The sequence below is a fragment of the Hippopotamus amphibius genome, chromosome 2, assembly GCF_030028045.1.
Source record: "Hippopotamus amphibius kiboko isolate mHipAmp2 chromosome 2, mHipAmp2.hap2, whole genome shotgun sequence".
Taxonomy (NCBI): domain Eukaryota; kingdom Metazoa; phylum Chordata; class Mammalia; order Artiodactyla; family Hippopotamidae; genus Hippopotamus; species Hippopotamus amphibius.
Genome location: NC_080187.1, coordinates 213,126,956 through 213,271,134, shown reverse-complemented (window position 1 = coordinate 213,271,134; position 144,179 = coordinate 213,126,956). Strand labels below are relative to the sequence as shown.

General features: G+C 42.8%; 2 protein-coding genes across 5 annotated transcripts; one reads left to right on the top strand and one right to left on the bottom strand.

Annotated features, from left to right (window-relative positions):
- Positions 1-62,986: 62,986 nt before the first annotated feature.
- Positions 62,987-93,388, top strand: ADPGK (ADP dependent glucokinase). 4 transcript variants are annotated; one of them, XM_057723247.1, is made up of 7 exons: positions 62,987-63,084; positions 73,228-73,453; positions 77,832-77,894; positions 83,950-84,070; positions 88,516-88,712; positions 89,334-89,432; positions 91,780-93,388. In XM_057723247.1, exons 2-7 carry the CDS (start codon positions 73,361-73,363, stop codon positions 92,329-92,331), a joined length of 1,125 nt encoding a protein of 374 aa, XP_057579230.1. In that variant the 5' UTR covers positions 62,987-63,084; positions 73,228-73,360; the 3' UTR covers positions 92,332-93,388. The 4 variants fall into 4 exon arrangements, with proteins under 4 accessions (XP_057579230.1, XP_057579226.1, XP_057579228.1 ...); XM_057723243.1 differs by having other exon boundaries at positions 62,989-63,269; XM_057723245.1 differs by having other exon boundaries at positions 62,991-63,269; positions 91,783-93,388.
- A 5,553-nt stretch (positions 93,389-98,941) lies between these two features.
- BBS4 (Bardet-Biedl syndrome 4) lies at positions 98,942-143,680 on the bottom strand. Its single transcript, XM_057723236.1, has 16 exons — positions 143,506-143,680; positions 134,504-134,555; positions 124,216-124,295; positions 118,752-118,815; positions 117,425-117,536; positions 116,362-116,434; positions 112,088-112,141; positions 110,360-110,487; positions 108,027-108,081; positions 106,903-106,971; positions 105,698-105,850; positions 105,431-105,602; positions 103,802-103,871; positions 103,080-103,221; positions 102,316-102,517; positions 98,942-101,785 (listed from the first exon to the last, which is right to left on the bottom strand). The coding sequence occupies exons 1-16, from the start codon at positions 143,527-143,529 to the stop codon at positions 101,676-101,678; spliced, it is 1,560 nt and encodes a 519-aa protein (XP_057579219.1). The 5' UTR covers positions 143,530-143,680; the 3' UTR covers positions 98,942-101,675.
- Positions 143,681-144,179: the final 499 nt, after the last annotated feature.

Sequence of the window (144,179 nt, the reverse complement as noted above, 5' to 3'; positions counted from 1 at the left end):
CCTGGTGTACCCCCAGAAAAAAAAAAAAAAAAAAAAACATGGTAAAGGCATCAGGGATGGAGAAAGATCATCCATGAAGCTAGACCATGTGGAAAAGGTGACATTTAAGAAAAAACTTGAAGGAGATGAGAAAGTGAGCCAAAGCAAATTCCCAGAAGGACGGTGGCGGAGGGATTTCCCTGCCAGTGCAGTGGTTAGGACTCAGTGTTTTCACTGCCAGGGCCCGGGTTCAATCTCTGGTTGGGGAACAAGTTGTGTGGCATGGCCAAAAAACAATTTTTTAAAAAATAAATAGTAAATGTTGAAAAAGAAAAAAGAAAAGAAAAAAAAAAAAAAAAAAACCATGGTGGATACTTCACCATATTACCCTGCTACCTGTATTTAGGAGGGAGAACCAGAAGGACTTGGTGACTGAATGCTGAGAGCAGAGGAGTGAGTAAAAAGAATCTGTTACAGATGACCCTCAGATTTCTCACCCAGTGTCCTTCACTGAGCTGGGGACACTGAGATTACATCGTGGACATTCTGGCGTGGGGCATCTACAAGACCTCTAAGTGAACCAACACATAGACCTGGGGATGACCAATCTCAGCCCACAGACCACATCGGGCTTGCCGTCTGGTTTTTACATTTTTAAATAATTGGAAAAAAATCCAAATGAGAATAAGGTTTCCTGACATGAGAAAATTACATTAAATTCTAATTTTTAAATGGTGGGGAAAAATTGAAAGGAGAATAATATTTCCTAACACGTGAGAATTATATAAAATTCTAACTTCAGGGTCCATAAACAAAATGTTATTGGAACACAGCCACACCTGATCATTGTTACATTGTCCATGGTTGAGTTTGTGCTATAATGGCAGAGCTGAGTAGTTGGAACAGACACCATTTAGCCCACAAAGCCTAAAATATTTGCTGTCTGGCTTGTTACACCAAAAACATTGCTGAGCCCTTGCACAGACGATTGGATCCATGGATCTGGGGCTCAGGAGGATCCCCTAGGCTGATGACATACATGTGAGGGTTATTAGCAACCAGAGGCATTTAAGCCATGGACGGTGATGAGATCAGAGCTTAAGAAAGGAAGGGGCTGAGGTCAGGCCCTGGGAAACTTGGATATTTGAAATTTGGATGGAGGAGAAAGAAGCTGGAAATGAGATGAAGAAGCAGTAGCCAAGAGGTTGGAGGAACATCCAGACTATGTTGTCATGGAGCAAAAAAAAAAAAGAGTGGGCAGACCAAGAGGTCAAATGGTCAGTGCTGCTGAGAAGTCAAATATCTTGAGAATGGAAAGTGTCTAATGAATTTAGCAACAAGAAGGTAATTAGTAGCCATGGTGGGACAATTTCAGTAACGCACAGAGAGAGGAGGCCAGATTGGAATGGGATGAAGAGAGAATGAATGGTGAAGAGGTGGGGATGGGACTTGAGCATAACTTTTCCAAGAAGCTCAGTTGAGAAGGGGACTGCATCAGCCCCTAGAGATAAAATCGTGGCTAGAAGTGGAGGAAAGTCAAGGAGGTTTCATTGTTGGTCGTTGTTGTTTGTTTTGACATCTGATTGATTGGAGGGTATTTGACTGGCAAAGGGAGGGAACGAAGACACAGGAGAGAGAAGAGCCAAGGACAGAACAAAGTGGCCTGGCCCTGTGGAAACTCACTGACAGAGGCCCTGCCTGGGCCCCTCCTCTACCGCCGTGAGCCCTTAGAAGTTGGGCAAATAAGCCAGACAAGGGGAGCTCCCACCTCCTACGGCAGGTGCAGTGGAAAAGGGAAGCCCTCTAGAACCAGACAATGTAACTTAAAAGCCTGGCTCTGCCCCTGTGTGACCTTAGCAAAGTGACTGCTTGGAGTCTCAGTTTCCTTATATGTAAAGTGGGGCTAAGCCGCCCTCGTTCACAAGACGGGTGAGGATCAAGTGCGACAGTGTTCCTGCACCAACCACAGTCTCTAACACATGGGAGACACTCGACAAACATTAGGTTCCCTCCTCCCTGTCCCAAACCACTCCTAGCCCAACTACTTTGTCTTGGAAAAAAGAGAAAAGAATCTTGGACACAAACTTGACCTACATTCAGTGCCAAGTCTCTTGTATTTCAGGAAGGGAAGAGAGACAATTCCAGGGATGCACTCAGCCAGCTGGCCCAGACTTGGCCAGATGCATTGTTTTGGAAACTCCCAGTGAAGGAAGTATCCTGAGATTCCTTCTCCCAATGAGACCCTGGCATGAGCCGGTCAGGCCACCTGAACTCTGGAAGCTTTTGTCAAAACAGGAATTCCTAGCCCATTTTGTTAGGGTTTTAGTTTTGTAGGGGGTTTTGTGGTGTTGTGGAGTTCTGAAGTTGTCTAGAATTGTCAGGAGGGCACCAAACTTTCACCTCTAGAGAACTTGCAGGAGAGGACAGTTTCTCTTTTGACTGCTGAGAGCCCACAGAGATCAACAGTCCCCAGCACAAAGGAAGGTATGGCCAAGATCAGGAGACGTGGCATATCTGGGGGAGGGGGGGGGGCGCAGGGGCGGGATGGACAGGCAGGGCCCAGCATTAACACACTTGTGGGGCCACCTGCACAGAACACCTGCCTCCTACAAGCAGTCTCTCAGGCTGTGACTCAGAAGCATCCTGTTCTAAGCATCATCTCCCCAACCTGTTGTTTAGAAAAGATAAAATGGATCTATTTCCCTGACATTTCCCTTTCAAAACTGGCAAAATGGCTGCCACCCCTGCTTTATACTCAGTCAGGGAAGCATTTCATCATTTTCTAGGACAAAAATCCTATGAAAGGGACAGACCAGGCTGGCCTTTCATCATAAGAGATCAGCACAGCAGGCCAGGGAGGGAGAGAAGCCATTTGTTCTGGGACGTGAATCAAAGCATCAAAGCCACCTCCTGCAATTATTTAAATTGAATATCATGTTTCATTGAATGTAAGATATATAATTAATTAAGGTACCCCACCTTTCTTTATAGTCTTACTGGGTTGCAAAGAGATCATTACCAGAACAAACTTCTCCCACGGTGCCCCAGGTGATGGGTGTGTACCTGTGAGCTGATACGTACATATGTGTGCATGTGCGAGTGAGCACATGTGTGCCTAAGTGTTTCTGAGAACTTGTGGCTGAGGAGTCATTTACTACAAAAAGCCCACCCAAGCCAACTTAAGTAACAGGGAATTTATTATAAGGAACTGGGAACATCTCACTGTAACAGACAAGTTGGTCAGTTTCCCTACACTGTCAGAGTCTATATTTTCTGGTTGGACCAGACCACCCCATCATTGACAGCCACAGCCCATTGGACCAGGACACACAACCCACGTGGCATCAGTTGGCTTCTCACTCCCAGAAATTTGGGACTGGGACACAGACACGTGAGTTAGTTTGTTGGCGGTGGTGTACCCAGGAGGACATGTCTCAAAGACAAGTATCAATGTTTGAATTATGTATAGCGCCTTAGCACAGTGGTTCTCAAACTTTTGCATGCCAAAGGATCACATAGGACATTTGTTTAAAATACGGTTTCCTTGGCTCCATCCCCAGAGATGCAGGGCTCTGAATTTTAAACAAATGCTCCAAATGATTTGAATGCAGGTACTTCAGTAAGAGAGCAAGGGAAGCAGATGAGTGATGAAAGACTGTAATTGCACCAGAGAGAAAAAGAAAAAGGCAAAATAGCTGCTTTGGTTGACAATGGCTTCCTTTTTCAGTTACAGTCCCTCATAAGGCCCTTCTGTCTTTCCTGTCCTTGTGTTTTGTTGATACCTTTGATTCCTAAGATACTCTAAGTTGGTTTCTGTTTCTTGCTACCAAAGAATTCCTAAAAGCATTTGTGTTTATGGAACCCAAGAGTAAGTGACCATCTGGTCCCATTAGCCATAGCTGGTGGGAGAGCGGGCAGGACCACTTGCTACAAATGGCCACATTAACCCTCCTCTTTGACAGGTATGATAGCAGGTCCTTTCTAAGAAGGAGTGTTGTCTGGGAAGACACCCCAAACACATGTACCACAGGAGGCTTTTCTGAGAGGGCCTGAGAGCCTGTGGGCATGTGTCTACCTGTGTGTGTATGCATGTGCCCAGCTCTGGTCGGCTGCCTGTGAGGCCTGGGTATGGTATTTTCTCAGAGACAAGAGTATAATCGTGAGTGGGTGTGTGTTACTGAATCAGTCTGTGCACGTGAGTGGGAGAGAACTAAGCCAAGCTGCATGTGAGGTGAAAATTGTCCACATTAGGGACTCATTAACTGTATCACTGTATCTACTCATAATACACCAGATCATATTTAGAAATGAGCTTCTTAAAGAGATAGAATAGAGACCCCTGTTATTTGGGGCATGGTGAGGAGGGAATACCATTTGGAAAGGAAAAATGTTGTAAGGGTTGCTACGCAGAATACCTGGGGCTGGGCAGAGACAGACACCAGCAGTCTGTAGGGTCTATCCCCACACATCCCCAGCAGGCAGCACATTCAGTCTCCATGGTGTGGGAATGTGGACCCAGAGCCAGGAAATAACAAGGACACAATGTGCCTGGTGAGAAGTCCCTGGAGGATTGAGAGCTCACTCAGTGATCAGAAGAAGAGTTCTGGTACTGTCTCAACAGGATGATTTTTATCTACCTTCATGAGACTCTTGCAGCATCCTAAAGGCACTTCTACATCTCTAACAGTCACCACAATTAATTTTTCATTACACAACAGAGCAAAGAAGAGAAAACCTCTCCTTCCCAGAGACAACTCCCCCCGCCAAGTACTTTATCTGTATCTCTGTGACATCATGTATTACTTTCTATCTCATGTCATATCATGTGCATTTCCACCTATGAACATTTTGGAGGACACCATCAGCCCCTCACCTAGATCCCCTTTTACAGTGCTCATCTCCCAGCTTCTTTGTACTTTGCTGCTAATTGTTTGCAGCTGTGACCTCCTTCAGAGGCTTGCCCTTGGGCTCCTGGGGCTTCTGCAAACATATCCACATCAGAGTTACAGGTCTGGAAGTGCCTGGGAGTTTACTCCCCATCCCCTCCCCACCTTCCAGTAATGACTGACGGGTACAGGGTTAAAAAGCCCACCTCTCTTGCCTGAGTAGATGCAAACTCTCAGATGCAATTGATACTTCAGAGCTTTCCGGGGGCCAGGCAGCAATTTTGACCACAACTGAAATCCTTCCTTTCACTGACGTCTTCCCCTTCTGATACTGCTGCCTCCACTCCCTTACTGATTTCTCCTTGGAACACTTTCTAAGCAAATTCCTTGCATTCAAATTCCTGCCTCAGAGGCTGCTTCTCAGAGAATCCTCTTCCTAGTGTCCCAACTCTGCCCACGGCCCCCCAAAAGGCAATTCTACATACCATAGGACTTTACCTCCCTGGCCACAGATAATTAGACCAAGTGGATTCCTTATCCATGCAGAGCCAATTAAATTCTCAAAACGAACAATCATTCTACATATGAGAGCTAAAACTATAAAGCTCTTAGAAGAAAACAGGAGTGAATTATCTTTTTTTTTTTAATCAGGATTATCCGTGTCATCTGAGTTTTCCTGAGACACTGTAACTTTTTTTTTTTTTTTTGATTTGCTGCATTGAGTCTTTGTTGTTGCATGCGGGCTTTCTCTAGTTGTGGCAAGCGGAGGGTACTCTTTGTTGCGGTGCGCAGGCTTCTCATTGCGGTGGCTTCTCTTGTTGCAGAGCACAGGCTCTAGGCATGGGCAGGCTTCAGTAGTGCAGTGCCTGGGCTCAGTAGTTGTGGCGCATGGACTTAGTTGCTCCGAGGCATGTGGGATCTTCCCAGACCAGGGATCGAACCCGTGTCCCCTGCATTAGCAGCTGAATTCTTAACCATGGCACCACCAGGGAAGTCCCAGGAGTAAATTTTGTTAACCTTGGGTTAGACAATGGTTGCTTAAATGTACAGTTAGCTTAGACTGCTACAACAGAGTATCATAGACTGGGTGGCTTAAACAACAGACTTTTATTTCTCACAGATCTGGAAGCTGGGAAGTCTAAGAGCAAGGTACTGGCTAATTTGGTTCCTGGTGACAGCCTTCTTTTTGGCTTACAGACAGCCAATTTCTCAATTTCTCACAGTGTCCTCACGTGGCAGAGAGAGCAAGAGAGCAAATTCTCTGGACTTTTCTTATAGGGACACTAATCCCATCTTGAGGACCCCACCTTAATAATACAAATCTAAGGGACCTTCTACCCCTCCTTCACTTGTGTACCTGTTCACCCATTTTCCCTCACCTTTCTCCTGCTCTCTTTTTTCTTTTTTTTTTAAACCACTGACAACTTTTATTTTGCTTATTTTGTTTATTTTTTAATTTATTTATTTACTTATTATTTTATTGTCTATGTTGGGTCTTCTTTTGCTGTACGTGGGCTTTCTTTTTAGTTGCAGTGAGTGGGGGCTACTTTTCATTGCGGTGTGCGGGCTCCTTGTTGCCGTGGCTTCTCTTGTTGCGGAGTTCGGGCTCTAGGCATGTGGGCTTCAGTAGTTGCAGCACGTGGGCTCAATAGTTGTGGCTCATGGGCTCTAAAGCACAGGCTCAATAGTTGTAGTGCACGGGCTTAGTTGCTCCACGGCACGTGGGATCTTCCTGGAGCAGGGATTGAACCCGTGTCCCCTGCATTGGCAGGCAGATTCTCAACCACTGCGCCACCTGGGAAGCCCTCTCCTGCTCTCTTGAACTGTGTTTCCCAGTTCTGTGTCCTCTGGCTTCTGATGGGGTTCGGCCCCTGGGGAGCACTGGCAGGAAATTGAGTCAGGGTCGGGTAGCCTGGCTATTTCTCCCTCTGACTCTGCTTTAATTGCATATCTGGCAGTTGCTGTGTCTTTTCCATCCCTCCAGTCCCTGGGAGACAAGCCCATTTGGTTCAAATCCCTACTGAGTGCCTTCCAGCCTAGGGGTGATAGTTTTTCCTGCTACTGTTAATCTTTGAGTTGTCTCACTGTCTTCTGTTTGACTTCTTGGCCCTTCTATCACCTGTTGTCTAACAAATTCCTTTCATTTTAAATATCCAAGTGGTTTCTATTTCCTGGTTAGATCTTGACTGATCCATCTCTGAATAAGAAACAGCTTCACTGTGGGGTGAAGACAGGAGTCTGTTGCCTTGGGAGCGTAGTGGAGAAGACAGGATTAGAGACCCATGTTGGAGAGTCATTGACATAATGGTAGAGGATAAAACCTAGGAGCACTGAAGAATGGAACCATGAGAGCAGCAAGCCTGATTACATAGCAGATAGGAAGCTCACTACTCATGAAGCAACCCATCTCAAATTAGTGAAAAATACTTGTTTAATATTAGTTGAAATCTGCTTCACTCTAACATGTACCAATTGTTACCATAGATCAAATCTCATTTTTTCCACATGCCAGTCCTTCAGGTTTTCAGTGAGATATATCTTGCTCCCCTCCACATCTTCTCTTCTATGACATCTCCAAATCTTTCCACTTATTCTTGGCAGGGCAAGATTTCTGGGGCCCTCACCCTCCTACCTGGTTGCTCTCCTCTGGACATGCTCCTATTTAGCAGTGTTCCTTCAAAACAGGCTCCTAGGGTGGAACACATGTCTGTAGATGTCATCCCACCTTCTTTGCTGCACACACTAAACCTCTACTGATACACCCAAGACTGAATTTCCTTTGGGAGCTGTGAGCCCAGCTACTGGTTCACCGTGGATTTGCAAACATGTCTCAGGATGGGAGAAAGGATGAGTCTTCCAGCGGAACTAAACTTGCCCATTCCTGTCCACGGTAATTTGTTGGATAGCTCGACATGCATTCCGATCGCCTTCTCCTTGCCCACCTCCACTCTAGAGGCTGGAAAAATGAAATATTTTCTTTCCAACCTTTCTCTGAACCTGGTTCTGGCCAATTAAATATGAATGCAAATCTGTTGGGGGTTTCTGAGGTTTCACCTTCCCAATAAAATGGACATGTGTCTCTGGAGCCATCTTTTCCTGGTCCTACCTCATTTTAACAGAGTCATAATGTGTCTCCAAGAGAAATGCCTAGAGAATCTCAGAAAGGCTGACCTTGACAGTGCTGGGCCACTGAGCCAACATTGGTAGGTAGTCCCAGCAACCACCTACCTTTGGGCTTCCTGTTGTGCTAGGAAAAGCATCTGAACCAACACACGGGGGAAAAATATTGTCAATTTATATTACAAAGAGTTAACAGCCCTAATATTTAATAGAGTTTCTAAAATAGAGAAGTAAACAACTACTTAGAAAAACAAGCTAGAGACATGAACAGACCATTAACAGAAACAAAATGCAAATGAATGCCTCTTCACTATGTGAAAAGATGCTCAAACTTGCTCATAATAAGAGAAATGAAAATTGGGATTTCATCCTCATCTATTATGAGGGCAAAAATTCAAAATTTGACAATCTACTCTGTAAGTGAAGCTCTGGGAAATAGACACTTTCATAATTTGGTGACGGGAATGCAAAATTGTACAATCCCTATGGAAAGAAATTTGGCCCAATTATGTAGGCATTCACTCTTCAGCCCAGCAATCCCACTTCTAGGAGTACATCCCAAAGATAAAATGGTAAAAATACAAAAAGACGTGTGCAAGGCTATTCATTACAGACCTAATTGTAAGTGCAAAAGCCCCCCCATCACCCAACAATAGATTGTCGAATAGACCATGGTGTATCTATATCATGGAATTATACCAGCTATAAAAAGGAATAAGAACCATTTCTATACACTACCAAAGAGAGATTTCCAAGATATATTTCAATTAAGTAATATGGTAAAAATTGTATATAGTATGCTGCCATTTATCTAAAAGGGGGTGGGAAACAATTATATTTTTAATATAAACATAAATCATAGCTTTTTTATTAAAAAATGATTACCTAAAAAGAGAAGGAGGAAAAATAGTAGAGGGGACAAGGATAGAAACTGGACTTCTTCTGGTTTTTCTGGCTTTTGGTTTGTTTTTGTTTTGTTTCGTTTTGGACTTCTTTGAATGTAACTCATTTTGTAGATTTGACTTTGGAACCATATTTTTCCATAATTATAAAATAAAATTTTGTTTTAAAATTAATCTCTAAAAATCAAAACTAAAATGAAACAAGTAAAACAAAAATGAGTCTCTGCCCCCTTAAAAATGTTTCTAACATTACATCCACCTTGCATTCCTGGGATAAACCCAATTTGATAATAATGCATTATCTGTTTTACCCATTGTGGGATTCTGTTCGCTACTGTTTTATTGAGGATTTCTATTTTTTGATCCATGTGACATTGACCTATACTTTTCATTTCTCATATTGTCCTGTTTTTTTAAGGTCATGAGTCATTAAGAAACGAAAAAGAAGAACCCTATGATCATCTCAATAGATGCAGAAAAAGAATTTGACAAAATCCAATATCCTTTTATGACAAAAAAAAAACAGATCTCTCAGCAAAAATAGTAATAGAAGAGAGTTCTTCAGCTTGATAAAGAAAATCAATGAAAAACCTACAGCTAATATCATATAATGGTGGTAGACAAAAAGCTTTCCCCCTAAGATCAGGAACAAGACAAGGATACCTGCTCTTTCTACTTACTTTATTCAACATTATATTGGAGGTCCTAGCCAGTGCAATTAGGCAAGGAAAAGAAATGAAAGGCATCGTCATTATTTGCAGATAACTATCACCTATGTAGAATATCTAATGCAATTTACCAAAAAAAAGCTGCTAGAATTAATGTTTGCACTATTGCAGAATGTAAGATCAATATACAAAAATCAATTATATTTCTAGATATCAGCAATGATCAGAAGTTGAAATTTTTTTAAATACCTATTAAAATAGCATACTCAAATATGAAATAGTTAGGGACAAATCCAACAAAGCATGTGAAAGATCTGAACAATGAAAACTATAAAACATAGCTGAGAAAAATTAAAGATGTAAATACAATATATTGTGTTCATGAGGTAGAAAACTTAATGAGATGTCACTTCTCTCCAAATTGGTATACAGATTCAAAGCAATCCCAACCAAAATACCAGCAGGCTTTTTTGTAGAAATTGATAAACTGATTCTAAAATTCATATTGAAATACAAAAGACTGAGAGGCGCCAAAACAAAGTTGTAAAAAAAGAAAAATTTGGGAGGACTAATTGCCTAGTTTTAAAATTACTACAAAGCTACAGTTATCAAGATAAGTATTGTTATAAATACAAACAAATCAATAAAACAGAAAATAGAATCTAGAAATAGATCCACACATGGACAATTGATTTTCAGCAATGGTGCAAAGGCAATTTAATGGAGAAAAGACATTCTTTTCAATGATACAGGGACAACTGGCTCTCCATATGCAAGAAAATGAACAATGATTCATACCTTGAACTATTTAAATATTAACTCAAAATGAATCATAGATCCAAATGTAAACTAAAACTATAAAACTTTTATTTTTTTAATTTCATTGAAGTGTAGTTCATTTATAATGTTGTGTTTAATTTCTGCTGTGCAGCAAAATGACTCAGTTATATATATATATAAAATATATACACACATATATATAGATATATTCTTTTTCATATTCATTTCCATTATGATTTATCACAGGATATAGTTGAATATGGTTCCCTGGGCTATACAGTAGGACCTTGTTGTTTATCCATCCTATATATAATAGTTTACCTCTGCTAATCCCAAACTCCCAATTCTTCCCTCCCCCCCAACCTCTCTTGGCGACCACAAGTCTGTTCTCTGTATCTGTGACAGGCTGATGGGTAACCGAAGTCCTGAGTTCAACAGCTTGTGAGGAACTGAATGGCACCAACATCCGTATAAATGAGCTCAGATTTGGCTCTTCCCTTGGTCAAGCTGTAAGAGGAGACCACAGCCCTGGCCAACACCTTGATTACAACCTTGGGAGAGACCTTGAGGCAGAGGCACCCAGGGAAGTTGTGCCCAGATCTCTGACCCACAGAAAATGAGACATGATAAATGTTTGTTGTTTTAAGGTGATACATTTTGGGATTATTCCTTACAAAGCAAATAGCTAACAAATACACCTGTGGATTGGGGGTAGCAGTAGGTGTGACAGGTGGGAGAGAGGGATTGCAAATGGGCATGAAGAAACTTTTGGAGGTGTTGGATACATTCATTATCTTGATTGCTGGGGTCTCATGGGTGTATACACAGCCCAAACCTTCCTAATTTATACGCTTTAAATATGTGCAATTTATTGCATGTAAGCTATATCTCTATGAAGATGTTTTTTAAAAAGTTTGCTGAAAGGTCAAGTAAGGGAAGGACATCATTGATGGATTCAGTAACATGGAGGTTAACAATCTAGAGTGACTTACTCTGGATTTGCCAGGGACTGACGTGGTTCCTGGAATGTAAGACATCCTCTTTTAAAAAATTGAGAAAGTCCTGGGCATGTAGGGATGAGCCATTTATCCTACTGATGACATCCATTGTGAAGGTCAACAGCAACCTTGTCAAAAGTTATCTCAGCAGGATGATGGGAAGGACTGGGGACACTGCATATAGTCAACTCTTTTGAGGAGTTTTGTTGCTGTAGCGAGGAGAGAGTGGTAGGAAGAGCTGGAGGGAGTATGAGGTCAAGGAACTAAATTTTAAGATGGGAGTCATTACAGCCTGTTTGTGTGCTAAGTGAAGTAATCAAGTAGAGAGAAAATTTTTTTATAATACTAAGAAGAGATACTTGCAGGACAAAAGGCCTCCAGTACGAGAGACCTACTTGTTAAAGGCAGTTTCCTCAAGTGTCCTGAGGCTCCCTGCCAGGCCACAGGGGCTCCCAAATAGGTCACGGGACCCAAAAGTGCAAGTTCTTGCTTCATTTCTTAAAGCCGAGTGACTCATGCCTCTATAGACTCATATTTTGAGACAACTAAGGGTTACTTACTAGTAACCAAATGAATGGGTCATGGAAGGTTACTCAACGTGCTATTCATCAACGAAAATGACCCCACACTTTGACTGTGTCCTTTGCTAACAAATCTGGCTGCAACCCAACCTCTAGCAATGTTGTCAAACTCCTACCCTGCAAGCACACTTGCAGATGGTTAGAATTTCACAATTTGGGGGAAGGATGAATTGCCAGTATTTCATCAGTGTTACCCTGAACTGGCTATGGTTTTTTTCATTGCCGATGACCTTGCCATTTTATGATAAAAGTCTCTTTTCGTTTAGCTTTAACAGTATCCATTTAGCTTTTTGTAGATTGTTAGGTTAATTTCACAGTCTACAGTGATTCAGATTTGCATCGATAATTTTTCACTGATAATATTCCTATAATAGACTTCAAGACCCTGTAAGTCTAATGTTCAAATGTGAATCACTCACATATCTATTGGCTATGGGGGAAGGTGTCAGGTGTGTTGGACTGCTTGTGAGTATCAGCTACTTTAATAAGTAAGATCAAATTATTGAGTTATTTTTAAGTTTTTAGGAAATTGTTTTATAGCACAAAAATTTAGTAGTGTGTTCGTATTCTTCTAAGGTAACTAATAAGTGAATCATTTATATTGCTGGCAACATGATATATCCAACTTGTTATATTTCTTCTCTTTGTAATCCTGGAGGTTTTTCCTAGTGGAAACTCAAGGGGATGGGAGAACACAAAGCTTTATATTCTCCCTTTAGGAGCCACAATCAAAAGGTTTGGGAGCCCTGATTGTAGAGGGCTTTTTAGGGCTTCTCAGGACAAGGCTTTTTGCCAGTACAGGCAGAGTTTACATTTCCCAAATCATGTCACTCGCGGTTTTCCTAATTCCAGGCTAGCCCCACAAGTGTCCACAGGCCATTCCCTCTTCCTAAGGAGTGCCCAGAGGACACTGTGGCTTTGCTGCACAGGAATAACATCCCATTTTCTGGGCTGTGTCTTTCCTTTTTTCTTTTCTTCTTTGGCTTCTCTCTTCTCCTTGCCCCAAGATTGACTGTTCTAACTATAGTTTCTAACAGGTGTGCAGCCAGGGCAGGGAGGCTGTGGTCCAGCTGTCCCCACACACATGGATTCTCTCCAACCGTCTTGCTGAAATCATGAGGCCCTGAGCACACTCACTGAGTGAGGATAACCCTCCCAGGGTCATGTCAGGGGGAGGGGCAAAGTCAGGGGAAGCTTCTCATTCCCAGAGCAAAGCAGAGGCCAGGAAAGTATGTGTGTTATCCTCAGATCTGGGAGCACTGCTCTAGTTCAATAAGAAATCAGGAATTAGATCCTATTTTCCTATTCATGGTAGATACTGCCAGATGTCTACTCGCTATCCATGCCCTCCTCCTGCTTTCTTATTAATATAACCCTCATTTGAGCCTCACCTGGCTCAGAGTAGGCACTCACTATGGGTGAGTTACTGCTGTATCATTTAATCCACACATAAACTCACTATGCAGAAGAGTTTGTGCCTACGCTCAGTGATTTACCTGAGCTCTCACAGCCAACAGATGGCAGAGCTGGGTTTCAAACCCAGATTTATCCTCTTCCATCTCTACCTTCTATCTCCCTAAGAAGAGAAAGAATCCACTTGCAGAGGTGAGAGTCCTAGAAAGCACCTATGAGACCCAGGCTTATCTCTGGGAATAAGATTATCCTGTAGAACAGATGGCAGGCTCTCCCCAGGGCCACCCAAATTTTCACTCCCCTCTCTCAGCACATGGCCCAGAGCTTGGCACAGAGTACAGGCTCACTGGAGAAAGGAGAAATGGAGGAGAGAAGAGACAAAGGGGAAAAAGGAGGGAGGGAGGGAGGAAGATATCAAACAGGCATGTCTTCAGCTACCTGCCCCAGGCCCAGGCCCCAGGTTTAAGGTTAGTTTATCAGTTAGGACTTATATTCAGTTAAGAATAACAGAGATGGAACTTAAACACATAAGAATTTATTATTACTTTTCCCCCACACAACCAGAGAGATAGGTAGTGGTGTTGGGTTAGTGGTTCAAAGATGCCAAGTCTGCAGTCTCTCCTTCTCCTCATGATTACAGAATGGCTGCTGCAGCTCTAATCATTATGACCCAGGCAGGAAGAAAGAAAAGCACATCTTTCCTAGAAACCTTTAATTTATGTCTTATTGGTCAGAAGTGGGCTGGGAAATGCATGGTTTTAGTTTTGTTTGATTTTTAGCAAGGATTCTTTGCTCTGTCACTCCCTTCTCTGTCTCCTTCTCCACCTCAGTCCCAGGAAACGATCTCTAAGGTACAAAGGAGGTTCAGCTCACACATGTAACCTCAGAAGAAAGGACAAAGCAGGTCCTGCTGAAATTATGAAGATGCTAGAAAATGGATCCAAATCCCAGATGTTTCAGACTTGACTTTCAGAGCACAAGCTCTGCCCCCATCTGACCCACTGGGCTTTCTGTAGCCTGATGGCCCCTCTGGGAGACCCCTAGTCCCCAGAACACACAGAGAAGGCAGGAACTGACCATAGACAACAGGGAGCAAATTCTGAGTCAGTTAAGATGTTTTCAGCGGCAAGTAACAGGAAACTTCAACTCACTGTATCTCTGAGATAGTTTATCATCTCACATATCAGGAAGCCCAGAGATAGGACAAAAGAACTCCAGACAGTGGAGTTGGACTTCAGCACTCCAACTTTTCTCTCTCCGGTTTTCTGAGAGCTGCCCCACTCTACGTGTTGGCTGGTAGCAAGATGGTCACAGAAGTTTCCAGGCATCACAGCTGGATGAAGAAAAGAGACCATCTCTTCCTGGGGCTATTTATTAGAAGCAAGGAAACCTTTCCCAAAAGCTGCCTTGCAGATATTTCTTCATGTCTCATATGGCCTCTCTACATGGCCTGGGCTTCCTCACACCATGGAGGCTGGGTTCTGAGGGCAAACATCAGGAGAGAGAACCGGATGAAAGTCGTATCTCTTTTCATGACCTAGCCTCAGGTCCTGCACTGTCACTTCTACTGCATCCTACTCATGGAGTCACAAAGTCTCACGCAGCTTTAAGGAGAGGGGAAATGGAATCTAACTCTGGATGAGGCAGTAACAAGTTCTGGAAGAGCATGTGAGAATTGATACATTATGGCCACTTTGGGAAAGTACAATCCCATCACTCTTTGCATAGCTTCCCCTCTCCCGTGACATGCACACTGATCACTTCCATATCCAGGTCTTACCTGGCAGGATCTAGATTACCTGCAGAACCCTACTGCAAGGGATTCTGGGAAATGTTGTTTGTAGCTCTCTAGCCTCTATAGCCCAGGAAGGTAAGCTGAAGCCGGTTGAAAAGCTGTGGCAGAACTGAAACAGCTTAGAGTTCTGCCACAGCTAAGAAAGAGGAAAGAGGGAGTAAATAAACAATTGAAAAGTGGCCGACGGGGTCTGCTATAGATCCTTACCTTTTCTAATTTCTACTGCTTAACTCTTTCTTGTAGCATTCAGCAAGTATCTCCCGTGTTCCAAGCAAGCTAAACTAAACAAGACAGAGAGGGATTTTAGAAGCTATGAAAGACAGTCTTAAACAAAGAATCATCATAAATAACTATGCATTTACAATTGCTTTGAGGGCTTTAGAAAGAAGTAACGTATTCTGTCCTTCCTATTCCCACACAGATACCTTGCCGGCCAACCTGATAGGAAACTGCAGGCATTAGAGACTGCCTGGAGCCTTCCTTCATAAATCCTCTGTAGTCGTTACAGGACAAAGCTTATCTAGGTGCTCAGATATTACTCAGTGTATTAACTACCCAAAGTTAAGCAGTAAAGATTAGTAAAGTTAAATAAATGTAAAATTCTGTAATAGGACAGGCTAGTATTGGTAATATTTGGACAAACTTGTCATTAACCAAAGGAAAATAAAGGCTATGGCCTCAAGGGTGAGAAAAGTTCAATTCCAGATACAATCCTGATACTGACAAGAGTAGGGCTGGGGTCTAGCTCAAGACAGAAATGTGAAATTCCAGTGCCAAGGCCAACATTAACTACTTGTTTCAGGAGATGTAAACATTAGATTTCCTCAACATCAGCCCTGGGAAATAGAACTTAAGCTCCCAAGGAAAACCTGCCATTCATTCCAGGGAAATGTGGGTGCTGACAATGGGATGAGGTGATTGTGACTGGACTATGTGTCTGGAAACAATTACATCCATATTCATTGACACAGAAGGTGCTCTCATGACCTGTGGTTCAGTGACCCCAGAAGGTCTGTGTTTTAGTCATGTTAAAATAGATTCCCCATTTGGGCTAACCACATAGGACTTTTTTTAGTAGCTAACCCAAGTGCTGTGTTGGTAACATTGTAATATACATTAAATCATATGTTATTTCCTCAGTTAACATAGTGAAGTCAGGGGAATAAACAGCACAGCCTCACACCCATTCTTTTCCTCTCTGATGTTTTCTTCCTAAGAAACAAACACACAGCTTCATTACCAACGAGCTCAGAATAAATTAATAGGAGCTAAAATCCGTGAAATTAGATTCACTTTTCTAATTAGCTGAAGAGTTCACAGATACCAGGGCGGACTTTATCACAGGCTCTCTTCTTCTCTGGAAGGGGATGGCCATTTGTGATCTCAGAAAATTAAGCCCTCCCCTCTTACAGTCTACAAAGGAATTTCCGATTGAAGTGTAAATGTGAATTTCCTTTGGCCACCTGGAAGATCATTTTGAAGTTGTGAATCTTGAGCAAATTCCTCATGAATTCCACCCCATGGTTGGGAGATTGTGTGATACGGCAATTTCCATTTTCAAAGGATTTGTCTTTTTACTAATAACGTCCTCAGCTTAGTTGGCATCTTCCTCCATGGAGTTCAAAGTGATTTTGAGACTTTTTGTCTGTAATTCTCACATCCCAGACAGAAGAAATAGGGGCCAAGAGAGAAAGCAACTGCTTTCCTGACAGTCAAGTAAAGGAAGCTGAGATCAGGGAGCCAGGGGCCCAGGGAGACATAGAACAAAGTTCTCAAGAAGACCCAGTAGGTCAGTGGCAGCCCTAGAGCATCCCAACTCTATTTTATTCCTTACTCCCAGCTAACCAACCATCCAATTGTCTCCCCAAAGTCTAGAATTGTCAAACAGACGCACGAGGCTCTAAGTGAGGACTCTGGAGGTCTGGCACTGCCCCTTCTAATGATTCACTCTAAGTGACTTGAGGGCAAAATTTGCCCAATGAAGGAATCGGCTCCCTGTCCATAGCAACTAGATGCCCACTTTCCAGGAATTTCCTCAATCATGTGTGTATTCAGTTATTTGACCAAATTTTACTGAGCACCTATTGTACGTCAGATACTATTCTGAGCACTGCAGATAGAGAAATTAATAAAAGGAATGAAACTCTTTGCTTTCACAGAGGTTGTTCTAGTGGGGGAAGGCAAACAGTAAACAAGATAAATAAGCAAAATATAAGGTTTGTTAAATGGTGATAAATGCTAGGGAGAAAATAAAGTAGGGATGTGGGAGTTAAAACATCGGGGTGCTTGAGGGCTGAATGTTTAGTTGGAATGAAAACACTGCTTTGAAAGAGCCTGGGAAGAGGTGGAAGCCCACGGTGAATGCTGTGGAGAGTAACATAGCCTTGTGTGGAATAGGAGACTCGGTGTTTTCTATAGTCTTTTTAGAAGTAAATTCATTCCTCCTGCTTATGCATTTGTGAATGTGGCTGATTCCTATCCTTCACAGGAGTTAATTAATTAATTAAAGGAGAAATTAATTAATATCTGTACCAAATTGAATAGTGTTCCCCCAAAATCTACGTCCACCTGTAACCTCAGAATATAACCTTATTGGAAATAGGGTCTTTGTAGATGTAATTAGTTAAAATGGGGTCATACTGGATTATAGTGGGCCCTAAATTCAATGACTGGTATCTTTACAAGAAGGCCATAGAGACACACAGAGAACACACATGGGAAGACTGCCATGTGAAGATGGAGGCAGAAATGGGAGTGATGGAACAACAAGCCAAGGAATGCCAAGGATTGCCAGCAACATCCAGAAGCTAAGAGAAAGGCATGGAACAAATCCTCCCTAAGAGCCTCCAGAAGGAACCAACCCTGCTGATACCTTGATTTTGGACTTCTGTTCTCCCGAGCTAGTGAGAGAATACATTTCTGTTGTTTTAAGCCACCCAGTTTGTGGTCATTTGTTACAGCAATCCTAGGAAACCAGTTCAGATTTTGATAGCTGGAAGTGGTGCTGCTATAACAAATACTGAAAATGTGGAAGGGCTTTGGAATTGGGTAGTGGGTGGAGGCTGGAAGAATTTTGAGATGAATGATAGAAAAAGCCTAGACTGCCTTGAAGAGTGTTAGTAGAAATATGGACACTAAAAGAGATTCTGTTGAGAGCTCAGAAGGAAGTTAAGAGGATGGTAGAGAATGCTTCTATTATCTTAGAGAAAACATATACCATCGTGTACAGAAAATTGATAGAAATATGAACATGAAAGATATCTCTGATGAGATCACAGATGAAAATGAGGAGCGGGTTATTGGAAAGTGGAAGAAAGGTGGCCTGTGTTATAACGCGGCAGAGAACTGTGCTGAATTGTGTTCTAGTGTTGCGTGGAAAGTAGGTCTTCTAAGGGATGAACTTAGATATTTAGCTAAGGATACTTCTAAGCAAAATATGAAAGGTGAAGCCCGGTTTCTCCTTGCTGCTTATAGTGAAATGTGAGAGGAAAGAGATAAACTGAGAAGGAATTATTAAGCAAAAAAGAACCAGAACTTGATGATTTGGGGAATTCTCAGCTTACCTATATCATAAAAGATGCTAAGGCACACTCTAGAGATAACACCAAGGGTGTGGCCAGACCTTCTACTCAAGAGATTTGGTATGTAACTAACCATCTCAGCAGAAGTCAGGAATAGAGTTGGGGGTATCCAGGAGGGATCTACAGAGAACTCTCATGTCTCATGACATGGATCCCACAAGGATTTTGAGGATGTTATACCACCAGAAACACTATCAGCTTGGACTGAAGGGAACAGAGATGGAATGAAATGAAGGAACACTACTGACTTCTGGGATTCTACAGGCAGGAAACCAGACAGTGGAGCTACTCAACTATGAACTTGTGTGATCCTTCAAGAGAAGAGAAGAATGACTTTAAGGGAGCTCAGAGGCCAGCAGGGCTACTTGTGGTTCCCCTAAGGAAAGTGGCACTTAAGACATCAGAGCCCCTGGTAGCAATTCTTGTTCTCCACATATAGTACAAAAGCAGAGGAACATCAGGGGACCACGAAGGCAGAGGCTGAAGCGCTTGGGTGTCAGCAGCAATCCTCATGGATTGGCAGTTAGACACCTTATCCCTATTTTCCAGGTACCACATCAACCTCCATATGCTAGTGAGATCCTGAAGAAGAAAATGAGGCTCAGTAATTACTGAAATGGAATTGTCCATTACCCTTGTGGGATAAAGATACAGCATCATTTTTTGGTTACTTTAAAGGAAATGAAGAACGTGTGTATTTCTTATACACATGAATAAACTAAAATTTATGTCTACTCAAATGTTTTCAAATTTAGTCCTTGTGAGAAAGGACTAAACCAATGAATACTCTTATAAGCAATTACAAATGGAGCTGTTTGCTTAGACGCATAGACAGTAGATGTGTCTGTTATCTACCGCTGTGGAACAAACCTCCCCACAATTCAGTGACTTAAAATAACAATGATTTATTATTTTCCATGATTATAGCGATTGGCTGGGAAACTCCTCTCCTGGTTTCTCCTCAGGGCTCACTTGTTCAACTGCATTCACATGGAGGCTTAGCTGGGCTGGAAAGTTCGAGATAGTCTCATTCACATGCCTAGTGCTGTATGTCGTCTGGGGCACTTTGGTTCTCCTCCATGTGGACTCTCATCTCCCAGCTAGCTAGATTGACTTCCTTACATGGTGGGCTCAGGGCAGCATTCTAAGTGAGGGAGATTAGATGCTGCAGGGCCTTTGAACGCCTGGTTCTGGAAATCACGCAAGCTCACTTGTGCTACATTCTATTGAAAAAAGCAAGTTATTAAGCCAGCCAAGAGTCAAGGGGTAGAGAAATGACTCTACCGCTTGATGAAAGAAGAGGTAACATCACTTATAAAGATGTGTGACCATGGGAAGGCAGGATCCATTGTGGTCCTTTATTATAATGATCTACCACAATCTGTCCTCTGGTCCCAATGATTCACATCCCTCCCATATGCAAAATACACTCACCCTCTCATAAGACCCCCAAATTTTCAAACAATTACAACATCAGTTTCCAAGTCCAAGAGCTTATCATCTAAATCAGATTCAAATGTAGATGGGGCTCCTTGGGAGCAGCTCTTTGGGTAGTGCTTGTGTTGATCCAGAGACCTATGAATTAAAAAGACAAGTTATTTGACCTCAACACAATTAACAGAAAATGGTAAGACAGGAATAGACTATCCCTCAAGAGGCACCTCCATTTAAAAAGAGGATAAATGGGAGTCACATAGTAGTCACTGTTTCATAGCAATTTTGAAATCTAGCTGGGTACATGTCAGCAGTTCCCCCAACTCTAGGGACAGTGTTCCTTGGTTAGGGGGCCTATTTTCTGTTTCCTAGGAGTAGTTCCCTAGTTCTCTTTGGTTCTTGGCTCCACACTCTGGGCTCCACCGTCTAAGACATCTTTCCTTTTCAGTAATTAATGAATCATATTTACAGCTGAGTAGCTCTCTCTCTCTACCTGCTTCCTGCCTATGGAAAGTTGAAAGCCCAGCGACCTCTTTTCATTTTGCTGTTTCTCTTCCTTTTAACCCAAGCTAGTAATGTTTTTGCCAGTACAATTCTCTTTAAAATTATATGGGTTTCCCATGAATCTGATTGGAAGTCACTACATGCTTCAAAAGCCACATTCATACTTTCCAAGCTATGTGTCTTTCTACTTTGGTTTGGTGTCAGAGTTGTGTCAGAAGCTCACGTGTCTATCTAAGAGGATCTACTAAGCACCACCTTAAATCTTTCTGAGATCTAAACAAAGAGTCTTATAGTCATAATCACGATTCATTCTTTACCTGAAATTATTTCTTACTTTGAGAATCTTTTGCTGGTGTGACTGTCCTGGAATTTCTGTATTGCCTCTAAATTCTTCCTGCAAATGGAATAGTTCCTTCTTGAGTTTCTCTTTCTCTTACAATTCCTTATCATGTGCTGCTAAAAGAAGCCAATGGACATTTTTGATATTCTTCCTGGAAATCTCCTTAGCCAGATCCACAAGTTCATTAGCTACATTTCCTGTTCTCAAAGAACACTAATCTTTCCTCCACAACATAACACAGGTTGTCATTTTCCCAGATCCCAAGAGCAGTTTTCTCACTACCTTTCCAGCAACCACATCCTTACCATCTTTCCAGCCTCCAGCTGCCATTCAGCCCCAAAGTCTATCCACATTTTAAATTTTCGTTATGATAGCACCTCTACTCCTAGGTACAAAGTTCTGGACTTCCCTGGTGGTCCAGTGGGTAAGACTCTGTGCTTCCAATGCAGGGGGCCCAGGTTCAATCCCTGGTTGGGGAACTAGATCCCACATGCATGCCACAACTGAGAGTCTACATGCCACAACTAAGATCCCACGTGCCACAATTGGGACCCAGTGCAGCCTAAATAAAACAATAATACATTTTTTAAATAAATAAATAAAAACTAAGTACAAAGTTCTGTTTCAATTGGTCTCTGATACATTAAAAAAAATACTACACAAAACTTAGTGGCCTAAAATCAGCAATCTGGGCTATGCTCAATTGGACAATTTGTCTCTGCTAGAGATGGTTTCAGCTGACTCACTCAAGCATTTGCAGCCAGCTGGTACCTCTACTGGTGATGGAGGAACCAAGATGGCCCCCCTCACATGCCTAGCACTCAGCTGGGATGACTGACATGACTGAAGATGGCCTGGGCCTCACTCTCTGTACAAGGATCCTTATCTTCAAGGAAGCTACCATGTGCTCCTTTACAGGGAGTCTCAGGAAACATGGAAGTCTCCTTAAGGACCAGGCTCAGAACTCGCACAAGATCCTTTTCTCTGCTTTCTCCTTGGCCGAGAAAGTCACAAGCCAAGCCCAGATTCAATGTGGGAGAGAACTACAGAAGGGCAAAAATTCAGCACCTTTGGTTCTCAATACTATACCAGGAGGCTAAAAGATTGGAAGTGGTCTGGGGTCCCGCTAGGCCAAAGGAGAGGCTCTGGCCCAGAGGAAATGCTCGGTCCACACTGACAAGTGAGCAAATGAACACGTGCGACCTGCTCTCCTCACTGACTGAGAGAGTAACTTTCCCCAGGAGGGAGAAATGCCCCAGCCCTGGCCTTTGCTGCATCACCATCCCCTCACTGTGAGCTCTGGCTATGGCCCCCTCCTCTCCACGCTCACCCCCAGATGTGGGGCCAAGACTGGAGGAATAATCCCAGTGACCACAGGTTCCTGCCCACTCACCGCTTGGCGTCCTCATGCCTGGGTCCCCATGATGGGAACGGGCTCTCCCCTGAAGTCCAGCAGCCCAGCAGCTTGCGGCCAAGGCCTAGAAAGCTGGCAAAGAACAGAAAGGGGAGGGTGGGCGAGAGCATGCGCGGGACGGTCCCGCCACCACATGACCTCGGCAGCCACAGAACCAGAGACCACAAAGGGCCTGAGCCATGCACATGTGGAAGCGGAGGCCCAGAGAGGAGCCTCTGGTCAGTGGTCCGTGGCAGAGCCATGCCTCAGGCCTGGGCGTCTGAGCTCTAGTAGCCCATTTATCCTCTCAGAGGGTCACGCAGCAGACACTGACCTGGGTCTGAAGGCTTGCCGGGACTTGCCTCCGGCACTGAGGAGAGGGTGCAGGGGAAATAGAGTGAGGAGAGAGAGAGGAGGCTGTCCCTTCCCCAGGGATTCCCCCCAACAGAGCCCTCTCCCCGCCTGAGGCCTCCTGTCAGCAGGGCTCCCATGAAGCAGGGCCAGGCCTTGGGAGTGTCTCGAGGTCTGGAACTTGCCCTGTTCCTCCTAGTCCATCGAAGGGGAATGCTGCCCCCACTCCAACCAGCAGTGCTCACCCAGGATCCCCAGCCTCTTGCCCCAGCTGTCGACTGGGGCAGCCGTGACACAACCTCCACCAGCCTCATTCCCTCAGCCCCCACCTCCTCTGACCCTCCGGCCACCCCCCTGTGTCAGCGCCCAGAGTGCACAGCTCTGATCTCATCAACCTTCCCTGCCCCTGCTCTGTGCTGGGCCCGGGAGACAGCGATGACTCAGAGCCAGCCCTGCCCTCGGGTCCTTCCGTACATGGACAAATAGCCATTCTCCCTCTGACAAGCAGATTGATGCTTTCCTCTCAGGAGAGGCTCTTAGAGCCTGGGAAATGTTGCCCCCTCTGCGTCCAGAGCAGCTCTGAGGGCAAAGATACCCAGATCCGAGGTCCCTATCCCCAGCCACCACCTCCTCCCTGAGATTTTCCATAAATCCTTGAGTGACAGGTAGAAAGGACTAAGTCGAGGGAGGGAGGACTGGAGAGAGGTGCAGGCTCACAGGCATCCTCGTGCACGCACAGATTCAGGCCAGCACTTCCCACTCAGACAGGGGTACACACATGCCACAAGGTGCATGCACACGGAGACACAGATACCAGGCGCACAGTCACACATGCGTGTGCACACACACACACACACTCATACCAGCACACTCACATACACAAATGCCTGCACACAGTCACACCCAGGCAAATGCACAACACGTAAACATACCTACCGACATAGAGGCCCATGGGAGTCAGGTTGCCATGCAGGGTCAAGTGCGAACAAAAAAATAATATGGAGACACACACATGCTGCAGTAACAGCACACAGACAGGTGCGTGCAGACTAGTTCCTGTGAGGTCACCCGAATCTCATAATCACAGTGGCCACGTGCATCACATTGGCTCTACCCTGGTGGCTGGGCGGTGCACCCTATGGCCTGGGCTGTAGTACAGCCCCTACCTGGGTGGGCTACAGCCTCTGATGGGGAGAGCGGGAAGGGAAGAAGATGCATTCTGAGGAAGTCCTTAGCTGGGGGATGCCCTCAGTGGCTCTGGGACAGGGGAGGCTCCAAAAGAAGCGTCAGGCGATTGCAAGTCTGGGGACGTCCAGCTAGCCACACTCCCCTCACTGCAGGCCAGGAAACTCCAACCCAGTGCCCAAACTGAGGGGCTCCTGCTGAGAGGGGGGGAGCCAAAGCCACCTGGCCCTTGTCCTCCCCCCATCCTCACTAGGCATCCCAGATGCAGACCTGCTGCTCCAGCAGATTTCCAGGGGTGGGAGCAAAGGAATCGATGAGGCTCAGAGCATTTACAGCCAGTGGGAAAAGCCGCCCCGGGCCTCTCTGACACCAGAAATAAATGATTCCGCGAACAGAAAACCACTCAGACGCAGCCAGAATGACCCACTGGTGAGGGCTTCCACCTTGAGGGATTGCTGCTGCTGGCGGCTTCCGGCTGCTGTGAATCCCGGCCAGGCTGTCTGCAGCCCAGGGTCAGATCACACAGCATCCAGGCCCCACGGCCCCGACAGCCCAAGCCACAGCCACCAAACAGGGACCGGAACCTGGGGCCCACGTTTTTAGAGAGCAGCTGCTTGGAAGGATCTGTCTGTGGACAAAAATGGGATTTTGTTTTCCTAAACAGAAAACCTGGTTTCTTTATTGTCTCACATAACTCCAAGGCTGACAAACTAGAAAGGAAGAAATCAGTAGGCACGTGAGATCCCTGGCACATGCGGGACCCCCACCACCTGCGAAATCCCCCCAAGGGTTTCTAGGAGTCCCAGAAAGTGACCCACATGTTCTCGAGGATGAAGCTGATCAGTTGCTATGCAACAGCTGCAGGTTTATTCCTCTTCTGCCAGGGACTGTGTCCGCCTGCCACTGCCACTTCTGCTGGGTAGTTCTGGGTCCCTCTGGCACCTCTGTGGAGCCAGAGCCTGTTTCCCAGCCAGGCAAAGTGACGCAAAATCCCTCTCCTCCCTGGCCATGCTCAGTCAGAGGGGTCCAGAGCAGGGCTGCTTGGGCCCCATTGCCTTACAGAATTTTAGGGAAATGTGTTTCACCATCCTGACCATTCCAGCCATTCTCCCCTCCTGTGCTTCAGCATCCAGACATGAGGCCGTGGGGGCTGGTAAATGGAGACAGAGGGAAGGCTGGACCCAGAACTACTTTGCCCCTAATGCCTCCATGGAGAAAACCCACTGGCCTAGTCACCTCTTCCCAAAGGACCAATGGTCTACCAAAAAGAGGACGCTGTCTCACCGGTTGCCAGAAATATCTAGCCTGGTCTGAATTCTGGAGACAGACATTGGTTTGGCTCAAGCGAGGAGCCGCATTACACACAGACAACTTTTGAGCCTGCAGAAGTAATGTCACCTTAATGTCAGAAACAAGGCCCGCCCTGGTGCCACCCACAACCACCTCCACATGAAACTGCCCAGCAGACAAGAATATTGTCTCCCAGGGGCAGATCCTCATACTCTGTAGAGGGCTGAGACCTGACCACCACCTCCCTGCTAGTATAGTGGGCAAAGGAGGAGGGTCTACACGCCCATATTCTTCACCCCACTTGCTTCTGTTCCATACAAAATAAAGACTGTTGGTGTCAGAGAAGGGAGGGATTACTGACCTGAACTAGAAACCAATGTTCTTCCAAGAGCCCACCCCACCTCACACCTCCAGTTCTGGCCTTCAGGACCCTTGCTCAGTCCTGCAGCCCCCACCCTGCTGCTCCGAGATAGGCCCTGAGGACCGATGACCCTGCAGCCTTGCTAACCGGCCTCACCAGGGACTCTGCTCACATCCCAACTTCATTTCCCCTTCAGTCTAGCCCTGAGTGCCTCTATCCTGAAAAGCTTTAGCCTATTATCTTTGGCTTCTATGTTTACAGGGGAGTTTGAGTATAAAGTCGATCTCTATCCGCACTCTTCTCAAAGGTGACGGTAACAGCATCCCCAAGTGTGTTCTTTGTGGGCTCAAGCAGCCTGAAGAAGCTTCTTGGGAGAGAAGAGGCCCCTAGAAGAGCAGATCTGTGTCTCAGCTGGCACAAAGTGAGAGGAAGGTCTCACAGTTGGCTCTGAGGACTAGGGACCCTTTCAGGGCTGTGACCCCACCTTGGGGGGGCAGCAAAGGGTGTGAAGTGGTTCAGAACATGCCCCCCTCTCTCAAATATGCTGCTTTGGCATGTTGATTATCTTGAGCGGAAGGCACTTGAGAAACAGCAGGTGCAGGCAGGGCTCTCTGTCCTCCCCCTTTCCACCTAAAAGCAGGTCATAAAATTTCCCCTGAGAAAGGTGACCTCCCTGTACCAGGAAGAGAACATTCTCATCAGCAGAGCCTGGGAGCTGACGCCTAAATGAGCCTGTACAAGCAAACCTACTAAAATAACCCTTATCTCCCATTCGTTTCCCCCATATATCTTCCAGTCGCTGTCCCACAATTTACTGCCGAATCCCCTTTGTCTTGTCACATCCCCACAATTTATCGTTCTTTGTATAAAAAAAGCATAGAAGCTTCTGGGCCTAACAGCTTCTTCAGGTCTTCTTTTTCCTTCTGAAGACTCCCACGTGCACATAAAAATATTAAATAAATGTGTATACTTGTCAGTATACAAATCTAATGGATAGATTACACTGGTAACCTATCTTGTGTCTGTTTAATTCTCGGCCAGCTGCAGAACCTAAGAGGGCAGAAGGAAGTTTTTTCTCCCCTACAGGAGTGTCTTAGAACCTAGCATTCTGAGGAGATGTGCAAGGTGTGCTGATCATTTAATTGCCCCCCAAACTTTAATAAATGCTTCAGACTTCAAAAACTCCAGCATTTGTGTCACTCCTTAGGCCAATTCTGATGCCTCTTGCTATACCGTGGGGTATGAGTTTGTTGACCTTTGGGTGCTATGGTGAGACACCACCAATAGCTTAGTTCATCTCTTGATACCAGCTGCATAAGGCATGTGGAGAGTCCCCCAGACGTGAGAGATGACACCCAAGGCAGGGCCCTGCATTATAACCCACTATAACCCACTGTAACCGGTGTCCAGGCACCAGCCTGCCTTTGGGTCAGTCCCACAGGGGAACTAGGAAAGGGTCCCAAAAGAAAACACAGGAGGGACATCCCTGGCGGTCCAGTGGTAAAGACTTCGCCTTCCAATGCAGGAGGTGCGGGTTCGATCCCTGGTCAGGGGCTAAGATCCCACGTGCCAAAACACCAAAACATAAAACAGAAGCAATATTGTAACAAATTTAATAAAGATTTTAAAAAGAAATAGTCCAGGACTTCCTAGGTGGCGCAGTGGTTAAGAATCCGCCTGCCAATGCAGGGGACACAGGTTTGAGCTCTGCTCTGGGAAGATTCCACATGCCACGGAGCAACGAAGCCCGTGTACCACAACTGTTGAGCCTGCACTCTGGAGCCCGTGAGCCACAACTATTGAGCCCGTGTGCCGCAACTATTGAAGCCCACGCACCTAGAGCCTGTGCTCCACAGCAAGAGAAGCCACTACAATGAGGAGCCCATGCACCACAATGAAGAGTAGCCACTGCTCTCAGCAACTAGAGGAAGCCCGTGTGCAGCAACAAAGACCCAACACAGCCAATAAATTAAAAAAAAAAAGTCCACATCAAAAAAAATAAAATCCTTAAAAAAAAAAAAAAAAAAAAGAAACACAGGAACCAGGAGGGATGTAGAGGGAGGTGATGTAAACTGTGCTGGGAGAAAGGCATGTTGTCCATGGTCTTGGGGACATTTGTGCGTGAAGATGAACGCGGGGGTGGAAAGAAGCAGATCAAGGAGCCCTTCCAGTCCTGGAGGTGAGACATGTCTAAACCTGAGGTGCAAGCACCCAGCCTTCTGCTCTCCTGACTCCACGCTCCCTCTCTGCCTGGGACACAGAGACACGGTGCTGGCCACAGGTGCCTTTCTGGTCAATCCTGGGAAACTCACTCCAGGCTTCTGGTATGATCTATTTCACATGTACATTCACCATAGGAAGAAGAAGCCCTAATATCTCTGTACATACATTATGTGTGTGTGTGTGTGTGTGTAGAATGTACATGATTCCTCATTATTTTTAAATCCGAGATAGAATTCCTCAGGGGGAAAGAGCTGCTCTTTTGTTTGGGATAACACCTTAATGGATCTTTTAATTATGCAAAGAGAGGCTCCAGGGCTGCTCTGGACAGGAGGATGAGACAAAGAGGAAGCTAAATTGCACTACGTAAAAACTCCCAGGAATTTTGGAACCATACCAGGAGATCACCTTAGAAAACGGGTCCCCAGCAAGAGGGGAAAAGTCAGGGGCCTAAGGAAAAAGGCAGCTGCTGCAAGGAGCTCCCTGTGCCGACAGCCCTCCCGGCCCTGACACCCCAGGCGACAGCACTGGCTTCCCCCACAGCACACTGGAGTCACTTTACCTAGAAGTTAATGAAACGGGTGGCCTAGAAGGCTGGAATGCTGAGGCACCTAGATTACAGATTTCAACTATTTCGCTCCCTGGGTTGTAGATATTTATGATAAGGCAGTAAATTGGCATTTTGGTGTCTACCTGTGGCTTTCTGGGAGTCGGGCAAGGGTGGAAGCAGCATGGGGAATGGTGAGTTGGAGAAGAGGCAACTGGCCACCAAAGAGAGATTCAGGGCTTGAACAGAGATCACCCAGGGATATTTGACTTTAGTTCTGTTTTGTGATTTGCAAGGTCACCCTCTGTTCCATTACTTCATCAGATCATCAGCAGAAGCTGCATCACTTGCTAATGATTTGTGGAGTCCTTTTTGCCCTTGGGGGGATGTGATCACGCTGAGTCCTGCCCCAGCATGAGTACGGGTGACAGCAGACACTTGGTCACACCTGGTTCCACCCGAACTGAATGTGTTCCATTCAGAGAGCTGTCCTTTATTCTCAGGTTCTGTCCTGCCTATCTTTTATGATATGATAGGATACTTTTTTCTTGAAAAAATAGAAATTTCAACCTAGTATTGCCTCCCTTTTTATTTATTTATTTTTAATTAAAGTATAGTTGATTGATGATATTAGTTTCAGATGTACAATATAGTGATTCAATATTTTTGTAGGTTATCCTCCATTTAAAGTTTACCTCCCTTTTTTTCCTCTTCTCTAGTTGTGGCACTGGAGCCCATGGGCTCTGTAGTTTGCGGCACACAGGCTCTCTAGTTGAGGCACGTGGGCTCAGTAGTTGTGTCTTAGTTGCCCCGAGGCATGTGGGATCCTAGTTCTCCGGAGGGATTGAACCCGCATCCCCTGCACTGCAGGACGGATTCTTTACCACTGGACCAGCAGGGAAGTCCCTACCTCCCTTTTTTAAAAAACCTTTCTTACTGGTCCTTGAAATCCCAGAGTCAGACATAAAGCCACACTGACAGTTCTGCGCCTCACATGAATCTTACCAAGGTCAGAAATACAGGGACCCTTGTGAAGAGAGTGGCTCTCCCTTTCACAAAGCTTTTTGCTGCTTCTGCATCACGGCGTGCAGCTTTACTAGCATCAGGAAGGCCGGCACAATCTTTCAATCAGTGAAACCAGCCTTTACAAGCAACAAATGAAAGTTTTATGGACACTTCATGTCTTTGGGCAAACTTCTTGGGTTTTTTCTGAATAAGCATCAGACTTAGAGGAGCATGTATTTTAATCTGATGTTCAGTTCACGATATCAGAATTTTTCATCTTCTCAATCATGCTGAAATACCAGTTAGTCTTTATTATCCATCATGAGGGAAAAAGCCTTTTCATGGCATCTTGTAGTCTTTTTCCTTGTCCTAAAGTGCCGTGGCCTTTTCTCACCCCTCATCCTATATAAGGTCTCCACCTCCCCAGACTCCTGCACCCATACCTCCTCCCAGGATCTCTGTCCTCTCTGACCACACCCAGATGAAACTCTTTCTCCATGCACTTCCTTTGGTCCTCTTCCCTCTTCACACCAGCGCTTCTCAAAGTGTTGTCAGGAGACTTCCCTGGGGGTCCAGTGGGATCTTGCATGCCTCGCAGCACGGCCAAAAAGTAAAAAAAAAAAAAAAAAATTGTGTTGTCCGGACCTGCATTCAACCTGTCCAGGTAGCCTGTTAAGCACATGGCTATGAATCAGCCAGAGATGGAGCTCAAAGGGACATGAAATTACACAGAGCAACCTGGGAACCTCTCTCCCTCCCCCAGGTCAGATGGAGGCTCAGTGGGCAACCATTTAGGGCAGGGCTCCTGGTGGCACATGTATCCTAGGTTTCCCACCACATCTTTTGGGAAGGCTTCTTCCAGTCAAGATGTGCAGCCACACCTGCTCCCTTCTCTCTCCCCCACAATCAGTGAAGGCATTTCTGTGGCACCGCCCTTGGCCTTCGCAGCTCTCAGGTGTTTAGGCCCCTGGGCCCCAAGGTCACTGGGAAGGAACATGTGGCCAGCACCTTTGTGTGTGTGCAGGCAGAGAGTGAGCACGGAACCAGATGGTTGCACTGTGCGACACTCCACCATCCGCACATCCCCACCAGCACTTGGTAGTAGCAACTTCTCTTCTTGCCAGTCTATCACATGACAATCTGTCTTTGTTGTTGTAATTTGCATGTCTTTGATTACTAATGCAGTTTGAACACCTTCTCAAATACTCTTTAGCATTTTGAGTTCCATACTCCATAAATTGGTCTCCATCCTTTGTCCGTGGTTTATGGGGTGCTTTCTCAGCTGCTTGGCTCTGCCCGGAAGCTCTTGGGAGGGAAAGAATCAATCAGGCCTCAGAGTTACCTCCACCTACAGAAACAGCTTCCACAGTTTGGAAGCTGCAGCCCTCCCTGGACACTCTGCCTCTTGAATGGTCTCACCCACGTATGCTTAGATAAGTGAGTAGCCCTAAACGAGGTTGAAGAACGTACAAGACCCAGAAGCTCAGTGACCAAGATGCTACTTTAGGCAGCAGTCTGTCTAGTAGGTGGGCTTCCTGGGAGGAAAGAGGCCAAATTCCAGAGTTTTAGTTAGCCCCTGTCAGGAAAGGCTAAAGGATTATTCTGAAAGACAGCACATTGGGAGTGGAGAGGGCCGAAGAAAAGCCCTGATTACTAAGGGAGCTTTGTGCCTGTGCAGGCCTCTGGCCTATGGAGGGAGGTGAGTTATGGAAGGATATTCACCTCCCTGTAGAACATGGACCCCACCTCCTTCATATGTGCTGAGGGTATTGAATCTTCATAGATGGAGCCTTCACACCAAAGAGGATCTAGGACCGTGACCTTTCACATTTCTCTTCTCTGTGCTAGTTTTGTCATAGTCTCTTGAAATACGACCCAGGACTGAACAGGGCTCTCCAGACTCAGATCAGAGTAGGCAGGACAGTTGCGAAGTATTTGTCATGTCCACAACAAGATAGGGACAGGGACTGATATCTAGAAAATTCTGAGAACTCCTACAAACCAATGCAAAAACGACAGGCACCACAAAAATTGGCAAAGGATAGCAACCGGACCCTTTATGGACTAGGAAACTCCAAAGGCTGAGGACGATTTGAAAAGATGCTCAAACTCATTAGTAATAAAAGAAATACAAATTAGAACAGCAATGAAAGATCACTTTATGTGTGTTAGACTGGCAAAAAGAGAAGCTGAGTGATACCAAGTATTGGCAGAGATGTGGGTGGTGGAACTCTCACCACTGGTGAGAGTGTTAGACGTTGCAGCCACCCGGGATGGCAGCCTGGACTGCCCAGCCAAAATAACCATGCACCACCCTCTGACTCAGCAGACTGTTGCCTGGGTCTATATCCAAAGGTCATGTCCAAGGATGTGCATAGAGTTGCTTGTGATTGTAGGAAGCTGAAAGCAATCTGAGCCTCCATCACCAGGGGACTAGGTAAATGTGGGAGGATTCAGCATTTTAGAAGCATTTAGAAGCCATGAACTTGATGTGCTTGTGGCAACATGGATGGAAATTTACAATAAAACGCTGCTTGGGAAAAATAAGACACAGAATGAACTCTCTGATGTGATACATTTATATAAATTTTAGACAACAGCAATACACACTTTATGAGATATACAAACAAGAAGAGTGTGTTCTAGGCAGGCAAGGAATGGAGAGAGAAAAGAATAAATTAAAAAAACAAACAAAACGAGAACAGGGCCTTTTGCAGATAGTGATATGTCAAGAATCAGAGGTTGAATAAATAGCCTATTCCCATTAATGTGGCCTAAGATCATACTTAGATCATTTTAGATCCTATGAGATCATTTTTATGTAGCCACACAAAGACTAGTAGGTTTCTTTTCCAGATATTCCTACGGTTTATCACCCCAACCTAAATAAATGCTTTTTTAGACCTAAATACGGGACTACTCACTTAGTCCTATTTCAGTTTATCTTGGCCGCTTTGGTCCATTTTTCCAGGTTATTGAGCTCTGGGCGGGTCCTGATTCTGTTATCCAGATGCTGCTACTCTTCCTACCTTGATGGCATTCAGGATTAAAGTCTATGTGAGATCTTCAGTCTCTTTATTTTTTTAATTTATTTTTTATTGAAGTATAGTTAATTACAATGTTGTGTTAATTACTGCTGTACAGAAAAGTGACTCAGCTATACATACACATGTATATACACACACATTCCATTTTCATATTCTTTTCCATTATGGTTTATCATAAACTATTGAACATAGTTCCCTGTGCTCTACAGTAGGACCTGGTTGTTTATCCATCCTATATATACCAGTGTGCATCTGCTAAATCCCAAACTCCCAATCCAACCCTCTCCCACCCGCCTTCCCCTTGGCAACCACCAGTCTATTCTTTATGTCCCTGATTCTGTTTCTGTTTCATAGATAGGTTCGTTTGTGTCATATTTTAGATTCCACGTATAAGTGATATCATATGGTCTTTGTCTTTCTCTTTCTGACTTACTTCACTTAGCATGATAATCTCTAGTTGCATTCATGTTGCTGCAAATGGCATTATTTCATTCTTTTTTTATGACTGAGTATTATGCAGTCTCTTTAAATCCTCTCCCATTTAACTCTTGGTAGGCACCCACTGTAGGTCAGACTCTGTACCAGGTACAGGTAATACCAAAATGTAAAGTGTGGGTCCCTGTCCTCAAGGAGCTCACAGTCTAGAAGGGAGAGAGACATGAGAACCCAAGGTTACAAGGCAGCAACATCATTGCTGCACATCAAGGGACATGGAAACAGAGGGAGGAGGGCAGCCAGGTGTCTCTGGGGGCAGAATTTAGGCTACAACTTGACAGGAAAGGAGTCAGCTGGGAGAGAGAGCTGGAAAGAGAGTGGCAGGAGGAGTGGTCCTTCAAGGAAGGGAGTGAGGATGCATGTCTGTGTTGGCTTACCCAATCTCCATTCCAATTTCTCCCAGAGTCAGTTCTCCATTTTTCCTCTGGAAAGCTGCCCCACCCTGGAAAAGCTGTTTCTAACCCCTACTCCCCAGATGGGCTGAAGACCTGGATCATCAGAGCATCACCTTCCTCTCACAGCTGTGATTGGTTATTAGGTGGGCACCTGACACAAAGCAAGCCAATCAGATCCAACCAGAGCTAATCCTGTACTTGGTTTGAGTACCCACATGAGAGGGACACTCTTTCTGCTGAATTTGTTCCTGTGAGAATGTAGTAGTCTGGAACTTTTGCAGTTACCTTGCCACAATGTGAAGAGAAGCCTACAGATGAAAGGAACCAAGAAGCAAAAAAGCAAAACTGAGAGATAGATGATCTGATGACATTACTTGAACCCTTGGACCCAGCCACACCTGGAGCAGCCAGATCTACCCCCTGGACATTCAGTTATGTGAACCAATAAATTTCCTTTTTGCTTAAGTTCACTGGATTTTCCATTCCTTGCAATTTAGAGTCTTGACTGGTCCAAGGTGACAGAAGATGAATTTAGACAGGTAGGCAAGGGCCAGATGGGAATTTAGATTCCATCCAATGGGATAAGGTTGTGGAAACTGAAGAATCCAGAACAGAGAGTTAAATTACATGATTTGCATGATTCACATCAGAGATTAGTAAGGCGGCCAGGGTAGAAGATGAGACCAGAGGCAGAGAAGCAAGTTAGGAGCCTAATGCAGTAATCCAAGCAAACAAAGATAGCATCCCAAGCTAGGAAGAGGAAGGAGTCTTCACTTAGTGTGATATAGCAAATCACCACAGACTGGCTGACTTAACCAACATTTATTTTTCATAGCTCTGGAGTCTGGAAGTCTAAGATCAGAGTACCAGCATGGTTGGGTTCTTGGTAAAGGCCAGCTTCCTGGTTTACAGATGGCCATCTTTTCACTGTACCCTCACATGGTAGTGAGCAGAGAGAGACGCAAGCCCTCTGATGTCCCTTCTTATAAGGAGGTCCCAAAGGCCCCATCACCAAATATCACCACATTGGGGATTAGGATTTTTTTTAACATATGAACTTTGAAGGGATACAAACATTAAGTCTATAACAGAAGGAAAGAATGGATTTAAGAAAAACTTAAGAGATGGGATCCACTGGATTCAGGAACGGAGTAGACTTGAGGGAGACATGTGGATATGGGAAAGGGAAGATTCTGGAATAACTCTTGGTACTGGTAACTTTATGGGCCACAGTGCCCTACCTGGAGACACAGAACACTGCAGAAGACAAAGGTTTAGAGCAGAGGAGAGGGAAGGGATGGAGGGGAGAAGGAAAGGGCAGTGAAGTGTTGTTCAGTTTGAGATATGTTGAGTTTTGAGGTGCCTGTGAGTCATCCAATGAACTGTCCCAAACTAGTGGGTCCACAGGTCTGGAATTCAGAGGACAGGTCCATGGCTACGGATATAGATATGGGGTGAGAGAAGACTTCCCAGAAGAAGTGCTAGCTGAGTTGAGAACCCAAGAATGACTTAGAGAGATCCAGGTGAAGAGGAACTGGGAGAGCTTCAGGTAGAAGGCACTGCACACACAAAGACCCCAAGGCCTGAGAGAAGCTGGCGTCTGCTCTGACAGTCTGGCCTTCATTTTAAGCTGATGAAGACAGTGGAGGTTCCTGGAAAATTCAGCACATCCACCTCTGCCCGTATGTCCTGTGAGCCCCCAGGAGGCTGGGTAGAGAGAGAATGTGGCCGGCACACAAGGGACCAGCCAAGGCAACTAACAAAAGCCAGAGGTATTTTCTTGTCAACCTTGAGCAGCAAAGCAGCAGACATAAGCAAAGAGTAGCTAGCGCTGTTCCAGGAATGAATTTCCTTTGAAACATCACAAATGAAAAACAAAATCTTCTTAACCTAGTGATGGCTCCTGATGGAATAAAGCACTTTCTCTGAAACTACCCCCAAATTAGCAAAACCATAATTAGGATTACTAAATGAATAGATCAGAATTCCATAGAGAAAATATTTACTCAGGCAAAACCTCCTCGATTCAATAGCTCTTTCAATTAATCTTTTCTAAAGTTTTGGATTTCCACAGACTAATCTGCTGGTATTTAGAAGGCTTTGTAAGCCACTTGCCAAGCAGTTTAAAAGTGTGAAATGTCTTTGCCAGGAAGCTCTTGGGGGACCTTTGCGGGAACATACAGAAAGGAGTAAGGTATCTGAAACACCTCCCTACAGCCAACCGGACGCTGCCTCTCCAGTGCTAGCTCTTCTCCCACTAGAGCACGCCTTACAAACTGTCTCAAGCAGCCTGGGATTGTGCCATGCCTCGGCCAAGTCCTAACATGGTGGTTGCCCCAGCAGGAGGGACAGGGCAACCATGGGAGCCTTCCTCACTGTTGAACTGAAGGTCTCATTTGCAGGAAGCTAATGGATGATTAGAGCTGATGGGGCTCACACAACAGAGATGGAGGGTGCTGCTTTGAATGTGATACTGAATCAAGCCTGGGCCACAAGTGAGATAGGCTGGGACCTGGGACCCTTTACCAAAGCGCTTGCACCTGAACAAACGTCTCATCTCCTCAAGCAACAGAATACAGAGAATCCGATAAGAGGCTAAAATCAATCGCACACAGGCGCAGTCGCAGTCGGGGCAATTATGAACAATAAGATGCAAAAAGGCCAGAACCAGCTGCCATTTCTGAGGTGCCTGGAGCTGAAGCAGAGTACTGCACACGGTCCCTGCACACAGCACCACCAAGGGAAAGGGCAGACCACCTAAGCCAGCCCTCTGCCCTGACCCACTGATCTGCCCCCACCCTCACCCCGCTTAAGGGACCAGTTCGCCCTCCTCAGCGAGCAAGGGCACCTGCTTCTTGTTTTCACTCCCTTGTGCTGCAGCATGAGTCCTAGTATGGCCTTGCCTGAATTCCTTGTCTGGCCTCTTATCAATTTCTGTTGATTAAGGCGTCTAAGCACCCGAGTCGGTAACACACGGAGCGCTGAGATGTATTTGGATCACCTAAGATTTTGACTAGCAGGATATCTGGGAGAAGCCCTGATGTGGAAGATAAGCAAGGTCCTACCCAGAGCCCTAACCCACCTGTTGCCTCTCTGTTCCTTACCCACTCACATTCCCCAACCGCAGGGGTCTCTCCATCTTTCTCCAAACTCAACTTCTGCCCTACTCGTGCCCTCTACTTTAAATGTTCTTTTCCTTAAAGAAGGGAGTTGTCAGACTGGAGAACACGGTGTAGACGTACCCAGTGCTCCATGTAGCCCTGAACCCGGGCCTGGTGCTCTTGCAGTGGGAGCCTCTGATCCACCCTCACCAACCCTCGAGCACTCCTCCCTGTTCCTCCAAAGAAAATCCACATCACAGTGAATTAGGGTAAGAAACTGATTTTGTTCTGAAGTTTTCACAGGGAAGACACAGTCGAGGGTCACATCGCAGAGCACACAGAAGAGAACAGAAATTCCAGTGAGACCTCTCACGATCCCTGCAGAGTTTCTCATCAGCCACACCATTCCCCGGCCCCCCGACCCTTCTCCAGGAAGCTTCAGCTTCCACTCCTGCCACCCAACCCCGTATATTTCTTTCTCTTTCTGAAGAGAAGTTTAACGCTTCCTTGCCTTGCTTCCAATTTTAGAGTCTCCTTACCATGACACCACTCAACAGTCTTTGAGCTCCATCTTCTTTAGAAGGCAGTGGGGAGTCGTAAGTAACAAACAGTATTTGTCCACATCAGACCTTTCTCTCTTGTGAATGAGTGCCAGAACTCCATGGGGAGCACAGTTTGAGGCCTGGCTAAGGATGCGTCAGCAGCTTTAGTGGTCACTCTGGCCACGGGACCTTCCCGAAACCACCTGGGCCTTCCTGTTCAGGCTGCCCCGAGATCCTTCTGAAGATCCTATCAGGGGCTTTTCCACCCAGAAGTGGGCTGCAAAGACCTCACCAGATCACAGGAAAAAGAGACCCAGGCTAAAGCAAGAAAGTGGAATAATGGATTTTACAGGAAAAGATGCCCAGGCTTCAAGTGCCTGAGGGCAGCTTCTGTAAACTATAAAATCTGAAGTTGCAGGACATTCTGATTGGGTGATTGTTGGGTTCCCACATGCCTTGAGAAAAGGAGACAACCACATCCTTCCTCTCTCACTGAAGCCTCGCCCACCCATTCCCACCTGGGAAAGCTGGGGTTGCCATGCAGATCCAACTCAGGTAACCAAATACAGCTGTTTCCACAGGGGTGGGCCTGAAAGTTGCTGGCAGGAGAGTCCAGCTGAGTCTTTATTATTTTTTTTTTATTTATTATTTTTGGGGGGGTACACCAAGTTCAATCATCTGTTTTTATACACATATCCCCGTATTCCCTCCCACCCCTGACTCCCCCCCCCACCCTCCCCGTCCCAGTCCTCCAAGGCATCTTCCATCCTCGAGCTGAACTCCCTTCATTATACAACAACTTCCCACTGGCTATCTATTTTACGGTTGGTAGTATATATATGTCCATGCTACTCTCTCGCTTCGTCTCAGCTTTCCCTTCACCCTCCGCCCCCTCCCAAACCTCGAGTTCTCCAGCTGAGTCTTTAGAATCTGTTTGTAACCACGTGTTGCCCTGGGAAAAAATAATTATCACTCTTAATAGAGGAGGATAGAAAAACATATCTAATGGACTGGGACAGCCCCAGATAGATGTCTTATTCCTGGATCCCTAGGAAGGGCTCACCCTGATGGCACCTGAATTTAAGCCTGTGACTTAGAGTCTTCTGTAGGCTGGGATGAGGATGGGAACAGTGGTTTGGAGTCCTGGCTGGCAGGGGAGGAGCTGAATTTCTGATTCACCAGCAGGGGACAGTGATGAGCAAGAACCAGAAGTAGTTTGCAGGCTAACTTCTGCATTACTGGAAACTTCGAAAATACTGAGAAGGGAAACACTTGGAAGAACTGGGCTTCCTGCTATTCAGATTGGTGGGGATGCAGAGCCTTCATACCTTGAGATATTTTGGGGGGGGAGCATTTTACCTGCAGAATCCACCGAGTTGGCTGTTGTCAGGTATTTATACAGATATTTATACTGACTACGATATGCATCTGACAGGGCTTCCCTGGTGGCGCAGTGGTTAAGAATCCGCCTGCCAATGCAGGGAACACGGGTTTGAGCCCTGCTCCAGGAAGATCCCACATGCCGCGGAGCAACTACGCCCAAACACCACAACTACTGAGCCTGGGCTCTAGAGCCTGCCAGCCACAACTGTTGAGCCCATGTGCCACAACTACTGAAGCCTGTGTGCCTAGAGCCTGTGCTCCTCAACAAGAGAAGCCCCTACAATGAGAAGCCCGCACACACAAAAAAGAGTAGCCCCCACTCCTCGCAACTAGAGAAAGCTCACGTGCAGCAACAAAGACCCAACGCAGCCAATTAATTTTTTTTAAAAAAGGATCTCCTTTAAAAAAAAAAAAGATATGCATCTGACAGAGTGTACTTTCCAAAGATGGCCACAGCAATATCACCCATCCCACGCGTCCTTCTATGATGTAACCCTGCCACACCCCTATCAGGAGGGGGAGTTTACTTCCCCTTTGTATCTAAGTTATCCAACATTTGCTTCAACCAGTAGAATACAGCAAGATCCCCACACGAACGAGTTCCATTCTGAGAGCACGTTCGTAAGTCCAATTTGTTTGTAAGTCTAACAAAGTCAGCCTAGGTACCCAACTAACCCAATCGGCTATATAGGACTGTACTGTATTAGGTTTATGATATTTTCTACACAGATAATACATAAGAAACAAACACACAAAAATAAAGAAAACATTTTTAATCTTACAGTACGGTACCTTGAAAAGTACAGTAGTACAGTACAGCAGCTGGCGTCCAGGGGCTGGCATCGAGCGAACAGGCAAGGAGAGTTACTGACTGGAGGAAGGAGAGGAGGTGGGAGACGGTAGAGCTGAAGGATCGTCAGCCACGGGAGACCGGGGTGGGGGTGGGGGGTGCCAAGCTGCAGTTTCACCCGCACCTGACCTTGATGGCACAGGTTCTGGTTCCTTGCTGGGTTCAATATATCGACCCTCTTGAAAAACTGATCTAGTGATACCTGGGTAGTAGCTCTTTTCTTCTCATCATAGGTGACATCCTGGCCTTGAAATAAAGATACTGTACTACTGTACTCTATGCAGTACTGCGTGGTAAAGTACCCAAAAGCACAACCACTTGTAGAGGATGCACGCATGTAACAAGTCCCGGCAGACGTGACTGGACGTGTGACTGCGCATTCACATCTTTGAAAGTTCACGACGTGAAGGTTCGCATGTATGGGACTTACTGTACAGCAAAAGTGATATGCCCATCAGTTCTGGGCATAGCTTTTAACTGGCCTAGGAGCTTCTGCTTCCTGCCTCTGGGAATGCTCTCTCTTGGGTCCCTTTCAGAACCGGGCTATTGACTATATTTTCTTGTTTTCTGTATTCTTAATGCTCTGACATTTGAGGCCTTGATCTGGAGAGAATGTCCCTTCCAGGGTTAGTTCATTCCTAGACCATCCCTAACGAGTGTGCCTTTGATATACAAGCCAACAAATCTAGCCAACAAACACTTCCACCATCTCCTTTATCATATTCTTACACAATAAGCCAATATCCACCCTGCCCTAAATCATTCCTGGGCCAAGTGCCAGACAGCTAAGGACCACCCCCATAGCCAGAGCCTACCAAGATTATTCAAACTATCCAATCCTAAACTTACTCACTGTGCCTACCCTGCCTCACCCATGCCTTCCTGTGAAAACCCCATTAAAGGCTCTGGACCATGGTCTCCTCTCCCCGATTTCTGCCTCCTGACCGACCCCAGTGCTTCCTTGTGTGGCCCTGCGTGGCACACAATGTTTCCTGTTTCTAGGGATCCGTGAGTGTAAACATCCTCCTCTGTGACAATCATTTCCACGTCTGCATGTCTTACCACACCTGATTAAAACAAAGCCTGGGTACACTTTAGAACAGCCACCATGCTGTGAGAAGCCCAAGCCACATGGTGAGGCCACAGGGAGGCGTGACAGGCAGTAGCCCCACTTGAGCTCATTGTGTCAGCTGCCAACCACATGAGTGAGCCCTCCCAGACATTCAGCACAGAAAATCACACAGCTCCAGCCAACTTCTGCCTGCATCTGCCTGAGAGATGCCCAGTGAGCTCCACTGAGTGAAGCCCAATCAACCCACAGAATAACACATTGTGTGGTAAACCACTCTGTTTGGGGGATGGTTTGATACACAACAGTAGGTACCCGGAACATGCATGATGTTCTTTGACTGAAGGATCAGTTCCCATAACATTAAGTTCCCGTGGATGGTACTGTAGCTCTTTCCCACTCAAAGACTGAAGACCACCTGGAAGCTTGTTTCAAATGCAGAATTTCAGCCCCATCTCAAACTTACTGAGCCAGAGTTTGCATTTTAACAAGAACCCCTGATGAGTTGAGTACACATTAAAGTTTAAGAAGCCCTGCTGGAGCAAATGTTGACTATACTCTGCCCAGCTCCCCTTGGGTTACTGGAGCTGTTCTGTCCGTACATGCAGACAGCCAGAAGTATCTGGCAGTTTATGTACCCTGGCGTAGCCTACACAATGGCTGGCTAGTATGGCAGTATGAAAACCCAGCTCTCTTGCCTCGAGATGGTACAAACTGAGGTGTAATTTTCTCCAGAGCCATCAGGATCAATCTGAGACTTGGACTTTGCCTGGGATTTCACTCTCACTTCACCTCCTCCTCTTCCCTGACCTGCTTCCCCCACTCCCTTTCCAACTTCTCTTAGGAGCTCTTCCTTAATAAATCTCTTGCATGTGACCCCCTCATCTCAGGGTCTGCAACAGGTACATCAGACGAGAACATTTCAACTTATCAGAACGTAGCATTGCCTTATCCCATCCTAGTCACACAGGTAGTAGTTATTGGATATTAGAACATATTAGAACAGGTAGCATCAGGTGGGATAAAAGGGCTGGGGAGGAAAAGAAGGCAATCAGTGTAGACAACTCTTTTGAAGAGCTCTGCTGTCGAGGGGAACTAAACAGTGATGCAGGAATTGGAGAGAAATGAAAGTTGTTTTAATTACATTGCTGTATAACTCATAACTTCAAAACTTAGCAGCTTAAAACAACAAACATTCACTATCTCACACAGTTTCTAAGGGTCAGGAATTCCTCAAGGTGGTCCCGGTTCAGAGTGTCTCACGAGGTTGCAGTCAAGATGTCAGCCAGGCCTGCAGTCTCATCTGAAGGCTTGGTGATGTCTGGAGGACCTGCTTCTAAGCTCACTCACATGGCTGCTGGCCAGAGGCTTCAACTCCTCTCCACTTGGGCCTCTCCATATGGTTGTTCATGACAATGTTTACCCCAGAGTGAGTGATGAGAGAGACAGCTATTTGCAAATGTGTAGGCAGGAACTGGGAAGGACATACTGTTAACGGTTGGTTAACACAGAAGGAGCACAGGACTGTGGGAATGATGAAGATAGACTACCACTTTGTATGCTTCTAAATTCCTTCTGTAATTTTAAAACATTAAAGGAGAAAAATGAATAGCCAATAGTTGGTAATGAAAACTAAGTCCACTGCAAAAACATCTATGAGAAGGAGAAATGACAAGCATAGAAAATTTGAATTGGGTCATAAAAATATATGTGGGTGATAAAAGATATATGGATGATTTTAGAGGCATGTATCTGTTCCATGTAAAATTTCTGGAAGCAGGTTGTGAGCTCTGGAATTACGGCTGACCCCAGGAGAAATGGAAGTTCCTACCTCCATTAAGAAAACCCAAAGCATCCTGGGAACCTTCTTTCTCTACTGTTGGTCTCCCAAACACAGGGGGACATCAGCTCTGACCAGCGTTCGTGGCCTTCTTTCACCAGCTACCTGTCTGGGGAACTGACCATAGGCTTTCTGGTCTCATCTTCATAAATACCTCAGAGGCAAACATCTCCAGCTTCCTACGGCATGTGTGACTATTTGCCCTGGATGTAGGGTCCTGACTCCTCCAGCAGACACAACAACTGAAACAATTCGGCCTCAAATTTTAGCATCAGCCCCCAAGGGGAAAGACAGGTAAATAGTTTAGTCTCAGCTCCAGAAACGTACCTGCCCTCTGGCCCTGCCAAAGAAGTAGCCACCTTCCCTGAGTTCAAGGGGCAAAGAAGCCCTTTTGAGCCTGACCCTATCCCAACAATGTGTGGAGCCAACCATCAGGCCCAGGAGAGGTCCTGGCTCTATCGAAAGCAACATCACATTCTCAGTGTGGTCCTTGACTCAGAGGCATCCTTCCCAGGTATGACACCCAAAGACCTTCATTGTACACAGATGTGGGGTGAAGCAGGGACTGCAGAGGCTTGTGGAGATGATGGGAACTTGGGGGTCTGCACCTATGTCAGGACCATGAGAGACCAGAGGACTCGGTGGCCTGTAATGAGAGCCGCATGACATAGGGGAAAGCTCAGAGACTGAAAAAGACTGTGGGGTAGGACTCATTCTTCTGGTTTCTGGTGCCACCCTTAGAGGCAAGAGTGGCCCCTACCCAGGGTCCCTTGACTTTCCAAGTGGTGTGGCCCATGGACCAGCACCAGTTCACACACAGTCTGTGACTGGTTCTTGATGAGTACACACAGAAACCCAGAGTAATTTCGTGTCTGTTGAACCTGTAAAAATTTAGCCTTGTATTTTGTATGGATTTTTTTAAATTTCATTTTTCTAGTGATTTATTTTTATTGGATTTTTACAAAAGAATTGGTTTGGATTGGATTGGAAAATTAAAAACCAATCCTGCACCACAGCAAGTTTGAGGAGCCCTGCTTTAGAAGGTCCCACACATCACAAATACACAAAAAATAAATAGAGTAAGGGGCACTGGATCTGAGGCTCAGCACAGGCATAGCGCAGCCTGCAGGTAACACGGTTCAGGCCTTGGGAAACACCACTGCCCTATGCCCTAGAAACAAAAAGCAGCCGTGTCTCAATGTTACAAAGGTTTCCAGGCTGTGCTTCTGCCAACATCAGAGACAGACACTGCTTCAGAGTAAGAGGAAGATTTGAGTGGCAGAAGCACTTAGGTAAGGAAAAAAAAAAGACAAATTAATTAACTTGTCAAATCCTTTTTCTCAGGTAGCATGAATGCAGTAGTTTCTTGCAGGGTGAAGCACCATTTCCCAGGAGGGCCACACGTCCATTTTCATGTTTCACTTTGTGCTCCAGTTCTTGGTCCAGGGGATACTCATGAATTTGTGTGGTATTGACAGTTTCACATGGCAGCTGAGGAACATTTTGCAATGTTCACACTTTACCTTTAAAATTGTATATAGGTTAAAAGTGCAGATACACGACACTAATTCTTCCCATCACTGCAGTAATCTAGATATTTCTTTAAGAGATGGTGAAATTTACAATGTAAGAGGTAAAATTTTATATTGTGAAAGTACAACATTTTCAGCAATAATGATAATTTATCTCAACATCATTAAAATATTTGAACAGGATGTGTATAACTCATGGTTCAACTTGCAAATTCAAATATGGCTTTTAAGGGTTTGATGACAATCTCACTTATTATTGAAAATTTCTCTAAATTGAAATGAATTTTTTAAATTATCTAAGAATTACATTGATTCAAAAAAGATAGTCTAATTTGTCATTTTCAATAGACCATAAATTGTGCAAAAATCTTGATTATAATAAGGTAATTAAGTCATTTTGCAATAAGGAAAGCAAGAAAAGTAAAGTTAATGAAAAGACACAATAATTTATGATTTATGTAGATCTTGATTTTATTACTTACCTGAACAGCACCAGCCAATCCACAGAATATCCAAATATGTGCACAAATAATTAAATTCTGTCATCTTAACAGGCTTGCCAACTTTCATTCGTATAAAAACCACAGTGTTAAGCTGTAAATAATTTTTTTGATCTTATGAAATTATATTTTTCATGATAGGATAGAATATTTTTATCTGTTTATTGGCTTTGTTTATAATTTTAAATATTTACCCATGTAATATGTGGGCCTCCATTTAGTATAGAGACTTGCTTGGAGTCATCTTCCTGAGGTAAGCTAGGGCTGCCCAGCTGTTAACTGGAGGTTAGTGAGTCCACTTTACACATTAACTCACTTAAGAGAGGGAGCATCAGGTGGACGGAGACGTGACTTGAACACAGATATCAGAAGGGAAACGTGGCTTTTAGATACTAATTATTTCCAATTGATCTCATGTTTCATTTACTCTTCAATTAGTAGAGATTTTTGTCTGACTTTGGCTTAAGAAAGCCACTGTGGGTGTGACTGACAGTGGATGTCCAAAAGAGCCACCTCCATGATCCTCCTTTGTGGGTGTCTCTTCTTTGATCCTGGAGGGACAGGATCTGAGCCCTGCTGAGAGAAGATGCCTCTGTCCTAGATGGCCACTCCTCCAAGTCTCTCTGGAATCAATGCTGCTGGTTAAGCAGAGGAAGTGGGCTTCCGATCAGCCACAATTGTCCACTCTGCCCCACACTCAAGGTGGAGACCTCCTACGGACTGAAAAGATCACAGTTTACCCCAGGTCCTCTGGACCATGAGCCCTGAGGGAAAACACTGTCATTTACACCATTTCTCTGCTGAGAGGCATGTGTGTGTGTGTGTGTGTGTGTGTGTGTGTGTCTCCACACATATAGGCACCATGCATGCACCTCTATGATCAATGCTGCAATAAACACCCTTGTACATGGGCCTTTAGGTGGAGGCTTTTATTTCTCTGGAATAGATTCCCTGGAGTGAGATTGCTAGGTCAAAGGGCGTATGTATTTTTAATTTTAATGGATTTTTCAAGATTGATTTCCAAGAAGGCTGTAATAATTTACATCTCCACCAGCAATGATTAAGCGCACACTTTTCCCCCACATGCACTAGGTATAGAAGCTCTTTTTAATTTTGCCAGTCTGAAGGGTGCGCACTGGTATCTTAATACTACTTTAATTTACTTTCCCCAGATTTCTAATGAGTCTAAGCATCTTTCCATATAGTTGGACAATTTTCTTCTCTGACTTGCACTCGTATCATTTTATTTATTTCTCCATTGTCTTATCAATGGGTAAGAGCTCTTTACATATTATGGCTTTGACTATCAGCTGCATTACAAATATCTTTTCCAAATCTAATGCTTGTTCTTGACATTGCTTGCAGTATCTTTTGCCATAAACATGCTTTTAAAATATCCATACGCAAAAATACCTATCTTTTTGATCTCCTAGATTTCCAACTTTGGTTGGGAAGGTCTTCCAACCTGTAGTTTATATGAGGCATCCTTATATAAGGAGTTGGAGGAGGCCAAAATTTTTATTGAAGTATAACATACCTATGAAGTAGTGCACGTATTTTTGTGGACCCATAAATCTTCACGCGTGAAAACATTCATGCAACCAGGACCCAGCTCAAGAAACAGAACATTCCCAGCACCCTAGAAGCTCTTTCGTGTCTCCTTCCAGTCATTACCCTCCATAAAGATGAACCTCTACCTCTACTCCTAACATCATAGGCTGATGTTGAAAGTTTATTTAAATAAATCATCCATATGTACTCTTTGGGGTCTAGCTTCTTTCAAACAACATTGTGTTTGCAAGATGCATCCACGTAGTCCACTCATCCTCATTGCTGTGCAGTATTCCTTACATAAATATACCACATTTTATTTACGTCTTACTGTTTTGTTGTTGTTGTTGTTGGATTTTTTTGTTTGGTTTTTTGTTTTTTGTTTTGGTCACACCACATGGCTTGTGGGATCTTAGTTCCTGGACCAGGGATGGAACCCTCGTCCTCGGCAGTGGTTAGGCATAGAGTCCTAACCACTGGACCCGCAGGGAATTCCCCTGTCTTACTGTTGCTGAACTGTTGGGTTGCTTCCAATTTGGGTCTATTACAAAGAGAGCTGCTATGAACATTCTTGCACATAATTTTGGTGAATTTATGTTTCCATTTCTGTTGCATATTTACCCAAGAGTGTGATTTCGGGCTTACGGGATATGTGTATGTTGAGCTTTTGCAGGTATTGCCAGTTTTCTAAAGTGGTGGTACTGATTACACCCTCACCAGTAACATAAGAGATAGCTTAGTTGCTCTGAATCCACCCCAAAGCTTAGTATCATCTGACTTTTTCATTAGGTGGGTATATGCTATTGTTGCACTGTGGTTTGTCTTGCCGGATTTTTAATATTTTCTTTTTTACATTTTAAGCCCTTCATTCAGCTGGAATTTTACTTTTGTATATGATAAGATAGGAGTCCACTCTGACTCTGTTCCAGACAGAGAGCCAGATGTGCCAGATTAGATAATATATTGTTTGCCCTGCTATGTCTTGAGGTATGAGTAGACATCTGCCAGGTGGAGTGAGGTCAGGGGGAGCAGGGGTCCAGGATGGCGGGGCTGCGTGAGCACAGAGGCATGAAGCAGCGTGATGTGGCTAAAATTAAAAGTATGAGCAGCGAGAGGCAGAGGAGGGGAGCCGGCTCTCGCCATACTCACAAGCGCCCACAGGCACTAGGCTGCTGTTGAATGCGGGCACCAAAGGAAGAAGGATCCCCTCCATTTCTGACGTCTGGGGACCTTCTTTGAGATCCTCATTTTGAAAACTGTGATTATGTCACTTTTAGGGGAGTGCTGCCTGAGATACTTATTATGATCCCTGACATTTATTATTTCATTTAATTCTCATAGCGACTTCTTGATGGGGGCACTGTTAGCCTCAACTTACAGATGAGGGCTGGAGGCTCAGAGAAATCAAGTGGCCTACTCTCCGTCACACAGCTAGTACGAGCTGGGATTGGAACCCAGGTCAGTCCTGAGTTCCTACACTTTCTTCCAGACACACTGTTGGCATGGTCAGTGGACAGTGGCTCGAGCTTCCAGCCACTGTCCACACAATGGAGCATGTGATGAAGCAGAGATTTATAATCATTCCTTCAAGCCCCTGCAGACAGACCCCGCTGGTTGCTGTTTTCTCTTCCCTGGTCACACTGAGTGGTCGATTTCTTGGGAAACTGAGTTGCTGTTCCAGACAGTAATGGCCTCTTCAGCCGAAAGGCATGCAGAGTCAGACTGCGGTGGCTGCTCTGGGCCCATGGGCAAGTTTATGGGTCCACAGAGAGAAGGGAGTACACCCCAGGAGAAGCAGAGTGTGGTGAGAGAGACAGAGAGCACAAGGTTGCCTCTGTCCTCCGCCTCTTTCCCATTTGCAGTTCTAGGTCACAGAAGGCCCAGCTGTTCTTCTTTTCCCACCTGGGAGAGATCTCTGTGCCCTACAATAACTGCCCCCCACCCCCTGTAACCTACACTGTCTCTGTTCCCCACTGCCAGGGAGACGTGGACACTCATTGACAGGAACACACTGACACTCAGACACACAGCAAACGCCCTTCCACACACACACAGGTGACACACAAGCTCCACGCCGACACAGCAGAGCCCAACCCCTATTTACAGAGAAAATGGCTCCTGGAATATGAGTCTAGCTCAAGCATTTTCAAATTATGTCACGTGAATTATTCTGCAGAAGGAAGTCACACAAATAATGAAGCAATTTCCCACCAAAGGGAAGATTTTAACTGCTAGAGATAATTGTAGAAAAGTACACTGAAATTGTGAGGTGCCATTTCTCCCTATCAGGTTGGCAAAGATTTAAAATTTGATAATATCCAGTGTTGATGGGGGTGTAAAGATAGGCCATTTGGCAGAAAAAAATAAAGGATTACAACTTCTGGGATAAGTAATTTAATATATGTCAAAATGTTAAGTGCAGCTACCCTCAAACCCAGTGATTCTACTCATAAAATTTTACATGTGTATAGATATATATAACCACACAAAAATACTGATTAAGGAAGTTCATTGCAGTATTTGTATACAAACCAGAAAATTGGAAACATCTAAAAAAATCCATTAATAAAAAACTGGCCAAATAAGGGTATACAACTATTATATATAAAATAGATAATTAACAAGAACCTACTATATAGCACAGGGAACTCTACTCAATACTCTGTAATGACCTATATGGGAAAAGAATCTAAAAAAGAGTAGAGATTATATAGATATACACACACATATATACGTGTGTGTGTATGTGTGTGTATAACTGATTCACTTTGCTGTACAGCAGAAACTAACACAACATTGTAAATCAACTATACTCCAATAAAAACTAATTTAAAAAAAATTAAGGGTATACGTATCATGGAATACTACTCAGCCATTTAAAATGCTGAGGTAGTGAAGTAAGTCAGAAAGAGAAAAATACCGTATGCTAATGCATATATATGGAATCTAAAAGAACAGTACTGATGAACCTAGTGGCAGTGCAAGAATAAAGATGCAGACGTAGAGAACAGACTTGAGGACAGAGGGGGGAAGGGGAAGCTGGGACGAAGTGAGAGAGTAGCATTGACATATATACAGTACCAAATGTAAAATAGAAGGCTAGTAGGAAGCTGCTGCATAGCACAGGGAGATCAACTTGATGCTTGGTGATGACCTAGAGGGGTGGAATAGGAAGGGTGGGAGGGAGGTTCAAGAGGAAGGGGATATGGGGATATATGTATAAACACAGCTGATTCACTGTTGAACAGCAGAAACTGGCACAACATTGTAAAGCAAGTATACTCCAATAAAGATCTGATGATATATAAATAAATAAAATAAATAAATAAATGCTGAGCTGCACCTCTATGGTTCTGACATGGAAATATTTCTACAATATATTTTTTATGGAGGGATAGTTGTTTATAATATTATATGTTTCAGGTGTACCACATAGTGATTCACAGTTTTTAAGGGTTATATTCCATTTATAGTTATCATAAAATATTGGCTGTATTCTCTGTGCTATACAATATAACCCTGCAGCTTATTTATTCTATACATAGTAGTTTGTACCTCTTAATCTCCTACCCATATCTTGCCCCTCCCCCCCTTCTCTCACCCTACTGGTAACCACTAGTTTGTTCTCTTTATCTGAGACTGTTTCTTTTTTTGTTACGTCCACTAGTTTATTATATTTTTTTAGATTCCACATAGAAGTGATAACATATAGTTTTGTCTCTGTCTGACTCATTTCATTAAGCATAAGATCCTCCATGTTCATTCATGTTGTTGCAAATGGCAAAATTTTATTCTTTTTTATGGCTGAGTAGTATTCCATTGTATATGCCACATCTCCTTTATTCATTCATCTGTTTATGGACACTTGGGTTGCATCTATGTCTTGGCTATTATACACAGTGCTGCTATGAACATTGGGATGCACATATCTTTTCGAATTAGTGTTTTCGTTTTCTTCAGATACATACCCAGGAGTGGAATTGCTGGATCATGGTAGTTCTATTTTCAGTTTTTTGAGGAACTTCCATACTGCTTTCCCACAATATGTTTTTTAATTGAAAAAAGTAAAGTACAGAAGGGCAAATTCTTTTTATCCCATTTGTGTTTTTAAAAACATGTTTATATGTGCATAGAAGGTATCTACGAGGTATACAAGAAACTCTTACAGTAGGTAGCTCTGGAATTGAAAGGGGAGAAGGAGGGTGGGGAAGAGAAGGGGGCTGATTTTTTTTACTTTATAACCTTGTGTAGTATTTGACATTTTTACAATAAGCATGCGTTAACTATATAATAAATTATTTTAACTGAGATTTTTAAAAAAATATATTTCGGTTTCCTGTAAGATTTCACTTAGAAAAAGAGCTCTACCACAAAAATTTTGAAGAACCTTTATGCCACCCAACCCTACTGTACAAATTGCCAGGTAAAATTGTGAAAGCCTTTTGAAATGAAGAGGAAAAGTATACTATAGAATACTGGACAAGTGCAAACTTCCAGGTTATCTGACTCTATAGGAGTCTCCACCCGTCATTGTCTTTGAGTCTGTAAATTGTAAAAAATGAAAATAATACAAATGATTCTTGTCTGTGGCAGCAAATGCATTTTGTCTGGTGAAGGTACAATTGATTTCCCCCCACTGTGGAAGAAGCCAATTTTGGATCAATTAACAAATTCATTTCATTATTCTTGATTGCCAATATGTGTATCTGGTCCTTGTACTGTCCTTTGAACTAATGTTTAACACATCACTAGTTCCCTCATTAATTAAATACAATCTGACATGTTCATTTTATATTTTTATGAGTTACAATTTTTCCATTTAAACAATGATCTGTTAAGAAAGTGGAGACAATGAGGACCAGTTGAGGAAGAGGTTTGCCCACGTTTAGGTGCCTGTGGTTGCAAATACAATACTAATCCCCAGCTCTCAGATTTGTCTATTTTACCTACATCATCAGGCAACAAGGATTGAAAGCCTTTCCAATTTGATTTGAATACTTACTCTGTACAGAATATTGTTAATTTAGAAGATGCTTTCTCACAAATATATACATATACACACATTCACACATGCACAAACACCCTGTTGACATGTACAAAATCCCACACAGATGCAGGACCTCCCTCCCCCCACACCCACACACCCACACACACAACTGGGACGCGGGTTCTCTTCTGCAAAATGGCTGAAGGGCTGGGGGTGGAGCGTGGTCCCTTCCGGCAGACCCTTGATTGTGCCAAGCAGGGAGAAAAGGTGGCTTCCTCACTGATACCCGTGGGCCACAGGCGGAGGGGCGCTCGGGTGGCGCGATAGGGGCTCGAGTCCGGGGAGGCAGGCAAAGCCCCATCCTCAGAGACCCCCCAACCTGGGAAGTGGGTCGCACCTCTGCAGAAGCAGGCGCCACCCCGGGCGCCCCCCCCCCCCCCCGAGTCCTGGAGGAGTCCAGTAAGGCTGCCCGGAGGCGGTGGCCTCCGCGCTGAGGTCTGAAAACCCTGGAGCCAAGACTTCAAGCCCAGGAGCAGCTGCACGGCGGCGGCTGGACTGGGCAGGGGATGAAAAAAAGCCCAGGCTCCAAGAGCGGACCGGTTGAGCGGATGGCGTGTTTGTTGCGCGGAAAAGAAATCCCAGGAGATGAAGACCCCGCGCGTGGCCTGACCCTGGAGCCCGGAGCCGCGCGCCTTGAGACCCAGCTCCCCGTGGCCCGCGCGGCCCCAGCCCCGCCAACCTGCCGCTCTTGCCGTGGGCTCGCGGCGCCCCCTACGGACTCCGAAGGGCTCTCCCTCCTGGCGCCGGCCGGCGGGGGGAGGCGTCTGCCGGAGCACGAGGGGCACCCCCAGGATGCCGGCCAGGCTGTCCGGTCCTCGGTCCCCTCCAGGCGCCGGGGGCGCTCCTGCGGGCGGAGCTCGGTTGTGATGCAGCCCCGATGGTGCTGCACCCACGCATCTCCATCACCGAGGGAGTTTCATCTCCATTCCGCAGATGAAGAAGCCGAGGTTCAAAATCGGATCCGGATGCATCCACAGGCACCAGGGGGAGTCCCTGGACCCCCGAGGCCCATCCTCACTTGCGCTCGTCTTTCTCCGCCCAGGGACCACCTGCTTTGCCCTAGAGGGCGTAGGTGTGGCCACAGACTCGATGGTTTGCGGTGCACTCTACGTGCCCTCCCTCTAGGGTTTCTCGGGGCCGGAGAGGTCGCCTGGAGCATCCTTCATGGAAGGGGCTGGCCAGGCTGCGGTGTGGACAGGAGTGCGTGTGGAGTGGGGTTATTCCTATCTACCACAGAAGGGAGGTAGAGCGACTTTACTGGAGGCAAATCTGAGAACATCATTGGGAGTGCCTTTGGACATAGGTGTGACTGTATCCTTAAGACATATTTAAGAAACTCAGCAGATTGTGCTATGAGAATGTTCATCCCTCATTGTTTGTAATAGCAAAAACTTGTGAAGGGTCTAACACTCTACCTGTAAGTTAAATAACTAGTAGGCTATGCAACCAAGAAAAATCATATTGGATGAAAAATTTGGGTAATATATCAAAATGTTCATTATATTGTTAAGAAAAAAATCATTACAAAACAACAGATATAATAATAAAATTCCACTTCTGTGACGATGCATGTATGTGTGTGCACACATTAAAAAAGTCTGCAAAGATAGATAGCAAAAAATTAACATTGATCAGTGGGATTCAGAGTGAGTTTTTTAAAAAATATTTATTTCTGTTTGGTTGCGCCAGGTCTTAGTCGTGACAGGCAGGCTCCTTACTTGCAGCACGTGGGCTCCTTAGTTGTGGCATACAGACTCTTAGTTGCAGCATGTAGGATCTAGTTCCCTGACCAGGGATGGAACAGGGGCCCCTGCATTGGGAGCACAGAGTCTTAACCACTGTGCCACCAGGGAAGTCCCAAGAGTGACTTTTAAAGTACTTATACCTTTCTGTATTTTCTAAATGATATATACTGAATATGTGTTGTTTTTATTTTATTTTTGCTTAAGCAGAAAAAGCCCAGTATTCACTTACCCCAGGAAGATCAGCCTGAAGAGTTGGATCGAGGAAGTAGGAAAGTGGATTATTGGGGCATTTCCTTCCTCCACCCCAGGACAGCCACAGGAATCGTGGTCACCAAGAGCTGCTGTTTCTGTAGAATATGACTGTGATGATACGTTTTCCAAAGTGTTGATTATAACACAGTTTGCAACATGACTTGGTGGATCATGCATTTGGCACAGATCAGGAGCTCTGGAAGAAAAATTGCTACTGGATAGCCACTCAGGTTGTAATTGATAAAGTAAATGACCAATGTGCCAGATTCCAGGAAGTTGACAGGCAAGCAGTAAGTAATGCAGTTCCTTTTTTGTACTAGCTACATGCAAATTGAAGCACACAGAGCAACATCTGAAATCCAGTGAAGAAGCAGGGGATTTACCTGCACCAACCTGGGCTTGCGCTGCTAGGCTGTGTAGGGTGAGCATGTGAAGCCATCCTGTTGATGGATTCAGCTGTGATTGGAAGCGGTGGTGACAGAGTAGGCTGTCAGAAAGGAGCAAGTCATCCAAATTCTCCCAGGCAAGGAGACAACATCGAAAACTATGTTGGGCTTTTTCCTTTTGAAACTTGGCAAAGCGGAATTTGCTGAAAAGTAAGCAGTGCAGTCTGTTTTTAATTTCATTTCCCAAGAAAGCCAGCTAACTTTCATCATGACTTACTAAGCTTGTATCTTTTTTGGAAATTAACTTTTTCATAAACCTTAACTAAAAATATGTAGAAGTTTTGTGTGTGAAAATAAAATCTAATCATTAGCATATTTTCCAGTGAAGTACTATCCACTTTTTGTTTTAAAAGTTATTCTCTAGTGTTCTAAACAGTATACAGTGCCAAAAACTAAGATAAACATGTATGATAGTTTCAACATCAGGAATGACTTGTGTAAAGAAATCTGTTTGCAATAAATTGTAATGAACTGTAATGACCCTCTAAAGAGAGATTTAGATGACCCTTTAAAGAAAGGTTTAGAAATAAATTGCTAGAAGTATTAATTCATTAGCAACAACAACAAAAAAGAAAAACATAAACACGAATGAGGATGGGGGAAAATGAATTGCCTGCTCTTTCTGGGAGGTAGGGAAGTAACAGCCACACTGGGACCTGCAGGCCCTGCCACTGCTAGTGAGGCCAGTGACCTCAAGAGCTGACCACTTGTGATGTTCGCTGCCCCTGGCCTGGGCGCTATGGCCTAAGTCTGTGGTGTAAAGAATGGTTACTGCAATAGAAGGAGATAGATGCAACCGCCTTCATTCTGCCCTACTTCCTGTCTCAGATTTTTTTTTAAAAAGAGAGTGTAGTGTATCTTTAGAAATCAGAGATTCAAAACTCAGCACCCAATGTCCCTACCACCACTATCAGTAACTGAGTGATTTGGGGCAAGTCGCTTAATCTTTCTGTTTCTCATCCGTGACATGGAAAGAACAATATTCATATTGTGCAGTTGCTGGAAGATCTATTATTATTCAACAAGTATTAATTGAATGCCAGGCGCTATTCTAGTCACTGACTAGGACAGACAAGGTCCCTATTCTCATGGAATTCATATTCTAATTGGATGAGATCACAATAAACAAATGAAAAAATCAGATATGAATAAGTTCTAGACAGAAAGTAAAAGAGGGAGTGATGATAGAGCCCTACAGGCTCATGGTATTATATTGGTTGGTCAGGAAAGTTCTGTGTGGGCAGATTGTATTTGAGCAAAGATATAAATGGCTGAAAGCAAACAGGCATGCAGAGATCCAGAGGAGAAACTGGGTAAAGGGTCCAGAGCACTTCTCTATACTATTTTTGCAGCTTCCTGTGAATCTATAACTATTTCAAATTAAAAAGTTTTTTAAAAAGCAATTAACTAGGGCTTCCCTGGTGGCGCAGTGGTTAAGAATCTGCCTGCCAATGCAGGGGACACGGGTTCAAGCCCTGGTTCAGGAAGATCCCACATGCCACAGAGCAACTAAGCCCATGTGCCACAACTACTGAAGCCCGTGAGAAGCCACTGCAATGAGAAGCCCGTGTACCACAACAAAGAGTAGCCATGGCTCGCCGCAACTAGACAAAAGCCCATGCGCAGCAACAAAGACCCAACACACCCAATTAATTAATTAATTAATTATTTTTAGAAAGCAATTAACTATTGATACACACTACAGCCTAGATGATCTCAAAACAATTATGCTGAGTGAAAAAAGCCAGATCAAAAAGAGCACCTACTGTATGATTTTATTTATATAAAATTCTGGAAAGTATAAACTGATCCACAGCAAAGAAAGTATGTCATCAATTGCCTGGGTACAGGGTAGGAAGTAGGGATGTCTGGGTAGGAAGGGGTGGGAGGGAGGGATTATGGAGGGATATGAGGAATCTTTTAAGGTGATGGATATGCTTATTATCTGGTTTGTAGTGATGGTTTCAGAGTGTATATAGGGTAAACTTATTAAGTTGTACACTCTATTGTGAAGTTTATTGTATGTTAATTTCATCTCAATAAAGGTACTAAAAACTGTTAAGTACTTAGAAATAAATCATGCTAAAGATATGCAAAGCTTCTACATATAAAAGTCTAATATATTATTGCAAGACATTTAGGTAGATCTAAATAAATAAATGGATGTATTGTAGTCTTCAGTGGTACAACTCAATATTGAAAAGATGTCAGTCCTTCCCAAACTGAAACTGATGAAAATCGTAACTGGTTATTTTTGTTTGTTTTTTGGTTTTACAGGGTTTTTTTTGACAAGTCAATTTGAAAACGTATACAGGAATGAAAAAAGGCCAAGGATAACCAAGACACTTGGAAAATAAGGTAAAAAATTTACATTACCATATCAAAATAGTGAGGTGTTGGTATGAGGATAGACCAATGGAACAGAATAAAGAGCCTCAAAACAGATCCACACATATGTAGACAATTGACATTGGACAGAGGTGGGAATGCAGGGTCATTGAGAAATGACCAATAAAAGGCACAGCATCAATTCGGTATCTATAAAAATTCCTCCCAAAGTACACAAAAATCAATCTCAAAGTGGATTAAACACATGAACATGAAACGTAAAACCATACAGCTCTGAAAAGACAGTATAGGAGATTATCTTCATGACCCCAAGTAGGAAAATATTTTTTAAACAAGTAACAAAAAGTACCAATGATAAGGGAAAAGGCGGCAATAAAAAGGAAGAACTATTAACTACATTAAAATTAAGAATCTGCCATCAGGAACAGAGACGCAGACGTAGAGAATGGACTTGAGGACACCAGGGTGGGGTTGGGGGGGAAGCTGGGACGTAAAGAGAGAGTAGCGTTGACATATACACACTACCAAGTGTAAAATAGATAGCTAGTGGGAAGCTCCTTCAGAGCACAGGGAGATCAGCTTGATGCTTTGTGAAGACCTAAAGAGATGGGATAGGGAGGGTGGGAGGGAGGATCAAGAGGGAGGGTCTATGGGGACATATGTGTACATATAGCTGATTCACTTTATTGTACAGCAGAAACTAACACAAAACTGTAAAGCAATTATAAAGATAAAATAAAATAAAATAGAACCTTATTCACTAAAGATATAAAGAGAACGAAAAGACAAGGAACAGGGGTAGAAGACAAAATATTCAGAACTAACAGATTAAAAACCTTGTCAAAACCACAGTGAGACACCACTACACATCCTATAGAATGGCATCATTTTAAGACTCTGTTGGGGTGTGTATGTGGAGCAACAGAAACCCTCATACACTGCCAGTGGGAGGGTAAACTGATGTACCACCTGGAAAGATGTCTGATACTATCTAGTAAAGTTGAGGAGGACAAGGGCTATCATGTGACTCAGAAATTTCACTCTTAGTTTATACCCTAAAGGAACATCTATACATGTATGTCAGTAGTGTGTGCAGAGCGATATTATACATAATAGTAAAACACTGGGAAAACTCCAAATGTTCTATATATAGTAAAGTCAATAAATAAATTATAGTATTTTTATTCAGTGGAATATTGTATAGGTGCTGAGCGGCTAAAAATTAGAAAAGGTCACTGTACAGTAATCTATGCAGAGATGCCTGTCCTCCTTATAGTAAGAGTGGCAGCCCAGGAGTCCTGAGAAGGAAATTAAGTGTAGTTCTCAGGAACCACCAATCATAGCAATAGCAGGGAGTATGTTGGCATGTGTCAACATGTAGCAGACATGTGCTAGGCTTTCTTACGATAACTCTACCTCCCACAACCATTCGGTAGAGTAGGAATTATTTTGCAGGTAAAGAAACTGAGGGACAGAAAAGGTTAAAGGTCACACAGACCATAGATGGCAGAAGTAGAGTTTTAAAACCAGGCATCAAATCCCACATTCTCTCCATTTAAATAGAAACGGATGATTGCCTGGCAACAACCATTCACCACCTCTCCTTTCTTCCAGAACCCTGATTTTGTCATGATGCACCCCCTCCTCTGTGCTGTCACCCTAGGGATGGCAGAGTAAAAGACAGAACAAGCCTGGGCCCCTGTCAACTAGAGAGTAGCGAAGTCCTGCCAGACTAGTTGGATGTTTTGCTTCCTTTTGTTTATTTTTTCCTTTATTTTAGTTTGGAAAGCAACGCTTAGGCTAAGCGGTTCAAGAACTGTTAAGAGTTTTTTTGTTGTTTTGTTTGTTTTTTATTTATTGACTGTGTTGGGTCTTCGTTGCTCTGCACGGGCTTTCTCTAGTTGTGGCCAGCGGGGGTTACTCTTCGTTGTGGTGCAGTCTTCTCATTTCAGTGGCTTCCCTTGTTGCGGAGAACGGGCTCTAGGTTCATGGGCTTCAGTAGTTGCAGCACAAGGGCTTCGTAGTTGTGGCCCGCGGGCTTAGTTGCTCTGAGGCATGTGGGATTTTCCCAGGACCAGGGATCAAACCCGTGTCCCCTGCATTGGCAGGCGGATCCTTAACCACTGAGCCACCAGCGAAGTCCCTGTTAAGGTTCTTTTTTTTTTTAAGGCTCTTGAATCAAGAAGGACATGCAGTTTGAAGACACACTTTCCATTTCCTTCCAAATGTACATAGCAAGGGTTACAGAACCCATATCAGAACTATAACATATGCTGCACAGTCTACAGCAGGGCTGGTGGACAGCCTGCAGAGGAGGGCTGAGCAGGAGGGCCTGTACAAAAGCGCTGCACAGGCAGTGTGATAGCAGCGTTCCAGGGAGCCTGAGCCATTCCACGAGAGCACCGTGGGACCAGCCCATGCTTCCCCCGCCCCCTGCCCCCTGATTCATTTCCCCTGCTCTTGGGTCCCTGCCAGACAGAAGCTCATACAGCTCTGTACCTTCCACTTTTCCCTGCTCAGCACTCCCTCTCAGTCCAAAGCAGTTCATCCCGAAGTGGAAATCCAGGGCCACCACACTGTTACATCCCCACAAACAAAGAAGGTCCCTGCTCCCAGTGTATGTAGGAAGTGCTGTCACTGCCTAGGAGCTATCATGCTTTCCTCACTGCTTTGCTGCTGACATTCTTGTCACCCAGCTCTCGTGCCTTCGACGGCCCTGCCTCTCTCCATTCAACAGCCCATCCTCCTGCTCTGCTGGTGCCCTCCTGATGGCAGGTTAGGGAGGAGGGTGTCTAATTGCCCAGAGCTGTGGCTGCAGACACAAAGCCTTCTCTTTTCAGACCCTGGGATCCTTTTCTTTCTTTTTTGTCTCCTGAGAGTTTTCTATAACTTTCAAAGCTGTGCTCTGACACTGGCCTTTGGGTGTGGCCTGTGGCAGGTGGTGTCCCTGGCATCAGCAAAGGCCGTGATACAGTGTGGACTTCAGCAAGCAGCTTGGATAAAACCCAGAGGCTTGGAGCTACGGGAAAAGTGGGTTAGCCCAGCTTTCACAAGGCTGTTTGGTCATACTTTAGTTTCTGTTCCAAATGTGGGAACAAATGTGCTCCTTAAAACCCTTGAGATCACGTGGGTTGTGTTGACTGGCATTTATGTCAAAGCCAAAACCTTAAACTAATTTGGGACTGACAGGACTCTGCTAATCCCTTACATAAATATGGGATCTGCTCCTTGGCCTTTCAGGGTCTTGGGTGGGACACCAGTAGCCTTCATTTGCCTCTGAATTTTCTGGAATAAAGTTGCTTTTTTCTCTCCTTTCAAGGTCCTAGGAGAGAGAACCAATAACAAAGGCCATGTCTGGAAGCAATTTGGGTTGGGGGAGGGGTGTCTTAAGGCTCGTCCAGTCCTTTTCTCTTCGTTCAGACTAGGCAGTGGAGCCACAGCTGCCCACGCAGGGCTGTTTTGTATAATTGCCCCCAGAAATCTAACTTGTAGAAAAACAATTGGCTTGCAAAGCATTCCAGACTCATTAAATAGATAGATGATCAGAATCTGAAATAACTGTTGTTCACTAAGGAAATCTTTCAAGAGGGACCATAGCACCAAGAGAGTGAATGCCTGCCCCTGCGCCTCTAGGGGGGAGTAAAAGGAATCAAGGCCCGTGCGATTGTGTATGAGACCAGAAGCCTCATCAAGCTCCATCGTGACTGGCAACTGTCACTCATGTTCTTCAATTCCTACAGCTCCTGCCTCTGATTCTCAGCTGGAATTGAAGTTGGCTCTGGGCACCTTGTCCAGCCTCGCACAACGCAAACCAACACTGAGTGACCAACAAACAGAAGCCCCAGACCACCTCCATAATGACCAGATGGGGCACTCTGGTACTTTTGGACTTTTACGTGAGAAATAAACTTTCCTTTTGGTCAAGCTGCTGTTGTTTGTTACCAACCTGGGTTCTTGGACTCTTTAATCAATAGAAATTAATAAGAGGCCAGACAAAAAATTCAGGCAAGCCTTTACTGGGGCTCATGATGCAGCACGAGGGAGTGAAAACAAGTAACAAGTGCACTTGCTGGCTCTGAGGGGTAGGAGGCAGGGGCAGGGACAGGTGAGCTGGTGCCTCAAGTGGGGTGAGGGCAGGGGCAGATCAGTGGGTCAGGCTGGAGCGCTGGCTTAGGTGGTCTGCCTACCCCCATGGTGGTGCTGTGTGCAGAGACCGTGTGCAGTACTCTGCTTTTGCTTCCAGCACCTCAGAAGTGGCAGTTGGCAAGGAGGGAGGAGGGTGGGAGACGGTTAGATTGGGAGTTTGGGATTAGCAGCTGCAAACTGGTGTTTATCCATATAAAATGAATAAACAACACGGTCTTATGTATAACACAGGGAACTATATTCAATATCCTGAGACAAGCCATAATGGAAAAGAATATGAAAAGGAATGTGTATGTATATAAATGTATAACTGAGTCACTTTGTTGTATAGCAGTAATTAACACAACATTGTAATTCAACTATACTTCAATGAAAAATAAATTTTTAAAAATTAAAAAAAGAAGTGGCAGTTGGTTAGGGGGCTTTTTGTATCTTATTGTTCATAATTTGCCAAGACTGCCCATGCATGCAGTTATTTTTAGTCCCTCATAGTTTCTTTGTATTGTTGCAGGAGGAGAAGAGGAGACGTGTTTGTCCAGGTGCAAGCACTGCAGTAAAGGGTCCCAGGTCCCAGGTCCCAGGCTCCAGCCTGTCTCAGTTTTGCCTTTGTGGGTAAACCCAAAATTCTAGTATTGTATATTTGAAAGTTGTTAATAAAGTAGATCTTAAAAGTCCTCATCACAAGAAAAAAAAAGGTAACTATATAGGTAATGAATGTTTATTAAACTTGTGGCAATCATTGCACAAAATGTATATGTATAAAAAATCATTATGCTGTACATCTTAAACTTATACAATGTTATACATCAATTATATCTCAATAAAACTGGAGGGGAGGAACTTCCCTGGTGATGCAGTGGTTAAGAATCCGCCTGCAAATGCAGGGGACATGGGTTCAAGCCCTGGTCATCAAAGATCCCACATGCTGCGGAGCAACTAAGCCCATCCACCACAACGACTTAGCCTGTGCTCTAGAGCTTGCGAGCCACAACTATTGAGCCCATGTGCCACAACTACTGAAGCCCATGCACCTAGAGCCTGTGCTTCACAAGAGAAGCCACCGCAATGAGAAGCCCGTGCACCACAAGGAAGAGTATCCCGCCCCTCGCTGCAACTAGACAAAGGCTGCGCACAGCAACTAAGACCCAATGCAGCCAATAAATAAACAAGTAAATAAATTTATTTAAAAAGAAAACTGGGCTTCCTAGGTGGTGCAGTGGTTAAGAATCCGTCTGCCAGTGCAGGGAACACGGCTTCGATCCCTGCTCCGGGAAGATCCCACATGCCGTGGAGCAACAAGGTCCAGCGCCACAACTATTGAGCCTGCACTTTAGAGCCCGTGAGCCACAACAATTGGGCCCATGTGCCACAACAATTGGGCCCATGTGCTGCAACTACTGAAGCCCACGCACCTAGAGCCCGTGCTCCACAACAAGAGAAGCCACGGCAATGAGGAGCCCACACACCACAACAAAGAGTAGGCCTCACTCACCACAACTAAAAAGAAAGCCCATGCACAGCACAAAAGACTTAACACAGCCAATAAAATAAATAAATAAATTTATGAAAAACAAACAAACAAACAAAAAACTGGAGGGGGAAAAAAGTTCTGGCAAGCCTAGAAAGAAGCAGAAGAATTCAATACAAAGTACTGGCAGTTCAGCAGGTCTCCTGGGAGCCAGAAGGGAAGGCCCCAGGTGGCTTTCTCTCCACATCACCTGGTGTGGAGCACTTCCCTGCTCCTCTAAGCCTATCTACTCTATGGTCTTCCCACAATTCAGCTTCCTCTGCTCCCCCAAAAACTTCACCTTGGAAATATATTTAATTGGCCCTATCTGACCTCCAACCTTATGAGACCTAGCAGTTCCAACCAAAACCAACTAGCTACAGACTCTCGACTCATTGTTCAAATTCTCAGTAGAGAGAAATGGTCTCTGGCCATCCAGTGAATTCACTGCTTTTGAGATAAATGCTGGTTCAGCCACTTCTGGGGTGGTAGGAAAATCTGCTCCCTGGGGGTCATGTTGGGGAGCAGTTTCTCTGGGAACTAAATGACATGTCTCCCTGAGGAGAGAGACGGGACAGGCAACTCTAGTGAAGACAGCTTCACACAAATCTCACTGGCTCCTTGGCTTCTTTCTTTTCTGTGGTAGCCCACATCACCTCCTGTGTGAACATCTTTGAAAGGGATGCTATGGTCCGGTGGGCTGGGTGGGGTAGGCCGGGGAAGGATAGAGGGCCAGGATAGGGAAGTGCTGGCGATATGGGGCTGGGGGAAATGAAGCCTAATGCTCACGATCAAAGCTAGAGAAATAAAGACCCACTGCCAAGTCCAAAGGTCAGGGGCAGAGTGGAAAATCGGACACAGAGCCAATGTCAGGAGCCAGCAGAACTGGAAAAATGGAAACTGGCCAGGAACAAGACCAGGCCCGGCGTGGTGGCTGCTGAGAATAAGCTGGCAGCAAGCCTAGCTTCACTGGCTCTCAATCTAGGCTCAGGCACGGAAAAGTCACAGTGAAGACAGGGCCTGCTGGGTTTAAGTCATATTAGGAAGGGAGAGGAGGAGAAACCAGGGTTTCTTAGCCCAGGTCCAAACCCCTCCTATGTTGTACACAAGATTGTGTGCATTTGTGCATTTTCTGAGATTGTTAAGGGGAACAGCGCCCCCAAAAGGGTTCTTTTAAGATTTGAATCTGATCACCCCGCAAGGACGATCACTGCGGGCTCTCCGCAGTCTCGGCAAAGGCCCAGAGCATCTGCAGGTCTCGGCCACCCTCCAAAGGGACAGAATCCCCCTGCCACGCGTGCCCCAAGCGCTCACAGCGGCGCTGCTGCCATCTGATGCTTCCGGGGAGGGCCGAGAACCGGGCCTGAAAGAGGATGAGCTTAGTGAACAATGGAGGATGAACAGACGGGCAGAGGGACAGATGAAAACAAGGAGTGTGATTTGTGCCCCTCTGAGTAACTGCAGGCGCAGCTCAAATGGGGACACCGACTGGCTCAAAGATTGACATGAGGTCTGCCCGCTTCCTCAAAATCCGTCTGTTTCATCTTACTGGGAAAACAAACGTATCCTTGCCCCTCTGTTTTGGGGTACGGATGGAGTTCCCGGAAGGGGCGCAGCTCCAGGACAGCCACGACGGCTTTTGTCCAACCTCCCTCAGGGCCTCCAAATCGCGCGCGCCCCCAAGAGCCATGATTTGGACTCAGCAAGAGGGCTCTCCGCTCCTCTCACAAGTCAATCGGCCCGCCCCTCGGCCCGCCCCCTCGGCCCGCCCCTCGGCCCGCCCCTCCGGGGATCGTGGCGCGCCGGCGTGACGTGGCGCTCGTGTCGACGTCGGTGCGCGCTGAGCCCGGAAGAGGCGCGGGCCGGGAAAGGAGCTGCTTTTCGCAGCTCGCACGTCTCTGTCTGCATGGCGCTGTGGCGCGGCTCCGCGTACGCCGGCTTCCTGGCGCTAGCGGTGGGTTGCGTTTTCCTGCTGGAGCCGCAGCTGCCGGGGTCGGCGCTGCGCTCGCTGTGGAGCTCGCTGCAGCTGGGGCCCGCGCCCGCGCCCCCAGGACCCAGCTCCCCTGAGGGTCGGTTGGCTGCCGCCTGGGACGCGCTCATCGTGCGGCCGGCCCGGCGTTGGCGCCGCGTGGCCGTGGGGTGAGTGCCTGCGGGGTTTGCCTCCCTGGGCCTCTCCAGGAGGTGCGGGCGCTCCGGGCCTCCGAGGGCCGCCTTGGCGAAGGTCAGGCGGCTTGGGAGCTGGGAGGTAGAGCAGAGGGTTCCCAGAGGCCCCCGGGAGGCCCCTCGGCGCTGGTGTCCACGCTGCCTCTTTGGCGAGAAGCGTCGGACGTCTTGGATGAGCCCCGTTCGTCCCTGCTGCAGGGACTCACCAGGCTGCTTTTTCCTCTCGGCTGGCCCTTGCGTCCTTCTCGTCTCGGTAGGACCAGCCCCCTTCTCTCATCGCCATAGGACCAGCCTAATAGTCTCTTGCAAATCCCGCTCAGCCTGATCCCTTAAAGTTCGAGCCTCTTTCATTCCAATCTGTGCTTCTCTGGCGGCTGTTCTTTTGCAGTCAGCGGTGCTTGGTCTTATCACTGGCGATACCCTCTTGCTTCTGAACTATATGAAGGAGTGGTCGCTGCCTTTATCTACCGAGTTTATTTCTTTAAGCCTTATTTCCCCTTCCATAATGCCATAGTCCTTCCTCAATGCCGTCGTCTGGAGACCACCATTCTACTGAAACTTCTCTCTGAAAGTTTACCGGAGCCTTGTTGATTTTCATATGCAACTCCCTCTTTTAGTCTTCGCTGTCAACTCTCTGCAGCCTTCCACGCATTAAGCACACCCCTCTCCTTGAAACTCTTTTCTTCCCCTGATTTCAGTGACATTGCATATTTAAGGGTCCTCCCAAATCACAGTGCCTCCTTTCTTTGTATTCCCTTCCCGCATGTAAGTAATTATTCCCCTCACACGAATTTTAGTTCTTGTCTCAGTTCGACTTTGAATGTCTTGCCATCACCTCAAAAGCGCCATACAAAAGCAGGTCTTCTGCCAAGTACTCTACTATTTCCTGTGAGTATTGAGACCAGAAAGGGTAAGGTAAAGCAGAGTTATCTGGAAGATTAAATAATCCATGTAATTTAGTATAGTGTCTGCTTTAAAGAGCAGACACCTAATGTTAGCTAGTATTTTGTTATATCAGCACATTTATTGTTTCTTCAGGTGTATCTTCTTTTACGGCTGCTTTCAAGTTCAGGCCCTTTCTCCTGCATCCTGATCAGCTTCTTAATAGCCCTCCCTGGTTTTGTGAGCATTCATTCAACAAATATCCATCAATTACATGGTGTGTGTCAGGTCTGTGCTAGGTTCTGAGGATACAGGGATGGATGAAGCAAGGTCCCAGCCTCATTGGTTGGACATAAATATATTCATTATTGTGTTTGTTTGCTCGGGCTACCATAACAGGATACCACAGACTGGGTGGCTTAAAAACAGGTATTTATTTTCTCACAGTTCTGTTAGTCCAAGAGCAAGTCCTCTCTTTCATACTTGCAGATGGCTGCCTTCTTGCTGTGTACTGGAATGATCTTTCCTCTCTTCATGAGCACTTCTGTTTCTTCCTCTTCTTAAACCAACACGGGTCCTATTGTATAATGGCCTCATTTAACCTTAATTTCCTCTTTAAATAGCCCCTATCTCCAAATACAGTCACATCTGTGGTTAGGGCTTCCATGTGAGTGGGGGGGGGGGGGGGACACAATGCTGTCCAGAGCCGTTATGGAAAGTGCTTTGCTGAACTAGTGGTAGAAATGAGGTAGCCTTGTGTCCCAAAGAAGAATTACTGATTCTTCCCAGGATGAGGTTTCGGGAAAAGCTCGATCTGCGAAGGTGGCAATCCATTTTCTATTGCTCCATCACAAATAACCCCCAAACTTAGTAGCTTAAAACAATGGCCATTTTATTCTCATTATTCTGAGGCTTGATTGGGCTTGGCTAGGCAATTCTCCTTTGGGGTTTCGTGCAGTTTCAGGTGGGTGATGGCTGGGACTGGGCTCATCTCAAGGGTTGATTGTTCTTGTCAGCCACAGCCTCAGGTGTTTCACCTGAACATCTACAGGTGGTTTCTCTATGTAGCTGTTTAGCTTTCTCACAGCAGGGTGACTGGGTTAGGGGAGGGAATTCCCCAAGAGGACCAGGCAGAAGCATTCATGTGTTTTATGACCTAACCTTAGAAGCACTTAGTGTCACTTCCACCATAGTCTCAGGTCCAAATGGTTTTAAGGGGAGGGGACGTAGAAAAACACCTGGATGAGAGGCATGTGAGCGTCTGATTTTAAAAAGAGCATGTGGGATGGAACATCTTGTGGCCATCTTGGAAAATATTCTTCTGCAGGGATTTGCATGGATCAGGCCCTGGAGAAAAAAAGAATTTCTCCACAAAAAGGTGGGGGAATGAGCCCACCAGGGCAGAGAGAACCAAATGTGAAAAGGTATTTGGCTTGTTTGGGGATAGCAGGTTGGCCCTGTGTTTAGGGCAAGCACCTTATGGTAGAGAGATGTCAAGAGATGACGCTGAAAGGAGCCTTTCGTATCACGGTAGGTGATGGAAAAGCCATAAAGGTTTATAAGCAGGTAAACGATGCTAAGTTCTTTGCAGAGGTGAACTGGTGGAATGTGAAATTTGAGCAGTGGTTCTAACCTGTTTGACTGCTTCATATTATTTTTGTGAGTAACAGACAGATTTTTAGCCTAAAGGTGGAAATGTGCAGGGAGCAGGTAGGCGCAGTACTTGTACCAGAATCTCATTTTGGGGGGAGTGTGTCTCTCAGGAGAATACACACACACATATATTCACTCTCTTTCACACACTCAAAACACACAATCTGACTCATAAAGAGGAAAGTCTTGAGACCCTGACACTAGTTAAGAGGCTGTAGAGCTTTTTCTTGTTTGCCGGTGGTGCTAAACAGGTGAGATTTGATAAGAGGTTGGATGTGGTAGAGTAAATAGAGGCAGTCAAAAATGACAGATTCTTATAACAAACAGCCTTATGTAGGCAGATACAGATATTGTCATCCAGTTTTCACAGAGCGTAAACTGGGGCTTGGAAATATTGATTTGCCCAAGATCACACAGCTGTCAAATGCCAGAGGTGCAGCTTAAACCCATTCCTGGCTCCAGGTTCGTGCCACATTGTTGCCATGAAGAGAAATTAAGAAAAAGGAACAAGTTTGTGGTGGAAGGTAATCAGTTTGGTTTCCTAGGAGGGGAAATGTACATTCCTGTGGAATTTTAGAGGAAGCTGAGCCCTCAGCTGCTGACAGTGAGAGGCCGGAGTTGAGGGGCATGTTGAGGAGCAGGGTTGCAGACCTTGGAGACGCCATCACTTAGCTTGAGGTCAGAGACTGGACAGCATCACCCAGGAAGAGAACGAGAAGGGGAGGTAAATGGCAAGGGTGGGATTCAGGGAGGCACTGCCCCGTAAGGAGCCGGGGAGGGGGAGGGGAGGGGCCAGACAAATAAAGGATAGGAGAGGTTTCAAGAAGATGGTCAGTGGCAAGCCGGCTGCAGCATCTTTCTAAACCGTGTGCGCCTCCCCTGCTTCAGAATTGGGTCCCTGGTCCTAAGGCTCACTGGGTGAGCGAGGAACCCCTCATCCTAGCATTTGTTCCCCCTTACCTGGCTTCACCCTGACCTTGGAAACCTGTCTTGCTCCTCTCCCCTGTTCAGTCTCTCCTGACTGGATCAGCATTCCTGTTGTGTCTAGACACAAGGTCAGTCCTCCACATCTTTGCTTGTGCATGCTCCCTGTGGATTTCAGTATCAGGTGAATCTGGGTTTGACTTTAGGCCCCTCCAGTCGTGGCCTTTGGAATGTTGGTGAACCCTCAGCCTCACTCTTCTCAGCTGAGAGCAGTGATGACTACTTCCCTGTCTTAGAACGTTTTGCAAATTGGCGTGGTCTGTCTGAAAATTTCTGCCTTCTTTCTCTGTCCAGAGCACCATCCAGGGTGTGCCCCAAGGACCACTGCTTCTGCCCTCTTGGATTTCTCCTCTCTATGGTTCTGTATCTTACAGCGATTATCATTAGCTCTCATAATATCTCAGGTATAGTGTGAAAGCTTGAAAGAACCTTAAACGTTTTAGATGATGAAACAGAAGGGAGGTGATAAGAACCACCATCCTTGTCTTTAAGGAATTTATGATCTAGAAGAAACTGTCCCTCCTTGCCACCCCACCCCTAGTCTCTGATAACATGCCTGGCAGCCCTGCCTTCCAGCGCCCTCTCTGCTAAGCACAGCCGCTTGTGTAGGCTTTCAGCATCTGTTGCTTCACTTTATCTTCCAGTTGCTTTATCTGTGTCTGTGTTTTCTCAAAACTCACATTGTAATCTTTTATACATTTCTTACTGAGCTGTGAAATTCTGCCCAAGTGTCAAATGAGCATAATTTTTTCTTCTGGTTCTTTTACTCCACCCCACCCCACCCCCCTTTTATTTTCCCTGATAATAAAACACCTTAGGTAATGTGCTTGTTTACATTTTAGATTGCTGTCAAATTGAAGTAAGTGCAGAGAAAGATTCTTGCTCTGGCTGAAGTATTATAAAATATAACTAGAAAGCATACGTAAAAGTACTTTGTTTAGTATCTGGCACATAGTAATGTACAATGACTTTTTTTATTTTAAAAAGCTACCAAGTAAATTTTTTCCTCTCTAAGATTTTTTCCTTCAGTATTCATGACATGATTAGGTGGAGGATGGAAGATGTTCCTATGATAGTTACATTGTTTTAACTCAGAATTAGTTCATTTGGAGTTTGTCTTGTGCTGCAAAATGTGCTGAAGGTTGTTCCTTTCAGTTTTGTGTTTTTGTAACTGCAACTTCCTCCATTCTCATCTTTTTTTTTTTTTTCCAGCAGATAACTGAGGTCATTATCTCTTTATAAAACTCAGTATAGATGTTTAAAGGGCAAACAGATAATAATGTACACTTTAAATCAATGTTTTCATTTTCTAAAACTGGAGGATACAAAGTCCCTTTAAAGTTTTGAAATGACACACTTGAATATTTCAGTATTTCATAACTTTTCCTTTTGGCCTTTTTTCTGTTTATCTGACAACGCTTTTTTTTTTTTTTAAGAACTTTTATTGAGATACAGTTAACAGACAATAAACAGCATATATTTAGAGTGTACTACTTGGTATCCCAATCTCCCAATTCATTCCCCACCAACCCTCCCCGCTTTCCCCACTTGATGTCCATAAGTTTGTTCTCTACATCTGTCTCTATTTCTGCCTTGAAAACTGATTGATTTGTACCATTTTTCTATAGTCCGCATATATGTGTTAATATACGATATTTGTTTTTCTCTTTCTGACTCACTTCACTCTGTATGACAGTCTCTAGGTCCATCCATGTCTCTACAAATGTCCCAGTTTCATTGCTTTTTACAGCTGAGTAATATTCCATTGTATATATTTACCACATCTTTTTTATCCGTTCATCTGTTGATGGACATTTAGGTTGCTTCCATGTCCTGGCGATTGTAAATGTGCTGCAGTGAACACTGGAGTGATTTCAATTTTCTTGAATTTACCAAGGCTTGATTTATGACCCAAAATGTGATCTATCCTGGAGAGTGTTCCATGTGCACTTGAGAAGAACATGTAATCTGCTGTTTTTGGATGTAATATCCTGTAGATATCTATTAAATCAAGCTCATTTATTGTGTCATTTAAAGCTTGTGTTTCCTTATTAATTTTCTGTCTGGATGATCTGTCCATTGGTGTAAGTGAGGTGTTAAAGTCCCCCACTATTGTTGTGTTACTGTCGATTTCCTCTTTCATAGTTGTTAGCATTTGCCTTATGTATTGAGGTGCTCCTGTATTGGGTGCATATATATTTATAATTGTTATCTCTTCTTGGATTGACCCCTTGATCTTTATGTAGTGTCCTTTCTTGTCTCTTGTAACATTTTTTATTTTAAAGTCTATTTTATCTGATATGAGTATCGCTACTCCAGCTTTCTTTTGATTTCCATTTGCATGGAATATCTTTTTCCATCCCCTCACTTTCTGTCTGTATGTCTCCCTAGGTCTGAAGTGGGTCTCTTGGAGACAGCATATATAAGTCTTTGTCTTTTGGTTGGTGCATTTAGTCCATTTACATTCAAGGTAATTATCGATATGTATGTTCCTATTACCATTTTCTTAATTGTTTTGTTTTTGTTTTTATAGGTCCTTTTCTTCTCTTATGTTTCCTGCTTAGAGAAGTTCCTTTAGCATTTGTTGTAGGGCTGGTTTGGTGGTGCGGAATTCTCTTAGCTGTTGCTTGTCTGTAAAGCTCTTGATTTCTCCTCGAATCTGAATGAGATCCTTGCTGGGTAGAGTATTCTTGGTTGTAGGTTCTTCCCTTTCATCACTTGAAATATATCATGCCACTCCCTTCTGGCTTGCAGAGTTTCTGCTGAGAAATCAGCTGTTACCCTTATGGGAGTTCCCTTGTATGTTATTTGTGGTTTTCCCCTTGTTGCTTTTAATAACTTTTCTCTGTCTTTAATTTTTGTCAGTTTGGCTACTGTATGTCTTGGCATGTTTCTCCTTGGGTCTCTCCTGCCTGGGACTCTCTGCGCTTCCTGGGCTTAGGTGGCTATCTCCTTTCCCATGTTAGGGAAGTTTTCAGCTATAATCTCTTCCAGTATTTTCTTGGGTCCTTTCTCTCTCTCTTCTCCTTCTGGGACCCCTATAATGCGAATGCTGGTGCATTTAACATTGTCCCAGAGGTCTCTTAGGCTGTCTTCAGTTCTTTTCATTCTTTTTTCTTTATTCTTTTCTGCATCAGTGATTATCACCATTCTGTCTTCCAGGTCACTTATTCGCCCTTCTGCCTCAGTTAATCTGCTATTGGTTTCTTCTAGTGTATTTTTCATTTCAGTTATTGTGTTGCATATCTCTGTTTGTTTGCTCTTTGACTAATTCTTCTAGGTCTTTGGTATACTTTTCAATCTTTGCATCCAGTATTTTTTCAAAGTCTTGGGTCATCTTCACCATCATTATTCTGAATTCTTTTTCTGTAAGGGTGCCTATCTCCTCTTCATTTAGGTGTTTTTCTGGGGTTTTAGCTTGTCCCTTCATCTGGTACAAAATCTTTTGCCTTTTCATTTTCTCTGTCTTTCTGTGGCTGTGATTTTCAGTTCCACAAGACGAATACTGCTGAAACTGCTTGATACTGCTGTCTGTCCTCTTGTGGAGGAAGCTGTCTAGGAGGCTCCTGTGTGCTTCCTGATGGGAGGGACTGATTTTGGGTAGGGCTGGGTGGGTGGAGCTCAGTAAGACTTTAATCTGCTTGTCTGTCAATGGTGTGGCTGTGTTCCCACCCTGGTGGTCGTTTGGCCTGAGGCTCCTTAGCACTGGAGCTTACAGGCCCTTTGGTGGGGCTAATGGTGGACTCTGGGAGGGTTTACGCCAATGAGCACTTCCCAGAACCCCTGCTGCCAGTGTCCCTGTTTCCTCGGTGAGCCACAGCTGCCCTCCACCTCTGCAGGCAACCCTCCCAACACCAGCAGGTAGGTCTGGTTCAGTCTCCTATGGGGTCACTGCTCCTTCCCCCTGGGTCCTGGTGAGCACACTTTTTTGTGTGCCCTCCAAGAGTGGAGTCTCTGTTTTCCCCAGTCCTGTGGAGGTCCTGCAATCAAATCCTGCTGGCTTTCAGAGTCTGATTCCCTGGGGATTCCTCCTCCCGTTGCTGGACTCCCAGGTTGGGAAGCCTGATGTGGGGCTCAGAACCCTCACTTTAGTGAGTGGACTTCTGCGGTATAACTGTTCTCCAGTTTGTGAGTCACCCACCCAGCATTTATGGGATTTGATTTTAACGCGATTGCACCCCTCCTACCATCTCATTGAGGGTTCTCCTTTGTCTCTGGATGTGGGGTGTCTTTTTTGGTGAGTTCCAGTGTCTTTCTGTCGATGATTGTTCAGCAGTTAGTTGTAATTCTGGTGCTCTTGCAAGAGGGAGTGAGTGCACGTCCTCCTACTCTGCCATCTTGATCCTCTCTCCATTCTCATCTTTAAAGAATCACTCTATTTAAGATCTCAGCAGAACTGATATGGAGGTGATGTGTTTGTTGAAGTCAGTTTTCAAGTCGTTATTTCCAAAAATGGGCATATCTCTCAGTATCTGAACTTTTGTTGTCCAGACTCAGGACCCAAATCTGTTGGGATACATTTTCTAGGTAGGGCTGCTTGGTGGAAATAGTGCCCCACACTATCCAAACTCTCACTATCTGAACCTCAGGAGCCTTTTGGAGTCTGAGAGCCAGGGGTGTGTGTATGCCTGTTACAGTTCTACCCTTCAGACATCTAATGTTGCATCCAGTAGAAATAAAGGACACTCTGTGTGAGGTGGGATTGAGACCAGTTTACAAGGTATGTTGCCCCATCGTCATGTACGGTGTAAAAGGAATATGTTTTAAACATACCATTAAGAACCTGGCACGTGTATGTCAGTGTGCTTTATGTGCTGAAAGGTATACTCACTCTTAGAGTATGCTTTTCCAGTTGACCAGAGTAATTATATATGTTCAATATATAATTTTATATTATAAAAGAATAAGACTTTTAAAGAATAAGAAGACTTGAGTATTTAAGTTCTGTGTGGTAGGCGAAAACCTTTCCCAAAACTTGGGATTCATAGGGGAAGAACTAATAAAAGAATCTTTATGATGAGGGTGTAATCAGTTTTGTGTCTCGAGGGATGTGTCTCTTCCTTGCCCTTGTAAACCTTCCTTAAATGATGTAAATATGTAGCTCACATGAGAACCTTTTAAAAATTGTTTGCTAAGTTCTAAAAGTAATACATGCTTCTAAAAATTAGAAATATATCCGATGAAAAATAAAATTCCTCTCCCTCACCACACTCTCGTTCCTCATCTTAGAGTTGGCCACCATTAGTAATTTGGTGATCAAGAGATTTTTAAAGGAGACTAGAAGGGAAACATTGTAGTTATATAATATATTATATATTGATATTATACACGAAAATCCAATCCATTGGGCCTTCTTCATTGATGAGTTTACCTTCTGATTTCAGAGCTACTCAGAATTAACCTGGAAGCACAGCCACCCTTGTCACCAGAAGCTGTTTCAGTTGGTCATCCAGCCCAGTGGGCAGGGATGGCAGAGGCAGGAATAAAGGTGCCCAGGGGGGAGGGCGCAGAAGACCACATCTAACTACCCAAAGTATTTGGAACTTCTCTTTTAAGGAATGACTTTTAGCAAAGAAACACTGAACATGTAAGGCAGAACTTTTCCATGCACACATAGGAGGGGCTGTGCCAGACAGCCTTACGTGTGCTTTATAATTTCTGTAGCACCAACCAAGTGATGCTGCACTGGCTTCTTACAGCCTTTAAAGTTCATGGATCGGTCCAGTGAACACCTGCCAAGTGATGAGTTGTTATAGGTTCAGGTGCACCTAAGTCTTTAAGGCACCACTCAGCTCTAAGAGTTTCATCTGGGAGTATTTAGACATTTATGTATTTAGTGTATTTTACTACCATCCTAATGTGTCTTTTGAGGGAAGGTGGCATTTGACCAAAACTTTTATTTTGCTTACTCTGCAGCAAGCATGTATTATGTACAAGCATGTACTCCTAAGCATGTATTAACTTATATAATCTTCACAGCAGCTCTATGAGTTAAATACTTGTGTTATACCATTTTATAGATGAGGAAACCAAGACAAAGAGAAATTAAAGTGACTTGCCCAAGGGTGAATCCAGACAGTTTGGCTCTGCCACCATTTTCTCAGAAATGCTAAATTTGTGTTATCATGGTACTTTGTTCTAAAATGCTGAGCACCTGTCTTCTCTCTTTGTAACTAGTGTAAAAGTTTGCCAAACTATTGCCAAGAATCCTGTGTTCTGATCCTAAGACATACATCTAGATAAAGTAATCCTCCTTCTGCCATATGCTATTTGCTTTGCAGTTCAGGTTTCAGATCCACTTCATCTGTTTTTCTGTTTGAATACAGGCCTCTGAAACATTTCCCTGTTGTTAAATACAAAGTAGTTGCCCCAGTACTTCTTTCACACTGTCTCTTCCTTCCTTCCTTCCTTCCAGAGTCAATGCATGTGTGGATGTGGTGCTGTCAGGGGTGAAGCTCTTGCAGGCACTTGGCCTGGATCCTGGGAATGGGAAAGATCACACCGAGCTGCATTCGAGGGATGAACTAGAAGAAGCCTTCGTTCACTTCATGGGAAAGGGAGCAGCTGCTGAACGCTTCTTCAGTGATGAGGAAGCTTTCTATGACATTGCCCAGATTGCATCAGAGTTCCCAGGAGCCCAGGTCTGTTTAACAGTGGTAAATTAAGGTAGGGTGAGAAAAGACACTTTGTATGGTCTCCAAAAGCAATCAACCAACTTTTTTCTCCAGTTTGCCCCAAGAGGGTGATTGTTGGGAATCCAGTTCTGTAATGTGTTTCTCGTTTTGGAAAACTGTATATCTGACCTTCCTTTAACTCTGCTGTTTCTAGTCAGTTCAATTCAGCCAACATTTATGAAGCATATTTACTAAAATTTTGGTTCTGGGTTATCCATTAAATTGCTCTTTTTTGTGTGTTACCCAAGTTTAAGGTAGGATATCTACTCCAAACTTGTTTGCATATTGCTTAGCTGATAACTTGTAGTAATCTTAATATGGCTGAGTCCTTCCTAAGCAGAACAAAGCCAAACCCACAGAGAAATAGTTCTAGCCTTTGCATGGGAACGGGGCATCTGGATCCTCACCTCTGCTCTGCTGGTCCAGAGCAAGTTTTCTCATCCTCAGCACTATTGAAATTGGCGGCTAGATAATTCTTTGTTGTGGGGATTGTCCTGCACATTGTAAGATGTTTAGCAGCATCTCTGGCCTCTACCCAGTAGGTGACAGTCTCACTCCTGCTCTTCCCCAATTGTGACAGTTACAAATGTCTCCCGACATGGTAGAATGTTTCCAGGGTTAGGGAGAGGAGGGATGGATGCAAAATCACCTTGGTTGAGAACCGCTGGTCTAGTTTGGTGGCTCTCCAACCTGAGTGTGCATCAGAATCTCTTGAAGGGATATTGAAACAGATTACTGAACCACACTTCCAGAGTTCCGATTCAGTACATGCGGGGTGGACCCAAGAATTTACCATTCCAGCAAGTTTCCTGGTTATGTTGATGCTGTTGTTCTGAACACCTTGTTCTGAGAACCATTGGTCTACAGGGCAGAGCATGTCAGAGAGAGAACTTAGCGGTCCCCAGGCCCACCTGGTGGTCATGAACAAAGCCCTGGGCCTACATGGTCCAGACCTGCCTCAAGGCTCTCACACCTGCTGTTACACCTGCCCTCACACCTCTTAAGGTCAAGTTTTGGTTGCTTGTTTAAGCATCTCTCCACCCCACCGCATCGCATCCCCAATTCTTCTTACCTAAAATCTTCCTTTGGCCCGTCACCCCAGTCTCGGTGTACTTCTTACTGGGGGGAGCTCTTAATGACTTTTTTAATTGGTAGCTTTCATAGACCATTCTTTATGACCACTTATTTTGATAACTATTAAGATTTTAAACTTTTTTTTCCCCTTGAAGCCGCCCATTTGAACATTAGAAATGGGCACGGGCATGACCCAGCTGAATTTCTAAAGGAGACAGCAAGCTGTTAAAACTTCAGTTACAGTTCATTTCGACAGCTGAGTTTGGTAATGAGATTCTGACTTTTTTTTTTTTCTTTTTTTTTTTTATAATTTCCTTTGTGGTCACGCAGCACGGCTTGCAGGATGTCAGTTCCCCCAACTGAATCCTAACCACTAGACCACCAAGGAGCTCCAGAGATTCTGATCTTTTATGAAAGAATCTTGATAGTTCTCACAAGATGGCAAGTCTACTGCTTAAAAGTCTTTAAAATTGTAGTATTTAAAACACCAATTTGCCTTCTATTCTAGTCTCTTCTGTCTTTTGTTTCATAATGCAAACTTTTTTTCTACAGAAATTTTATCTAGCTTTTACATCATCTAAATTATTTCTTAACATTGTAAAACCTAAAACGTGTTATTTATCTTCCACTAGTGTGACACTTCATTTGGTGCCTTGTCAAACTCCCTTAAACTATAAGGCAGATTGATTGATAAACAGCAGTTAATAATATTATATAAAAACTCTAAAATCCACTTCATAGAATCTTAATGTTTCCCCCAAGATTTTTAGTAAATTCTTCTAGCCATCATAGTAAATGAAAAATTAAAGTTAACATGTTAAAAGGCCAAATTTCAGCCTGTCACAGAAAGTTTTAAATTTATCTGTAGAAAGCCATTACTGTCCCACATAAATCCAGTGATGGGTCAACACAAACCTTGGTTGAGCTGAAAGTGATGTCTAGCATCTAGAACTGAGTTATTTATTCTGTGCCTCTGCATGGGGCTGGGGACTAGGAATGTGAGGTGGTAGCACTCCTCCCAGGCAAGGCTGTGGATGAGGTTTCTCAGTTTTCATAATAGAGCATCAGCCTTATTTCCTGCTTGTCAGGTTTCCAAGGCACGTGAATCCATCCTTAGCACAATGGAATACTGGCCTTGAACTATCTGCTCTTCTGCTCTAGGTCCTCAGCTGAGAGAGGTGGTACTTAGGAGAAAACATAGTCCTGTGTTAGAGCCCATTACCTTTAGAATTTACTCCCCTTAAGCTCTTAATATTTCCTGACGCATCAGTGTGTTTCTTCCTTTCTCAAAATCTAGCAACAGACATTTACTGAGCACTTATTGTAAGAAGACAGTCCCTGTCCTGAAGGAGCTAGACATGTCCCCAGATGACACTAGCTCAGGTGGACAAGGGCTGTAGTGGAGGTTAGTTCTGAGTATAGGGGTGGCGAGTAGCAAGGGATCTGTAATCCTGTCTGGAAGTGGGGTTGTGGAGGCAGAGGTGGCCCTGGGAAAAGGGTGACAGAGACATTGCAGAAGAGGTGATGCTGCAGCCGATACTTGGAAAGGGATCAGGGACTTACTGATGAATGACGGGGGCAGGCATCCTAGTCAAAGAAAGCAGCATGTGCCAAAGGCACAGAGACAGGAGGGCAGACAGAGAGCCGCAGGCACGGGCGGAAGGGAGGAAAGGAGCTGAAAGTAGAAAGGAGAGCAGGGGACAAATAAAGGCCCGTGTGCCTCACTTAAGAGTTGGACTTTATTCAGAAAGATGCATGCACCCCAGTGTTCATAGCAGCATTATTTACAGTTGCCAAGAGAGGGAAGCAACCTTAGCGTCCATCAGTAGATAAACAGATAAAGAAGATGTAGTGAGAGAGAGAGAGAGAGAGAGAGAGTGTGTGTGTGTGTGTGTGTGTGTGTGTGTGTGTGTGAGATGGAATATTACTCAGCCATAAAAAAGAAATTTTGCCATTTGCAGCAACATGAATGGACTTGGAGGGTATTATGCTAAGTGAAATAAGTCAGAGAAAGACAAATGCTGTATGATATCACTTATATGTGGAATCTAAAAAATACAATAAACTAGTAAATATAACAAAAAAGAGACTCACAGATAAAGAGAACAAACTAGTGGTTACCAGTAGAGAGAGGGAAGCAGGGGGGCAATATATGGGTAGGAGATTAAGAGGTAAAACTGTTAAGTATAAAATAAGCTACAAAGGTATATTGTACATGTGGGGGATATAGGAAACATTTTATAATAACTATAAATGGGGTATAGCTTTCAAAAATTGTGAATCATATTGTACACTTGTAATTTATGTAACATTATATATCAACTATACCTTGATTAAAAAATTAAGAATTGAGGACTTACTTGGTGGTGCAGTGGTTAAGAATCTGCCTGCCAATTCAGGGGACCTAGGTTCAAGCCCTGGTCTGGGAAGATCCCACATGCTGTGGAGCAACTAAGCCCATGCACCACAACTACTGAGCCTGCGCTCTAGACCCCATGAGCCATAACTACTGAGTCCGCGTGCCCTGGAGCCCAAGTGCCACAACTACTGAGTGCACGTGCTCTAGGGCCCAAATGCCACAACTTTGAGCCTGCATGCTGAAACTGCTGAAGCCTGGGTGCCTGAACCTGTGCTCCACAACAAGAGAAGCCACTGCACTGAGAAGCCTGTGCACTACGCTGAAGCCTGGGTGCCTGAACCTGTGCTCCACAACAAGAGAAGCCACTGCACTGAGAAGCCTGTGCACTACAACGAAGAGTGGCCCCCACTCGCCGCAACTAAAGAAAGTCCACGCTCAGCAACGAAGACCTAAAAGCAGCCAAAAAAAAAAAATTGAGTTGGATTTTAGTTCATTGTAGTATGAATGAACTAAAGTGATTTTCAGGAAGAGACTGAAATAGTCATATACTCATTTTAGAAGGATTACAGTGCAGCACATAAGGTCTATCCGTGCTTGTCATGTTTCCTTTTGTTTCCTTTATCTGTTCTGGCTGCCTGGAAGCTCAAGGCCAAATTTGATCTACAGTTAAGGCAACTACACTAATTTCCAACGGTAGCAATTTGTTTTTTCACGATTCCTTATAACTCATTGTCTACTAACCTGTGGGGTTAATGTTTTTATTAACCTCATCTGTGTGTACTTGTAAAGTTACCTCAAACATTTTTTGGAAAAAAATGGACTGTAAATTAATTCAATAAATCAAAACATTAAGCTTGGGTAACATAATTACCCAACTAAAATACTATCTAATAACCTTGAACTGTCTTACAGCACTATGTAGGAGGAAATGCAGCCTTAATTGGACAGAAATTTGCAGCCAACTCAGATTTAAAGGTAAGTCAAATTCCCAGCTTAAAACCTATGTCCTTCATTAGTGTTTCAGTAATTTTAGGGGCAAGAATGAGTATCTACCTGAGCCTACCCTGGGGCTCTTGTTAGGAGTATAGTAGTGGAAGGAGAAGAATGGTAGCTAATGCTTTCCAAGTGCTTACCGTGTGTACAACACTGTCTCTAGTGCTTGACGTAGATTACCTGGTTTAATCCCTGCAGCAACCTATAAGGCTAGTTGGTACTGTTGTTGGTACTGTTTTGTCTTGCTTTCCACATGAAGCTTGAGGTATAGAGAGATTCATGGCTAATAAGAATTCGAACAGTTCTAACCTAGGACCGTGTGGTCCACGTTCTTGAACACCTTATTATGTAACGGTTAAGAGTTCTTGGGCTCTGGAGTCAGTGCCTGAGGCTGGGGATTGTGCAGTGATGAGAGAAAACTTAGTTGGCTGTTCTGTGAGCCTGGATCAGTGTTGAAGAATGAAGGCCAATAGATGGGGGTCGATAGGGACGCGGCTTCAAGTGTTAAACCACTTGGTTTAAGTAGAATTAAAAATTACTGCCATGTTCAAAATCACATCTGGGTGAGAAGTTCTTTTGCTACAAGTGGAATAGGTCTGAGGAGGAAAGACAGCAAGGAGGTTATTGCTGTTGTCTTGCTGTAGAATGATTGAGGTTTGGATGGCATGGCCAGAAGAGGAGAAACATTCTATCCAAAGCCTACTAAAGTGGAATCACTTGGTGCTAGACCATACGCGGGGATGAAGAAGATGGGTTTAATTTAACAAAGGTGATTCTTAAGTAGTTAAATTTGAGAAGTGCAGAATAGATGTGGCTACTGACAATAGAGAGGGAACCATAAACAGTTCTCAGGGGCACAGAATCAGAAACCCAGAGATGGACCCAGAAATACAGATAAATCATCAACAGTTTGAGGGGAAAAAATTCATATGGAGCCACACTGTACACCAAGAGATGGCTGTGCTTAGATGTGGAGAGCATGTTAAAGTGTGAATGTTCACATTTTCATAAGAATTATAGTTTTCATAAAATATTAGAGTGAGAAATTAACAGTTATTATCTTTATAGATAGTAATTAACTTCCAAACAGAGAATATTAGAAATTCCAGGGCTGACCTTTGGAAGTATTACCAGTTAATGGATGGAAGAGAAGAAAAGATCAATCATAAGCTCATTAGAGAGAACCCAGGCCCTTCCCATCAGAATCCTAGGCATTCATATGTTCCTGAAAGGCCACACCCTCTTGACCCTGAGAAGTAATTCTGGCCCTGGAAGTCCTGGGTTAGATTGACCTTTCAATATTGCCCTCCTCTGGGACCAGTATTTGCTGTTGGTCTCTGGAGAAACTGGGCCTGAGACCAGTCCAATTTGAAAGCATTCTGGTTTTTGTTGTTTTTTTTTTTAAGTGGCCTTGGTAAAAGACTGAGGAAAGAAAAGGGATTTCTATTACTCATTCTGCTCAGCAATCTGACAAAGTAAGGTATTATCACCCTTTTAAAGATATGAGGCTAGAGAGATTACGTAATGTGTTCAGGGTCACCTCAACTAGGAAATGATGGAGCCAGGATTCAAACAGTAGGTTCTGCCATGACCTCATCACCCTGTACTGCTCTCTCAGAGAGATTCAGTTTAACGTGCTGAAATGCTTTTCTACATGGACCAAGTGATCATCTGAGAATAACCGCAAATTAAAGACAAGGTATTTTCCAAAGGCAATAATAACTTTTAAGACTTTCATAGTTCTTACTGTATGCCAGGCACTGTCTTAAGTGCTTTACATTATATTAACTCATTTGAGCCTGACAGTGCCCTATAAGGGAAGTCTGTTATTCTCCCCATTTTGTAGATAGGGAAAACGAGGCATGGAGAAGTTAAAACTGTTCAAGGTCACATACCTAGTAAGGAGTAGAGCTGGGATTTGAACCCAAGTAGTCTAGCTCCACAGTCCATGCTCTTTACAGTCAAGCTGTGTTGTCTCAGAAATAGACCCTGTTGAGTATAGTAAAGGCAAATTTAGTGGAATGGTGAAATAGAAGCCAGATTGCAGAAGAGAGCAGTGTCGTTAAGAAATACATTTTGGAATTTAGCCAAGAATTAGTAGATGTTGGATCTTGTCAAATGCTGCTTTTGTGTCTGTTGAGACGATTGTGTGGTTTTGTTTTTTACTTTGGTATGTGGTTATTACATTGATTTTCAAATGTTAAACCAACCATGTATCCCCAGAATAAACCTCACTTGCTTCTGATGTATTACCTTTTTTTATATCGTTGGATTCAATTTGCTAAAATTTTGTTTAAAATTTTTACATCAATTTCCCTCAGAGATATTGGTCTGTATCTTTCTTTTCCTGTGTGTGTGTCTGGTTTTAGTATCAGAGTAATACTGACCTTATAGTTTGTGTAGAATTGGTATCACATCCTCCTTACGTTTGTAGAGTTCACCAATGAAGCCCTCTAGGCTTGAAGGTTTATTTTGATTTAATAAAGAGAAATTCTGATTTTCTATTTCTTGAATGGGCTTTGGTAGTTTTATCTTTCAAGAAATTTGTCCATTTCATCTAAGTTGTTGAATTTATTGGCATAAAGTTGATCATAATGTTCCCTTATCCTTTTAAGGTCTATAGAATCTGTAGTGATGTTCTCTCTCTTTCCTGTTACTGGTAATTTATGCCTTTTTCTTTTTTTCTTTTCCTTAAGTTTGGCTATAGGTTTATCAATTTTACTGATCTTTTCAATAAATAATGAGCTTTGTTTCACTGAATTTTTTTCCCTGTATTTTTCTCTTTTCTATTTCATTGGTTTCTGTTTGCTTTGAATTTAACTTTCTTTTTCTAGTTCCTTACAGTAGTAGCTGAGGTCACAGATTTGAGACCTTTCTTTGTTTTCTGATATAGGGTGTTTAGTGCTGTAAACTTCCCCTTGAGTACTATTTTCACTGTATCTCACAGATTTTGATACTTATGTTTTTATTCAGTTTTATTCATTCAGTTCAAATGCTTTCTGATCTCCCTTTGATTTTTTGAGATGAAGTATTTAATTGCCCATCTATGGACTATTTAGAAGCGTGTTAGTTTCTAAATATTGGGAAGGTTTCCAAATATCTTTGTGTTACTGATTTCTGTTTTAATTCTGTTGTGATCAGAGAATATGCTTCTCTGATTCCTATTAAATTTATTGAGACTTTTTTATGACCTAGAATATAGTCTATCTTGGTGAAGTGCAACGAACACTTGAAAAGTACGTATAATTTTTCTGTTTTGGGGTTGAGTGTTCTGTATATAAATGTCAGTTAGGCCAAGTTGGTTGATAATGTTGTTCAGGTCATCCATATTCTTACTGATTTTCAGTCTACTTGATTTATCGAATACTGTTGAGAGAGGGGTATTGACATCTTCAGCTATAATTATGGACTTGTCTGTTTCCCTTGCAGTTCTATAACTTTTTGTTTCATGTATTTTTAAGCTCTGTTATTACATGCATAACTCTTTAGAATTGTTACATCCCCTCCATGACTTGATCCTTTTATCATTACCAGGGATAAAGGAAATAATTTCGTAATATTCTTTGCTTTGTAATCTATTTTGATTAAAATAGCCATTCCAGCATTGAATAGTGTTATCGTGATATATCTTTTTCCATCCTTCTGCTTTTAACCTATCTGTATCTTTATATTTAAAATGTGTTTCTTGTAGGCAGCATATAGTTAGGGCTTGCTTTTTAATACACTTTGACATTTCCTGTCTTTTAATTGGGGTGTTTAGACCATTCACATTTAATGTGATTGTTGCCATATCAGATTAGGTTTAAGTCTGACACCTTGCTACTTGTTTTCTTTAGTGGTTGCTTTAGGATTTATAATGTACATTTTTAGCTTATCACAGTCTGCTTTCAAGTGATATTATTAAACCACCAGATAGAATGTAAGAACTTTACAATAGCATACTTCCATTTTTCCCCTCTAGTCTTTATACTGTTATTGCCATATACTTTACTTCTAGATAGGCTGTAAATCTCACACTATGCTGTTAATATTTTTCTTCAGTTAATTATCTTTTAAAGTCATTTAGATAATAAGAAAAAGATCTGATATACTTATCCAAAGTTACCATTCCTGGCATTCTTTTTGTTTTCCTTTTAAAAAGAGTTTTATTGAGATATAATTGACATAACAACAAACTGCATATATTTAAAGTGTACAGTGTGATATTTTTCTCTTATTAGTCATCCATTTTAATTTATATTAATGTATATGTGTCAGTCCCAATATTCCAATTCATCCCCCCCCCCCCCCCCAAACCACCCCCCCCAACACATGTCTCCCCTTGGTGTCCATGTGTTTGTTCTTCATTCCTTTGTTTAGATCAATATTTCCATCTGGTATCATTTTCCTTCTGCCTGAAGGATTTCCTGTTTCTTGTAGTGTGGGTCTGCTGGTGATCAATTCTTTCAGATTTTATATATCTGGAAATTCTTTGAGGCTAATTTGCAGAGGGATTTGTAGGGCTTACTCAGTTTTTTTCCTCTTTCTGAGGGATCACTGTCCTTTGTTGCCCAGTGCCCAAATGTTTTGAAAACCATTATTTCGTATATGTTATCTGTTTTTTTGTTGTTGTTTCAGGCAGGAGGGTAAATCTGGCCCTTGTTACCTTATCTTGGAGGCTAAAATTCTAGCCAAGAATTAGTTGAAAAGAAATAAAATTATAGGGGCAAGACTTTTCAGAATTGGCAAATAGTGGGGGGCATGTGTGAAGGAGAGGGAGGTGTGTTTTCACTTAGAAGCTGGGATCTTAGATGCCTAAAAATGCCTCTGTACAAACAAGCAGTTAATTAGCAAATAGAAATGCCTTTGGAAGCTTCTGAGTGGGGCACATTAAATCTGAAATGGCGACCATCATCTCTGAGGACTTTCCTTTGAATCCTGGTCCAAGCCCTCGTGGTTCAGTGGTTTTGAGTCTGTTAGCCTGGTCGTGAATGGGGCCAGAGCCAGCATGGCAGAAAGAGCAGCAGGTGTGAAGTGGCTTCTAGAAAGAAAAGCCAGGAAGAGGCCCAATTTGGAGTTGAAGAAGAGGTTTTTAAAAAGTTGCAGCACACCTCCCCCCAAAGTTTCTGAATTGAGGTGCTCTTGAATTCTTCTGTTTGGAAGACTCTCTTGTTCACAAAGCAGCTAAGTATAGAAGGGAACCTGACCCCACAAGTTAGGTTCACCTGATTGATTAGAGTATCGTGATCCTCAGCTTCTTTTCTAGACTGCGTAGAATTCAAACAGTTGTTTTCATCTGGCACCTTTGAGCAGACAACATCCTGTATCTGTTTGCCTCCACAGGATGTGAGTCAGTAAAGCAGAGAGAGAAAGTGAGGTACAGTACGTCTTAGTCTGCTCAGGCTGCCCTGATGACAAAATGCCATAGACCAGGTGGCTTAAACAACAGAAGTTTATTTTCTCACAGTTCTGGAGGCTGGAAAGCCCGAGATCACACAGTTCCAGCAGGGTCTGGTGTCTGATGAGAGCTCTCTTTCTGGATTGCAGACAGCCGCCTGCTTGTGTGTCCTCCCATGGCCTTTCTTTACCGGGTGTAGTGGAGAAAGATCTCTCTCTCTCTTCCTTCTCTTCCAAGGCCACCAATCCTGTTGAATTAGGAACCCACCATATGGCCTCATTTACCTCATGAAAACCCTATCCAGATAGCAACATATTAGCAATTAGACTGCAACATGGGGACTTAGGGCTAGGGGGCAGGGGCTTGGGTGGAGGGGGTGGGCACAAACATTCCATCCCTTACAGGGTGCATGGGATTCAGCAACAGCACAAGTACCTGTGTAACGTGTGTGACGTGGGTCTTTTGGCAGCCTCTCATTTCTGGGCCTACGCCTTGGTAGTAGCCCCTGTAGTCCATACCTCCCAACCAAAAGCTTTCAAAATTGGATTTGGAGTCCAGTGTGTTGTTGAAATGAATAGAAGTGCTGGATGTACCTTACTGAACAGATTCCATGGGACAAGGGACAGATCTCCTGATAGACTTCATATTGCTTGTCTCCAGGTTCTTCTTTGTGGTCCGGTTGGTCCAAAGCTGCATGAACTTCTTGATGACAATGTATTTGTTCCACCAGAGTCGTTGCAGGAAGTGGATGAGTTCCACCTCATTTTAGAGTATCAAGCAGGTAAGAGGAAATGAGTAAGTAATGGTGTAAGACGGGTTAGAGGGCTTTGTGTTGTCAGATGAGGGTGTGACTGTGCTAGCAGTTTATCTTTGTAAATTGGCAAGATCCTGTTCTTACCTTACCAGTGGTTTCCTGGCCCCTGGTTCTTCTGAGCTGGTACTGGCCATTGTCTCAAGGGAGAGTGATATAGAGTATTACAACATTGAAGAAAAGTCCCAGATCTGCAAATATAATTGATCTGAAGCCAAGAGACATCAGGGTATAGGAAAGCAGGCATCTTGAATAAAAACGAAAATGTGTTAAACACACATACATAACGTTTTTCTTTATTACTAAGAAGAGAGAAGGGCAGGTAACATCTGCTGAGCTCTGTGCTGGGTTCTGCCCTGAGCCTTTCTGGCCAGCTGTTTCAAGCTGTTTAGGATTAATTCTAGGCCTCTGGCAAACTTCCTTTGAAACATTTTATTTTCCCTTGGATGTGTAAGTGGAAGTTTTGTATTTAGCAACACATATTATTTCCCACTATATAATGTTCCAATGTTTATAACTGCAAATCCAGCCCAGCCCACCCCACCCCACCCCGTCTATTTTTTGTTTTATACAGACTACAGATCTAATTTCTGAGAGAATCCTAAATACCTGAACATATTTTAATTCTGTTTATCTGATTCCATGTATTTTCCCTGCTCAGAACTCAGACTGTTGAATTTCTGATTCAACATGTTATTAATTCAAGTTAAAGATTTCAAGCCTCTGAACAGACTAATTGGTACCTTAAAGCAGTACTTACTTACAGTGCATCAGCGAACAGCTTCCAAGTCAGATGATTAAGAGAATCTCACCTACTAGAATAATTGACTTTCATGTAAAATACCAAATATAATATGCATCTTAAAAATTATGCCTTCCTCCAAGTACAAAAAAAAAGAATTGTTTCTTGTTTCTGATTCCTTTTTGGGTGCCTACTAGAATGAGGGAGTTAGGAAGGGCAGGATCTGAAAATTACAAACAACATGTCGGACTGGGCAATTCGCATTTGCACAGTTTTTCAATTTCTCTCAGTGGGAAATCAGAGAGATGGCTCTCACTCCCTGAAGGTCGTGGCAAGGAGTGAGCTGCTTAAATGAAAGGCATGGGCAAGTCTGTTGACTGGAAGGGTCTAGAATAGCTGAAGGTGTGCCTTTGAGGTGCTACTGCTGCTGCCAGGCCGGGTTCATCTCATGCCGCTGTGTGGGTGCTCACATCGTGAACTTGGGACCTTTGTGGTCCCCGTTCCTATCATTTTCCCTGGTGACTACAGAGTGGAGAGGCTAGTTTCTTCACCAAGACTTTGCTGTTGTATTTGACAGCTGTGCCTTGTATGTGGTTGAGAAGACAACACAGCTTATCTTGAAAGGAGATTATCTCCATCCTTGGGTGTACAAGCTTCCCACTTCAGTTTTTCTTTTCTGTGCCTTATTTCTTCGTACAAAGCAGTGGCCTTCCACTCAATTTTCTGTGAAGTTACATTTTCATCAGCCCCCTGGAGTAGGAAGCCTAGCCTAGCCGCCCTCAGGTCAGCTCTCTTAACATAAACCCATCTCCAGCTTCTCTCTAACCTAATGAATAAATGTCTAGAGGGAATGTGTCAAATTTTTGTCCTCCTCTCCTACCAGACCTCCCCAGAGAAGCCTATGTTCATGCTTTGGGCTGGGGATCCAGTTGAGTCACTGCATAGGTTTTGCTGACTTACTGGCTGAAGGGCAAGATCGCAGATTGAGAGAAGGGATCATTGAAGGGAATAAATTAAAAACTTAGTGAGAAAAGAGGGGCGCTGACTCTTGTTAAGGGCTCACCCTGTCTGTGTTCAATCATTTGGCTTCTCGAGCTGCTCCATCAGTCCTGCGTCCTGTGAAAACTGCCAGCAAACAGCTCTCCACATCCCTCCTTGTCTTTGCCTTGTGGGAGCCTGTTTATTTTTGCCTCTCTCACTTTTTTCCCTGAGGAAATTCATTTGTTTTGAGTGCTGTGTGTCTCCTCTCCTAGGCTCAGGCAGTGCTTCTTCGCAGTTTCACTCTGAGTGACAGTGCCAGGTCTCGCCCTGTGGAGAACACTCATGTTGTGTGTTTTTCCCATGGTACCAGAGTCTTGTTAGTTGGGGAGGTATTGGCTTAGAATTCATACCCACATCTTTTGTGTCATGGGCATCTGAATCATCGGTCTTCTCTCTTCCTCACTTATGCTTTTGCTGATTTGGTCGCATGGCTGTATGCCAGATGAGGTGTGAGGCAGTGGAAACATGACAGAGGACGACATGGGCCCTACCCTCAGCCCACATTTCACTACAGGGGGTGGGCCCTTGAATAAATGATTGCACAGTCACGTACCGAGTCCTGTAATAAGACCCAGTGGTGGCCCAGGGACGAAGGAACTGTAATCGAGTCTGCTTGGAGGTGGCAGAGTTCAGAATGGTTTCCCCTGGGAGGCCATCCCTGCGTTGGGTCTTCAGAGATGAGGCAGAATTGGAATGCTGCTGCCGTCAGGTCTGTGGATCACCACTGGGTATTTTCTTTGGACAGGTAGTAAGACATGGGCCAGGAGTTAAGAAAGGAATGTGGTGTTTTAACAGATATAACCATTGCTTCAGGTTTTAGGAAACTGGTGATGTTTTCTTTCCTGCTTTCATAGATTTTTATACAAATGACCCACATATAAAATGTTTTTCAGAGGAATGGATTCAGTAAAGCTGAACTCTGAGCAAAGGAACGATGGGTTTTCCCAGCTTTGATACCTGCTCTAGAGTAAGACACCACACACAGACACACACACACACAGACACACACACACACAGACACACACACACACACACACACACACACACACACACACACACACACACACACTCTGCACAGGAGGCGGGGCTGCTGTCGGCAGAGGCCCAGCAGAGGAAGGAGGAAGCAGGGCACTGACCCAGAGAAAAACTCTCTGAAGGAAGAGCCAGTAAATGATAAAAGCCAATGAAAAATTAGATTTCAGCATATGGACTTTGATCTTGTAAATGGAGGGAAAGCTGCGTGAACCTAGGTCATAAACCCTCCCCCCGGCCCGGGGTCTCTCTCGGCCCCCAGGCTGGGGGTGTCTGCCCCTTGTGGTGCTCGGGGGGCGTAGCGTCTGAGGAATTGCCATAGGCTGAGTTTTGAGATTTTCAAGACTTAAAGGAGAGGAATGTGGGATCCGTGTGGTACGGCCCCGCGTGAGCTTGGAGAGGCCTCTCTGCCCCCCACCCTGTGCCCCTCCCTTAGGACTCAGGCACCAGTGCACTCCGCTCGAGTGCTTGGCAGCTGGGGGGTCCTAATTGGTAGTCCCCCACCTGACTGTACATCAGGATCTCCAGGGGTGGGGCCTTGCCACCTGTGCGTTAAAAACTAGGTTGCACTGGAGATTCTGACTCCTGGCCAGTGCTGAGAGGCACTCCTGTAGCTGCGCACAGACTCCCAGCTCCTCCCTCCGCCCAAGACCCAACAGGGAGGGTCTGGCCCTCCTCTGTTTGGATCAGATTAGTGGATGCTGAGTGGGCACGCTGGGCAGGGGACTGTGACTGGGCTGCGGGAGTCAGAGACATAACAGTGTTGAGTAGGGGTGTGGCACAAACGTGTGAGAAGTCAAGTAATGATATAGGTTTGAATACTGGTTAAAACAGTAGAAGCGATTACTTACAATGATGAATCACTAAACCTGTGAAGGAAAATCTCTGTGGATCCTCCAGGCAGCGAGAGTGCATGTGGGCTGGAGCCGGGGGCGGCCACTCAGGGGGGAAGTAGCATTCGAACTGCGTGTTCGTAGTTACAGTCATTATTGCAAAGCAGCTCGCTCGTGAGAGGCCAGAGCAGCCAGATGTTCTTAGCTTCTGGATCAGGCGCCCAGAAACCACCCGTGGGCAACAGGGAGGAGGGGGCGCAGGCCCCAACTCTTGGAATTCCAGCCTCTTTAGGTCCCAGCTAAAGGACAGGTGCCAGGGCGCTACCATGAGGTGGAAGGCGCCTTGGGACAGGCAGCACGTCCTACGTTCAGGGACCCACGGGGTGCGCACGGAGCACTGGTGTTGGGAAGTCCTGCTCTGTGATTGGGAGGGACATGGGAGTCCTGTGTTTGGGAGCTCAGTGGACAGAAGAGCTTTCTTGGGACTCGAGGGGAGCTAGTTGCCAGCCCGTTGACAAGGCACACAGCACTCATACTGTGTTTCTGTGTTTTTGTGGGGTTGGGGTTGGGGTTTTGTTTCTTTCTGAGCCCTGTCCTCCTGGCTGCGGCACCATGCTTCCCTTAGGCCATGGCAGCCGCAATCCACTCAGCCAGAGGCCAGCCTGCCCAGAGCCAGGGCTCCAGTGAGGCCCCCGCCAGCCCCCACACGCCTAGGAGACTCAAAGCCTCTTCCTTTTCTTCCCATTGTGTTGACTGGGCTTTTCTAGGGGAGGAGTGGGGCCGGTTAAAAGCTCCCCATGCCAACCGATTCATCTTCTCCCACGACCTCTCCAACGGGGCCATGAATATGCTGGAGGTGTTTGTGTCTAGCCTGGAGGAGTTTCAGCCAGACCTGGTGGTCCTCTCTGGATTGCACATGATGGAGGGACAAAGCAAGGAGTTCCAGAGGAAGAGACTCTTGGAGGTAATAGCACTGTTACAGAATTTCAGATCACAGCTGGTGTTCTCCTTCAGATTCCTGCCTCCCTCGGCCTCTGCAGCTTGCGCTGCCTTGGCCTGGGGTCCTGGCCTCCCGGGATGTGTTGTGGCAGCCGAGAAGCCTGCCTCCCGCTCCAGTGAGGCACCTCACAGTGTTCTTTCAGGCACAGGCAGCAGCTTGAGTAGGACAGGTCAGAGCATCATCTTGCCTGAGCCTCTGTTTCCTGTGCTAAACTGAACGTGGCTGCAAGCTGCAGTGTTTGTAGTTTGTGTCCTTTGTGTTTTCCGTATCATCTCACTCACGTCAGCTGTGCTGCAGATTCACACAGCAGTTGAAGCCAACTGCTCGGTTTAGGTCCCCAGGAAGAGGCTGGCTGCGTGAACATGCAGGGGCGGTTCCCTGTGCACTCTGAGTCCTTGACCCCAGCGTCTCTCTGCAGAGCCTAGTTTTCCCCATTAGGAAAAGCCTCCCTCATCCACAGAGGCTGTGGCCGCCCACGTGGCCTGGAGCTTCCATGAGGATGCACTGCTGCTCGGGACCCGCTCCTTCCCTCTTGCCTGACTTCCTCCTGTTCCTGATGGCAGTGCTCTCCTCTTGTCTCTGTAGGTTGTGACCTCCCTTTCTGACATCCCCACCGGTGTTCCAGTCCACCTGGAGCTGGCCAGCATGACCAACAGGGAGCTCCTGAGCAGCATCGTGCATCAGGTAACCCACGGGCAGCACGCGGGGCTCCCTGAGGTGTGGGTGTCACCTTGGGTCCATGAGATGGTCAGGAGCCAGGACTGTTCTGGAACAGGATCTCCTACGAGGTTAGAAATACAGCATTGTTACTGATGGGTTCATGGGGTGTGTTTCTCCTTCCGGAATGGGGAAGTTGGAAGTGAATGCCTTTTGCAGTAGAACTCAAAGGAGAACACCGAAAGCCCAGCTCTCAGTTGAACTTCAGGAAGCTCAAAGAAAGGAAGTTTGGGGGGCGCCGCACTCCCTCACCATCAGGTCCTGAGGTGTTCAGCCTTTGGACCGCAGCAATGATCAGATAAATGCAAGAGTGTGATGCTTAAGAGCTCAGACTTCGGAAACGGGGGTCGGATTGCCAGCTCTGCCACTCACTGGCTTTGTGAACTTAGGCAGCTTAGTTAACCTTTCATTTTACTGTTAATTTAACTTTTTTAGTGGGTAATATATGGTTCAAAACTCAAAAAATATTAAAAGATATACAGTGAAGTTTCCCTTCCTCCTGCCCCCTGTATCCACTGTTAGTAACCTCCTTTCTAGTTTTATCTGATCCCTCTGGAGTTTTGGGTACGTATATAAGCAAATACGGGAATATAGCCTTATTTTTTCATCCCTTTTTACCCCAAAAGCTAGCAGAGCATACTGCATACACTGTTGACCACTTTGCTTTTCTTCACTGGATGTGTTTTGGAGATCTGTCATCACGTGGAAAGCCTCCGCAGTCTTTTCACTGCCACATGGTTAGAAGAAGCGTGTGGTGCATCCAGTGTCTTAACACCAACCAAAGCTGGGCGTTTGGCTCACTGCCCTTCGCCGTCCCATAAGGCGCTGCAGCGAGTCACTTTGTAGATGACTTTATTTTGCCCATGAGCAGACACAGGTGTTACGATAAGTTCTCAGAAGTAGAATTGCTAGATTGGGGCATAGAAAGCATCTGTAAGTTTGATACAGCAACACTGTCATCCACGAGCACTGTACTAGTTTACTTCCGCGAGAATTCTTTACAAGTGCTTATCTCCTCCTTGCCACTGGAATGTGATTAAAAACATGCTTTCTTACCAATCTGACAGATGATAGTGGTATTTCAGAGTATTTTTTTTGAAATAGACTTTACTTTTTAGGGCAGTTTTAGGCTCACAGCAAAAGTAAGCAGAATGTAGAGTTCCCATGCAGCCCCTGCCCCCCCACACCCCTGCCCCCATCAACATCCCCTGCCCCAGAGTGGGACGTTTGTCACAGTCAGTGAACCTGCACTGACATGTCAGCATCATGCAAAGTCCATAGTTCACATTAGCGTTCACTCCTGGTGTTTTTCAGTATAATTTTTATTTGCATATTTCTGTTTTGAGGTTATTTTTTCACTTCTTTAAAAAGCCATCTTTGTTTCATTTTCTGTGTAACTGTCTCCTTAACCTTTCTAATCCGAGTCCCTTTATCTGTAAGATAGAGGCAGTCCCTCCTTCCCTCAGAGCATTGCAGTGAGAAGTGAATGAAACAGAGCCGTTACCTTGGTGCCTGACTCACAACATGCAGTAAACAGAGGAGCTGTTATATTAGCAAAGGGACAGGCCCTTGATTTTTACATAAATACACGCACGTGCGCACCCAGCCCTGCGTATGTGTAGGGCTTGTCTCTCTTGCACATTCACTTTACGCAGGTCCCTGGCTCTAAGGAAGGAAGTGCTAAGTAAGAAAGATAGTGAGGTGGACATAGGGGTTCCCCTCAAGATAGGAAACCATGGCTCCTGTTTGGTGCCCTTTCCCACACAGTGTTATCACTAAATACAGTCTTCCTAACCCATACCTGCTTAAAAAGCTTAGATCTGACATGAAGCCACTGTCCTTGCTTCTTGGTGTTGTGTGCGAGGAACCCTTACAACCCTGCCTGTGGGCTTCTCCACTGTACTGGTGTCACGCCTGCTGATATTCAGGAACCGAGAGTCAGGCCCCGTCAGTGGTGAGAGGCTCTGCTGTATGTGCAGAGGCAAAAACTGGGTACCATGGAAAGGAATACAAAGCGTGTACACCTCTGCCTTTGTCTTCCAGTGTGTAACAGAAGACTGGCTCTAATAGAGCATTACTGCAGCTTCCCAGTGCGCCGCAAGGGATGAAGAGTAGAGAGAGTTAGAGGTGCTGTAGCCAAAGCAGTGAGCTTGATCTGTCACTTCCCGCCCAGACATCAGGGCAGGGAGCCTTGTGGTAAGGAAGGAAGCTGCTGGCCCTGCCTTCCTTCCCTGACTTTAGTCATTGGTTGTGTCCTGGGACACTTAGGAGTTAGATGTCCGTCAGAGACAGACCCCCATTTTATTTTTGTTAGCAGGTCTTTCCCGCCGTGACTTCCCTTGGGCTGAATGAGCAGGAGCTGTTATTTCTCAGCCAGTCGGCATCTGGACCTCACTCTTCTCTCTCTTCCTGGACCGGTGTTCCTGATGTGGGCGTGGTCAGCGACATCCTCTTTTGGATCTTGAAGGAACATGGGAAGAGTGAAAGCAGAGCCTCAGACCTCACCAGGATCCATTTCCACACGCTGGCCTACCACATCCTGGCAACTGTGGACGGACACTGGGCCAACCAGCAGGCGGCTGTGGCTGCAGGAGCTCGCGTGGCCGGGACACAGGCCTGCGCGACAGAAACCATAGACACCCGCCGAGTGTCTCTGAAGGCGCCCCACGAGTTCATGACCTCCCGTTCAGAAGCTGGCTCCAGGGTCGTGTTAAACCCAAACGAGCCGGTGGTCAAATGGCACAGGGAGGGAGTGTCCTTCCACTTCACACCAGTGTTGGTGTGTAAAGATCCTGTTCGAACTGTGGGCCTCGGAGATGCCATTTCAGCTGAAGGACTCTTCTATTCAGAAGTACACCCTCAATAGTAGAAAGGTTGTTGTGTGTCTTTTTTCTGAAGAAGGAGAACTAGCCAACCTAAGAATAACAGGAATTAAGTGGTGTGGGAACTAGGATTGAGGGTATCAAAACCGTTTCTAGATCTAATTGAAAGACAGCCAAAGAGACAACAGCAGGTTCAACTGTGCCAGATACATTCCATCCTGTTGCGATTACACAGAAACAGTTCAGGTTTTAATCAAAATTCAGCTATCTACTAACAAGACTGGATTTTTGTTCTTGTTTTTTTTTGTTTGTTTTTTTGGTTTTTTTATGTTGTGTGTTATAGGGGTAAAAACTTGATCCCCAAATCCCCTCTTCAGGTATGTTAGGCCAGACTTTGCCCTCGAGAGCCTGTCTGGTGGAGAAAGCGCGTCCTCCTTGCCCACGTCGGCAGCGCATGCTCACTCCCCCACACCCCCGTCTCTGGGAAAGCCCAGTGTGAGTTGCCGGGCTGTCTCAGCTCAGCGCCCACGGCAGCCTCGTGATTTCCGTACAGTGTTAACAATGAAAATATTTAATAAGCACACCTTCTCAGCCTTCTGCTCTCAGACTTACGACAGAGCCACAGGTAAGGAGAGGCCCTCCTGTGCTTCAGAGATGCAGCAGAGGCTGGGAGCCTCGTGGAGCCCTTGAGGGAGCCAGTCACTCTGCAGTTCAGGCGCCTGGCTGGCCTGCGGGGCAGCGCCGTGAGCCCGAGGGCTGCGCCTTCCTGCCCTGGCTCCTCAGCTGTAGGCTGACTGGTCCGAGGCCGCTGTGCCTGGGCCCAGCCTCACTGCCCAGCTCTGGACGTGCTTTCTGCGGTAGAAGACTGATCTGTGTCCACTCTGATCCTTGAAGGAATTTACCTTTTACAACTGGAATATGCTTCTGGGTGTATAGCAGATCATGTATGCTTTACACGGACGCGGCATCCATTACAGAGTCGGGCCTCATAAGAGCCCCAGGATCGTGAGGAAATGTGTCATGTTATGTATTTATTTTTTATAAATCAAGGAGACTTCAGCGTGCTTTTAAATATATTAAAAACAATTTACATTTCAGGAATCCTAAGTCTGTCTGTGATTGATTTCATTTCCATCATGACTGTGGAGCCAGATAAAATGTAAATCATTTTGATCTTGACCTGTGACATACATCGCCTTTGCTCTTCAGGTGTTTGATTATGTTGTCTTCCCCCTCACACTGTAAGTCTGTCCTCTGTGGTTTAAAGTGACAGAAGATACATCAAGTAGCCGAGCCAGTGTGACCCAGCAGTTTGAAAGAGTGTGGTGAGCCTTCTCAGTTTGTTCGAAGAGCAGTGTAGACACGTGTCAGCTGGATCACAGCTGCTTGGGCCACAGCAAATTGTTCATGCTGGGCTCACAGCAGCAGCTTCTGGAATCTCAAAGGTACCTCAAGTTCTCCACTTATGACCTTCCCCCCCTGCTTTGGTGAGAAGGAAGGGCTTGATTACTCCTTCAAAGACATCTTAAGCTTAGAGAATTATGCAGCTTGAAATTCAAAGCAAGCAGCTTATTAAGGAAATCTCTGGCTGCTGCCTCATCACTCTGCCTTGAAGCTCAATTAAAAATAATTAAACAACCTTCTAGTCTATGTTTATTAGAAAAGCTTAAGTGAGAAGAGATTTCTGTTTTCCCAAGAAGAGTTAGAATAATTCACCATTTGTGTTCTAAACCTAAGCAGCTGTGTTCTCCTTGTGACCTCTTTCTTACAGACAGCCCCTGTCCTTAGTACATTCTCAACAAGTTCTCCAGTTTTCACTGGTGATGTCAAGGAAGACGTTCAGGAGGTGTGGGCTGCATGTACCTCAGAGCAGTGTTTTTCAAAAGGTGGGTTTTGAACTATTAATCATCACTAAATCAACTTGGTGTTTATAAAAAGGATCAAAATGCATCATACCTTATAGGGGTAATTATTTTAAATATTGTTTTGTAAAACTTTACATATTCCTGAATATGTGTATGTAGATATGAATGTACATGCATCCCTCTGTGAACATCCCACCTTTTTGAGAAGTAGGCTAAGCTCTGGAACTAAGATTAACTGGGCTCTATCACCTAGGACAGACAGATGATGCAGAAGTGAGTTCGAAAGGCAGGAGAAACTGAAGAGGTGGAGCTTCAGACCCCTTTGCTTTGAAGTATATTTTACAAAGGTTTCCATGTATGATTTTATATGAAGAAGAAAAGCTTGAAAATCCTCTGGACTAGAAAGGGTGCCTGGTGAAAAATGATCCCTCCTAAAAATGTTCTAACACTCACTCTTGAATTCCCTTGAAGTTGATTTAACACCCAGGGAAAAGCTGCAGCACATGAAACACTGTCAGGAGATAAGAATTCAGCCAAAATTCAGTAATATTCATTGTGTAGATTCAGTTTGCATTTTATGCTCTTATTCTGTCAAGTTTGAGTGGGGCAGAGGTAATTATTCATCAGGAGAAGAAATCCAAATTCTGTGCAGAGTTTGAGATGGCAAGTGTTATACGACATTGGACAAGGTACCTTTCCTGAGCCTCATTTTTCCTCATGGTCCTTACCCTCACAGGGTTCTTAATTAAAGAGGAATGCTGAGCAAAGTATTAGCACAGTATGTGGCACGTATTTAAAAGTGTAATAATTGTCAGTTACTATTACTAAACTGAACAGGCAATCTCCTGGGTCTCTTCAGAACTGTTGAAAAACACTAAAAAGCTACGACAATGATAATTTAACATTTTACTTTTTGATCTTTCTTTAGGTAAAGATTTTCAAACAGTGAAGCTGTATAAATTTTAAATCCATTTGGTAAGTTTTGAGAAATGTATATACCTGTCTAACCCAAGTGCCTGTCAAGATACAGAATGTTTCCATCACCTCAGATGGTTCCCTCAGGCCACTTCCAGGTCATCCTCAGCCTCACCCTAAACCCCAGCTCCAGCCCCCTGAAGCACCGATTTTCTTTTTCACCATAAATTAGTTTTACCTGTTCTGGAACTTCATAGAAATGGAATCATACAGTATTTACTATTTTTGTATAAAGCTCTTTTTTTTTCTTTTTTTAATGTTTCCTTTTTTTCATTTTTATTGAAATATAGTTGATTTACAATGTTGTGTTAGTTTCATATCATTTTTTTAGATTCCATATATAAGCGATATCATATATGTCTTTGTCTGGCTTACTTCATTTAGTATGATAATCTCTAGGTCCATCCATGTTGCTGCAAATGGCATTATTTCATTCTTTTTAATGTTCAAGTTAATACTTTATTGTGTATATGTACCACATCTTCCTTATGCATTCATCTGTCGATGGACATTTAGGTTGCTTCCATATCTTGGCTATTGTAAACAGTGCTGCAGTGAACACTGGGGTGCATGTATCATTTTGAATTATGTTTCTCTCCAGATATATGCCCAGGCTTGGGATGGCAGGGTCATATGGCAGCTCTACTTTTAGTTTTTTAAGGAACCTCCATACTGTTTTCCATAGTGGCTGTACCAGCTTACATTCCCACCAACAGTGTAGAAGGGTTCCTTTTTCTCCACACCCTCTCCAGCATTTATTTGTACACTTTTTGATTTGGCCATTCTGACTGGTGTGAGGTGTTACCTCATTGTAGTTTTGACTTGCAGTTCTCTAATTAGTGATGTTCAGCATCTTTTCATGTGCATTTTGGCCACCTGTATGTCTTCTTTGGAGAAATGTCTGTTTAGATCTTCTGCCCATTTTCTGATTGGGTTTTTTTTTGTTTTTTGGGTTGTTTTTCTGTTTTTTAATTGAGCTGTTCTGAGCTGTTTGTGTATTTTGGAAATTAATCCCTTGTCTGTCACATCATTTGCAGATATTTTCTCCCATTCTGTAGGTTGTCTTTTCATTTTGTTTATGGTTTCCTTTGCTGTGCAAAAGCTTTTAAGTTTAATTAGGTCCCATTTGTTTATTTTTGTTTTTATTTCCATCACTCTAGGAGACAGATCCAAAAAGATACTGCTGTGAGTCATGTCAGAGTGTTCTGCTTGTTTTCTCTAGGAGTTTTATAGTATCCAGTCTTACATTTAGGTCTTTTTTTAATATATATTATTTTGGCTGCATTGGGTTTTTTGTTGCTGTATGTGGGCTTTCTCTAGTTGTGAGTAGGGGCTACTCTTCGTTGTGGTGTGCAGGCTTTTCTCATTGCGGTGGCTTCTCTTGTTGCAGAGCACGGGCTCTAGGCACGTGGGCTTCAGTAGTTGTGGCTTGCGGGCTCTAGAGCGCAGGCTCAGTACTTGTGGCACACAGGCTTAGTTGCTCCATGGCATGTGGGATCTTCCTGGACTAGGACTCGAACCCATATCCCCTGCATTGGCAGGCAGATTCTTAACCACTGCACCACCAGGGAAGCCCTACATTTAGGTTTTTTGTATAACAGTGTTAGAGAATGTTCTAATTTCATTCTCTTACCTGTAGCTGTCCAGTTTTCCCAGCACCACTTACTGAAGAGACTCTTTTCTCTGTTGTATAACCTTGCCTCCTTAGTTGTAGATTGACCATAAGTGTGTGGGTTCATTTCTGGGCTTTCTGTCCTGTTCCATTGATCTATACTTTTGTTTTTGTGCCAGTACCATGCTATTTTAATTACTGTAGCTGTAAAAGCTCTTTATATTCAGCATAATGTTTTTGAGATTATGTTGTTGCATGTAGTTTGTTGCTTTTTATGGCTAAATAGTACTCCGTTGTGAATACAGTGTTTCCATTTGGGGCTTTGATGAATAATATTATCAACAAGTGTCTGTGGGCATTTTCCTTTCTCTTGGGTAAGAGTCCACGGGAGTAGAATTGCTGGGATGGGTATATATCATGGGATAGGCGACATATCTTTCTCCAAAGTGGATGGGTCATCTTACACTCCCACTGATGCATGACAGTTCTGGTTGCTTCTTGTTCTTGACAACATTTGGAGTTGTCAGTGTTTAATTTTAGCCATTTTGATGTGTACACAGTGGTATTTCATTGTGGTTTTATTTTACATTTCCCTGGTGATGGACAATGAGCACGTTTTCACATGCTTACTGGCCACTCATGTATCTTTGTGAGGGGTCCAAATTTTTTGCCCACTTTTTTTTTCAATTCAGTTGTGTATGTCATTTAGGTTATTAGGTTTTTTTAATTATTGAGTTGTAAGAGTTATTTGTATTTTCTGGATATAAGTCCTTTGTCAGATGTATTTTGTGAATATATTCTCAATCAGTAGATTGATATACATTTTATTCATGGCATAAGGGGATGTTCTTGCTCCTGTTTTCTAAAAATGTTTATAAGATTGTATTTAATAGAATTCACTGGTGAAATCATCTGAGCCAAGAGTTTGCTTTAAAGGGTAGCTTTTGACTTATAGATTCAATTTCTTTGCTAGGACTTATTAAGGCTTTACATTTCATCTTCAGTTTGGGTATGTTGCTTTTTCAAAGATTTTGTCTACTGCATCCAAGTTGTCAGTTTTGTTCCCATAAAATTTTTCATAACATTCCTTTATCAAGTTTTGTAGGAGCTATAACGCTATCCTCGTTCATTCCTGATGTTGGTAGTTTCTCTCTTTTCCTTCATCAGTTTAACTAGGGATTTGTCAATTTTTGTGCATGTGTGTTTTTTCATAGAACTTTTGGCTTTTTAGAATTTTCTTTAATATCTTATGTATTTTGGGTTTATTTTTTGCTTTTTTTTTAGCTTGATAGAAACCTTTACCAGTGATTTTCTACCTTTCACTTGTTCCAGCAGCATTTATAGCTATAAGTTTACTTGTAAGCATAGCTCTTAACTGAGTCCTACAAATTTTGATTGGTTTTCATTACTCAGTTAAAAATGTTTTCTAATTTATCTTTTGATTTCTTCCTTATGAGTTATTACAAGTATGTTTAATTTCCAAATATGCAGATTTTCTATGTATCTTGTTACTAATTTCTAATATAATTTCATTGTGTAGAAAGAACATATTCTGTAAGTTTCAATCTGTTGACTTTTGAGACTTACTTTATGGCCCAGTATCTGGTCTGTCTTGCTAAGTGTACTAGGTGCACTTGCAAAGAATGTATTTTCTACAGTTATTGCTGGTAGTGTTCTATAAATGTCAGTTGGGTCAAGCTGGCCAGTATGTCTGCCCTTTTTGTCTAATTCTATCAATTGCTGAAAGAAAAAGTGCTAACATATCCAACTATGATCATGGATTTAATTCTATCAATTTTTACTTGATGTGTTGTGAAGTAATGTTGTTGGGGGCATACATATTTATGATTGTTTTTCTACTGAACTGTTTATCATTATGAAATGCCCCTCTTTATTTCTGGTGACACCCTTCTTTTGAAGTCTACTTTATATATTAATATCGTACTAGGTTTCTTTATCCTTTCTGTGCTTTTTAATTGAAATGTTTAGTCCAGTTACATTTTTAAGTCTAGTTACATTTTAATGTAATTAATGTGATGTAATTAATTACATTAAATTACATTTAATAATTATTGACTGGATTTATATTTTAACATTTTGCTATTTTCTCTGTTTCATCTATTTTTTTTCCCCTCTCTACTGTCTTTTTTATTGGGTTGGCCAAAAAGTTCCTTTGGTTTTTAGGAAAAAATAAAAGACACATTTTTCATTTTTACCAAGAACTTTATTGAACAATGTATTCACCCTTTTCTTCCACTACCTTCTGCCATTTTTTAGGCAACTTCATAATTCCATCTTCCCAAACTTTTTACCTTTTTGAGCAAAGAACTGTTCCAGGTGCCTTTTACAGTCTTCCAAGGAATTGAAATTTTTTTCCATTAAGAAAATTTTGTAAAGACCAAAATAAATGGAAATGCAAAGGAGCAATGCCTGGTGAATATGGCAGGTGAGTCAGAACTTCCCAGCCAAGCTGTAACAGTTTTTGCCTGGTCATCAGAGAAACATGCGGTCTTGCTTTACCCTCATGGAATATCATATTTTCTGTTGACTATTTCTGGATGCTTTTCGTCGAGTGCTGCTTTCAGTTGGTCTAATTGGGAGCAGCACCTGTTGGAATTAATCGTTTGGTTTTCCAGAATGAGCTCATAATGAAGGACTCCCTTCCAATCCCACCACATACACAACATCACCTTCTCTGGATGAAGACTGCCCTTTGGTGTAGTTGGTGGTGGTTTATTTCGCTTGCCCCATGATCTCTAACATTCCACATTATTATACAGTATCCACTTTTCATTGCCCATCACAAATTGTTTTAAAGACAGACCATTTTCATTATGTTTAAGAGAACTGCATACGGAAACAGTCAAGAAGGTTTTCTTCCACTTAACTTATGTGGAACCCAAACATCAAAGCAATTAACGTAAAGCTGGTGCAAATGATTTTCAACACTTGATTTGGATATTCTGAGTAAGTGGGCTATCTGCCGTGTGTTACAACATTGATTGTTCGCAATGTCTCGATTTGATCGCTGTCAACTTCAACTGGTCTGTCCAAACATGCAGCACTGTCCAGCAAATCTCCAGCATGAAACTTCGCAAACCACTTTTGACACGTTTGATCAGTCACAGGACCTTCTCCATACACTGCACAAATCTTTTTTTGCGTTTCAGATGCGTTTTTACCTTTCTTGAAATCATAATGCATAATAGCCCCCCAAAATGTTTTTCTTCCCTCTTCAATATTAAAATGGCTACACAAAAATTCACCAATTTTGATAAGTTTTTAAGTGCACACAGATATGACAGCTGTCACAATACAATCTAACAAAACTGTTTTGAATGAAGTTAAAGAAAACTAAGCACTACTAGAGCCATCTTACAGGGCAAAAAAAAAAAACACCAAACGAACTTTTTGGCCAACCCAAGCGCTATGCTTCTTTGCATCTTTTTAATGGTTGCTCTAGGGATTATAATATATAGCCTTAACTATTTGCAAACTACAGTATTTAGTTTTGTACCACATCATGTAAAATATAAAAACCTTTCAACCATAAAGTTCCATGTACCCCTTGTCCTTTAGTTATATATATTACACCTCACATATAATAATTTTTACTTGGAGCAGTTGTATTTTTTTAATTAAACCAAGACAGTATTTTATATTTACCCATTGGTTTATATTTACTGTCTGTGGGAGGACTGATCTGTTGTGAGCTACTCTCTATTATCAGACAACAGCGATGTTTCCTTAAGAACAAAACGATCACTCTAATCACACACTCCAAAATTTCACTCTGTTTATACTAACATTACTTGGTAAGAAGGGCACTCTTCCACTTTCTTGCTTCCAACTTGAGCCATCTAAAACTATGTCTATATCTATGATTGTGTACTTGATCTCTTTTTCTGTGATGCAATTTTTCTAACTGTGATGACATGAGCAACTCCCACAGTAGAAATCTGAATAGCTCCTTTCTCAACAGAGTGAATGAGAAACTGCAAACCCACAAACCCCAGAGGCTGGGCAGGTGCGAGTTTCTTTTAAAAAGTTTTTATTGTGATCCCTTATTTTTATACCTGAATAACAACTTTCCCCAAAGGCATGATACATAATCTTTATTCTGAAAAGGATATATAGATAATGTATTGATAGCATTTGGTCAGTGGTATCACTGATTGTCTTAAATAAAAATTCCTCTGTTAAGAGGCTCTTTAAAAAAAAAATTAAAAAAAAAAAAAAGGGGGCTCCTTTTTTTAAATCCTTGGTGCTGATACCAGACCAGCCCTTTATCTCTGCTTCTTTTCATACTGACATGATCTGGCTGTACACTCGGACCTCTCTCAAGAATAGGATATAGGGACTTGTTCTGGATTCTCTTGGGCAAGTGCAGCTGAGACACTCAATAGTCTGGCCCTCAATGCAAAGAGCTTTTCTCATCATTTTTTTCTTTTAAATTTAGACTATTAGAGCTGGATTATTAACGCAAGATTTGTGTTTGCCTTGGTGGCTGATATACCACACAGCCCGAGGATTACCTCAGCTAAGCTGAGGCTTTGTTGTGACAGGGCTACTGAGCAGAGGTCTGTCTCAGACTTTCCTTCCACAAAGGAAGGGGTCAGCCAGCCAGGAGATAAAGTCGTTTCCAAAGCAAACAGCGTCACATGCCCTGCTGGCTCCTGGAACTACATACATAGAGCCAAAGCCCTGCTCTCAATTCTTGGAGAACCTGTCTGGGCCGTCTTCTCTCTTTCCCAGCTGACAGGGCAGCAGGCAACTGCGCAGGCCTCAGGCTCCCCGTGATCATCATAACACGTTCTGCGTTCTAATTCGTGTTGCCCAGGGAACATGCTGGCCTCCACGCTGCCTGTGTCACGGGACCTTTCCTAATCTGCTACACCCTCGCTAAAGAAACCCCAACACTGGGGTCACCCCACACCTATTTTTCTCTTATTTGTGCCGATGCTTCAGTTGGTTGTGCTTCCACAGTGGGCTCTGGCTCCAGAGGAAGAGACGGTGGCTTTGTGAGCTGGGATGTTCCTCCAGCACCTATCAACAAAACAAATAGCTTGAATTCTCAGGTCCATAGTTTCAGAAGAAATCATCATTTTCATCGTTACGTTTCAAGAAGAAACCCCATGTTTTCTGAGACTAGTGGGACTGTGGCGTACCTGGGCAGCTGTGACGGACGACCGTGACTGAAGAAATAAAGCAACAGTGAAGTCTGCCTTCAATGCCCTTATAAAAGAAATCCTTAATTACCTGCACTACGCTGACCTATAAGGCAGTGAGAATTAAAGCGAGACTACATAACGAAAAGTACTGTAACGTATTTCTAAACCTGAATATTGTGAAGACCCAGTGTACTGACCATCCAACTAAGCCTGCCACTGGCTGTGACCTTTTACACTTAAGGAAACAAGTGACAGTTTGGCCACCCTTGGGCTTTTTCCCTTCTAGAACTACAATGAATGTGTTCTGAGTCTGAAAAGCACAGCTTCACTCAAAGCTGTAATCTCTTTGCAGACACATGTGGCTTGTACCCATAGGTCTTCATATAGCCGCGTGTCGGTTCCTACCTGAGGGGAGCTTCCTGTATGCGGCTGCTGAAGACATTGCCTGTCCTAGAGCTTGATTAGAACCCAGAGGCTGCTGGAAACTGGCGGCTTTACTGGTTGAAGTGGTCCGGTGCTTTGACTTGGAATCTTTAACTGGTTTAGTCCAGACCAGTGCCTCCCCGACCTGGAGAGCAGCTCCCAACTTCTGGGCCATCTCCACCATCTTGTGCCCATGTGGGAAGGGGGCAAAAAAAAAAAAAAAAAAGAGTCACAGGTCTGACCAGCAGAGACAAGCCTCATCCTAGGCCTTCAGCAGGCAGACGGGGGTTAGCTGAAATATCGTCTGCTCTACTAGCATTTGAGGGAGGAAGTACTTATTGCAAAGAAATTGTTCTCAAACAGCAGAGAACACATTGCCTAAATGGATGGCATGGGAGTTCTTTAAAGGCTCTCAAACCAACAATTCAAGTTTGGTACATTATTGGATCAAGTTCCTGCCATTCCTGTGTGAGGAGAAGTGGGAGGAAGCTACAGAGACAGAATGCAACTCAACCGAGCTGAGGTCTATCAAAAGCAGATATAACTCAGTAAGCCTGAATTTCCTCTTATTACTTTCTTCCAGGAAAATTTTTTCTCAAGCTGTTCTTAATTGAAGAATTCATGCTGCTAGGAACATCAAAGCCAAAACAGATGTGAGCCTATAATACCTTATATTTGGGTCATTTGCGCTTGATTCAAAAGTCTCCTGACATGACTGCTTGTGACTCCTAGGAGCTAAGACTTACCTCCGGATCAAATTCCAGAGAGCTGCTCTCCTTGAGTAGGTTGATTTTCTTCTCCATCTCCTGATATTGGGCCAGGGCGCCCCTCTTCTCACCCTGGTTGTACAGCAGCACAGCATAGTTCAGGTTTACTAAAGGGTTACACCTGTGCAAACAGACAGGGATTTTATGGAGCTGGGACTTTGCAACAAATGGCCATGTAGAGATCCTTCTCATTACACAACAACAAAACTGGTTAAAGAGAGGTATCTCCACTCCACTGCAAGGTGGGGCACACGACCAACAAAGCAGGTACTGGGACCGAGTCTGACATCTCAGCCCTCAAAAGAGACAAAAACAGGGTCCCTACCCTGCTGCCTAACAGATGCCAGTGGAATAACTCCCAGGAGAGTCAACTTTATCTTAGATTAAACTGAGCCCAGAGTCCCATGTGATATTCCAGCAAGCCCGCAGCTACTAACAACCCAGGCCCACTGCCAGCTCTCACTTTCTCTGGCCTCCTGACCTCTTAGGGCTGGAGACACTTTCTCGGAAAGAGTCAGTGTGGGGTCTTGCTGAGCCACCGCGTGTTCAGGAACCACGTCCTTCAACACGCAGGCCTGCCATGCACAAAGGCCTGGGGAGCAAGCAGCAGGGCTGGCTTGGGCGACACCGGGGCCATGGAGCCAGCCCGTGGCTTTGCAGAATCCAGCCCTCCCAACATCGTTCCCGGCAGGGCAGCTTACTTATCCAGGCAGACTGCTTCTGCATAGGCTCTCTTGGCATTCTCTGTATCTTCCAGATTGGTCAGAGCCACTGCAACAAAGAAAGTGAGTGCTGTGGCTGAAGAGCCCAGCGTAGAAAACAGGGAATGTTTCAAGACCGCAGTTCATTCGACCCCCAAACGTAACTCCTACTGTGCCCTCTCAGCTCCTGGCATCACCATCTGCTCAGCCATTCAGCTTGAATTCCTAGTGTCATCTTCTTCAACAGTCCCCTCTCCACCGTTAGTCAGCTGCCAACTTCCACGAGTTCCATTTTTTTACAGCTTCTTTGGTGACACTACCCTGGTTTAGTTGTGTCAGGCTTTCCATTTTGTTCCCCAGGGGCACTGTCCCCACCTGCCTCCATCCATTTGCCACAGTGCTGCCAGGTATCTCGGTGACTTACAGACAAATCTTGACCACATCACTGTGCTACTCAAGAATCCTCACAGTTCTCAGCACCTGTAACCATGATCTTTAAACTTCTGTTTAGCAACAGAATACTCTCCCTTTTTTAATCAGTATTTTCTGGAAGCCTGATCTATAAAACAAACAATAACAGAGCTGCTCTACCCACTCCACCCTTCCAACAACTGTCCATCTACCTCTATCAGACACAACAGGTGTTCTAGGAATACAGTTGGGAAAACAGAGCCTCTCAGATCAAGTGTACAGTCCCTGTGCTGCACTCATGGTCCTCCATACTCTGACCCCAGAGCACCTCTCCTAACTCATCAGCGCACTACATTCTACAACACTACTGCCCTCTAACTGCCGGGCACATCCTGTAATTTCATGAGTGCGTGCCTTTACTCAGGGGCTTCTCAGCCATCCTATGCTATTGAATTCCAGCTTATCTTTCAAAACTCAGTGTGAAGACCATCTCTACTTTGTGAGGTTAGAATTACTGCTTATGCCCTACAGTACAGCTATTTGTTTACATTCCTGTATCCCATTACAACTGGGCTATCTTTGTATTCAGACAGCCCCCAAATAACCACCACTCAATTTGCTTTTGCAACCTTTCTCTTATTAATCAGAAACCCACAGTAATGACCAAAAAACAAACAAAAAAACACCTGAAGACTACTGTCAATGAGAACATGGAAACTGCTTTTATATATACATTTCGTAAATTTAGTATAAGCAGAAAAATCCACCAGGAAGAACATTTAGTCAGTACTTTTGTATTATACTAACAACAACAGACTAATTATATAACAAAACCAGTAGTTAACATTCATTGATTATTTAATCATGTATTCCTCTCATCTAGCTTATGAGATATAGCTAATGAGTAGCAGAAGCAGGACCCTACCTAAAGCCCAAGATCTTAACACTTGATGGTAACTGGAGCTTGGCTGGACTCAATATATGAACTGTCAAGCCAAGGGAAAACCACTGTTAAAGGATGAACTAGAGATGAACCTGCTGGTCTCTGTGAAATTCCCCTAAGTGAGAAGCAACAAGGTGCTCTATAATCCAGATTCCTGTGGGATCTGCAAGGGGAGTGGCTCCTATGGGACATTTAACCACTGGCCTCCTACGATTCTAATTCATTTTTCCCTCATTACAGACTGCGGCGGGGTTCTCCACATAAATGTCTCTTACCAGCTAAGAGCATGTAGAGCTCCCCCATCTTTGGCTGGAAGTTGATGGCGGCACTGAGGAAATGGAAAGCTGATGCATACTGCTGCATAGTCAAGTGGACGAGGCCCAAATTATACAGAATCTTCCAATCGAAGGGTGCCAAGTAGTTGGCTCGTTTCAGGCAGCTGATAGCCTGGAGCAGAGAGGGGGCACTCGGTGAGAGGCTGGGACAAGCTCGGCAGACCCAGGAACTGTGAACACAAGCCAGGAAAATGAAGAGACACTCACCGCCACATATTTCTTCTTGCCAAAGAAACACATTCCAATGTTATTCCAGAGTGGAGGACTTTCTGGAACAGCACAAGCTACAACTCTGTATTTGGTGAGGGCAACATCAAAGTCCCCATGGGTCTGCATCATGCTGCCTGCAGCCAAGATGGCCTGGAAACACAGGGTGTGGAACGTTGGTAATTCAGTCATTCCCAAAAGGCTGTCACACTGAAGCAGCCTTCCTGAGCCTAGGTACTCAGCAGGCCCATCAGCACTGGTGGGACTGAAAAGCTTCTTCCAGGGACCTATGTAATATACCCACAGCTACTGGAACAAAGGCTCACGAGGCACCTCCCACACCCCACACTGCGGCTCTCTTTGGCATAATACAGAAAAGGCACTGACTTTACCCAGCTCATTTGATTCCTACTTGTAGCCAGGAAGTCACTATTTTAGAGTATCAGGGCCCTTTAAGTAAAAACTGCCTTTAACCTGTTCCCCACAGCCCCTACTTGGTACACCAAGTGCTCTAGACAACTCAGGTGCACCTGTCTGGCCACTAAGGGCAGAGGGTGAGTCAGCTTTAGGCTTCATCAGTCCAGCTTTCCATGTCTCTAAGGAAAGGGGTTAAGGTGGGGTGCTAGGTCAGGCTAATGTGACTTCCAAGAAAGGACTGAGTCTGTACGCTTAACAGACTGTTTTGCTGCATCTCCCTCAGGGACCCTCATCCACGTGATGCTCTTCTCATCCCCAAAGTCACATGTGGACAAGCGCTGACATCTCAGATTCATCAGGAATCTGAAAGTCATTTCAGCAGATTTATTTTTGACAGTAGTGGTAGAGGCTCTGCTAAGTTCCTAAGTAACACATAAAACTTTACTAGCACTACAGTTTTGCTTTCTGCATAAGTTACAGATCCAATATAACAAATGTGCTCTCTTAGAAGAAGCAGAGCACTGACAATTTACAGTATTTTCAAATAAGAGCCACATTTACTTACAACTTTTCTAAGAAAAAAGTACTTTCTCAGATATTCAAAATGCTTTCAAGCCTCTCACCTGAGATGACCCACAGTCTTGTTTATGGAGTGTGTATCTCCCTGAATAAACCTTTTGCTTCAAAAAAAAAAAAAACAAAACAAAAAAATGCTTTCTAGGGCTAGATCACCTCTAGGAGCAGCGGGACCACCTGTGAAGGCTCTGGGGTTTGACAGCCTGCAATACCTTGTAGTTGGTAGGGTCATAAGTCAGTGCATTTCCAAGATGTTCAAATGCCTTCTGGTAAATGCCAAGCTTGAAAAAAAAGCAAACCAGAGAATTACATCGGGGAAGACGGCAGCTGAGGAGACGCCAACCACACCCTCAAAGACACACCCTGACTTTTCTGGGTTCTTCTGACAAAAAAAGAACTACAGCTAACCAGATTTTTAAAAAAGAAAACTAAGATCCCCACATTACTTTCCCTCCTATTTTACTGATTTGTTCCCTAATAAGGTCAAAGTAGCTATTTGCCAGGAACCATCTCTGCCACACTAGTACGGTTACACACTAAGGCCTCTTGGCAGGAAACAGGTTGCTTACTCTCATCTCCCCTGGGGCCAACCTCCCAAGCCAAAGCCCAGGAAGGCCCAGGGTTAAGCTCCTTTGAAAGAAAAATGAAAGACAAAAAGGTCACCACAGAGGCAGAGCTGGAGGCAGGATCAGCTAAGTGGGGAACTTGGGGAGTTGACTGGGGGGGGGGGGTGGAGGGGATCCCTGGGTCCCAGGGCCTCAAGCAGATATAGAAAAGTGATGGAGCTAAAAGAATCCCACTCACACTCAGGAATGTGGAGGGAAGAGGAGACTTTTTATTCTAGACAATGCTTTGCCTTCTCTTTTCTAGAGGACCTGACTGGGAAGAAGGAACAACAGAAATGGCCTTTGCCCCAAAGCCCTCATAATACCACAGCTTCTCCCACCACAAAATGCCAGCCCCTCTGACCTCAGTTATTTCTCATATATGTTCTTTCCTTGGATAAGAATTATAATTGCACTAGGCTCAAAGAGATTTATTTGCTTCTAATTTTAATGCTGAAAAGTTAATTCCTTTAGCAAAGGATATCAAATGTGCTTCTTAGGACGTTTAGTAAATTGTGTTAAAGTAAAAATGCAGGAAAACCAAAACACACAAACCCAAAAGCTTTTTTCTTTTCTTTTTTGCCTATGCAGCTTGCAAGATCTTCATTCCCCGACAAGGGGTCAAACCCCTGCACCCTACAGTGGAAGCGTGGAATCCTAACTGCTGGGCCATGAGGGAATTCCCCCAAAAGCATTTCTAACATCAATGCATGGATAAGAACTCCTCTTACCTGCAGGTAGAGTAATCCTAAAGTTGTAAGAAGTTCTGTGTTTTCTGGTGAGAACCTGCAACACAGAGATGCTTAGAGGGAAACGACATATATGAGCGACACTGAGATACACACATAGTAACTCGCCCTTGTGCACCACCTGAGACACTACTGTGTCTCCCACTCCCTGTGGGAACTCAAAGAGATTTGAGAATTTCCTTCAAAAGCAGGTCATCTCCACCTGGCTGTAGGGAGGACTACTCAGCAAGAAAAAAATGGGACTTAGAACCCAGACTCCCTTCTCAGGACCTTTTCTTAGGGCCAAAGTCCTCAGAAAGAACCTATGGAATATTTTGTGCCACTGTCTTGATTACACCGGTAGAATTCAAGAATAATGCTCTATAAACCAAGTCAGTCTAGAACACACATGGTTTTAGCCACTTCCCTCATGAGATTGTTTTTTTTCTTTTTTTTCCCCCTGTTCTCACTGCACTCACAATGCCAGCCAGCATAATTTCCCAGGGAATTTAGGATCCCAAGGCCCCTAATGCTCTACTCTTCACATTAAACAAAAAGCCATACTAAACATCCAAACTAAAGAAGGAAGACACACACCAGCTCTAGGAAAGAATTAGCCGTTGGCTTTGCAGAGTCAACACTGGCTTAAGTAAAAGATTATCTGCCTTTCCAATACCTCACTGCTATTTGTCTTTGTCACAAAAGCAACACTGAGCTGAGCTGATCTGACTACAGGATCATCAGACAGTTTCAACAGTGAAAACAGTAAAAGGCGAGGAACAATGTCTCTCCTGTTTCCAATGAATGAGGTGGGCTGCTGGTTACCTAGGGGAGACCAGAAACACAGGGGCCAAAGCCCCAGCCCAGGAGGCCTGAGCTGGCCAGACAGAGCTTACTCAGTTCAACTGAGTACTTCTGCTTCACTTCTGCCATAAATACCCATCCGGATCACTTTCATCCCCCAAACCAAGTAACTTCCATGATTCTGGCTGCGTCCATCCCCCACCAAAACATGACTACTCTCTCCCAAGCTGTGGGTCATAAACAATGGTGTCTATAATCTCAGTGAGGTTCCAAATGCTCAGCTGTCCTCTTTTCTCCTTTGAGAATTTTAGTGACTTAAGTCCTTGACCAGCCACTGGAAGAATGTGTGAGCTAATAATGTAATTTATGTGAGCTAATCTCAAAAAGATAACTTCTAGAATGCAGGGATCAGGGATCAAGGCTTCCACCCAGCATCACAGAGACGTAACATATGCTACATGGGCTCCTTCCTACTTGTCCATATAAACTTAGCCTCTTGATGCAGAAGTCTCTTTTGTAGCTTAACAAATCAAAGGACTTTTATGTCTTTTTAAACATAAAATACGGTTGAAGAAAATTCCAAAAGCAGTGTTGTGCCTAATATAACCAGAAAAGTTACTATCATGGTAGAAGACAAAGGTAATTAACAATTTAATAGAAATCTAAGTTTAGTTCAAAGTCTAATTATCAGGAATAATACTTTGTGGCCTTGAACCACAGATGAGGCATTCTATTAGGTGACCAAACAAATGAGACACTAAAGCATTTTGCTACAGCTATCCCACTTAAAACAAGCAAGACAAGATCCCAGACAAAAGATATGATAGCATGTGTCCCTAGAAAGGAAACGCAGAATACCACACTGGGAAAGCCAGTCAACTCCGTTATCAACAGGGGTTTGGCTGACCCTGATGATATTTTTCAAAAGCATGATATTGGTCTCAGATCTTTATTAGTGAATCAGAAGATCTCTCTCCCTAAAATCCTGGAAACATAAGATCTTTCATAAAGTTTAAAACCACGATGGCAGACTGCCAGCTGATTCCAAAATCTGCTCTCTCCTTCCTTCTAAGCACGTCTGCCCACCTCCCTTGCAGCTAGATGTGGCCACCTCACTAATTTCAAACCATACAATGTTAGCAGGAATGCTGTGTGCAACTTCCTATTTATTCAGTACTTAGCTTCCTATACCACCTCCCCTGACCACAGACTGGAGCACAGATGCTACAGTAAGTCTGCTTCAGTCATAGGTGAAGGCAACAACCTAAGGAATGATGGGTTAACATGGAAGGAACGTGGATCCCTGACTGACCTTGTGGAGCAGAGCTGCCCAGCTAGGCTAGACCAGCCACACTGATAGGTGAGAAAGAAGCACAAGTCTTCCTTATTTAAGCCATTGGGAGCTCTAAACCTTAGCTTAAGAGTTACTCTATACAATGTGTAACCAGGCACACATGTTCTCTCTTAGGCTTGGGAGTTCAGGTCTGCTCCCATTTTTGTTTTAGTTTCTCGTTACTAACCGACACACTTACTCCACTGCTTTCTTGTAGATTTCGATGGCCTTGTCCAAGTTTCCCTCCAGCAAGTAGATCTTGCCCAGCATTATATAAGTCAGATCGTGCCTGTTAAGATGTAGGGCATTGTGCAGCTGGTCTTGTGCCTAACAAGATTGACAGAGTAGAGAACCAAATCACTACCATGAAAGGACAAAGACTTTGTATGGCTCTTGAGTGTTTTCTGCTTTTTGATATTCACACCCATGACTCGTATTCTGTAAGTCAAAAGGGACATCATGGTACGTAGAGAGTACTGCCCCAAACTTGATCCCAGCTGCACTGCTGACCAACTGCACACCCTTCCCCAGGGTGGACCTCATTTTCCTCACCAGTGTTTTGATAAATGAATAAGTGAATCATCATTTATTCATTCAATATGTATTCATCAAGTGTCTGTTGCTCTAAGCACTAGTATACCAGAGCTAACAGAGCAAACTCCTTGCTCTGGAAGAGCTTATGTCCTCACAGATGCTGAAAAGGGCTTTGTTTAGTCCGTCACTGATTCAGCAAGTATTTATATAAATGCCAGGTACTGTATTTGCTTAGCCTGTTAGCTTTACAGTAAAATCTAAATATAATTCTCCTTCTCCTCAGTACAGGTCTGACCAAAAACCAAATTCCACCTCTCCCTTGGCTCAGAATAATCCTGTGAATAGATATGTACTTGCTTGAATATCCTCTGAAAAGGAAAAGCTCCTAACCAAGTATATAACACTGAAGATCTAGATCTGCCCAGAAAACCTAAGGGACCCACTAAATATGTATATTTTATTTACATCAATACAGGTATTATTTATTTTTATGTATCTCACAGGAGCCAAAGTTATTCTCACACCTCAACTGCTGATGTAGTTTTTTTTTTCATACCCCTGAGGGACTGATTAGGTTGCATCAGTTTACAAACTGATGCATATTAAACACTGTCAAATGGGTATCAACTAATTCAGATTCTCAGTCCTGTCAGCAGTGGAGAAAGGAGAATAAAACTTCACAATCACTAAGTGGGAGCTTTATGACAGAAACTCTACCCAACCCCACTATCGTTAACTTTTAGAGTTTTCAGTAATTTGGTCTATCCCTCAATTAAGATATATACATTTTTTTCCCTTTATCTGAGTACCAGGGTAGGTTCAAATGGTTTGTCAGATGTAAGAGCCTCAGGCACTACAGCCTAATCACAATGAATATCAAAATCTCCCACAGAAAAAAACCTTAAAAACTGAAACTCTCAGAAATCAAATCTACTTAAGATTAAAATTTCATTTCCAATGACCGTAAAAACTAAAATCAGTTGCCACTGGAGCATAAGATAGCTCACATGGTCATAATTATGCTTTTAAGACTTGAGTCCACTTTTTGATATCTAAGTTTTATTGAACATTTGTGTTTCTATTCTGGAAAATTAAACTAGGGGTTGGAAAATAAGAGGAAGAAAGCAATTAGATTGCCATTCCCTCATGATATTTCTAGAACTTGTCATTTTCTTGTTAAAAGCAAGGGAAAAAAAACCAAAAACAGATGAATAGTGACAAATGAGAATAAAAATGGGGATAAATGCATATGGCACCTACAATTTTTACTTCTAAAAATCTCTGCAAGCAGTAGGAGTAATACAAAATAAGCAATGGCACCTCTGTTACAAGTGTACCCTCAGTGAAATCCCCGGCCAACCGCGGCCCCCCCACCACCATTTCTACAAATTACCTTGTCAAACTGTTTCAGGTAAATGTAGCAAACTCCTAGGTTATGACAGATCTCCTACACACGAAAGGAAAACAACTTAAGTGTAAGTTCCATAGTAACTATTACAGTGAAACAACAGGCGTCTAGAGATTATTACTGCTTGGCAAAATTTAAACTTTAAAGCATGCACTATGGTTATTTATTTGAATCTTATACAGATTATAAGAGATAAAAGCAGAATAAACCGGTGATAAACCCTTTGTGCCCTCTTCTCAGAAGAGACTACCACAGCCCCTTCTCCAACCCTAGGGAAGTGTGTGTGTGTATGCGAATCAGATTCCTTTTCCTAGGAGCCTAGGAATTCACTAGGTGATATGGACTTGGGGACTGACAGCGCCATCTGGAGGCCACTAGGATGGGATACATATATGCAATTGGAGCCAATCTGCAGAAGTCTGCAGCACAGGTCAGCAAGCTATGGCTCATGGGCCAAATCCATTCTCTGCCTTTTTTTGTAAATAAAGGTGGATTGGAACGCAGCCACGACCACTTGTTATGTATCATCTACGGTTCTTTCACAGTAGAACTTCAGAGTTAAGTAGCTGCAACAAAGACTGTATAAAGCCGCAAAGCTCAAAATATTTACTAACCTGCCCTTCACACACACAAAAATTTGCCAACCTCTAATCTAAAGAAAAAAAAATCAAGCAGAAATGCAGAGAAGCTACCTTGGTTGCTGACAGCTTTGCAGTTCTAGTTCACTGCAAGACCAATCTATATTTCCTGACCTTGTGGTTCTACAGAATCTCTCAAACTCCCTTACACCAAATCTCCCTTTATTTAAGGCAGCTTTAGAGAAAGGAAGATACAAGGGTGAGGAAACTGCTCTTGGGAAACAGTAAGGACCACATTGTTAGTAGTGGGGAAATGTAGAAGCCTATTCAGACCCAGAAGTGTCCCTCTCTGAAGAAACATGAAACTTCAAGGGCTCAGGTTTAATGTTTTCCAAGTTCCCTAAAATAACAACAAAACAGCAATCAGTGATTCTACGCCTGATGTTTTTCATATATATTACTTTAATTTTCCCAGCAAATCTGCAACATAACAATTCTGATTTTAGAGATAAAATTGAAGTTCAGAGAAGTTAAGCAGTTTGCCTAACTTATGACAAAAAGTATCAGCACTGTGATTTTTTTTCTTAGTTCTAAATCTTAAAGAATTTCAGCCATATATAAATGTAGACAGAATCACCATGTACTCATCATCCTGCTCCAACAACCATCCAGTCCATCCCCCCACCTATCCCACTGCTTTGTAAGCAAATATCAGATAGTATAACATTTTATCCACAAATATTTCAGTATGTATTTCTAAAGGATAAGATCTCTTTTTCTAATCTACCCACAATATGATTATCATACTTGAAAAAAAAATTAGTAACTACTTAATACCAGATACTGAATCATGTTCAAATTTCTGATAAATGTCTCACTTCACAAAAAAATTCTTTTTCTTAAATCACAATCCAAGTAATGTCTACACATCGCAAAGCACTGGGATTTGAACTCAGACCTGTCTCTAAAATGTATGTACCTTCCAATTCATCACCCTATAAGAATGTACACATGGAGAAGGAGAGAGGAAAAATGTAGCCCTACTTGTCCTTTAAATGTCCTGGAAGGTAACTAACCCATAACCTTTTAAAATCATTTATCATAGATATTATTTAATAATGCAGCAGCAATATGCCTTAAACAAACTGACAGCCAAGGAAATTTTTGAAATTTGAAAAGGAAACTAGAACAAATCAGAGTTAAATCCTGCCTTTCATGGGATGAGAGAATGCAGCAAACATCCTGCAAGGGCAGCTGGTACAGTGGAAAGATCATAGGCCTAAAGTGAGGAATTCTAGACTCTAGACCTGAACCCTGGCTCTGGTTCTGCCACTACCTCACTGTGCCCTTCAGCAAGTCATTCCATCTCCCAAAGCCTCAGCTTCCTCATCTATCAATACGGGAAATTCTCCCTACTTAACAGCTGTTCCAAAAGTCAAATGAGATCACAGCAGGAGGAATTATTATTCCCCTGCTGTGGCCAGACCGTGGAATACCCTGATGAGTCCAAAAGAGTAGGGCTACAAGGTTTGCTACAGGCCTCATGCACTCATGAAGCATGTAGGGCAAAGAGTGGCTGTCTGGGGAAAGACCACCTCTACTGGCACCAATGGACTGGTTATCCCAGGTGAGTCAATAATACCAAATGAGCTCTTTCAACCAAGTGGACAGACTGATAGACATTCTCCACCCCCCCATCTTGTCCCTGAGTTCTCCTGTCTCACTTCTTCTCTATCTCCTTCTATGGGCTCATTTTCTCTTCAGCTCAGCCCTTCAAACTGTTTTTTCCAGGATTCCATCCTCAGAGAACTACATAATGATCTCATCCAATTTAATGGTTTTCATTATCACCTTTATGTTGTTGACTCCGAAATGTACATCTCCAGCCCCGGACACTTGAGTTTCAGATTTCTGTATCCAGCCACGTGTTGGATGCATCTTAATTTAGATATCCTACCAGAAGCTACAATTCCTCATGTCCACAATCTTCTGAAAGATAGGATTTAACTCTGATTTGTCATCATCACCCTCTCCCAAAACTTGCTTCTCTTCCTTCCTGTATTTCCTATTCTAGTTGATTGTCCTATAAAACACCAATCCATCTTTGCATCTGTAGCCCAGTGCCTGGCACATAGCAGACATTCATTCGTTGAAAGAATGACTGAATGGAAGAGTAACTAAAATTTTCCTTTATCTGTAGCTTTACTTTGGCCTCTGGCTATAAAATATTCAATGGCATAAAGTCTTAAACATCTCAGCCTTTAGACCTGCAGAAGAAAAAATGACTGACAGACACATCTCAAAAATAACAGTGCCATAAGAACTGCAGGGAAAACCCATGCTAGCTCCTTCTACTAATCAATCTAATCCTTCGCTCTTAGATATGCTTTTCTAAGAATCATCAGGTATTCTGAAAAAACCAACAGCAAGAAAAAGAAGGACCAAAACAAAGAGAGGAAGAAAAAGATAATTGTGGAAAGCAGAAAAGAACTTCAAAGGGTCAGAGACATACACTGCAAGAAAAGACAAAGTTCTTGGAAATTAAAAATATAATTACTGATATAAAAATACTGAATGGGTAGGCTAAATAACAGAATGTGAATATAGCTAAAAACAGAAATGATGATCTGGGAGATAAGACTGAGGAAATGTTTCTGAATCTATAGCAAAGACAAGGAGGTGGAAAATATGAGAGGCAAGTTAGGAGACTAGGAGACCAGGTAGAGAACAAGTCTAATAGAGTAGAAAATAGTGTGGCAAATGCTGCTAGTTATCTACCTAATATTCACTCTCTCTGTTTACCTTACTAACAAAACTCTAATTTTGTTTAGAGTGACGTGTCCAACTTAAAACTATATTTCCCAACCTTCCTTACAAAAGGGGTACTTGATATGATGCAAGTGAAAGTCTCTTGGGGATTTCTGGAAAAGTTATATTTGATAAAAGTTATGTCTTTTTTTCTCTCTGTTGCTTCCTCTTTTTCCCTACCTAGAATGATGATGTGATTTTAGAGCTGCAGCAGCCAGCCATCTTGTAACCATGAAGAAAAAGCCTCAGCAGTGACATTTTGGACCACCAAATCAATGTCAGGAACTACTTACCTGGAGTTCTTGTTTCATAGGAAAAAATTAACTCCTAACTCCTAATTTTTAAAGCCAGTGTTTAATAAAATGTTTTGTTGCAGTTACACACAATCCCTAACTGATACAAAGAGACAATGGAGAGGAAAAAATAATCAAATAAATACTCAAAAAAACCCTTCCTGCCCCAAAGAAAGGCACAGGTCTTCAAAGTGAAAGAGCCAACTGAATGTCCACAGATAAAGGAAAGAAAGAGAAAACAAACATCTAGACAACTATTACTGACATTTCAGAACTCCAATGATAAAGAGAAAACCTTTCAAAGCTTCTAGACAGGAAAGTGGAGTTATCAACAAGCATCAGACTGGTAACAGACTGCTCAACAACACTGACGGCCAGAAAATTAGGTAGCAATGTCTGCTGAGTTATGGGGAAACGTGATTTTTGATCTTATGCCTAGCCGAATCATCGATGACGTGTGAAGATAAAATAAAGACAGTTTTGGCATGTAAGAATTCAGTAATAATAACAAAAGATAGCCATATGATAAATGGAACCATTAGCATATTACTAATAACAAAGAACAAAGTTCTCTACTTACCCAATCTTTCTGGTTAAGTTTAGCTGCTTCATTGTATACTTCAGTGGCAGCTTTATGTTTTCCCAAAAGAAATCTGGGGAAGAAACACATTTTCTGTAATTATTAACACAAAGCTTTTACAAGACTAATACCACTAGTCCCACATATGACTTATGTTCCAGCCAGCAGAGAATTCTGGAAGCCTCTTCTCTATGAGCTAGTTGTGCTGGTTTAGCCAGTGAGGCTGCTGTATACCAACAGCAGAAGCTCTCTTGGTAGGGACAGAATTGGTAGCTATCCCAAGGCCTTGGTCCCATTCTATACCAATTTTAGTGAAAGTCTTCTGTAATTTATTTTCCACAATGTACTACAAATGTAGACCAAAAAAAGAAACAAGCCAAATTAATTACTGTGTTAAACAAGAACTGCCATAATTTTTCATCCTCATCTATTAGGGACATGCCCTTCTCTCCTAAATTATGTCTCTTTCTTTGATACTGGGTCATAATTCTGGAGACACAGGGGAACATCAGCCTCTATGCAAAGACAGTGCATGAATGTGTATGAATGACAACGTAGGCAAGAAAGTGAGGATGGGAACTCCACAGAACACTTTGCTACTCTGGAGTAGTAAAGCTATTAGTGCTTAACAGCTTATACAGACTCTGGGGGTTGCCTGCATCCAGGAAACTTCAGGGCATTCACTCAACAAACACGTTCTTAAAGCCTACTGTGTATCTAGTATTATGCTAAGTGTTGGAACAGTAGGTGAGAAAAATTCCATGGGTTGCCAATACGATCAGGGTACTTGAGGCACAAAATGTCACTATTTATATGAAAAACACCATCAGTATTCCCCCATCAAACTAGAATATACAGTGTTTGAAATACTCAGTTCCTTTATACTACTTACCTCATTTTCTCAAATTTCAAAATCAATCCACACTCTTCAAAGTGAATCTGTTGTACCTATTAAGCAACCCTCCCTCTATGTATCAGGCTGCCGGAAGCAGCCCCAGCCTGAGAATGCACTTTACACTGTTCTCTGTCAGTGCCCTAGGGCCTCCGGGCTGCCAATACTCACAAAGATCTAGCCACCTGCTTGAGGTTATCAGCACACTGAGGGCTGAGAACAGCACACGTCTGAAAGAGTTCTAGGGATTCTTGGATATTTCCTTCCAGGCGAAATATCAATGCTGCCAAGAAACAGAAAACACCGAAAATAAATCCTGTTCTAGGAAGAATGGAGCCTGGCATCAGAAAAATTGAAGAGGGAGGTAGGAAATCATATCAAAGAAATCCTTTGGATAATTATGTCTTTAATACAATCAGATATGATTTCGAATGGACTGAAACAAGTAGCAAAGTTGCTGATAAGCTAAAACCTTTCTTATGAGGTATGTAGAACCTACCTATTCCTCTACTCCCAGCTTCCACCATGCAGATAATTTGGTGTCTTATAAATTATCCCACAAACTCTTCACTATAAGAACATTCTTATAGTCCCCCATCAGAAGCTCTATTTATCATGATAATTCCGACTTCCACCTGACAGTTCTCAGAGAGTATACACCCAAATGGGGCAGGTGCAATCAATAACCCAAGTCCAACAAGGAGATGCTGACAAAGAATGCAGTAGTAATATTTCAGACTCGGTTTTCAGTAGAGCAAACCAATAAGAATCAATCATTTTTCCTAGGCTTACGTTTTCAGAAGAATTTACATGCTTAAGTGCTATGGGGCACTATAAGTCTGGAACTTGTGATACTGGGAATAAAAGAACATTATTTTGCCATAATGTCCTAGATATGCCACTATCTTACCAATTATGTCAGAATTAATCTGAAGACTACAAATGCAATGAGTGGTAAATAAAACCACCCATTTACGCCAAAGAGTCAAAAGAAAGTTCCTGGAAAAACTAATGATGCTACTTTGGGCACTACAGAGTAAAATTTTAGACAGTGGTTCCTATATTTGATTTCTGATGAATTTCATTTATTCTGTTTTATCCTGTATACCTCTAGGCTTCTTCCCTTATTCTGACTCACCTTAAAAAAAATCCTCAAGCTTTTCCTCATCTCTTTTAGCTTGACTAAAGGAACCCTTCCAAAAGTCTCTTCTGGACCTGCAACTGCTGCATGAGGAAGAAACCCTAATAACCATTCTGAGAAACACTAGCCAGAAACCAGAATAGGAGTGATAGTAGCAAATTTTTTAACAGAACTAGCCATTTCTGAGGTCAAATTCAGCACAATAATTATGTTCTGATTTCAAAAAATAATACTGAGTAAGAGATTTGTGGAACATTTACATGAATTTAAGTATTTAATAAGTTGTTTGCTCTTTTTCCATAACCTAGGCAGAGTGTGCATTTCTCTAGCAAGAAAAGAAAAAAACATATGTCTTACCTTGGACATAAATGGCATATTCACATAACCCCTGAGTCTCCTGAAGCTGTTCTTTGATAACAGCCTGAAAAAGAAAGAAACAACACTTCTGAGTAGTGGTTAAGTGTCTTCAAGTGTTTTTAAGAAAAGGTAGACATGGACAAGGAGTATATGTAAGAAATCTACAATACAAATAACTACTAATAAAGTAGCTCGTCCGGATTTTTTTTTTTTTTTTAATTTCAACTCCCCTTATGACTGTTTATTCTAGAACAAGGGGCAGCAAAGTATGGCCCAAAGGCCAAATCCGACCCACATAGGCTATTTTAGTACAGCTCTCAAGCTAAGAGTGGTTTCTATATTTTTAAAGGGTTATAAAAAAAAATGAGAAGATGAAGTATATGAGACAGAGACTGTATGTGGCCCGCAAAGCCTAAAATATTTACTATCTGGCCCCTTACAGGAAAAAGTTCACCAACTCCTATCTACAATCTAACCAGGCAGGCTAAGAAAACTGTGAAGAGACTTCCAAGGGCCATTATAGACGCTAGGCGCTCTCTGACGAGCAAAACACAGGCTCTACCTTCGAACAACGACGGGCTAAGACCAGGGAGCTATAGTTTCAAATCCTGTGTTAACAAGGAGTGGAGGAGATGCCAAGGAGGCCCAGAGAGCCAGAGAGAGAAGGGCTTTGAATGCCATGCTAAAAAAGGTTGAGAGCAATGGGAAAATCTTGATAGGTTTCAAGTGGGAAGTAACCAAATTCTATTCGCTCTATTTTTTGGAACACTGTGGAAATAGAGGGAAAAGGGGCATGATTAGAGGCAAGGCTGGTATAAGAACCTTTGTGGTTAATTTAAATAAAAACAATGGGGATGGGCTTCCCTGGTGGCACAGAGGTTAAGAATCCACCTGCCAATACAGGGGACTCGGGTTTGAGCCCTGGGCTGGGAAGATCCCACATGCCACAGAGCAACTAAGCCCATGTGCCACAACTACTGAGCCTGCGCTCTAGAGCCCGTGAGCCACAACTATCGAGCCCATGTGCCACAACAACTGAAGCCCATGCTCCTAGAGGCTGTGCTCCGCAACAAGAGAAGCCACCGCAATGAGAAACCTGTGCACCACAACTAAGAGTAGCCCCCACTCTCCCCAACTAGAGAAAGCCTGCACGCAGCGACAAAGACCCAACGTGGCCAATAAATTAATTAATTTAAAACAAAACAAAACAAGAGAAGCCAATGCAATGCCACCACAATGCCACTGCAATGAGAAGCCCACGTACTGCAACAAAGAGTAGCCCTTGCTCACTGCAACTAAAGAAAGCCCACATGCAGCAACAAAGACCCAACACAGCCTAAAAATAAATAAATTCAAGTCTTGGAAAATTCAAGAAAATTGAAATCATATCAAGCATCTTTTCTGACCACAATGCTATGAGATTAGAAATCAACTACAGGAAAAAAACTGTAAAAAACACAAATACGTGGAGGCTAAACAATGCACTACTAAATAACCAAGTGTCACTGAAGAAATCAAAGAAGAAACTAAAAAATACAGAGAAATAAATGACAATGAAAACATGATGACCCAAAACCTATGGGACGCAGCAAAAGCAGTTCTAAGAGGGAAGTTTATAGCAATTCAATCTCACCTCAAAAAAACAAGAAAAATCTCAAGTAAACAATCTAGCCGTTCACCTGAAACAACTAGAGAAAGAAGAACAAAGAAAACCCAAAATCAGTAGAAGGAAACAAACCATAAAGATCAGAGCAGAAATAAATGAAATACAAATGAAGAAAACAATAGCAAAGATCAATAAAACTAAAAGTTGGTTCTTTGAGAAGATAAACAAAATTGATAAACCGTTAGCCAGACTCATCAAGAAAAAAAGGGAGAGGACACAAATCAATAAAATTAGAAATGAAAGGAGAAATCACAACTGACACCACAGAAACACAAAGGATTATAAGAGACTACTATAAACAACTATATGCCAATAAAATGGACAATCTCGAAGAAATGGATAAATTCCTGGAAAGGTACAATTTTCCAAGACTGAATCAGGAAGAATTAGAAAATATAAACAGACCTATCACAAGTAATGAAATTGAAACTGTAATAAAAAATCTTCCAACAAACAAAAGTCCAGGACCAGATGGCTTCACAGGTGAATTCTAACAAACATTTAGAGAAAAGCTAACACCAATTCTTCTCAAACTCTTCCAAAAAATTGCAGAGGGAGGAACACTCCCAAATTCATTCTACGAGGCCACCATCACCCTGATACCAAAACCAAAGATATCACAAAAAAAGAAAATTACAGTCCAATATCACTGATGAACATAGATGCAAAAATCCTCAACAAAACACTAGCAAACAGAATCCAACAACACATTAAAAGGATCATACACCAGGATCAAGTGGGGTTTATCCCTGGAATGCAAGCATTCTTCAATATACGCAAATCAATCAGTGTGATACACCATATTAACAAATTGAAGGATAAAAACCACATGATCATCTCAATAGATGCAGAAAAAGCTTTTGACAAAATTCAACACCCATTTATGATGAAAACTCTCCAGAGGGAACCTACCTCAAAATAATAAAGGTCATATATGATAAATCCACAGCAAATATTATTCTCAATGGTGAAAAACTGAAAGCATTTCCGCTAAGGTCAAGAACAAGACAAGGATGTCCACTCTCGCCACTCTTATTCAACATAGTTTTGGAAGTCCTAGCTACGGCAATCAGAGAAGAAATAAAAGGGATATGAATTGGAAAAGAAGTAAAACTGTCACTGTTTGCAGATGATATGATTCTATACACAGAAAATCCTAAAGATGCCACCAGAATACTAGAACTAATCAATGAATTTGGAAAAGTTGCAGCACACAAAATTAATGCACAGAAATTTCTTGCATTCCTATACACTAACAATGAAAAATCAGAAAGAGAAATTAAGGAAACAATCCTCTTTACCACTGAATCAAAAAGAATAAAATACGTAGGCATAAACCTACCTAAGGATACAAAAGACTTACATTCAGAAAACTATAAAACACTGATGAAAGAAATCAAAGATGACATGAACAGATGGAGAAATATACCATGTTCTTGGATTGGAAGAATCAACATTGTGAAAATGACTACACTACCCAAAGCAATCTACAGATTCAATGCAATCCCTATCAAATTACCAATGGCATTCTTCACAGAATTAGAACAAAAAATTTTACAATTTATGGGGAAACACAAAAGACCCTGAATAGCTAAAGCAATCTTGAGAAAGCAAAAAGGAGCCGGAAGAATCAGGCTCCCCAATTTCAGACTATACTACAAAGCTACAGTAATCAGGACAGTATGGTACTGGCACAAAAACAGAAATACAGATCAATGGTATAGGATAGAAAGCCCAGAGATAAACCCACACACACACATGGTCACCTAATATATGACAAAGGTGGCAAGAACATACAATGGAGAAAAGACAGCCTCTTTCAATAAGTGGTGCTGAGAAAACTGTTCAGCTACATGTAAGAGAATGAAACAAGAACACTACCTAACACCATACACAAAAATAAACTCAAAATGGATTAAAGACCTAAATGTAAGACCAGACAGTATAAAACTCTTAAAGGAAAATATAGGCAGAACACTCTATGACAAAAATCATAGCAAGATCCTTCTTGACCCACCTCCCAGAATAAGGGGAAAAAAAAAACAAAAATAAACAAATGGGACCTAATGAAACTTAAAAGCTTTTGCACAGCAAAGGAAACCATAAACAAGACAAAAAGACAACCCTCAGAATGGGAGAAAATATTTGTTAATGAAACAACTGACAAAGGATTAATCTCCAAAATACACAAGCAGCTCATGCAGCTCAATATCATATTGGGTGGAAATCCTAAATAGACATTTCTCCAAAGAAGACATACAGGTGGCCAACAGACACATGAAAAGATTCTCAACATCACTAATCATTAGAGAAACGCAAATTAAAACCACAATGAGGTATCACCTCACACCAGTCAGAACGCCATCATCAAAAAATCTAGAAACAACAAATGTTGGAGAGGGTGTGGAGAGAAGGGAACTTTCCTGCACTGTTGGTGGGAATGTAAGCTGGTACAGCCACTATGGAAAACAGTTTGGAGGTTCCTTAAAAAACTAAAAATGGAACTACCATATGATCTAGCAATCCCACTACTGGGCATATACCCAGAGAAAACCATAATTCAAAAAGATACATGTACCACAACATTCATTGCAGCATTATTTACAATAGCCAGGACATGGAAGCAACCTAAATGTCCATCGACAGATGAATGGATAAAGAAGATGTGGCACATATATACAATGGAATATTACTCCGCCATAAAAAGGGATGAAATTGAGCTATTCGTGGACCTAGAGTCTGTCACAGAGAGTAAAGTAAGCCAGAAAGAGAAAAACAAATACTGTATGCTAACACATATTTACGGAATCTAGAAAAATGGTACTGATGAACCTAGTGGCAGGGTAGGAACAGAGATGCAGAGGTAGAGAACAGACTTGAGGACAGTGGGGGAGGGAAAGCTGGGACATAGTGAGAGAGTAGCGTCAACATATACACACTACGAAATGTAAAATAGATGGTTAGTGGGAAGCTAATACAGAGCACAGGGAGACCAGCTTGATGCTTTGTGAAGACTTAAAGGGGTAAGATAGGGAGGTTGGGAGGGAGGCTCAAGAGGGAGGGGATGTGGGGATGTATGTATACATATGGCTCTTTCACTTTGTTGTACAGCAGAAACTGACACAATACTGTAAAGCAATTATACTCCAATAAAGATTAAAAAAAAAAAAAAGCATTACAAGGCTCTGAATGCCAAAAAAAAGACAACCCCAAGGATATACTTTCGCACGATGCTACTATTCTCTGCCAGGAAGTATGTTACATACACAGTAAGTTACCAAAGATACAGTTTAAAGAAAATACCAGTGGTTTTAAAATATACAAAGGATCAAGCTCACTAAATAGAGAATTATAAAGTAAAACTAAATGCAATACCATTTTTCACCTATCCAGAGATCAAAAAGGTAAATATTATGCGTGTTGAGCATCTGCCCTCCACCATAATAAGACCAACAAGTCCCAGAAAGTGGCTGCTCCTTCAGCCTGGTCTTCAAATGAGAAGACACATGGAGCACACCTGAACCTGACCCACAGCCTGTGATCAAACCCAGCCAACCTACAGCCAATCTGAAGGCCCATGAGTAATAAATGTTTGTTGTTAGAGGCCACTGACATTTTGAGGTTGTTTGTTAAGCAGCATTATCATAGCAAAAGCTAACCAAAACACAAAATGTGGGGAAACAACAATTCATACATATTAGTGGGATATAAACTGCCACACAAACTCTGAGTGATGGACACAGTTAGCTGCCTAACCAAAGCCTGCCTCTCATGTTCTCTATCATTGCAGCCTCTCACCTTGCATGCTTCATAATCCTTCCGGATATAGTGGAGATGTATCAACCAGTTCTGCTTCTCCAAAATAGGAAACTCTGGAGCTGGGCAGCATATTTTGACAAAACAAACAACACAGTCATTGTCAGGTTTCTTCCTTGAGCACTGTCCTCATGCCTAAACTAACTACCAGCATACTATCATATCAAATTCTTCATGCTGCTGACCATAGAATATAGTGCGTCAAAAATGTGTGGATTATTAAACTAAGAGATAGTTGTCCTACTATTACACATCGAATACATACTTCTGTTCAGTTTTTGTGGTTTATAATGTCAGTTTCTCAACTGATAACTTGCCAAAAGAGAAAAACAGAATCATTCTTTCCCTCTTTTCCTCCCTCTCCTTGGTTTTAGAAGGTGAGTAAGATGACTTTCTAAAGGATATTTCAGGAGTGTTACTAACAAAATATATATATAGCATAGTTAATATCATATCTGATAGATCAGAGGACCAAAAATAGCTAAACACAGTCTCAGCAATAGCTCAAATGTGAAACATTATACTGTTGCCCAGGAATGAGAAGTCAACAAGGAGAAAAATATCCGAGCCACTGAAAATGATTCTTGATAGAGAAACCATGAGTTATTATCCCTTTGAATTCAATTGAAATACAGGTAAAAATTCATTAAGAAATTATTTTTCTATGGTAAAAAGGAGAAGTATTCAACTCAGAACAGTGGTGACCTCAAGGAAGGAAGAGGGAAGAATAGAACTAGGAAGCAATATAAAGGAGACTTCAACTCTTTAATGCTTTACAAAAAAATTAAAAGCTCTAAAGTATACATGCCTAAGTGTTTTTATTTATTAAACCCGGCCTGTAAGTACATGGGTGTTTGTATCTTTTATGCGTTTTAATACGTTTGAGGTATTCCCTGGTTTTTAAAAATGTAATAGAAAGGGTACAAAAGGGGAAGAAAAGGAAATGATTTGTAATCTTTCTATTCCAGGACCTTAGGCAATGTATCAACAGAAAACCCAATACTTGTATGTCCATAATATGACAGGAAGGAAAAAAACCTTACTGTGACCCAGAATTAATGCTACTAGAACACAAAAATTAAGAATGCTGCTTACTCTTTCCCAACAATAGGGAATAGCAATGGAATTTGTAAAGTGAAATTATGACAGAAGGTGTGGATATGATTTTATATACCAGAAGAAAGAAAAAAAGATAAAATGTTAAGCAACTAACTCTTCATCTTCCAATTACCCACCTCCTCTGACTGAGACCACCCTTCTTCTAAGTCAGCAAGGGTCTATGTGAGATTCTTCAATGGCTTTTGTTTCCTTCCTCCTCTTCCCCCAAGACCCATCAATCATCAGATGTTAGCCATGCAGGTTCTGCATAACTAACCACTTGCAGAATTAAATTTCCTACTGAAGACCATACAAATCACCAAGCTTAAAGACAGACGTGAGTGTGTGTGCATGTAATCTTGGACCAAGTCTCAACTGTATGGCCTACCTCGCTGTTACCTACCCTCTAAAATGAAGGAGACACTCACTGAATCCTCTGAGTTTACAATATCAGTATCACTGCTTCTACAGCCCAAGAGAAAATTCCTAAAATGTAAATTTGAGTCTTGCCTATTATTAAAATCTTACAATAGGGACTTCCCTGGTGGCTCAGTGGTTAAGAATCCACCTGCCAATAAGGGGACATGGGTTCGACCCCTGGTCGAGGAAGATCCCACATGCTGCAGAGCAACTAAGCCCGTGTGCCACAACTACTGAGCCCGCGTGCTGCAACTACTGAAGCCTGCATGCCTAGAGCCTGTGCTCCACAACAAAAGAAGCCACCAAAATGAGAGGCCCATGCACCACAATGAAGAGTAGCCACCGCTCACCGCAACTACAGAAAGCCCACACGCAGCAATGAAGACCCAAAGCAGCCAAAAATTAATTTAAAAAAACTCAACAGATTAAAAAAAAAAAATCTCACAATAAAAGATGAGTCATTTTTTGTGTTCCATGGGTGAAGAACGGAGAAAAAAAATGTTCAATTTGTAAGGTATTTCAAGGACCCAGAGGCTCATGAACTGGAGTACTAGGGATTAAAAGAAGGGAAAGCACCACCAAATTCAAGTGCCTAACAGTCATTTCACACTCCTGATAATGCGGTTTTCTAAAAGCTAAAAGAACTTTAGGTTCATCAAAGACTTTATAAATCATTTTAGTGCCCCATAATTGTCCTATTACTGTGTAATCTTGGGAAATGTACAGTTTCCCAAGACTCAGGAGACTCGGGAATTCCTTGGTGGCACTAGGAGTTAAGAATCCCCCTGCTAATGCAGAGGACATGGGTTCGAGCCCTGGTCCGGGAAGATCCCACATGCCACAGAGCAAAAGAGCAACTAAGTCACAACTACTGAGCCCGCGCTTTAGAGCCCACGAGCCACAACTACTGAGCCCTCGTGCCACAATTACTGAAGCCTGAGTACCTATAGCCCATGCTCCGCAACAAAGCCACTGCAATAAGAAGCCCTCGCACCACAATGAAGAGTAGCCCCTGCTCTCCACAACTAGAGAAAGGCTGCACACAGCAACAGCACCCAACACAGCCAATACATACATATATACATACATAAAATTAAAAAATAAAATAAAATAAAATAGAGACTCATTCATCCATTCAACAAATATTCACTGAGTACCAACCACATGCCAGGCACTGTTCTAGGCACTGGGGATACAAAAGTGAACAAGACTGATTATAAGCTTTCAGGGAGCTTATAATCAGGGCAGGGTTGGGGGTTTGGTCAGAGAGTGCTAGCAGAAGGGAAAGATGATGATAAAATATCCATTATTAGTGATATGTTTCTCACATTTAAATAGGAAGGTCAAGGGATAAAATAACCCCACAGAGTTGTGAGGACTGAATAATAATACAAAGAGGTTTACTGTCTGGTACACAGTAAACCCTAAAGAAGTGCCAGCTGTTGTTGCTGTTATTTTTATCATCATTATTAGTCATTTTCAAAAATTAGGAAATTCTGGATACTAAAGACATCCCTAAGAATTCTGAATTCACAGTTAGAATTTTACCTGTAAGGGTATAAGCTGAACTTCTGGGATTCCAAATCACTGCTCATTCCAATTCCCCCTACAAACAGGGATACTGGTTCTTATATGCTTTCACAAGTATTATAAGAATTACCTATTTGAAAGAGCCTCTAAAAAACATAGGCATGTAAGTGCAAAGTAGAGCCTCCTCTATTTTACAGCAGAGCAAGATGGTCATCTCCCATGCGACACTTTAGGAGCCTATATTACCATGGAGGTCGGTGGCCAGCTGATGAGATGAAGACAGCTGGTTGTAAAAAAAAGACCTAGCTTAGCACACTGCCCCTCCCACCATTTTTTATGAAGACAAGGTAAAAGCCTTTCAGTCTGCTGTAAAAAGACATCATTTACATACCCAGTTCCCACATGGCCCTTCACCATCACCAAGGCAGGGGCGGGGGGCAGAGGCTGGCAACCTAGCAACCTGGCAACAATACTCCCTTGCCCTTCTCCTCTCCTGCCCCCATTGCACTCTTCTGTGACATCTCTTTCTTTCCCCATCTAAGGATGCACCAGACACAGCCTAAACAATTTCATAACCGAACAAACATGACATTATAAGAATTCTTCTTCTCTATAATTTGCCCTAGGTGCTAAATCCTCATAGAAATAACCAAAACTCAAAACTTTATATTAAACTGATTAATGCTAGTGAATAGCATCCTGGATATATGAATATTGAGCAGAAAATTATTGTGCTTTGAATTTTTAGTTAAAAAATTTTCTAAAATGACTAAGGCCTTTGTAAGTACATTATAAATGAACTCTTCTTTGGTAAAGGATCTCTTCCAGGACCAGAAGACACACAGCACATAGAATTTTTATATGCAGAATTCCAATCTTGATTCTGTACCAGACTTCTATGGGCTTACAGCAAGTTATTTAAGCCTCTGGGTCTCCATATTTCCCCCTATAATTTTCACTGGAAAGTTACAAAATATCTCAAAGTGGTCATTCAACAAATGTTAATTTCCTCATGTTATAATAGGAATTATAACACTTCTATTCCTCAATGTATTATTTGGGACATCAAAAGATATAACGAATTTTAAGAACAATGTAAATGGAAGACATTTTTATGTTTTCCCCAGTGGTGCAGTGGTTAAGAATCTGCCTGCCAATGCAAGGGACAAGGGTTCGATCCCCGGTCTGGGAAGATCCCACATATCATTGAGCAACTAAGCTCATGCACCACAACTACTGAGCCTGCGCTACTGAGCCCATGCACCACAACAAGAGAAGCCACCACACTAAGAAGCCCGTATACTGCAATGAAAACCAAATGCAGCCATAAATAAATAAACAAAATTAAATTTAAAAAAAAAATGAAAAGTCCCTGTTGGGACTTCCTTGGTGGTCCAGTTGTTAAGAATCCACCTTCCAACGCAGGGGATGAGGATTAGATCCCTGGTCAGGGACGTTCCCTTGGGCAACTAGGCCCGTGCCTCAACTAAATACCCATGTGCTGCAACTACAGAGCCCGCACGCTCTGGAGCCCACGCACTACAACTAGAGAGAAGCCTGTGCACTGCAACAAAGAGCCTATGCACCGCAACAAAAGACCCCACATGACGCAATGAAACCCCGCATGCTGCAACTAAAACCTGACGCAGCCAAATAAATTAATTTTTTTTAAAGTGTTAAAAGACAAGCCTCAGATTAAGAGAAATATGTGCAAATCACCTACCTAATAAAAATATCTTGTTTCCAAAATATACTAAAAAAAACTCTTGAAGTTTAATATTAAGAAAACAACACTTTTTTTAATGAGCAAATTATTTAGATATTTCACCAAAAAGACAAATGGATTCTGGATAAGCATGAGAAAAGATATTCAACATCAGGACTCCCCTGGCGGTCCAGTGGTAAAGAATTTGTCTTCCAGTGCAGGGAGTGCAGGTTCAATCCCTGGTCAGAGGGCCCACATGCCTCATGGCCAAAAAACCAAAACATAAAACATAAGCAATATTGTAACAAATTCCATAAAGACCTTAAAAATGGTCCACATCAAAAAAATCTTTAAAAAAAAAATTCAACATCAAGAGTCATTAGAAAAACACAAAATGCAAATTCAAACGAGATAGCACCACATAGCCATTAGAATGACTTCTTAAAAAAACTGAAAATACGAAGTGCTGTCATGAATGTAAAGTTACCAGAACTCTCATACTTTGCAGATGGAAATATAAAATAGTTTAACTATGTACAAAAACAGCTGAGCAGCTTCTAATAAAGTTGAGTATATACTCATAATACCATCCAACAATCCCACTCCAAGGTACTTACACAAGTTAAATGAAAATACATTCACACAAAATCCTCTAGGCGAATGTTTATAGCAGCTGTTTGCAACAGCCAAAAATGAAAAACAATTAAATGTCCTTCAAGTAGTGAAAGGATGAATAAACTGTGGTACATACATATAATTGAACATTAGCCATCAATTAAAAAGAAATTCAGACACACAACATGGATAAATCTCAAAAACATTAGGCTATATGAAAAAAGCCACTCAAAAGTTTTCATAATGTATGATTCCAATTATATGACATTCTGGGAGAGGCAAAACTACATGAAGAAAAAAAGGATCAATGGTTGCCAGCAATTGGGAGTGGAAAAAGTGGTTTACTACAAAGTCAAGGTGAAATTTTGAGGATGATTAAACTATTCTATATCTAGATTGTACTGGTGGTGTTTACATGACTATTTTCATTTGTCAAGACTCCCAGAACTTTATACTAAAAAATGGTGAATTTTAGTATACAAAAACTATATATTAATTACCATGCAAACACTACATAAAACAAAACTGGAATAGCTATATTATTAACAAAGTAGACTTCAAACAAGGAATATTACCAGGGATAGAAGAGGAGCATTACATAATGATAAAATGGTCAATTCATCAAGTCAAACAATCCTAAGTGTGTATACATCCAACAACAGATCTTCAAAATATACAAAGTAGGGGACTTCCCCAGTGGTCCAGTGGTTAAGACTCCACCTTCCCATGCAGGGGGCGCAGGTTCTATCCCTGGTTGGAAACTAAGATCCCACAAGCTGCCGGTGCAGCCAAAAATGAATAAATACATACACAAAATTTAAAAAACAAAATAAAAACTGACAGAATAGAAAGTAGTAACAGACAAACCTATAATTACATTTGCATACATCAACACTTTTCTCTCATTAAGGACATAAGAATCTATGTCAGTAAGGATACTAATATCTGCATCAGTAAGTACACAGAATAACAACACTATCAACCAACTTGACCTAACTGACATTTATAGAATATGCCATCCAACAGGAGCAGAATACACATTCTTTTCAGGACACATGGATCATTCACCAGTATAGAACACATTCTGGGCCACAAAACAAATCATATAAAGTGTGTTCTCTAACCACAATAAAATTAAACTAAGAACCAATTACAAAAAGATCTCTGGGGGTCTAAAAAAAAAAAAAAAGATCTCTGGGGGAAAAAAGATATCTGGAAAAGTTCCCAAATATATGGAAATTAATCAATACTTTTCTTAATAGTGCATGGGTCAAGAGGGAACAGAAAGGAAATTTTAAAATATTTAGAATTGTTTAAGAGTTAAATCATAACATTTGAAATGTATATGAACTAAATGCTTATAACAGAAAAGAAAAAAGATCTCAAATCAATGATCTAAGTTTTCTACCTTAAGAAACTGCAAAAAGAGCAAATTAAATACAAGAAAATATTAGATAAGAGCAAAAATCAATGAAACTGAAACAGAAAAGCAATAGAGAAAAAACAATAAAATCAAAAGCTGGTTCTCTGAGGGACTTCCCTGGTGATCCAGTGGTAAGGAATCCACCTTCCAGTGCTGGGGACGTGGGTTCAATCCCTGGTCAGGAAGCTGAGATCCCACATGCCATGGGGCAACTAAGCCCTTGCACCACAACTACTGAGTTTACATGCCACAACTAGAGAGCCCACATACTGCAAACTACTGAGCCCATGTGCTATGGAGCCTGTGTGCCACAACTAGAGAGAGAGAACCTGCACACCAAAACTAGAGCCCATATGCTGCAACAAAAAGATCCCACTTGCTGCAACTAAGACCTGACACAACCTAAATAAATAATTATTTATTTAATTTTTTTTAAAAGCTGGTTCTCTGAAAGGGTTAATAAAATGTATAAACCTCTAACCAGACTGATCAAGAAAAAAAAAAAGAATATATAAATTATCAAATTCAGGAACAACAGAGGGAGTATCACTACACATCCTACAGACAGTAAAAGGAAAATAAAGGAGTATTATGAATTTTATGCCAATAAATTTGATAACTAAGATGAAATGGACAAATTTCTCTGAAAGAGAAACATTATCAAAGCTGTCTCTAAAGAAATATATAACCTGAATAGTCCCACATCGATTAAAGAAATTTAGTTTGTACTTTAAAACCTTCCAACAACAGCAAAAAATCCAGACCCAGATTCATTGCTTCATTGTCACATTCGAGCAAACATTTAACAAAAAAATGGCACCAATTCTATGTAAAATTTTCCAGAAAGTACAAGAGGGAATAGTTCCCAACTTGTTTTAAGGCCAGCATAACCCTGACACCAAAAACAGACAAAAGTATTGCAAAAAAAGAAAACTACAGACCAACATCCCACATGAACAGAGACACAAAAATCCTTAATAAAATAGTAGCAAACTGAATCCAGCAATATATAAAAAGTTTAATACACCATGACCATGTGGGGTTTATCCCAAGAATGCAAGCTTGGTACAATATTCTAAAATTCAATCAGTGTGATTCACCATATCAATAGATTAAAATCACTGCTTACAGAAGCCAGAAATTAAGGACAGGATAAGAACAGGTTATACCCTTGATATTTTACGTGCCTGTGGTCATCACCTTGCACAATTCCAAAGACATCATTTACATTGCAGTCTTTGTGTTCTACACAAATGATACCCCTGGCAATGTACAATATAGTTGTACTGCAAATGTGTAAGATGACTGCCCAAAAGGCAATGCAATCTTAAGCTGCAGTAACAGAAATGAAGGATCCAGAAATGAACAGATTTTATCTCCCAGACATTCCACTTGGCCATGTTCACACAACACCTGGAACATTCTATTTAGTCCTATACTTCCAAGAGAGCCAATGCATTTCACTATAGAACCAAAGCAACAATGGCAATGGTTTAACCTTCAGAAGAAAGGACCTAGGGAGTATACACTGCACCTTAATTGTTTGCTTATATTCTCTATGCCCTGAAGACTGTCAATTCCCTGTGGGCGGAATCCAGGCCCTATTTATCTGTATATTCCCAATACCTATCACTGGTCCTGGAACCTGCTAAGTACCCACATGTATGAGGGGTTCAAGCACAGGAAAAACTAAACTTCAATACGAGAAATCAGAAAGTGGTTGCTCTGCAGTGGGGAAGGGAGAAAGAATTGATTGGAAAGGGCACTACGGCACTGTTAAATCTTATCTTTTCCCCATAGCTATAACCTTTTTATCGCATTAGCCTGAATTAGACATGGGCCAATTCTTGATTGGTGTACACTGATCACAATTCCCCTGGACTGGGAGTCAACTGAACCACAGGGTCTGACCCTAGAGGAAGTATGGAAAGAATACTGGAGAGATGATTATAATACCCACAAGTCCCAACACCGAACTAGCCAAGTCACCCTGGTGATTAAATGAAGTGACAGATATCACAGCAAGATGATTCTCATGTCCAGAAATGGTATTTAAAATATTAGCAATGATTTTAGACATTGGCAGAATTCATCCAAATTTCTCAAAATAATCTAAATTGTAGATGTACTGCTCTTTCAATGAAAGCTGTTTTCCTAAAAAACTCTTAGAAAATAAACTCCTGAAAGTTAACCACATTTTCCAAAAACCTGTATTATAATTTCAAAGAGTAACAGAAATGCTCTAAGTAAACACTTTATTGACAAAATCAACTTTAAAACTCTTAGCGTACAACAGGAAAACAGAGCATATAGCCTGGTGACTATAACTCAGGTATACAAACAAGAGCAACACACAAGCCCTTTCCTTGGCTTCCTCATCTAACAAATAATAAATAAATGAATAAATAATAAAAAAGATGGTCTCCACTGCAAAACAAAAAGTTCAGGTGTTTTCTAATGCCTAGCAAGTAGCTGGGACATCCAGTCCATTAGACAGGAAGAATATCCAGTAGTCACTGACAACTTGATGCTAACCCTTCTAAGACTTCATAGGTTAACAAATGAAGAAATCCTATTTCTCAATATAAAATATATATCTCTATCGGCTTTTATTTTTTTACTTCTTTTGCTGCACGGCACGGCATCTTAATTCCCCAACCAGGGATCAAACCCGGACCCCTGGCAGCAAAAGTACCAAGTCCTAACCACTGGACTGCCAGGGAATTACCTTTCTATCATATTTTTAAATGAAGTTCTTTACAGTATAGGTCCTCACCTAGTTATAGACTCAATTTTTATAAAACCTCATACTTATTTAACATATGTACACATGAGATTACTTGAGGCCTGACAGGAACTACAGAAACTTTAGAGTGGTTTTTCCACAAGTAGAAAGCTAGTACATGGACTTCCCTGGTGGCGCAGTGGTTAAGAATCCACCTGCCCATGCATTACTGGTTCCATCCCTGGTCCGGGAAGATCCCACATACCACTGAGCAACTAAGCCCTTGTGCCACAACTACTGAGCCTGTGCTCTAGAGCCCACAAGCCACAACTACTGAGCCCATGCACCACAACTACAGAAGCCTGTGCACCTAGAGCCCATGGTCTGCAACAAGAGAAGCCACCGCAATGAGAAGGCCAAGCACCACAACGAAGAGTAGCCCCCACTCGCCACAACTAGAAAGAAAAGCCCACGCAAAGCAAGGAAGACCAATGCAGCCAAAAAAAAAAAAAAAGTTTAAAAAAAGCACACATTTATATAACAATAAAACCCTATTTAAACAAATTTACAGGTAAAATCAATCACCTAATATGTAACAACTTCACAAAATAAAAGCTAGATATGGCAGAACATTTAGACTACTGCTTTTCCCAACAATCACATTTTTAAAAGCTCTAGTGCATACAGAATAGAAGAATCAATAAGACAGAGAAATCTGTGCAAATATACAAACACAATGAAATTATATGCAGACCTTTTTTCAGCCGGGGTTTTTGAGATTCAGCAGATGCAGGAAATTGAGTTCTCTGAAATAAAAGAAGTCTAAGTTAAAGCACCACCATAAATCTTGAAGCATTCAAATAACAATCATCGATAGCTCTCCAATCATGCAAGTAATCCATTAACTGCATACATGTACAAAGAATTATTCTGAATATGGTTTAAAAAACAAATGTCAAGTTGTACTTTTGCTGTCCAAACTATTAATAATGTATAATGCATATTTATAATATATACTTACAATGTATATTTATTATGTATATAATGCATGATATAATGTACACAAATAAATGTGCTAAGTTCTTAGACACAACATACTAGTATTATACTTAATGCTATACTTCTTAGCAGCCAAACCAAAAAAGTGATAATTTTGATAAGAGGAAGCTTATGAGGTCATCCACACAGAGATTGTCTAGCTCTCAATTCTAGAAGGGAGTATTTTAAAAGGGGCATTATTTAATAGTATAGATACTATTCTATACTATAACTTTGCAGAAAATCTTTAAATGAATTTTTTTATGTAACTCCCACGTTATATATTGATAAGGTATGATATAAGCAAAAATAATGGCTGAAAATTTCCAGAAGTAATGAGACACACTAAGCTTTAGATTCTGGATGCTCAACCAATTCTAACCAAGTTAAATGAAAATAAATCCACACTCAGATACATATATCAGAGGGACCTGCACAGGGACAATACGAAGTTCTTAAAAACAACCAAAGAAAAAACCATATTACCAAATTACCTGCAATGAAAGGAAAATTAGACTGACAGCTGACTTCCCAACAATTAAAAATGGAAGATAATATCATATGACATTATGAGAATAATTACCCCCAAGAGTAAGGTATTAAGTAAAATGAATACTAACCTAGACATGAGATCAGCAAACTATGGCTCTCAGCCTATGTTTACATGGCCCACAAGCTAAGAATGATTTTTATATTTTCCATGGTTAAAAAAAACTTAATAATATTTTATAATACATGAAAATTATATAAAATTCAAACTTTAGTGTCTACAACCAAAACTTTATCAGGAAAGCCACACTCACATGTTTACATATTGCCTATGGCTGCTTCTGCACTACAACTGCACAGTTGATTTATACTTGTGACAGAGAATATATGGCCCATGAAGCTCAAAAAGTTTACTACTGGCCCCTTAAAAAAGTTTGCCAACCTCCAATCTGAACTCTTACACCAACCAAAATTAACATTCAAAAACAATGGCAATTTTTAAAAGACTTTCTGACAAAATGTGAGAGTCTTCAGAATCCCTAAATAAACTTTTAATGGACATATTTACATTAGGAAAAAGGAAAATAACCCCAGAAGGAAGGAGTGGAACAAGCAAAGGAATTGGTAAAATATGGAAGTATATTACAGGCATCTACTTAGTGAATAAAACAAACAAAAAGTATAATTTGTGGTGTTGAACTGAGAAACAAAAACTAAAAAGCTGAACAACAATGGCATGAATTGGCAGAAAGCAATGGGTAATAAAACATTTGATGATCCTTGCGTTATTCAGGTTTAAGTTTTAACTTTAAGTTAAATACATATTATTGGGACTTCCCTGGTGGTGCAGTGGTTAGGAATCTACCTGCCAATTCAGCTGACATGGGTTCAATCCCTGTTCCAAGAAGATCCAACATGCCGACGAGCAACTAAGCCCATGTACTATAACTACTGAACCTGTGCTCTGGAGCCCATGTGCCATAACTACTGAAGCCCATTTGACACAACAAGAGAAGCCACCACAGTGAGGAGCCCGAACACCACAATGAAGCACAGCCCCCACTCGCCACAACTAGAGAATGCCCATACGCAGCAAGGAAGACTCAACACAGCCAATAAATAATTTATTTAAAATATATATATATTATTTTTTAAATCTGGGTACTCACTTAGGGAAGATTAAAGTAAGAAAAGGAGAAAAAAATTGAAATTCTCTAGTTAATCAGAATGAATTTTTTTAAAAATCTAGATATATGCTATTTGTATAAAGAAACATCTGAAACACAAGGGCAAAGGAAAACAAAGTAAAAGGATGAGAACAGATAAACCAGGAAAATAGAGGCAAAGAGGAAAAGTAGCAATATTAACATTTAGACAAAATAGACTTCAAGAAAAAAAGCTTCATCAGGAAAATGAAAACAAATTAAAATAGACTGAAGACTAAAATGGAAAGGGCAAATTTTATTTTATTTATTTATTTATTTATTTATTTATTTATTTATTGGCTGTGTTGGGTCTTTGTTGCTGCACACGAGCTTTCTCTAATTGTGGCAAGAGGGGGCTATTCTTCCTTGCAGTGCAGGGGCTTCTCATTGCAGTGGCTTCTCTTGTTGTGGAGCACGAGCTTCAGTAGTTGTGGCACACAGGCTTAGCTGCTCTGCAGCATGTGGGATCTTCCCAGACCAGGGATTGAACCCATGTACGCTGCACTGCCAGGAGGATTCTTAACCACTGTGCAACCAGGGAAGTCCCGAAAGGACAAGTTTTAAAATCTTTAAAAAATACATAGGGTAGGGAAGGATTACTTCAACAAGATATAAAAACACAAACCAATTTAAAAAAGACCTAAACATTCAATTACATTAAAATTAATAACTTCTGGGGACTTCTCTGGTGGTCTGCTGGCTAGGACTTGGCACTTTCACTGCCATGGCCCCGGGTTCAACCCCTAGTCAGGGAACTAATGCCCCACAAGCCATGCAGTGCAGGAAAAAATAAATAAATAAATAAAGACTAAGAGAAAATATATGCAATACAAAACAAAACCCAAAAAAACCCGAAGGATTAACAGCCAGTACCTCTAAATAACTACAAATCAGTAAGAAAAACAAATAGTGAGTTAGAAAAATAAGCAAAACATAAGAACCAAGAAGAGCACAGAAAAGGAAATGGAGACAACCAATGATGCTCTACCTAATTACTAATCAGGGAAATGTAAATTACTATCACATCAAGACTTCATTACATATCCACCATGTTGACAAAATTTAAAGCTATAACAACATCAAGGATGTGAACAACAGGAACTGGTGGTAGAAGCATAAATTGTTACAATCACCTTAGAATTTCCCATAAGTTATAAAGCTGAAGATATAGGGAGCCCATAAACCAGCAATCAATTTCTACAAATACCCTGGGGAAACTTAGATCAGGAGATATATATAAGTGTTCATAGCCAGGTCTGAGATAGTCTTACTCCTTAAGTTTTGCACCCTAGGTGCTTCAGCTGCCTTACCCTAGTCCTGGCCCTGTTCAAAGCAGCACTCTTTCTTTTTTTAAATTAAAAACCAGAAAGAAAAAAAATGTTGAACTTACAGAAACAGAGTAGAAAAGTGCTTGCCAGTGGTTATAGGATAAATACGGTCTAAGGATTTAATGTATAATATGGTGACTATAGTTGATAACACTGTACTGTATAACTGAAATTTGCTAGGAGAATAGAATTAAACTACTCTCATACACAAAATATGTATACATGTGAGGTGATGGGTGTGTTAACTCAATTGTGGGAATCCTTTCACTGTGCGTGCGTGTGTATAAAATCATCATGTTGTACACTTTAAATATCTTACAACTCTATTTCTCAATTATACCTCAATAAAGCTGGAAAAAAATCAGAATAACCCAAATCTCTACCTATTAGGATAAATTGTAGTATTTCCCTATAATGAGATACATGACAGCATTCAAAAATAAAAAACTAAACATTAATTTTAAAAAACTCAATATATTGTTTAGGGTATTAAGTATGATAAAAACTATAAAGAAAACCAAAAGAATAATTAACATAAAATTGAGGAAAGAGATCACTTCCGATGAAGAAGCAGGAAGATGCAGTAGGGGAGACATTTAAGTTTCAAAGTTATTTTTAATGACTCATTTCTTAGCATGTGAGGTAGGAACACAAGCTTTCATTATAGAGTTGACACTTGAACAATAGGGGTATGAACTTCAAGGGTCCACTTATATGTGGATTTTTTTCAATAGTAGATACTACAGTGCTACATATTTCAAGGCTGGTTGAATCCATACATGCAAGAGAACAGGGGATAGGGAGGGCCGCTGTAAGTTACACTTAGATTTTCAACTGTGTAGAGCTTTGGTGCCCCCTAATTCCCATGTTGTTCAAAGGTCAATAGCATTGTTTTTTAAAACTTACAAATAACCTTTTATTCCCTCTTTCAGAGACATGATATATCTATATTTCATAACGACCAAAAAAATCCTCAAAAGAGAATAATTTGTTCTTTTAGCTATTTTATTATCTTGATTTAACAAATAAAGAAATCTTAACAATAAAAGAAATAACCCATTTTTAATGGGCAAAAGTAGAGACACTTCAAAGAGAAATGGATGAATAAGCACATAAAAAATATTCAACACTATTCATTAGGGAAATACAAATGAAAATCACAGTAACAACTACTACACATTCACTAGAATGTATGTTAAAACCAAAAAGACTGACAATACTGAACATTGACAAGGATGTGGAAAAACTGAATCCCTCATACACTGCTCATGGGAATGTAAAATGGTATAGTACAGCCACTTTAGAAAACAGTTTAGCAGGGCTTTTTTTAAACATAAACTTACCATACAATCCAGTAATTATACTCCTAGAGAAATGAAAACATATGCATGCAAAGATCTGCATGCTAATAATCATAGTGACATTATTCAAAAAAACAGGAAACAATCCAAATGTCCATCAATTTGTGGATAAACAAAATGTGTATATAAATATAGTGGAATTCTGCTTAGAAATAAAAAGTTACAAACTACTGCTACATACAATATAAATGAACCTCAAAACACATGCTAAGGGATTACGTTACATAAAATTGTAGAAAAAGCAAAACTAGGCAGACAGAAAGCAGATCAGCCATGGGCTGCGCTTAGGAGTAGAAGCTGGCTGCAAATGGTCACAAGGGAACTTTCTGGAGTGACAGATATAAGTGGACTGTGGCAACAGTTGTGCAACTGTATAAATTTACTAAAATCGATCAAACCATACACTTAAAATAGGTATATTTTATGATATGTGTATTATGCCTCAACAAAGCTGTTTTTATAATGCTAAAAACCCAATTTTTTTTTTAATCTAACTGGGATTTTTTTTAACTTCAGGGAACATATTAAGTAAAGAGTCTTAAAGGGTTGAAAAGCATTTTCATAAGTCAGCAATGCTTCTTTCTACACAAAGAAGAATTAAAATAAATTATAACTTTTTAAAAATAAATTTCTTTATTGGTTGTGTTGGGTCTTCATTGCTGCACACAGGCTTTCTCTAGTTGCAGCAAGCAGGGGCTACTCTTCATTGTGGTGCGCAGGCTCCTCATTGTGGTGGCTTCTCTTGTTGAGGAGCACAGGCTCTAGGCGCATGGGCTTCAGTAGGTGCGGCACACAGGCTCAACAGTTGTGGTTCATGGGCTCTAGAGCACAGGCTCAATACTTGTGACGTATCGACTGAGTTGCTCCATGGCATGTGGTATCTTCCTGGGGCAGGGATTGAACCCGTGTCCCCTGCATTGGTAGGCAGATTCTTAACCACTGGGACACTTAGGAAGTCCTGTAATTTTTTGATGAGTCTCTTTCTCAAAAAATCTTCCAGGACATCCTGGGATTCAAAGGATTCTATTAGCCCACTCGATCTCATTCATAACTGGGATATATACAGAATAAATTATTTACTTTTTTTGGTTCTTTATTTTTAAGTAGTTCTGTGATCATTTAGTCATCTAACAAATATTCACATAACAGTTGATGTGTGCTAGGCACTATATTTGAACCAAATCAACTACTGCAGTAGTTATTTTTGCTTTCTGTTCTGAAAGGTTTAATTTTTTTAATTTACAGGAAGAATGACAGGTATTTACACAAATACATCAAAAAACAGGAATTAGGAAGTTATAAAAATGTTTATAAGTATAAAGCATGGAAACCAGAGTTATTTGCTTAAGATCTCTAAAACTATTTATTATATATTCTTCATTAAAACATAAATGTCAGTGCCCAGTTTTCCTAAAGAACAGGTAACAATCCTCAGTAATTTTGGCAGCATATTAGAATTCCTGTGTGTCCCACACCGCACTAGTTTTACTCCATTCTGCTGGGATGTGTCCTAGCCTCAAGGCCTTTGCTGCAGAATTCTTAGATTTTTACTCATGAATATGTTCAAAATTCTTTCTGAGTTTTAAGTCTTTTAGTTTTCTCTCCCTCTCATCTATATATCCAATATCTACAGGTCTACATGTTTTTCCTTTGTGTCACAAAATTAAGATCACAGAATCTACACCCATTAAAAACAAGACAACAGGCCCAACATGGAGTCATGTTTGCTAAGTCCATGTCACCAAACCAAGATTAAATTACAGTCTCAGCTCTCCCAGAAATGGAATCTTAAACTAGTCAATCAGGAGTCATCTGATCAGCACTAGTTATATAATATGACTGATAGACCTCTGCCATCCCCTAAGGGAAAGTGGCCATGCAATAACCAACCCACTTTCTGTCGAGAACTTCCTTCTTCTTGCTCCCTTTTGCCTATAAAAGTATTTTATTTTGTACACTCCTCAGTGCTCCTTTCTATTTGCTAGATTGGATGCTGCCTGATTCATGAATCATTGAATAAAGCCAATACAATCTTAAAAATTTACTCAGTTGAATTTTCTTTTTTTAACACCCCACTCAACAACTAACTTTTATTTACATGTACACCATGGAAATCCCTCCACATCAACATATATAGTTCTAACATTCTTTTTAACGGCTGCATAACATTCCTCAGTATGGGAATATCCGAAGTCATCCACTACCCTACTAACGGGCATTCACTTTGTTTCCAGCTTTTTGCCACTATAAACAGTACTGCAATGAGTACCCTGGATGGGGTGCTTATATTTTGCTTTTATTTCATGGGATACAGGTCTAGGAGTGGCACTGCTACGTTCTTTTAATTCTATTACAAGACGTCATATCATTTCCAAAAAGGACAGAAATTCAAATTTCCATGCAGAGGGAACCTGAAAGATGAGTTACTATAAATATAACACTGCTAGCAATAAATTTGATAATGGACGTCCCTGGTGGCTCAGTGGTTAAGAATCCGCCTGCCCAGAAATAGAGACACAAATGTAGAAAACAAACATATGGATACTAAATGGGGAAAGTGAGGGGGGGGAGGAATGAATTGGGAGATTGCAACTGCCATATATACTTTACTAATATGAAAAAAAATCAAACTGTACACTTTAAATATATGCAGTGTACTGTATATCAACTGTATTTCAATAAAAGTTCTTGAAGAAAAATAAAAAGAATTCACCTGCCAATGCAGAGGGCACGGGTTTGATCCCTGGTCAGGGAAGATCTGACATGCCGTGGAGCAACTCAGTCCGTGTACCACAACTACTGAGCCCATGTGCCACAGTTACTGAAGCCCACGCACCTAGAGCCTGTGCTCCGCAACAAGAGAAGCCACCACACTGTGAAGCCCAAACACGGCAATGAAGAGGAGCCCCCACTCGCCACAACTAAAGAAAGCCTGCGCACAGCAAGGAAGCCCCAACACAGCCAAATATAAATAAATAAAATAATAAATAAAAATAAACAAAATAAACTTGATAATAATGAAAATGACTAGTTAACTTACAGCCAGAGTGATAAAGTCATATCAAAACAAAAAAGTCATTCTCTTTAATACCCTACCAGGGATTCAAAAGTATAGGACAATTCTGCCATCACGTTCACATTCTGTTCATGAATACCTACCTATACCTGCAATAAGGACTACAGAATAAGCTATATTTGCAGCAATGTCATGATATCCTTATACCTTACATTTAAGATTATGTAGGTGAAGTATTTTCTTTAGTATGTTTTCAATGTCTAAAATCTAGAAACATTAATTATGCTTGTAATTTTTTTTTTAATTCATAGCTTAACAAAAATCTTTGCTTTGGGCCTCCTGGTCTGTATTCAGAGTTTTCTAATTATACTAAAAGAATCTGACTTCTCTGCAAATGAACAGAGACTAGAAAACAAACAAAGAGTCCCCTTGACAGATAATACTGGCCTTGCTCCTTAGCAGCCAAAACTAAGTTATAAAACAGTCTGTCAAAGACTGCTTTTTTGTCTCCTATGTTTTCCAGGGCGTTTTTCAAAGGGCAATAAGTTCCGAATAAATAATTAAAGTCATTCTAACAAATGCGCGAAACATGCTTTGAAATTCAACATTAAAACAAGGTAGACAAGGTTTTCACACTTGGAACTTTACAGAAAGTAGATCCAATTATGAAAAATTTATGCCTCAAAAATAACTACTACCGGGTCATCACGAATTCACCTGAGTTACTCTGTATTAGCAGTTCGATGGAGTTTAATCAACGCGTAACTCAGACCAGCTGAATTCCTAAACTTGTGAAAACACGGTCCCGACCCACAGGCAGAAGGTGGTGACGCTGAAAGCTTCCAGGATTTGTCTCATTCAATGCCTAATCCAGGGGATTAACAGAAACTGTCTCTGCAAAGGTGGCAGTGCTTCCTTTTCAAACGTCACGAAACAGAAAACATGGGGCTAATATAAGAGCCTTTTTTGATGAAAATCTCCCTTTTCTGTCCGGAGCACCCCAAGGGGGACCCCAGTCCTAGCAGAGGCCCAGAGCTGCAAAGATCTCAGCCAGACCTCATGCCGAGCAGTTCCCGGGAGTCGGACCGCGTCGCGTCGCCCCGCCCATCCCGAGGTGCTCGGGTCTCGGCCCCGCTTTTCCCCAGCCGCAGCTGCGTGGGACACAGGCCGCCCGCCAGCCCGCCCTGTCACTCTGCTCCGCTCTGCCCTGCTCCGCCCGGCCCGGCCCGGCCCTGCCCAGCCCAACCCAGCCCAACCCAGCCCAACCCAGCCCAACCCAGCCCGGCGGCCGGGACGCTAAACAGAATCTCTACTCTCACCGTCGCGAGTCTCTCCTCAGCCATCTTAGCTCCGCCCACCGCTGCGAGGCCGGAAGTCGGCGGTTTCCCAGACGACCAAGCAAACGGAAGTCGTAGGACTGGGGAAGCGGGGAGGGGCCTGAGCAGGGAAAGAAGTAGATCACCGAGCGTCTTCTGGAAGCCGGGGACGGGTGGGGCGCTTTCCTGCAGTCCGCTTGACTCTAGAAGAAGCCGGTGAGGAAATGCGCAGTCCGTCGTCGCCTTCATGCTGGCCAGCCCCTACCGTCCCAAGCCCTTGTGTGGACGCTGCTTGAGAAACCCCCGACGGCGGTGGGTGGAGTGACCAGCCACTTCTAGGGCAGCAGCGCGCCCCTGCGCCGCCTGGCCCTGCCTTTTGACGCCACCCAGCATTTATTTCAGGCCTCCTTCCGGGAGTCCCGGCTCCCAAGCCCAAACCCAACGTACGTGAAAATTACTTGTTTCTTGGCTGTCTTTATCCAACTAAAGTGTTACCTGCCTCATCAGCCTCCCACTTTTGTTTACGCTAGTGTTTGCAAGTCCGCTGCCGGTGGGCTGCATTTGAAGGCAGTCTTGTTTTGACTGGAAACTTAAAAATCAGATTTCTCAAGAAAGAAATCAGGAGATTTCTCTCAGAAATCTGGCCTCAGAATAAATTCAGATCCAATCATAGGCCT

Excerpts from the sequence above, each read along its gene's own strand:
- BBS4 (XM_057723236.1), bottom strand. The coding sequence starts at position 143,529 with ATGGCTGAGGAGAGACTCGCGACG. Across the intron at positions 103,872-105,430 it reads GCTCTACATGCTCTTAGCTG|TGGCTCTGACCAATCTGGAA; the intron begins GTAAGAGACATT and ends TCTTTGTTGCAG. Across the intron at positions 101,786-102,315 it reads ATACAGGAAGCTCCCCTCAG|GTGCTGGAGGAACATCCCAG; the intron begins GTAGGAACCGAC and ends TTTTGTTGATAG.
- ADPGK (XM_057723243.1), top strand. The coding sequence starts at position 63,037 with ATGGCGCTGTGGCGCGGCTCCGCGTACGCCGGCTTCCTGGCGCTAGCG. Across the intron at positions 63,270-73,227 it reads TGGCGCCGCGTGGCCGTGGG|AGTCAATGCATGTGTGGATG; the intron begins GTGAGTGCCTGC and ends CCTTCCTTCCAG. Across the intron at positions 88,713-89,333 it reads AGAGGAAGAGACTCTTGGAG|GTTGTGACCTCCCTTTCTGA; the intron begins GTAATAGCACTG and ends TTGTCTCTGTAG.